This window comes from Eurosta solidaginis, chromosome 2 (genome assembly GCF_040869045.1).
Source record: "Eurosta solidaginis isolate ZX-2024a chromosome 2, ASM4086904v1, whole genome shotgun sequence".
NCBI lineage: Eukaryota > Metazoa > Arthropoda > Insecta > Diptera > Tephritidae > Eurosta > Eurosta solidaginis.
Window position 1 is genome coordinate 195231675 of NC_090320.1, and position 144179 is coordinate 195375853.

Below are 144179 nucleotides of genomic sequence, written 5' to 3' on the forward strand. Positions count from 1 at the left end.
TGATAGCATATGTAGGATGTGCGGTTTGGAGGAGGAAACAATCGAGCACGTTCTGTGCTCGTGCCCTGCACTTGCCAGGCTAAGACTCCAGCTATTAGGAGTGATATAGCTGTCAGATCTAGAAGCAGCAAGTGGCTTAAGTCCTAGGAAGCTTCTAGTATTTTCCAAGAGGACGGAGTTATTTTATAACATAGGTCCTGGTTTTTGATAGGACTTTTCAGTTTGGTCGTTAAAACAAACTTCTGGTAACACTATGGACTCAATCAGTCTATGTGAGGTCCTCATGGATCGGCCAGTTCAACCTAACCTAACCTAACCTATACAAGCAACGCGGTACAAGCGATAATCAGTCTGATTTAAACACGCTATTAGTGAAGTACGCGATAATTGTGAAGTACTGCTCCCAAAGTAGTCTAAATAAAGAACGTTTTACTATACTAAATATTTGAGTTTAGTGATTCGAACGATAACAGAAGCTGCAAAATAATCAGGAATTCCCCAAAAATTCGTTGCAATATATTTAGAAGATCGGTAAGGCATTGTCTTTTTATCCGGGCCTTGTTTTGTAATTTCTTTGGAAAGTGGTTTTAGGTGGCGGATCAGAGCACACAGCCCGATGCACCTTTATATACCCCAAAGGGTCGTAAGAAGCCACTAAAATACCCAAATGATTCAAGGGGTTGCCAGATAAGTTTTTAGCTTCTCCATTATTACCCTCACCTATCCGTGGCGAATCTTGTTTCTTTAAAATTCAAGGCTATAACGAACTCAAATTCCTAATGGAACTAGGGGCTGGGGCCGGAATGGCCACAAAGGTTCCATGTAGTCATATTAAATCGTGGCGAAGGTGGTTGGCCTTGTACCTTAATGGTGCTTGTTTCCAGAACGTACCGGATCTATATCCGGCAAAGGATCATCAACATCGACAATACTCCCCAAAACCTTCGGGGGGTATCTTTATCGCTGCAACAACAACAAAAACAATAAGCACCTTCATATCGCGAGCCGCTTGATAAAAGACAGATGCCTTCTGGCAGCCGCACCTTGTTGTGGTCAGACACTGCCGTGGAAATCCTCCAGCTAGCCCTTAAACCGATTAAATGGGAGTGGGGGAGTGGCTAGCCATTTTGCGCAGCTCACCATTTAACGGATGCTCAGTGGCTACCCAGAGTGAGAAGCTTTCCCTACTTGCGTGGAATTTACACACAGCTCCACTCTTCTATTCTATAAAAGTGTGCAATTATACTTGCGTGTGCTGATAACTAGTCCATGGGGTCAATTCACGTTCTATGAAGCGGTGAAGTGTAAGCATTTTTCACCACTTCAGCTGATATGCGATTCAGTTTGAAAAAAAAAGTGATATTTATTGTAAAATTTTTTTCATTTAACGAATATTTTTTCACCGTTGAATTTGCCAGTGAAAAATTTATAGTATATATAAAAGAAAGTGGTTTTATAACTCAAGAACGGATGAACCGATTTGGCTGAAAATTGGTGCGAGAGCTAGGTTAGAACCAGGAGGCGGACATAGGATAATTTTTATCTCGTTTGGATGGTTTTCGGGATCCGTCCGGGATCCCGTCGGGGTCATTTCGCGATTATTTCGGGATCATTTTGGGACTCATCCGGGATCAACTCTGTATAGTTTTCGGGATCCGACCGGGATCCCATCGAGGTTATTTTGGGACTTCTTCGAGACTATTTCAGGGTCATTTGGGGATCCTTCCGGGATCATTTCTGGATGGTTTTCGGGAACCATCTGGGATCCCGTCGGGGTTATTTCGGGACATTTTCGGTATCCTTCCGGGATCATTTATGGAACCCGTCCGGGTCATTTCGATACTATTTGGGGACTCTTCCGGGTCATTTCGGATCATTTTGGGACTATTTCGGGATCATTTGCGGACCCTTCTGGCATCATTTCTGGATAGTTTTCGCGATCCTTCCGGGATACGGTCAGGGCCATTTCGGGACAGAAACTGCATTGTATCAACTGTCCACAGAAATCCAAAGTGCTTCCGATTGCGGGGAGGTTGCGCTATGTGCATTTTTGGACATAGAGGGGCATTCGACAACACGGCCCACGAGAGTGTGAATGGGGCACTCGAGAGAAGAGAGACACAACGTTCGATCCGTATGTGGATAAACGGCCTACTGCGTACGAGGATTAACGAAACCTCGAGTGGGGATGGTACAGTAGAGATCAAGACAACGAAGGGATGTCCACAAGGAAAACGGAATCCGATTTTAAAGGTACGTGGATGATATTGCTGATATAGCTAAAGAGGGATGCGGAAGAGGCAAAGTGATACAGTCACGGAACATGGAGAACCTGAAGGAGCAGATTCCACTCATCCAACTTCCCAGTAATGACACGAGGAAGCTAATTAAGTTTGAGAAGCACTTCATCTTTGGATAAAAGTTCATGTTTGTCTCTTTTAAAGGTTAAAATTGACTTGAAAAAACCATTTAATTTTTTCACGCTTCACATTCAGTCAAGATTTGCTAACAGGGTACAACACACACACAAAAATTCAATGACCTCCTTCGCAGGTAAACGCAACGAATTACACCAAACATAAAATACACTAAAACATTTTCAGTAGTTTTTTTTAGTTTATTTTTCAAAAAACTAATTTGATTACCTTATATTTTTTTTGTTTTGTCATGCGTTGTAGTTATTTTTGTTTTGTGACTTTTACTTAACGGTAGATACTAATTATTTATTTCAGCACTAAACTTACATAACTACAAATATTTAATTTTTTTATGCATATTTTTGGTTATACTACACGTTCTTATTAAATTGTGCTCACTTCTTTATTATTATAATTTTTTTTTATTTTTACTAAATAACTGTTTACAGCTAATTCTAGTTACATAAATATATCTGTATGTAACTTGCTACATACAATTATGTCCTGGTATAAAATTCTTGCAAACTTTTATGTATTTAAAAAAATAAAATAAATTAAATAAACAATAAATTAAAATAAATAGAATAATTTGTTATGAATATTTGTTAAAAGTAAATGTGAGTGCATTTAATGATTATAAACCAAAAATAGAGTAAATGAACTAAAATAGAAAAAAAAAATTAACATATTTCTTAATGAAGCTTTGAAAAATTCATTAGGTGCTTTGCATAAAAACGCATGTTTTGTTTTTTATCACTTAGAAAATAATTTCTTTTTAACTTAAATGATAAATTACATTATTTCGTTTGTTCTTCCCTTGGTATTTGTAAATTTAGAAATAAAAAAAAAACAAATGCATCAGCGCCTCCGGTTTACAACGTCTTTGCACGATCTAATAAATCACTTATAAATTTCTGTAAATGAAAAAAATAGATGTTAGAAATACATTATTATAATTTAAAGCCCAGAATAGAAGCGCAGAAAGCAATGTCAAAATCGCGCAAGAGTTGCGTCTGCAAATATAAGAGAACTTCAGACTTAGCAGTTGAAACCTATTTCGCGCGATAGGTTTTTTTGACATTCGGCCGTTTTTTCTTTATTTTTTCTGATAAATGAAAATTGTATTTTTTATTTTGAAAATTTCGTGAACAAACATGTAACGAGAATTAACGTGCTTGTGATATAAATAAACCAAAAGAAGGTGCAGTTATCTTTCCGCTGTGTTTTCATAGCTTTACTAGGAAAAATTTGGCGAAAACTAACTTGAAACAAGTCAGGAAGGCTAAGTTCGGGTGTAACCGAACATTACATACTCAGTTGAGAGCTGTGGAGACAAAGTAAGGGAAAATCACCATGTTGTAAAAAGAACCTAGGATAACCCTGGAATCTGTTTGTATGACATGTGTATCAAATGGAAGGTATTAAAGAGTATTTTAAGAGGAAGTGGGCCATAGTTATATAGATGGACGCCATTTAGGGATATCGCCATAAAGGTGGACCAGGCCTGACTCTAGAATTTGTTTGTACGATATGGGTATCAAATGAAAGGTATTAATAAGTATTTTAAAAGGGCGTGGGCCTAAGTTCTATAGATGGACGCCTTTTCGAGATATCGCCATAAAGATGGACCAGGGGTGACTCTAGAATTTGTTTGTACGATATGAGCATCAAATGAAAGGTGTTAATGAGTATTTTAAGAGGGCGTGGGCCTTAGTTCTATATGTGGTCGCCTTTTCGAGATATCGCCATAAAGGTGGGCCAGGGGTGACTCTAGAATTTGTTTGTACGATATGAGCATCAAATGAAAGGTGCTAATGAGTATTTTAAAAAGGAGTGTGCCTTAGTTCTATATGTGGACGCCTTTTCGAGATATCGCCATAAACATGGACCAGGGGTGACTCCAGATTGTGTTTGTACGATATGGGTATCAAATGAAAGGTATTAATGAGGGTTTTAAAAGGGAGTGGCCCTTAGTTGTATATGTGAAGGCGATTTCGAGATATCGACCAAAATGTGGACCAGGGTGATCCAGAACATCATCTGTCGGGTACCGCTAATTTAGTTATATATGTAATACCACGAACAGAATTCCTTCCAAGATTCCAAGGGCTTTTAATTTCGCCCTGCAAAACTTTTTCATTTTCTTCTACTTAATATGGTAGGTGTCACACCCATTTTACCAAGTTTTTTTCTAAAGTTATATTTTGCGTCAATAGACCAATACAATTACCATGTTTCATCCCTTTTTTCGTATTTGGTATAAAATTATGGCATTTTTTTTTCATTTTTCGTATTTTTCGATATCGAAAAAGTGGGCGTGGTCATAGTCGGATTTCGGCCATTTTTTACACCAATACAAAGTGAGTTCAGATAAGTACGTGAACTGAGTTTAGTAAAGATATTACGATTTTTGCTCAAGTTATCGTGTTAACGGCCGAGCGGAAAGACAGACGGTCGACTGTGTATAAAAACTGGGCGTGGCTTCAACCGATTTCACCCTTTTTCACAGAAAACAGTTATCGTCCTAGAATCTAAGCCTCTACCAAATTTCACAAGGATTGGTAAATGTTTGTTCGACTTATGGCATTAAATGTATCCTAGACAAATTAAATGAAAAAGGGCGGAGCCACGCCCATTTTGAAATTTTCTTTTTTTTTGTATTTTGTTGCAACATATCATTACTGGAGTTGAATGTTGACATAATTTACTTATATACTGTAAAGATAATAACTTTTCTTTTAAAATTTGAATTTAAAAAAATGTTTTTTTAAAAAGTGGGCGTGGTCGTTCTCCGATTTTGCTTATTTTTATTAAGCAGACATATGTATAGTAATAAGAGTAACGTTCCTGCCAAATTGCATCATGATATATTCAACGACTGCCAAATTACAGCTTGCAAAACTTCTAAATTACCTTCTTTTAAAAGTGGGCGTTACCACGCCCATTGTCCAAAATTTTACTTGTTTTATATTCTGCGTCATAAGTTCAACTCACCTACCAAGTTTCATCGCTTAATCCGTATTTGGTAATGAATTATCGCACTTTTCAATTTTTCGAAATTTTCGATATCGGAAAAGTGGGCGTGCTTATTGTCCGATATCGTTCATTTTAAATAGCGATCTGAGATGAGTGCCCAGGAACCTACATACCAAATTTCATCAAGATACCTCAAAATTTACTCAAGTTATCGTGTTAACGGACAGACGGACGGACGGACGGACGGACGGACGGACATGGCTCAATCGAATTTTTTTTCGATACTGATGATTTTGATATATGGAAGTCTATATCTATCTCGATTCCTTTATACCTGTACAACCAACCGTTATCCAATCAAAGTTAATATACTCTGTGAGCTCTGCTCAACTGAGTATAAAAAAATCAACAATAGCAAGTCAAACTTGTATATTTTCTGAGCAATATTGGTCTCTCTTGCTCTGGTCAGAAATTGTTTTCGTAGTAGACTTTCCGATAAAGTTTCGTCAGTATTTTAAGCTAGGAATTCAAATAAAAATAAAGTAATGTCATATACATATGTAAGTATTAGCAAAACCAGAGTTGCTTGCTGAATTTGATCATACAAATCTTAAGAAAATTGTGGTAGAAATTTTTTTAGAGTTGCGTAGTGCTAAAGAAAATTTGACAAATAGTTTTTTTTTTGCATTTCTTGAAAGATTTTATATGAATTATTTGGTTTTCTTAAGAACATAACTTCCCTATTTAAATATACACAAATGGCATTTCTCGCTTAAAAGCAGTAAGGCAATTCACGACTAATTGCATATGAGGTGACAAAGTTATGCATTTGCATGAAAATGTCCCAGGCGGTAAGCGTCCTAAGTAAATCACCATAGTAACCATCAAACCAAGACAACACCACAAAAATTTGTGCGAATTGTTGGAAAATTAAAGAAGATCTTACGCATATACGCACACAAATGTATTCTTTGAACATCAGGATGGGTTGCTTTTACGAAGCAAGGAAAAGGTGGAAAATTGCAATCCCCTTCAGCGAAATTTGTAGAAGAAAAGTACCTAAGTAGTATATTAGTACTGATAGTAATTTTATAAATGCCAGTAAGTTTTCGGGAAATTATACAGTTTTACTAAACATTTCATGAAATGATGAAAAATGTATTCCTTTTGTCTTTTTAAAATAATAAAACCGTCACGATCTCATAAAAAAGAAAAAATGGCCGATTTTCTTAGATAACTAAATTAAGAAAGAGTTCTGTGTACAGCTTAGGTGCAGCCTTGCTACACAGAGTTTGTTTAACACTAAACGGAGCAAAACGTAGATATATATTCAACAGCTGACGCACTAATCTGTCAAAGTGAATCTTTAGCCAATCGCCAGTTAGTTGTTGTGAGACATAATCGGAAATGAAAACTGACGCTATATATTAGTTCGCTTACAAAACTTTAATCTTACAATAAAGGTGATAAACATAAAGACTATACCTTTTAACTTATGTTGCGAATATACAAATACTTAAATAGGAAATAATGTTTCTAACATACGGAATGATTAAGTTAAAAAGCTCAATAACTAGAAAATTTCGCTAAAGCCTCTCAAGTGTTAACTAAAGGCCTTTTACATGAGTCGATTTTCTGGTCGAATTTTTGACGTTCAACCCTCAAGTTTAAAAGATGTCTAAAAGGGCAAAAATACATACCCAGAATTATTTGCTGGAGGAAATTATTCAAAAGTTTTTTTCTGTAAAGATAAAATGGGTTGGGATACCGGCTGCGCAGTTTAACGGAAAATTTTATGAAGAATGCAAAATCAATTTATCAGCAGTCAGCTTACTCTTCATAAAATTTGCGGTTATATCTTACAACAGGAGTCGACATAGGCACACACACAAAAATGTCCGGAAGGGTGTCAAAGCACGGGTATTGATCTCGGTAACAATATTCCGAGGGCGAATAAATTAAGTCAAGAGATATTTACATATAAAGTTGAAAATTTTCATGTAGTTGATGATTTTATATGTTCTGTGCATATTCAATTTCGATCCCCAAATCGGTGTTGGACCCACCCAGGGTAATTTTTTCGAAGTGCGGTCGTGGTGCTCCAACGCAGAAAGGTGTTCTGCTCAAGAAATCTTTAGATTTTTTCGCCGGTTTCAGAGCGGTCCCTGGGTCATTAATGGGTTTTCTGTAAATAACATTTGATACAAGCAACATTTTTTTTTTCCGCCTCCGAACTATTGATTTAAAGGTCTGGATGTGTATTAACAATCGACCACTGTTGTAAATGTTTAAAAACTTCCTTTGCGTAGCCACACTAGTAGATCCTAGTATATTCAAAAAATTTGCCATAAAATCAGAAAACAATATATGTGATCTGGCCTATGAAAAGGTGGCTTATGACTAAAAAAAAGAAGAAGACTACTAAAGAAATGCATTGTTTATCTTTAACAGCTGTTTATCGCAATTTCTTTTTTGAGTCATAAGCCACCTTTTCATAGGCCGGGTCACATATATTACGGAATTATACAGTTCAGTACTTAGCGGGAAAATGTAAATATTTTACATGTAATTATTTTACCTCCAATTTTCCTACTACTACTATTTTTCATAAATTAACAAAAAAAAACACCATAGTTAGTGGATGGCAATTCAAATCGAGAGCAAGACGGCGGCAACTGTCAAAAATTTTCTTGATCAGGCAAACCTCTCGTGATGGAACCATGAGAAGAAAGGTCGAAAAAAATATTTGCTTATTTGCCATTTAATTTTGTGCTTATATAGGTTTTTTGTTGCCCAGCACTGTTCAATAGATCATGCTGCGCTCTACATGGCATGTGTGCTTTGCGAAGTGTAAGCCAGTGCATTAAAATCTTTCTGCGCAGAGTTTCTGCATATCTATTTTGGGCATGAAAATATAATTTAAATAAAACTTACGGATATGTCTGACTGTGGGCGTTTGCAAACTGAAAGTAACCGCTGAAATAGAAAGAAAGAAAGTGCATATGTATATAAACAAAAATTTTAATAAATGAAAAGCATCGGGCTGAATATTATGTTTCGTTAACAAAGTTTTGAATACAGTGCCCCACATTGGTTCAGAAACGGGAGAAGGGATAGACTGTAGAAACCCAGCAGATTGGGGAGCTTAGAATATACCCCGTTTAGACATGCCTGTCGTAATAGGGAAACTGAAATCCAATCCCTTACGCGATTTGGGATCCTCCACGTAATAACCCTATGTAACAAGCTTCGGATGTAATCACCTCTTACTGATGACGACAATCATTTTAATTTAAATGTGATGACTAAGACTTGAAGGCAAGTAGCTGGTCTACAATCCTTGGAGGTGCCAGGTGCGTTACTGCCTCACAAAGATTTCGAAAATCTGTATTTTTTGCAGCATCTGTATCCTCCGCAGCATCTGCAAGCAGGTGAATTTTGGCTGAGAAGCTTTTCATGGCGTTGAAAAACTTTTTCTAATAATTTTCACGATGCTTTGAATCCAGTACCTTTGGTGTCCACCAATGCGGTCACAAAACACAAACAAATTTAATACATATACTTTAACTGAAGTTTAAGCTGAGCTTGAGCGGCCGATCTGGCAGGGTTAAACTGTAGTTAACTTATCAGTTATTTGCGTTCGTTCGCAATTGCCTCGAATATACCCAAAAAGCATATGGGCTGGAGAACCATTAGAGCTAATGTTCATTGCTAGCATACTTCTAAAATCTCAAGAGTTGTTTCGAAACAGTGGCTCAACTTGTGAGTCGTATCGTTCTCAGCAAAAAAGCGATTTTTTATAAAGCAAAAAATGCTACTTCTTAAGTTGAAAATAAGATAGTTTCCAACTTCTTCTCAAGTGTTGATCTCTAATTGGACTCAAATGTTAGATTCCAATACTACAGCCTTTTCACGAAAATAAAATAAAACTTTAATAATTTGTTTCTAACTAGTAGACCCGGCAGACGTTGTCCTGCCCTAAATTTGGCCTATCTGCATACATTTTAATAAGCTTATTCCGTCTGACTCTGCCCTCCCCCCCTCATCACTTTTCCTAATCCTTTTATTCACTCCTCACTCCGTCTTTTTCGCTTCATCTATCTCCATCTTCATCTCATTCTATCTCTTTCTCAATCTCCTTGTCGTTCTCTCTTTCTCTTCTCTCAATTTCTTCTCATTCTTCTGCCTCCCTTATTGCCTGTCCGAGAGGGTGGTATGTATTTTATTCCAGTCCCAGTCCCAGTCCCAATCCGAATCTCAGTCCCAGCCCCACTCCCAGTCTCAGTCCCAGTCCTAGTCCTAATCCCAGTCCCAGTCCGTCTTTGGATAATATATTACTCTGTACTAAAGCACTCATCAACAGCTTTCATTTGATATCCATATTGTATAAACACTGTCTAGGCATTCACTGGCCCACGTTTTGGCCTATATCTCGAGACGCTAGTCACCCAGGGGTATGAAAATTACCCTCTACTAAAGCACTCATCAACAGCTTTCATTTGTTATCCATATTCTATAAACACATCTAGGGGTACTCGGGTCCACGTTTCGGCCTATATCTCGAGACCCTGTATGTCGATTGCAACCAAACCTATGTTGTAACCACCGCGTGAGGTTTACGCAACTTGTGTGAAAGTTTGAAAAAAATCGACCGACGCATCTCTTAAAACACCGGCGACCAACTAACACACATTTTAGCCTTTCTTTTTATATATATAGATTTTTATTTTTCACACTTCACTATACTATTAAAACGAAATGCAGATTTTCGCTGCTTTTGAAATTCGGCTTAAAAATTGCACATGGAACAAGTAAAGACTCTCCTGAATTAAAAAAATGTCATAGTACCTATAAATCGCGGGCCTCCTCAGATAGCCCCCCACCCTCTCGGCGGGCCTGGTGATGTGCTATACTTGATATCATTCGCTATAATAGTATTTTTGATAAGCAGGTTGTTTAATTAAACACCAACCAATTACACGGAAGTATATCCGCACCCCTGCAAATGTGAGTGCCGGTGCGTATACGTAACATTTTATTATTACGTATAAACAAATAAAAAATTTGCAATAAAATAATATTGCGACTATAAACTGATATATAACCTTACCTATATTTCAAGTTATATCAAACTACATACGGGGTACAAAACAAAAATCAATATCGGTTCAGTGGTTTAGGAGTTCATTGGCCCCAAACATAGTGACACGTGATTTTTATATATTAAGATTAATGACGCCTAATTAATGCTACCAACCACTTGTTTATATGTCGGAACAACAGCTGTTGGCTTGGGTGGTGCCGCCTTGGAGAAGATTTTTTTCAACTCCACCTCAACTCGATCATTTGAGATCTATACATTTCTCAAAATCTTTCAAGGATTGGAAAATAATTTGAGAATTACGTTTGAGATATATTCGAGAACTATTAATTTCACAAAATTTCTCAAAGCTTGGATGGTGATTGGATGTTGTATATCAACTTGAGAACTATCAGGTTTAAGAATAATCAGATCTAGATATATATTTCTCTAGGTGTGGAGAGATATATTTTCCATGTTTGTTTGAACTATGAATAAAATGTAGTTTAACTGGAGTTTAAATTTGACTAGAGTTTAATCAAACTTAGATTAAGCTAAGCTTAACCCATTACTGAAAAACCGGGCCTTAAATGAGAAATAAAAATAATGTGCATAGCCAATAATCATTGATGGCTTATTGGGTGAAAATTGTACGTAGATAATTCTTAAGCCTTCGGCACAACAAACGCCTCAACTTACAATCAAATGAGATCTCCTTATGTCGTCGGTGTCCATATCTAATATTTCATCTATGTCCACATCAATAGCTTCACTCTGCAATCATAAAACAAACAAATGAAGTATGAAATATATTAACCATAAAAATTGTTGTTAGCAACATCATCATCAACAATGTCCATCTTTGCTCTCGTGCTCACCAACTTACCGGTGGATCGAAGAGTTTTTGCAATTCGTCGTACAGCCACATTTCAACAGCTAGACGTTTACGTATCAGACTCATCTGGTGTGAACCATACTTGGCGGTGAGGAACTTTTCTCTTCTCTCCTTGACTTCAACACCCTTCTCATTGAAATTGACTCGGAGGTTGGTCCGGTTTGGTGAACGTTCACAATCGTTCATTTGTTCTACGCCGCACTGCATTTTATTTATGTGTAAGTGGGTGTGTATGTGTATTTGGTGTGTTTGTGTATTTGGTGTGTTTGTGTGTGGAATAATATTCGCCTTCAACTCTGGCTTTTAGCGTAGAGTTGGATAAGCTGTGCAGTTTCCGCGCCAGCTATTAGAGTTGATTATTTGGACTTCACTTAGTTTGATGTACGGGCTTTTCAATTCACTTCTTTAACTGTTTTTGTTTGTTATTTATTTATTTATTTATGTTGATATTATTCTTAGTTCATTTCTGTTCAGCCTTTTTATGTCAACTTAATTAATGTGGGCGGCTGATTGATAAATTGGTTTGTGAAGCCTTTGGTATTGTTGTCCTCTCCTCTTGTTTTACTTTCAATTAAATGCCAAACTGTAAATTAATCAAAGAGAATAAAAATGGTATTAATTAATTGAATCAACCATTTATCACTTAATTTCTTTTGTTATATTTTTATATTCTTAAATTTGTACTTAATTCGTATTTATTGCATAATTATTGCAGCTTTTACAATTACAACTCCCATAGGTAGAAGCGCGTTCTTGTTGAGTGCGTCATTAACTGGTTAAAGGTTTTAGATGTCTGAGTTGGTGGTTTATGACCATCTGCGTAGCGCTTTCAATTGCTCCTTTCTGTTTATTTTTGTGTGTATGTATGTATGTATGTACATATGTAATCTTTTAACATATGTTCCCATGTTGCATTTTCCATAAACCAGTTGTTTTCTTTTATGTGGTCACGTGACTCACTTCCATTGCCAATCTCGCATTTTGGTCTATGTATTGGTCAATGTGACTTTTACGGCCTTCCATTTGTTTTTTTACTTCTCATATTTTATAGTTTAAATGATTATTTACCTACCCAGTGCACACATCAGTTTGGTGACTAATTCAGTAGATCTTATTATCAGGGATTGCGAATAACCGTTAATGGTTGAAATTTAAACCAAATTCATGCTGATGAGGTAATGCCACATACATACGTGCATCAGTGCATTCCTCACCACACAGACTAACTATGAATGGATTGATTTTTACAAAGCCGAGCTTCTCTTTCGATTAATTGAGAAGCTTTTCTTGGCAGAAATACACTCGGAGTGTTTTCCGAATCACTGCCGAGGTGGCCCCGCTTGGAAAAACTCTTTTCGAATTAAAAAAATTAGTTTCTAAATTTTTGATGTTGCTTTGCCCGGGGCTCGAACCCAGGATCTACGGTGTAGTAGGTGGAGCACTCTACCACCACACGACATGGCCATTGATTTTTATACCTTTCGTGAAAATGAAATTGTATATTAAGTTTGGTCCGATTCTCGAAAATTGTAAGTCCTTGTGGGAAACGAGATAGACTCACCAATAACTATACCGAATTGGTCGGTTCGACAAGCTGAGATGTTCTGATAAAATTCGGTGTCGAGATATATTCGGATGTCCGATAAATAATTTGGTGGAACCGATCGAATCGGAGCACTATAGCATATATCTCACATTGTTCATTCGTCATTTCTTCCTCCGTTTAACAGATAGCAGCTTTAAATTTGGAGGGGTGACATACGATCTACGGTAATAATGTGAATTGATCTTATGGCCACTTCAAATGACCACAAATTCAATTGAAGTTAGGACCATATATTTCAAATAGTTACATTGTCAATGATATTGTCATTATGACCAAATGACCATACGGTCATTATTTTTTTCTGAACTCCACGTAATAAAATTTTAACAACTGTTGAATTGGCTTTAGGTTTTATGGTTTTCGATGCACTTTGTTCAGTCTAATGAAAAGAGAGTTTTTTATTTAAAATTTTAGGATACGCGCCCCTTTCTCTTTAAGGAATGAAAAATTGGGTATGCAGATTATCAATGATTGGCATAAAAGCGCCATCTAATATCGGGCCAACGGAATATATGGTCACGTGCCTGAGCTGGGAAAAACTTGAAGCAAGTTCTGTGTTCGTGTCCTGCGCTCGCCAGGTCAAGGCTCCTACTATTAGGGGCGGCCAGATCTCGAGGCATCAATTAAAAGACTATGGGCACATTCAGTCTATGTGAGGACTTTATTGGCCTGCCAGTTTAACCTAACCTAACCTACATATATGGCAATTGTTATTTTCTAATGGCGGCCACAGTGGTGTGGTGGTAGCGTGCTCCGCTTATCACACCGTATGCCCTGGGTTCGCACCCCGGGCAAAGCAACATCAAAATTTTAGAAATAAGGGTTTTCAATTAGAAGAACATTTTTCTAAGCGGGGTCACCCCTCGGCAGTGTTTGGCAAGCGCTCCGGGTGTATTTCTGCCTTGAAAAGCTCTCAGTGAAAACTCATCTGCCTTGCAGATGCCGTTCGGAGTCGGCATAAAACATGTAGGTCCAGTCCGGCCAATTTGTAGGGAAAATCAAGAGGAGCACGACGCAAATTGGAAGAGAAGCTCGGCCTTAGATCTCTTCGGAGGTTATCGCGCCTTACATTTTTTTTTTTATTTATTTTTATTTTCTAAAAAAAACCATCAAAATCGGTCGAACATGTAATATATGTGTATCCCAAACAATTGATAGTTCAGATTTTACGATTTTTTATTATTGTTCAGCTCCATTCTAATCTATTTACAGTCGGAAGGTTATTGATTTGCTATTGGAAAAATATCAATTTTCTATCGACAAATTTTCGTTTTAATATTGACTTTCAGTTACAATAACAGTTCGATTACAAACCGATTATTTCTCGCGATAACAAATCAATAGGCTTTCGACAACAAATGGATAACGGTTTGATAATCAATGGAATTTTCTCGATAAACAACGGATAATTTTTCGATAATCAATGTATATTTTTTCCATAACAAATCGATAAATTTTCTGTAAAAAGTCGTTAACTTTTTGATAGCTCTTCTGTAACAGTTTTAGTCGACAACAAGTCTATAACACGTCGATAATGAACCGTTAACAATCGGATGCCAATAACAGTCCGATAAATAAATTTTTCCGAGCCCTGCCAAAATAGTCCTGAATTTACCCCGACATATATGTTCAAAATCCACAAAAATCCTGTAATAATCTCTAAGTAGTCTTAATATTTCTACAAAGAAAACGATCCCGATCTAAGAGCGATTGCAAAATTATTCCAAAAAATTCCAGAAATGACCCCAAAAATATACTATCGGGACACAATATGATTTTTCTAGTTTAAATTTTGAGGAATAACCATCATTTGCAAACCCTGATAATAACACAATGTTAAGTTAACTTTATGCTAATTTTATCAGAGAGACGTGAGATTTACCATTATTTTGGCAATATATTACTCTAAACGATCTCAGTTATAGTGGAAAGCACTTAAGAATAAAAGCCAATCATAGTGAAAAGACGAAAAAAGGTGAAAAATAAACATATCTCACTGAGAAATTACTTGGATGTTTTACGTGATAAATTGAATTGATTTTTGTGGTTAACCATTAAACTCAATTTCCGATTTGAACCCCTTTCAACATCCACTTGGACAAAATATTAAAATGACCATGGCGAAAACACTTGACCGAAGAATGCCAAACTGTTTTGAGGTACGGGGTTAGGTCTCTATAGAGTAGAAATTATTCCACCTCGCAGACAATTACCCTTAAATTGTTGCAAAGTGTAATTTAATGCCCATTACCGTTTTCGCATGCAAACTTTACACAATACACAAGCACACAATATGTGTTTCAAACCCCATAAAGGTATAATGCAGACACATTTTCGAATGCAAATTTTATTTAATAACCCGGTATAACCACAATTGTTTTCAATGTCACACACAGTTCTCCCAAGGTGATTCAAATATTTTCTCGTCCATTGTTATCATAACTGAATAAGAACCTATAAACTCGTATAGTCTTAAATTTGCGGAAAATTTTGTCTGATATTCCATGCGAGAATTTTTTGTTTGCAATTTCTTGTGAAAATTCTATCGAATCGCTTCAGGCCTACAAATTATAAGACCCAACATCAAAGCTAGCGGTGGCCGTTAAAAGCGATCAATGCGGTGGTGCCATATACAATCAGATAAGCCATTGAGTGTTTGTGCCTTCGATGCAGTGTTGCCAGACAAAAAATTTTTCGGGGCTAGAATCTAGAAAAAAGGGCTAGAAAGAGCTAAATTTCTTCAAGAAAATCCATTGCAAAAAGAACTAAAAGTTTATGTATATTTTTCAATGTAAGTTTTCACATTTATTTCAAATCAAACTGAAACAAACTTATAAAAAAGGTACAGTAAACTAACAAACAAATACGACTTGCCAAAATGTTGGCCGATGAAAATAAACTTAAATTTTTTCCAATTTTCTTATTAAATTTTTAACGCCCTACGCGTGAACGAATCACCATTATAATACACGTGTGCGATATTAAAGTTTATGTTGGGACGAGATATATTTGAAGGGCCTTAGACTTCAAAATCTATGATTTCGTCCTCAGAAGATGAATTATTAGTTTTGCTGCACTCATAAATAATTTTTGTGTTTATAAATTTTAAGAGATCGTTATTTATATCAAAGTAATGACAGATTTATTCAGCCGTTTAAGACCACTTCTTATTGTCAGAAGCGAATGCAACATAGCTAAACTCGTTTTGTTTCTGTGTTTGCTTTTAAGCAAACTCATGTTTGAAAACGTTCTTACAACTTCAGCATTACTTAGTGGCAGCACAAAATTGACAAGCTTTTGGAATTATACTGTTATACTGTTTAACATCAAACCAAAAACTTAATTTTGAAGTAAAATTTTTCCACTTTTGGAGATAGATATTTTTCCACTGCATTTGTAATCTCGTTATTTCATCACTGCTATACTTCTTTTTTTCATTTGTGAAATATGAAAACTTTTGAGATTTTACAGTTATCAATGTGTTTTCAACAGAAAAGAAATCTATTTTGCTAAGCGTTTCTATATTGTGCGGCAAGCGTTGCCTTAAGGTACGGGAAAATAAGGTACGGGAGACAAAAGTTTATTATAATCTGAAGTTAAAGGGACGAAACGCTAAGAAGGTGACACTATGCTGTTGCACAATCTGGAAAGGAAATATACAACCACATGACACAGTTTATATATTAAATTTTTTGTTATCAGTTGAGTACCGAGTTGCCACATCATACATAACGAAACAAATAAAATAAAACTTCGACACACATAAAACACATTACAGATTTCACAATACGTATTGCCGAAATAGATTTGGAGCCAAAAAGGGGCAAGCATTTTAAAGAGGGCCAAAAAAGAGCTAGGGCCTAATCCGGAATTTGTGGAGCTAAACGCAAAAAAAGGGCTCTATCTGGCTCCAAAAGCACCAAAATGGCAACACTGCTACGATGCTTAGTCATGTTGCCTGCCACACACTCCTCACCAGCACAAATTTCTAATATGATTACGTAAATAATATCATGCACTGAGTAAAAAATTAGCCATTGTTTCTATATCAGAGCTATCTGAGCTATTGTTTGACTTCTTTTACTTAGGTGCTCAAGTTGAGAAGCGTTGATGTCTTCGTTTGAATAATTATTATGTTAAAATTGCAATTAATAGCTATAAACAACTAAGAAACAGCAGCAAGCGAATATGCAAAGTGGCAGCAACTTAAAATCTGCAGCAACAATTGCTTTAGGTATTATTAAAGCTTCAATGTTGTAGCATTAGTGGGCAAACAGCCCATTGGCTGTTGCTGTTATACATTTTTTTCTATACATAAAAGATAAAAGGTTTTCATGGTAAGAAACAACGAAATAGCTTAATATTCATTTTACATAAAATATGTATGCCAACAAGTACCGACTGTCTTCTGCTGCGTCGAAGGTCTTATACCTTTCATGAAAGTATATTCACTATATTCTGATAGGATTTTTGAGAAGTCTTCATAGCGGATGAATCAATTAATTTAAAAAGGACATGCCCGAGCTCTGTCTAGATGGGACCATTTATAATATCCAAGTCATGTAAAATTTCTAAAACCTTATCGGAATCAATGGTTTTGTGAGAGAGATATTATATAAAAGATTGATCTTGGTATTTTCTGAAATTATCTTGCATATTGTCGATATTGAACGAAACTTGTAGTACCTAGGTTAGCTTCGGTTGAATTGGCACACGTAGGCCAGTGACAGTAACACAGGAGCGCTGTTTGTTCGTAATCGCAAAAGCCTTCATAAACTCTTGAGCCAAGCAAACCTCGTAAGCTAATATCAAACTTCGTAAGCTAATAGGAAACTTATTACGAGGTTCAAAGTTTGAATGAACGCAATACATGTATGAGTGGAAGTTGGAGGAGCGGCCGGATTTATTCAAATACGGCGGCAAGGAGCTGGTATTCATTACCACTTAAGCGGCGTTTGATCGCATGTTGTGTACTCAACTCTTCGTCGAGTTTTAAGCTGTCTTAGCACTAAAGGAGCTGCCTGTATGCCGCTATGTCCGAAAAAACGTTTCCACAGCACTTTTACGGCTAAATCAGAAAATAAGCGGAAATATAGGTTTGACGGTAAACGAAGAGTCTTGCGTCAGTAAGCAACTCTTTTTATTCATAATTAGTTTTGAAAACCCTTCCCTTTGTTTTTGACTTTTCTCTTACACTGTTTATTGTTCTGTGAATTGAATTGAATTTTGTACGCATATTTGGTGAAATTTTCGTTTAAAACATTTTATTATTGTATCTTATTGTAATGCATGTGGGTACATAATATTTTTGGTTTTTTCGTTCGGTGCAAAGATAAACAAATTTTTAGGCGTTCCAACTCTAGAGTAAGCAACATATAGCTGGTCATGGGAAAAGCATGGACTCTCTAAATTTAATACTGCAACAGTAAGCGATTGTCCTTGTGCTTTGTTGATTCTAATTGCAAAAGCAAGGCGTACATGAAACTGTAAGAGCTTAAAATTGAATGGCAAAACTGTAGGAATCATTGGGACCCGTGGAATGAGCACATCTTCACCTTCGCTTTTACCGCTGATGGTTGTTGCTTCGATTGCATTCGGTATTAATTTCTTAACGCAAAGTCTGGTTCCATTGCACAATTTTGGTGGGTCTAAATTCCGAAGAAGCATGATTGGTGAGCCATAGTTCTGAAAAATCCCATTTGTAGGGAAGGTGCCACGCCCCTTTTTTCGCAATTCCACATTTTACTGGAGGTGTTAGGACTTAACGTCATATAGCTCCTTACCAATTTTCATTATTCTACCATTACTACATCCAGAGTTATGCAGTATGATATATTCCATTTGTATGGGAGGTACTACGCCCTCTTTTTCCCAATTCCACATTTTCTTGGTGGTGTTAGGGATTGACCTCATATAACTCCTTACTGAATTTCAATGTTCTGGCATGTATACCAGTACCAAAGATTTCACTTGTATGGGAGGTGCCACGTCCCTTTTATATATCAAACTTATTTTTTGCCTAAAACCTTCGTGTTGATCGAAGGAACCTATAGCAAAAATTTGGTGATGATTGAAGTGTGGGAAATACGTTTCCATAGGTAACGCACAGATACACAGAAATTGATTTTTATATATGGGGTATTCCATTCCATTTCGACCAACCCCTTTAGAATTGGCTGAAAGTTTTTCTTCTTTTTCTAGCTTACGAAAGACGTTTTTCAGAATTTTTTCAAATTTTTTCATCCAACTCAAAAAAAGTTATGAATTTAAAAAAAAAAACACCGTTTTTGTTTTCAAAATGCTATAACTTTTTCAAAAATTGACCGTTGGGGATCTTTTTTTTTTTTAAATTTGTTTTTAAATGTACATTTCGGAAAAAATCCAAAAAAATTTTTAACGTTTTTTTTTATATTTTTTTTTATTTAATTGAAAAAAAAAATTTTTCTAAAATAAGAATTTTTTTAATCAATTTTATTTATATAACAAAAAAATGTAAGAAAATGATTTTTAAGTATTCTTTTCTTTATATATATATGTATACCGGCCTAATGCAGTTGGTGGACAGCGAAAGCGAGTCATTTTAATCGTAGATTACCATAATATATAAAGAAAAGAATACTTAAAAATAATTTTCTTACATTTTTTTGTTATATAAGATTTTTATTTTTGAATTTTTTTTTTCATTTAAATGAAAAAAAAATATAAAAAAAAATCGGCCCACTCCGGGTCTAGTGGGGATGATTGCAGAATTGATTGAAGTTTTTTATGAGAAAAAAAAATGGCGAAATTCGAAAAATCTCGAAAAACTGAAAAATTAAAAAAAAAACTTTAAACATTTTTTTGTATTTTTTCCGAAAAGTACATTTAAAAACAAATTTAAAAAAAATATCCCAAACGGTCAATTTTTGAAAAAGTTATAGAATTTTGAAAACAAAAACGGTGTTTTTTTTAAATTCATAACTTTTTTTAAGTTGGATGGAAAAATTTGAAAAAATTCTGAAAAGCGTCTTTCGTAAGCTAGAAAAAGAAGAAAAACTTTCAGCCAATTCTAAAGGGGTCGGGTTCAAAATTGTTCGAAATACCCCATATATAGATAGATATGTGAAGTCTTGCGATGAGGGCATAATCTGTCGTTATTAACGCCTGCTTCTTGCGTACATATTAGTAGCTGATTTTGTTGTTTGCTCTTGCTGTCACTTGCTTTCTTAAATCAATTTTGTAGCCGCCGGAACTGCATTTTACGTATTGTTATGCCTCTTTGTGATATTTACTTTATGTTTACGTTATTTTGTTATTGTTTTTTTTTTAATGGCAACGCGTAAACGAGTAAGAATGCAATCTAGTGTGTATTAAATGTATGTATTCGGTACCCACGAAAAAATGGCGTAGGACGGGTAAACTTGTTAAAGCCATTTTCCAAGTAAAGATTTATCTGACCGATAAAAATATTTTGTGCTTAAAGGGCACCCAAATTTTAAAGTTGACATGAGAAAACGGCCCTTACTACGCTAATTTTACGCACATAATGCCTCTCAGGATATTTATTTTTATGTTGTCTTTTATTAGAGGCACCGAGTGTTTTGTTATACAATTTCCTCAAAATCTTGAATCTACTCGCTTTTTTATTTTGGTTCAAAAATCTTGAAAATCTGATATCGTAAACTTTGCTGAAATTTGGTCGGATTATGCCCAATTTCAAATTCAATGTTTTCTGGGACCAGACAAACCGGCATATAGAATTTGATGAAGAAATTAATATTTTTGTTCAAGTTATCGTTGTAAACTGATAATTTTCGAAACTGATAATCTTGTTACGTCTACGCGATTTCAACCTACCGTTATACGATAGAAGTTATAGTACCCTACGTGCAAGTGCAGCTGGGTATAAAAAGCCATTTTCTTAAATATTTACACAGATATGAAATACTTATAAGTGATGAGTACACAGGCACAACATTTTCTAAACAAAAATTGGACGCTTTGTTCGGAAAATTTGTGTTGGAAAGATTTTCAGGAATAATGATAACATTCGAAAATTTTATTTTAAAAAGTTTCTGCAGAGTTTGACTTGCTTTGGAGCTGAATCTGGGACCTTCGGTATGGTGGAAAATCACACAGCTCTCGACACTACGGAAGCCTTTTGTTATTAGCATTTTAACCAAATGAAATAAGTCTTATATAGGGGTTAACATTCTTGGTGTGTATAGTGGTTGCATATATGTATGTGTGTGCGAATTATAATCTTGATGCGCGTGTTATTGCACTAAACCATGCACAAATTTCCGCGGTCTTTTGGCCACTGTTTTGTTCTACATTTCTGTATGAGCTTTCAACCAAATGCCTCTTATACACGCATTCACTTTGTTTTTTTTGCTGCTTCTGCTGTTGCATTTTTTGGCACATACCAACAACAACAATAACAATTCCACATCAGGCATATAATAATAGTCATTTTAGCCTGTGAGTCAGAATAATTGGGCAGCCAAGCAGTCAAGTTGCTGCCGTATAGAAAATGATTTATCGAGGGTACACAGTCAGAAATTATGCAAAAGAATGATTTGACAAAGTTTTGGAAGTTATATGCTTGTTTAGATTTGCTATATTATAACTCTCGTTGTTGGACCTCTTCTTTGATATTCCTTGTATATCTAACAAGCATCAGTTAGATAGGAACATATTGTAACGAATTTAGGGACATTTTGCTTATTTGAAACCTTCTGCTAACGTTCGAATCACTAAACTTTTGAATAAATCACTCCAATATTTAGTATTGCAAACTGGTCTTTATTATACTACTTTGAGGGTACTTCAAAATTAAACTTCACAACCAATAGCGTGCTTAAATCAAAACTGATTACTTATTACTCAGTTTGCGCAGCTTTTATACTCTGGCGAACTTCATATTTGGTTACCAGCCATATACATGTATATTTGTAGTTTGTAGTCATATGCGTGTGTATGTGTGAGTAACACTTCGGCTGATGACTACATATTTGCATGTGCGAAATGAGATATCTCTTCGTCGCCTTCTACATAAGAGTGGCTGCTTTACTATTGTTGTGCATTTATTTAGTAGCAGCTTAGTGATGCTAATATTCGTCACAATGTGTACATTCGTTTCCAACAGGTAGTCTAAGATGGAATAAAATATATTTTCTCTTTAGGAAAATTAGGGTCGATTTGCCTTTTTGGAATTTTGTTTGCCATTAAAAATATTGAATATGAGCTGAGAGCTTTTCACTGTGTATTCGGAACAAATCTAGTCAAACACTTCGACAATAACACACATACTCTACACAAATACTCTACACAAACAAAAACCCCTTTAGACCATATGCTGATCTGAGAAGGTTTCACTGTAACAAGGATTGCTAATGTTTTTATGTTCACACATACATACATACTATGGGTATAAGCGACTTTGACTGTGGTGATATTAGATTCGATAATAAACACTTCATGATGACGATATATGTATGTATGTAAGTGTGTGCACATAGAAGACTGTCTGAAAATTGGTGGGCGTAACGATATCAAGGATAACAATAATTTTAATTCAATATGGTTATTTTATTGATAGAATCTAGAATATTGATGACATATAGTATAATTGAATTTGCGTATAGGAAATGAAAAAAAGGAATGAAATATCTATGCATCTCTTTTTGAGGGGGAAGCGTCAAAAGCTTCAACCTTATCCTACTGTGAGGTCAGACCCCAAATAGTTGTTGGAATTTCCTATTGAATCCCACTGAGAATAGACTGATTGGAGCTAAGTGTGGATTCATACCTCCTAGATCTACCATTGACCATATTTTCATTACGTGATCCTTTCGTCGATTTTAAAGCCACCCATGTATTTGACGGTATATCTGCATTGCTTTTCCACGAAACTTATATGGTTGTGCAAAATGACATTAAGCTAAGCCACTAGTTCAGTAAGAATTGGAAAGGGTCTCTAAAAGGCGTTCGAAACGGTGTTTCTGAGAGGATGGACCTATTACATCCCATTTCTTTAATTTGATGCAGGAACTTAACCGCTCTGGAAGAATCTTAACGAACATAAAGGGGAAAGATTTGTTTGTTCGCCTTGAATAAGCTTCTAAACTAAAGAACGAGTTTTATAAAATTTTGTACGTATATTTGCTAGATTTCCGAATAGGTTGTAAGCTATGTTTCATACCGCTGGGTGGCTTGGGTATTGAGACCAAAACTTTGAGCCGGGTAACCTCAGAATCTGTACGAACAATATGGGTACCAAATGAAAGCTGTTGACGTGATATCTCAATCCGTTCCCAGCATAAAGACCTAAATATGGAACAGGGTACCTCTGTATGAGTTTAATAGGGTGATATACCCGTATAGGTATCAAGTGACAAGTATAGAAAGGGATATTAAAATGTGTTACCTTTTTCTTAAAATATTGATCTACATAAATTGGGCCAGGGGTAGCCCTAGAATGTGCTTTCACGATATGGGTATCAAATGAAAGGTATTAACGAGGGTGCGGATATATAATGTTTCGACGTATAGTTGGTAGGTATGCGAATATATTGTTGGGTGACTGGGGTCATGAGACAAAGATCAAAACGCGGACCCTGGTAGCCGTAGGATGGGTTTGTACAATATGGCTATCAAATGGTAGCTGTTGATGACTGCTTTGGCACAGCTTGTTTTACTTCGATGCCAATCCATTTCCTGGATATATAACTAAATATTGTGACGAATATTACCATCTCTAAGGTTATTCAATAAAGGCACAACAACATTTAACCAAGCTACATAAACACATTATTCATCATGTACACACATACATACAAGCAGAAGAGAGATACTCACAAACGCATGTAATCATCAGCTTCTCATTCGCTCACATATACACACGCATATGGTTACACACTACAAATACATGCGCGTATGGCTGGTCACCAGGTAGAGGACTCTAGAAGAAGAAACGTTCTAGACATTTGGGCAGAGAGTATAAAAGCAGCAGAAGCTGCGTAGTCCGTAATCAGTCTGATTTTAACACGCTATTGGTTGCGAAGTATAAGTGTTATTGTAAAGTATTTTCAAAGTAGTCTAATAAAGACCTATTGAATATTGGAGTTATTTATTCAACAACTTAGCGATACGAACGTTAGTAGAAGGTGTAAAATAAGCAGAGTTTCTCTAAATTCGTTACAATTGGTGTCAGAAGAGGAATTGTTGAATAAATTACGAAGATTGGGAATACAACTTGGACATGGCAAAGTTAAGTGAATTAAGGATCCAGCGACTGAAAAAGGAGTTGGAGAACCGTGGATTGAATACAACCGGCAATAAGATCGAACTTCAAGCACGGCTACGAGGGGCAATGGAGTCGGAAGGAATTCATGTGGACGATGATGTCTTTCATTCTGATGGGGACGAGACAACAACAAAAATTGAAGAGAAAAACGAAACATCGCAGACAGTTACGAGCACAGACTTGAACATGATTTTGGCTGCAATATTTGCTCAAACATCGACAATGTTATCTCAACTGGAAGAACAAAAGACAAATATAACTCAACTGCAGAACAGTAGACATATATGGCATCCCAACTGGAATCGCAGGAGACACGTTTAACTTCCAAGATAGAATCACAGGACACACGCATAACATCAAAGGTTGAAGCACAAGAAACGCGTATTTCAGAAATGTCGACACAGATTACATCTAAGATGTAAGCACAACTTATCATTGCAGGTGGCACAAATGTCTTCTCAGTTAGAAGCACAGGAAGCAAGTGCAACATCAAAGGTTTAAGCACAGGATACAAAAATAATGCAGTTTGAGAACAAAATCGAGGCTGAGGTAAATGCTTTAAAAGGTCGTATACAGGAGCTGCAACTAAATCGCCCAGTAGTTTTAGCGAGTAAGCCAAGGGTAAAAACACCATCCTTTGACGGTTCTGTTCCTTTCCAGGTCTTTAAGCTACAGTTTGAGAAGACCGCAACAGTGAACAACTGGAATGCTGAAGATAAAGTTGCTTCATTGTTCGTGGCCTTAAAAGGACCAGCTGCTGAGAGCTTACAGACCATCCCAGAGTACGAACGGAACAGATATGAAGCATTGATGGCTGCTGTGGAACGACGGTACGGAAGCGAACACAGGAAACATATCTATCAAATAAAATTACAAAACCGCTACCAAAAAGTTAACGAGACTTTGCAGGAGTTTGCCTCGGATGTTGAAAGATTGGCTCATCTAGCAAATGCGGACGCACCCGTGAAATCATTAAGTCAGCAAGAAGATAAGACCAATGCTTGGAGCAAGATTACGTACAGCCACGGGAGAGAATACCTAGGTAATTGGAGAAGTAGCATGTGAAGTAGAAATTGGGAAAGTCACGGTACTACACAATTTTATAGTGGCAGAAATTGTTGATGAACTCACAATTGGAGTGGACTTCTTAATCGACCAAGGGATCAAGATCGATATGCAAAGCTAGACGATGCGATATAAGAACATTGTGGGTTGTCGAAGCAGCAAACAAATCGACACCGACCGTACTTGTAGGAAAAACCCTGGCTATCAAAAAACAAGATGGACGTATTCCGGTAAGAGCAGTATTCCGGTAAGAGCTTACAAGAGTAAGAGCAAACAAATCGACACCGAACGTACTTGTAGGAAAAACCCTGGCTATGAAAAAACAAGATGGACGTATTCCGGTAAGAGTACTCAATGAGTTCAAGTCACCACTCAAACTGACCAAAGGAGCTGTATTGGAAAGATGCCAAGAGGCTGAAGTAGTTATTAACTGTGAGCAGCCCCAGGAACACGTTTCAACTAACAAGACTGATCTTTCAAATGACATCACGGCATGAACGGAGGGGCTAGAGGAAGCCTATCAGAGTAAGGCAAAACAACTGCTCCTAAAGTACGCGAACATATTTGACCAAGATGGCTCCAAACCAGGCCGCACCAACGTTGCGAAACATCAAATTGATACTGGAGATACGAGGCCGATCCGTCAAGCTCCACGTATTGTTCCACTGGCGAAGCGAGAAGTTCTAAATCAAATCATACAAGAAATGATCAACAGCGGCGTCATCGAACTATCAGCTAGTCCATGGAGCTCACCGGTAATACTTGTAAAGAAGAAGGATGGAAAAATGAGGTTTTGCGTGGACTACCGGAAGTTGAATGACGTTACGAAAAAGGATAGCTACCCATTGCCAAGAATTGACGACACTCTGGACCCGCTATCTGGTACGAAATGGTTTTCCACACTGGACTTGAAAAGCGGCTACTGGCAAGTGGAAGTGAAGGAGGAAGACAAAGAGAAAATAGCCTTCATTGTCGGTGATGGTCTTTGGCAATTTACAGTGATGCCTTTTGGACTATGTAATGCACCAGCTTCTTTTGAAAGACTCATGGATCAGGTACTGAAAGGACTACATTGGAAAACATGCTTAGTGCACCTAGACGACATCATCTTATTGGGAAAGAACTTCGAGGAACATCTGACGAACTTGGAGGAGGTTTTCCAAAGAATAGCTGGTGCTGGTTTGAAACTTAGTCCCAAAAAGTGTGCAAGTTAATTACTTGGATCATAAAGTAACGATGGAGGGCATCTGCACCGGGAATGAAAAGACAGAAGCAGTGAAGGATTGGCCAAGACCACAGAATTTGCATGAATTGAGAAGTTTCCTTGGGCTGTGCACATATTACCGTCGTTTTTTACCAAATTTTGCCAGCGTAGCCCATAGCCTCCATGAGCTAACAAGAAAAAATCAAGCTTTTGAATGGAAGATGGAGCAAGAAGTAGCTTTCCAAACATTGAAAGAGCGTTTGTGCACTGCCCCAATGTTGGCATATCCAATTCCAGGAGCAACGTTTATTCTAGATACAGATGCGAGTGGATATGCTATAGGAGGCGTTTTATTACAACTGGTCGATGGACAGGAAAAGGTAGTTGCCTATTACAGCCGATCAATTGGAAAACCAAAGAGGAAGTATTGCGTTACACGGAGAGAGCTGTTGGCATTGGTAGAGTGCATTAAACATTTTCACAAGTACTTCTACGGGCAGCGTTTCCGCGTCAGGACAGATCACGCAGCTTTAAAATGGCTCTTGCAGTTCCGTAAACTAGAAGGACAATTGGCACTGTGGATCGAGCGACTACAAAGCTATGACTTTTCCATTGAGCATCGAAGGGGTAGTACCCATGGAAATGCTGATGCAATGTCACGAATACAATGTAGTTTGGAATGCAAGCACTGTTCAAAGGCCGAGGCTAAAGAAGACATTATAGATGTCCGGCTAATGACTATAACGTGGGACAAGGAACAACTAGGGAAGTGTCAGCTAGATACAGATCTGTCACATGTTATGCAAGGGCTTGAACGAAACGAAAGACCAAAAAGAGAGGAGATGTCAGCAGAGGGTCCCATTGCGAAGTCATATTGGGCACAGTAGGCCCCGTCGCGCCAAATTGTAGGAAAAACTAAAAAGGAGCACGACGCAAATTGGAAGAGAAGTTCGACCTAAAATCCCTTCGGAGGTTGTCGCGCATACATTTGTTTTTACAAAAACAAGCTAAAGGTCTCTCAAAATTCGCACTGATATTTGAAAATTGTTTTCCTTAAGGGTGTTTAAAATATTCGCCATTCAAGGTTAGGTTGGGTAGAAGTGGCAAGTCAATCAAAGGCCTCAGACACATAGACTGAATGCGTCCACAGTGTCTACAGAAATTGTTTGACTACCAAACGAAAAACCCCAATTAAGCACCAGAACTTATGTCATAGAATAACTCCGTTCTTTTGATAAATACTAGAAGTGTTCTATGACCTAGCTGAAGTGCTGCTTAGAGATCTGTCAACTTTGCCGCTTCTAGTAGCTAGAGCCTCCACCTCGCGAGCTGAACACAGAACGTGCGCAACCGTTTCTTGCTGCAGCCCACACTTCCCACATCTGCTATTACTAACGAGGCTTAAAGGCTTTGTCCAGTTATTACGCCCATCGTGAGCCGTATGTCTTGTTTCTTTAGAGATATGAACAACTTTGTGAGTCTAACGGCCTAGGATTGGCACGTGATTTTAGCAATTGTGCAGCCTCGAGATTCTGTCCACACCTCTTCTAGTTGATGGATCATATGCAACTCCTATCTCCTTTTGATTTCTCGCAATCGCCGATCCTCTGGCTCTATTGTAGCCCTAAGTTCTCTGTCGCAGCTCATGTCCGTTGCCATGTAATCCGTTCGCTCTATCTTTAATTGTGCTTGACTGCAGTGGCTTGCGCTAAAGTTTCTCCATACAAAATGTGAACAACTTTTTAATATGGAAGAAAATCTGAATTAAACTTCTGAAGAAATAATTGCCAAAATTCAATGCGAAATTTGAGAGACCTATAACTGGTACTTTGTGAGATCATAATTGATTGGGCTACAAAGCTGCATACTCAAAAAAATTCACAGAAATCAAGTAAAAAGTTCGAAATTATCTTAAATTTTTCCGAATAAAAATTGTTTATCCAAAATTGGTTTGCCTGCCTCAATCTGACTCGCTAGTCAGTTGGGGTCAAAGCATTTCCAGTATGTAACCTGTCACTGAATCAAAGTCGATAAAGGAGTGCGTGGTCAAATGCCACGCAAAAATTTTGTGTTCATTTATTTTACAAGCCAAAACGAAAATAAATTGCCAACATGTTACCAAATGAAATTTGAATGTCAAATTTGCCCACCGTTGGGCAGTAGTCGTTTTCACTTGTAGGTCTATTTAATTGTCCTTTTGCAGTTAAAACGAACAACAAACGCTTTGGACGTTGTATGCAGGCCGTTTTCATAAACATTGCCAAATTTTTGGTATAATTTGAATTAGTGAAAACCAAGCATTACAATTTTAACCTCAATCACACTATAGACACATTCATTCGATGTAAGGTCTTTATTGACCGGCCAGTTCTGCCTACACGCCCTAAAGTTCATATGTATGTACATACGTACATATACCTGCATATGTTTGTGGTATATGTATTTATCTTCAACATGAAATATTCAATAGATATTGCATGCATTTTTAGACTCTTTCTTTTACATTAGAACATTTATTCACACAAATTGTTCATTATCAGTGACAGCTGTCACTTCTCACTGGCTTACGAGGCACTATTTGTTATGAAAACTGCGTGCATGCATATTCTCATACTAAATTTTTCGTAACTGAAAATGGTGCTGGATTTTTATACTCAGTTGAGCAGAGCTCACAGAGTATATTAAGTTTGATGGGATAACGGTTGGTTGTACATATATAAAGGAATCGAGATAGATATAGACTTCCATATATCAAAATAATCAGGATCGAAAAAAAATTTGATTGAGCCATGTCCGGCCGTCCGTCCGTCCGTCCGTCCGTTAACACGATAACTTGAGTAAATTTTGAGGTATCTTGATGAAATTTGGTATGTGGGTTCCTGAGCACTCATCTCAGATCGCTATTTAAAATGAACGATATCGGACTATAACCACGCCCACTTTTTCGATATCGAAAATTTCGAAAAATCGAAAAAGTGCGATAATTCATTACAAAAGACAGATAAAGCGAGGAAACTTGGTAGATGAGTTGAACTTATGACGCAGAATAGAAAAATATTTTTTTTAAGTAAAATTTTAACAAAAAATTTAATATCTTTACAGTATATAAGTAAATTATGTCAACATTCAACTCCAGTAATGATATGGTGCAACAAAATACAAAAATAAAAGAAAATTTCAAAATGGGCGTGGCTCCGCCCTTTTTCATTCAATTTGTCTAGGATACTTTTAACGCCATAAGTCAAACAAAAATTAACCAATACTTTTGAAATTTGGTAGGGGCATAGATTTTATGACGTTAACTGTTTTCTGTGAAAATGGACGAAATCGGTTAATGCCACGCCCAGTTTTTATACACAGTCGTCCGTCTGTCCTTCCGCATGGCCGTTAACACGATAACTTGAGCATAAATCGACATATCTTTAACGAACTTAGTTCACGTGCTTACTTGAACTCACTTTATCTTGGTATGAAAAATGAACGAAATCCGACTATGACCACGCCCACTTTTTCGATATCGAAAATTACGAAAAATGAAAAAATGCCATAATTCTATACCAAATACGAAAAAAGGGATGAAACATGGTAAAGTAGTTGGATTGTTTTATTGACGCGAAATATAACTTTAGAAAAAACTTTATAAAATGGTTGTGACCCCTACCATATTAAGTAGAAGAAAATGAAAAAGTTCTGCAGGGCGAAATAAAAAACCCTTAAAATCTTGGCAGGTATTACATATATAAATAAATTAGCGGTATCCAACAGATGATGTTCTGGGTCACCCTGGTCCACATTTTGGTCGTTATCTGGAAAACGCCTTCACATATACAACTACCACCACTCCCTTTTAAAACTGTCATTAATACCTTTAATTTGATACCCATATCGTACAAACTCTTTCTAGAGTCACCCCTGGTCCACCTTTATGGCGATATCTCGAAAAGGCGAACACCTATAGAACGAGGACCCACTCCCTTTTAAAAATACTCATTAACACCTTTCATTTGATACCCATATCGTACAAACAAAGTCTAGAGTCACCCCTGGCCCACCTTTATTGCGATACCTCGAAAAGGCGCCCACCTATAGAACTAAGGCCCACTCCCTTTTAAAATACTCATTAACTCCTTTCGTTTGATACCCATATTGCACAAACGAATTCTAGAGTCACCCCTGGCCCACCTTTATGGCGATATCTCTTTTCCCTTTTAAAATACTCATTAACACCTTTCTTTTGATACCCATATTGTACAAACAAATTCTAGGGTCACCCCTGCTCCACCTTTATGGCGCTATCTCGAAACGGCGTCCACCTATGGAACTAAGGATTACTCCCTTTTAAAATACTAATTAACACCTTTCTTTTGATACCCATATTTTACAAACAAATTCTAGGGTCACCCTTGGTCCACCTTTATGGCGATATCTCGAAAATGCGACCACCTATTCAACAACCACCACTTCCTTTTAAAACCCTCATTAATACCTTTAATTTGATACCCATATTGTACAAACACATTCTAGAGTCACCCCTGGTCCACCTTTATGGCGATATTTCGAAAGGGGGTCCACCTATAGAACTAACGCCCACTCCCTTTTAAAATACTCATTAACACCTTTCTTTTGATACCCATATTGTACAAACAAATTCTAGGGTCACCCCTGGTCCACCTTTAAGGCGATGTCTCGAAACGGCGTCCACCTATGGAACTAAGTATTACTCCCTTTTAAAATACTTATTAACACCTTTCATTTGATACTCATCGCCTTTATGGCGATATCTCGAAAAGGCGACCACCTATACAACAACCACCACTCCCTTTTAAAACCCTCATTAATACTTTTAATTTGATACCCATATCGTACAAACACATTCTAGAGTCACCCTGGTCCACCTTTATGGCTATATCCCTAAATGGCGTCCACCTATAGAACTATGGCCCACTCCCTCATAAAATACTCTTTAATGCCTTTCATTTGATACAAATGTCATACAAACACATTCCAGGGTTTCCCTCGGTTCATTTTTCTACATGGTGATTTTCCCTTATTTTGTCCCCAAAGCTCTCAACTGAGTATGTAATGTTCGGTTACACCCGAACTTAACCTTCCTTACTTGTTTTAAATCAATTTATTACAAGCCATGACTCAATCACAAGAGGTTTGCTCGACTGACACATTTTTTGACAATTGCAGCCATTTTGCTCCCAAATCGAATTGACTGCCGTTAACTGTGTTGTTTCTTTGCGATTTTTCGAAAAATATTAGTGGTAGAAATAGGAGGCAAACAGTTCACAAATACCTGACAAATAAATACTGAGCTGCATAATTCCTTAGAACAATTTTTTTGATTTTATTATGAATTTGTTAACTATGCCATGATCTATTAGTGTGGCTGAACAAAGGTTTTATGAAAAGTACGAACTTCAAGGAATGGTGCACTTTCGTAAACCTAAGAACATACGAAACCTAAACCAATTCAAAATTCATCGTTCAACGTCAAAAACTCGACTAGTAAATCGATTCACGTAAAAATGTCATAAGCAAATAATAGAGATGCCGAAATGTACTCATTGATAATGTTAACTTATTCATTCCGTATGTTTGGGGATCGTTTTATATTTGGAATTTATGTATATATTTATTTGGAATATTCGGACCTCGTGAGGTAGCATCAAACGAACGTGTTCCAAATATTCTAAATTAACGGATTATCCGGAACACTTCCATGAATATTTAACGGAATAGAAATTTCAGAATAAAAGAGCGAATACTCCCTGTGTTGCAGGACCGCACAAAAGTTTAGCCCTTTTGTCAAACTCAAGGCCGGAATATGAAGTTCTAAATCCATAAGCCATTTTCTAAAATTTTTTTGTCAGTTCATTGCGGCTGCTGAGTAGAGTATCACCCCATGTCGGCTGCCATTTCAAAATCGTCCAATCTCAAAATATTTTTCAAAAAATTCGCATTTCAGGATTTTTCACAAAAACGCCCTATATTAGAATTAGATTGAAAAACGCCTTATCACAGAATGCTTTTCATTAACTCCGTCTAATGTCAAAATGCATTGAACTTATGCTCAAATAGGGAGTTTTTGAAACAATTTTTGAGATAGGGTATTTTTGAATAAAATCCTAGCATACGGCATTCTAGGCGGTCATCGTGGTGTGATGGTAGCGTGCTCCGCCTACCACACCGGATGCCCTGGGTCCAAACCCGGGGCAAAGCAACACCAAAATTTTAGAAATAATGTTTTTCAATTAGAAGAAAATTTTTCTAAGCGGGGTCGCCCCTCGGCAGTGTTTGGCAAGCGCTCCGGGTGTATTTCTGCCATGAAAAGCTCTCAGTGAAAGCTCATCTGCCTTCCAGATGCCGTTCGGAGTCGGCATAAAATCATGTAGGTCCCGTCCGGCCAATTTTTAGGGAAAATCAAGAGGAGCACGACGCAAATTGGAAGAGAAGCACGGCCTTAGATCTCTTCGGAGGTTATCGCGCCTTACTTTTTTTTATACGGCATTCTTCAAACAAACTCTGAAAGAATGACCTAATCAACATAACTCTTCATCAATTCACGAAATATTTAGTAGAAAATGAATTATTTCTCCTAAAACCTGATGGCATTTACAAATTTATTATCACTCTAATATACTACTAAAGGTACTTTTCTACTACAACTTTCGCTGAAGGGGATTGAAATATTCCCCGTTTTCCCGTTTTCCTTTTCCCAGTTTTTTGAGTGTATTCAATAGTGGAAGTATGTACATAGATTAAAATGTATCGGTGCATAAAAAAATGTGAAATTTTCCATGGCCAGTTTGTGGCAAATGAGAACAAAGCGGAGTACTTGCCGTCATTCAAGAAATAATCGGCGTCTTCGCGCTCTGGCGATCACGTAATTGTTGATGTGTATAAATTCGCGAGTCTATCTAGGAACCAGCACAAACAGCAAATAAATCAAATTGAGAAGAGCTCTTGCTTCTTTGGACTGAGTAGGCAGCTGAAAGGTAAAATTTTCTCTCGAAGAATAAAAATCACGCTCTAAAGTCGCTCATCATACCTGTCCTGATGCATGGCTCGGAATCATGGATGGTGTCAAGAAAAGTGGAAATAGCTCTTGGAGTGTTCGAGAAAATAGTTCTCCGAAAGATTTTTGGTCCTGTCCGTAATGCCGACATTGAGTATCGAAGGAGGGGTAACGGTGAGCTTTATTAGCTTTACGAAAATATGAAGATATTGAAGCGAATATATGTCTGAAGGCTTTGGTGGTTAAGTAATGTTATGCGAATGGTTGAAGACGCTCTAGACAAAAAAAGTATTTAAATCGATACCACAGTTTGAGGGCAGAGAAAGGGGAGACCTCTACTGAGTTCGGGTTTAAAAAAGATTTCGTCTGTCATTAATTGTCCTAGTAAATAGCATTGAAATGAAATATAATACGTGAAACAATGATTCACAGTTATGAAACATCTGAGATAACTGAGATCACTACTCGAAGCCCACCTTACCTTTGGTTAGGAACTGTACTGACACCGCAGGGAAAAATAGGTTTAGCTCTACGGGTTAATTGACTACCACCGAAGTGGTGGTAATTGAATGCAGAGCGGGACAATTGGTAGCCGCATTGTACTAGCAGCGCTTAAGTCTGCGAAGGGGGCAGTTGCCATTTTGCATTCAACTCAGTGGTATGTTGCTTTAGATTTGCGCGCTTGCATATTAGACAGATTGTCTAGCAACTGCTTTATTTAAGCTAGTAAGGATTAGGTTAGGTTGAACTGGCCGTTCAATAAAGACCTCACATAGACTGAATGTGTCCATAATGTTACCAGAATTTGTAAGACGACCAAACGGAAGAACCCCAATCATGTGCCAGGACATACGTTATAGAATGACTCCGTCCTCTTGGCAAATACTAGACGTTTTTTAGGACCCTGATTAATTGCTGCCTCGGGATCTGGCAACTCTGCCGCCCCTAATAGCTGGAGCCTTGAACTGGCGAGTGCAGGATATGAACACGGAATGTGCTCAACCGTTTCTTCATACAGCTCACACTTCCTGCACTTGCTGTTACTGACGAGGCCTAACTTATAAGCATGTGACGCCAGAAGGCAGTGTACAGTCAGTATGCCCATCGTGAGCCTTAAGTATTCTCTCTTTAGAGATATGAGCCACTTTGTTAGTCTAATTTCGTAGGCTTTGCATATATCTCAGAAATTTTGTAGCCCTGCGCTTTTGTCCACACATTTTCTGCTTGATGGATCATATGCAACTCTTGCCACCTTTTGATTTCTCCCAAACGGATTGGGGCGCCTATTGTCCACTCAAGGAGTGTTGCACCCTCCTTTGCCGACAAGAATTGGGCGTGGATATTGACCGATTATGTTTATTTTCATACTTCCTTCCTGTTTAAACATAAAGCGGCGTATCGGTTTTCAAGCCAATATCTGAACAATATCTCTCAAACTTTACGGTTTTTACTAGTTTTTCTCTGAGAACATTCTGGTATTAGTAACAAATATCGATTAGTAACAAATTCATTTCATTTGGATGTGCCGTTCCATAGTTAGAGGGCAGGACTTTAATTCTGTGCTTAAAAATAAAAGTCCATTATTAAATTTTCTTTGGGACTTAAAAATTAAAAGTTCCGAAATAATTTTTTTTTAATGACTTTAACTATGAAAATATTAACAGTTTGGGCCGTGCTTTTGTAAATAAACTCTTTGTTATTTTTAAAATTTCAGCGCATATTCAAATGTAAATAAATTCTGGTTACTCAGCTTATATTTGGCGCAGCACGCGATGCTACGTGTAATTACAAGTGTATATATCCTTGTTTTATGCTAAGCAGTATCCTTGTACCACTTTGCTATTGAGTTAGGGCCGTTATATGTATATACAAGTTTATGCTTGTATGTATGTTTTGCTATTTGTCTAACAGTATCTTGTTATTTTAGCAAATTGCCAGTTGCAACCTTGCACATTTTGTTTGACTATCTAATGCGAATAAAATTCGATAACATCAGGGGAAATTTGCTGAGTTTGAGACAAATCAGAGGTCTGCAGAGGGGCACTGAATCCGCAATTGTATCCCATACCTTTAACATAGTTAAGATTAAAGGAATTGTCAAGTTTTCAAGTGAAGTCCCTGCTTCAATCATTTGTTCTAGAAATTTCAGTTTATAGTTGGATACTATGCCTGTAGCGCGATTCTCTAACATTTTGCGGTTTGTGAAGTCGAGATTTTTACCGTAGTTATTTATTGGCTTCATTGTCCATTGAGAGTTTCATTAACTTGGCTTAAACAACACATCAACACAATTTCTTATTCACATTGTTATCTACATCAACAAAGACCACGATAAATATCAAACTGTCAAATCGACAACGATAACAGCTCTTTCTTTATCGAGTTTAGGGTTGACAAAAGTAAATGAATAGCAGAATTTTTAAAATAATTGTTAAACTAATTTACTGCTGTCAAATGCTAAAAGGTTTGTTAATAGCGCTACTGAATACTTTAGATTTCAAAATATTTCAATGCGATACCACCTCAGGCACATGCGCCGTTCTCTGGTTCAATCAAACATCTTCTAATTGCTTTCCTATTACAGCTTTGATTGATTTCTTATGTGCTTTTTGTAAATAAGTGAACTGTGGGCTTTAAATGCTAATTAAAAGTTTAGTTAAGATCTTCAAAATGTGGCGGTAAGATATTTACGTCAATTTCAATTTATAAGCGCAAATATTTGTAAGCTTATATAAATTAAGTTGAGAAAATTGGCCTGTCAGTTAGCCGCCATTGAGAAATCTAGCAGCGGAATAATTTTGAGGTTCTTCCACATATTAGGTTGATTCGCTTTGGTATGGATTGGAAAGATTGTGAAATTGTGATTATGAAATGCTACGAGGGCACCCCATTGCGGAGTTAGAACATGCATCAGTAGCAAGCGTAAAAATATTGGCGTTGAAATTAACAAAATACCACGAAAAATCATGAAAAACAATGTGCTTAATTTTTTCAAAAGCGAAATAAGGGAATTGAGAGGAATACCGTTGAAGCAGGGTTACATTTTTATTTGGTTTGAGCATAACATAAATGACACGGATTGCATATAATTTGTGTGTGTGTGTTTTTTTTTTTTTTTGTTACTTAAAATTCGATGCAATCCGCGCATCGGCGCAATTCGTGCACCGTTTGCACCGCAAAGCGAACACCCCTAATTTTTTAAGAAACAATTACATTGACATTTTTGCCAACGCAGTTAGCCATAGGCAAGCTTGCCGCATTCTTATTGAAGGAGAACGTTGTTGAGGAGCTTTGGGTGTGCAAAGGTGAGGTTAAAGGGCACTCAATAATTATTATACTGCATTTTACAAAAGCGTAGACGGTAAGCTTAAGGCATGTATTTTTGTAATATCTAACTAATTCGCTTTTCTTGTACAGTAATTTCGCTATAGGCAGCATGGAGTTATCATCTTTATTCCGTCGTGTTACATGCCATATGATGGGGAAGTTCCGCCGGCGGAAGTCCAGGCTTTGATGCTTGCTGGAAGGTATCTTTAAGGCCCGTATTTAACTAAATCATATTACACTAAAATAAAGATAGACCAGTTTAATATTCAGTTCAAAAATCAACAAAAACACCGTGATAAGCTCAAGGACTTTGGACTCATAAATCAGCCTTTCGCCGGTTGTTTTCAAAACGGTTGAAAGTCAACTGGATTGCGTCCAAATTCGTTGTAGGTCGCATGCCTTGGGGCTGTCAACAGCCCAATATGCTAACTTCAGGGCTCGCTCAACAGATAATGCGCTACATGAAGGGGTTAATAAGTCTTCCCCCGAGAACAAGCCGCTTATACAGGACATAGAATAAACTTTAATAATGTTCGGCTGGACAGCCTAACATGCATTTTTCAGGGTCCAATGAACAGAGTCTGCGCTACAGAAGGTGGAATCTTACGTAGAGCAAAAAAAAACAGTTTACCCCGACTATACTCTTCAGCATAAATGGAAACTTTAATGATGTTCGGCTTAAATCAACCCAAGACACCTCTATGCAATGGTAATTGAAGACTCTATTGTAAAACCTGCAGACAAGCACTCTAGCTTCGTATGTTATATTTAAGCATTTGTAACTTTTTTATACGGAACTTTAATAAAAAATCAATTAATCAAGAAGATAGGGTCGGCTCCGTGCGTAAGCTAGTACTAAAATCCCAAGTTTAAGTCGAACTTCTCTCAATTGCAAGAGCTTAATTTTATTTATTATTGCCAAATATCCAGGAGGAGGAGAAAAGGGTTAAACGGAAAATAATGCCTGGAATGAATTTGGGTATGAAAGTTTCAACGATAAGAATGTGGGAGGATCAGTGGCTTTAAACGTGATATGCAATATCCCACCGCACAATCTCTTCAAGGAAACAGCATCCGTAGGTTTTGAGAGTTATGCTTATGCAGACATACAGGCACTGCCGTATTCTGCTCAATGTGAATGACGATAGTCTTCGATACAAACTATACAACACCTTTTCCTACCAGGAGTTATTTGACGCCTCACTTTTCACGGAGGGATACAAGTTGATCTACCTTACATACATAACTGTACAGCATTTTCAATTAATTATAGCAAAAAATAAATTTGTTCCATAGAGAAAACTATATATTTCTTAACGGTTTTTCATTTAAGTATGAATGTATCAACTGAAACCCCAATTTTCGAACAAATATTTATTAACACATGTTGCATCTCACGTGATTGTTGAAATTAACGCCCAAACCAATTCATTGATCTTGTACTTGTAAAAATTTATAGTAAATTTCCATCATTCAATTAAATATTGATTTGCATAAAGACTTCTCAATTTGCGTGCTGGAATATTGGCTCTTTCTACATATGTACAAATGAACAGTGGTGGGCAATATAAAAATCAGAACAATATAGGGAGAAAACTAAGAACTAGCACTAACGCAGAGGATCCGTTTAGCAGCCATGGCGTATAGAAGCTTACCTGCGGATGCCAACATAGTTACATTAGACAAACAGGACGGCAAATAAGAACGAGGTTCAGAGAACATATTAGAGATTACAACAAAAAAATACGGAATCAAAACATTATACCAGAGTCTAACTTCGCGAATCACATGGTCGAGAATGAATGTTCCCCAGCAAACGTCAATAAAACAGTTATGGTTCAACAGGCAACATTCGACGGTAGAATAATAAAAGAACAGATAAACACAATTTCTGACACAATATTCGAGCCTTTAAAACTTGTTTACAAAGTAACCACATAGGTACAACAGACAAACACACAGCAACAAATAAACCCAAAACAATTAACGCACCAAAACAACAAACTCACAAAGAAGGTCAAACGACTAAAATTACGGATTTTTACCTGTCTCAGTCAGCCACACAAATCGATCAGTAGAAACCACCCTCGGTTCTGAATGAACACACAGCACATACACATAACTAAATATACACAAGCATCGATTCTGACAATACCTGCTCATGTACCTACGAACTATAAATGCAGGACAAACGACAACAACAGATCAGAACGAAAATCGACACTGATGATGGCACAACGCCGAAACCGATTTGTATCAAAACCAAATTTGACAAGGGATGACGGAAAATCGTTCCAATATACATCATTTATCCACCCTGTCGGAAAATCAACAAAACAAAATAACTCAAAAATCAGATTATTAAACCTAAAGCTCTGATAGCAAGCTGATTAAAAGTGAACCTTACACTATGAAAAGTAAAAGTTCATAAACAGTTAGATGTACCTTTATCGCAAGTTGTTTTCACCTTCATTGCCCTAATTGACCTCGATTAAAATCTACTGAAGGACCGACCCTACTTTATATCCTAATGTAAAATGAATTTGATATGTTTACAAGGACGGTAATTATATCCATTTAAAAACTTCTTTCATCCATTCCATCAGCAAATTCATTCCCCTCAATACTGCTGTACTTGGGACCCAGATATAGACACTCCACGAAGGTATTATGGAAATTATGAGCCCATTCATCTCGGGAGCAGTTTGATATGACGAGGTCAAACCTTTTTAGTTGGTGCATTTTAGTCTTCCCTTATGGCATACCTACAGCCAGAATATTCTAACTCCCTGGAGGGATGGAATATACCTCCGCCTGGAAGACGCCGCAAAAGCCACGAAGCCGATTGACTGGCAGAATCCTTCAGTACAGTCCAGCTCTAGTTTGCTTTTTCATTTTCGAGCCGTCTGTGTTAGCTGTAAAGCCCCTTTCACTGTCCAAATTGTTCTTGCAATCCTACCTTGAAGAATACTTTAGGTTCTGAACCTAAAGGCCAACAGCTGCAGTAATATTGTCCGTGGATGAGATTAGGTTAGTTTTGAAATCGCTTCATCGTTCCTTTTATGAGCTATCTGCCATCTTGTGTCATTGCATTCCCTTAGTCGTCTAATGTCTACATACATTTTGGGTTATATTGAAAGATGACTTGAAACCGTTCTAGAGGTGCACCTGCACGCCAACCTTTGCATTTTACCTACATTCTGCTTATTACTGTTGTATATATCAGGCCCCGCCGCAGGGGGAGGATTTTGGTGGTTCCAACTGTATTTAGTTCGCATATGCCATTAATCTGGTCCACCATTTCAGAGCTATTGTGATTTAAAAAATGAGTTTCGATCATGGATCGTAACACGTAATACGAGCTCAGGTATCACCAACATTCACGCGCCTAACGCTTTTATTTAATTTTCTGATCAATGCCCTGGATTGATGAGGAGTGTTATGACTAGCACCTAGGACCTACCTAATTATTTTCTAGCGTTTAGTATTATTATTACTTAATGTAAGTTTTGTTTTCAATAAAACCGTTTAACTAAATTTTTTTTTTAATTATTTCATTTTCAAGTTTTTGGTCTTTATTTAATTGCCTATTTTTTCCATTCTATTTAGTTCATTTAGTGACACATTATTACAAGGACTCTTTTCTGACAATTTGTTACAATCTAAGTCCTCAATACGTAATCCTTCCAAAGACTTTACTCGACTCTGCGCCACGTATGCTTGCCCCTCCTCGAACTCTAAAGTATTTTGATGTCACTTCTACCGGACTGTATGTAATATTTGTTCGAAATATGAGCCAAATCGGACCACAAACACGATTTTTTTTAAATATTTCGACCATGCGCCACTTATCGGAGTTTTTTTCTTATTAGTGCATTGTCATCGGGCTCTCAACTATATTCCAAGTTTCAAGCTTGTAGCTTATCGGGAAATCAAATCAAGCTAACAGCTCCGACACATAAGCAGTTTTCATATAGGGGGTAAAGTATATCTAACGTTCCACTTAAAAAGCTTCATCGCTTCGATTTGAATGAAATTTGGTGAAATTACTGTGCTATGTAGTAGTGTTAATTTCACTTAAGTTCGCTCCTAAATTTTGGATGGTTACGGAGATATAAGCGTCTGAATTGTCAATTTTTTTTGTGGAAGCCTTTTTTCTATAAATCATAGGTCGTGTAATTAATTGGCTTTCTAAGAAGAAATGAATAAAACGGTTTCTAAAGTATTTTTTCCATTCTTTTCGAATATAAATATAAAAAAAATTTTTAGAAAAATTTTAGTAAAAATTTTATTGAAAAAATATAAATTTTAATAAAAAAGAGGGGCATTTTTTATATTTTTATTTTTAAATAAAAGCTTGATATTTTATTTTGGTACGCGAAAATTTCTTTAATACATTTTTATTTTAAACAAATAGGCGCATAATCATAGTCAAAATAAAATAGATTTTAAATTTAGTTGCAGCTTTGTGACATAATTTTCTATGAGCTATCTGTCAAAAAAGTTGAAACTAAATTTAAAACCTATTTTATTTTGACTATGATTATGCGCCATAGAGTTCCAGCTAAAATTCACCCATAAATTTTATAATTTTTATTTTTTATTTTTTTTCAAGTTTGAACATTTTATGTATTTTTATTTCTATTTTTATATAAAAGCTTGACATTTTTCCTTTAAAATGATACCTATCTTTTTATGCCGCCCGAAAATTTCATTGATACATTTTTTTTTTAACATAGAGGTACAGATAAATGTATCAATTTTTTTATGCGCGTTTTAACTAGTTTTTTTTTTATATTCAAAGGGAAGCTTTCTCATTATTTCATTGTACAAAATAGTAATAAATTGTAATAAAAATGAAGTTTTGTACAAATAAATAAATATAACTCACATGTTCACTAAGTATTAAGCAAAATATAATACCACAATGAAAAAAGTGTAAGAACATGAAAAGCAGGCATACCTAATTTTTTACTTCCGTAAAATGAGTCTTGACCTTTACCGAAAGAAATTCAAGGGTTTAAAGCTCATGCGTGTTGAGACCTTACATTGTTTAGGCATTAATAGTTTATAATTTTCTGCATTTTTATCGAATTTTTCTCTAATAACAAGCCTTTAACGTTTCTTGCGCATTCATGCTTAGGCCTGAGCAGTTTGTAACTACCTGCAATGTTCTTTGTATGGGCTTTCCAGTGATTAACGAGCCTTGGAAAAAAAACCGCGAATTATTGCTTAGGCCTGAATTGCCTGCATTACGCGTGCCTTTAGGAATATATTGTTCAATAAAGGTCGTGCGTGAGTAGTTTCCGACTACCTGCATTGTTTTTTATGTATATATGATAAAAACCCTTTAAATACTCCTTTATCTTGGAGAAAACCCACAGTAGATTTGAAGAAATCTTAGTGTGCAGACAAATATATTTTTATACTAATCAGCGTGTGCAAAATAGTTCTTTATGATAATATTGTTACACATTTTACCGGTATTTTAATATACAGGTGTTCAAGTGATTATAAAATTAATATAATGGCATTATGTGGGTGAATTTTTATCTGTACCTCTATGTTAAAAAAAAAAAATGTATCAAAGCAATTTTCGGGCAGCATACCAAGATAGGTATCATTTTAAAGGAAAAATATCAAGCTTTTATTTAAAAATAGAAATAAAAATGCATAAAATGTTCAAACTTAAAAAAATAAAAATTATAAAATTTATGGGTGAATTTTAGCTGGAACTCTATATGTATTTTTATAATAAAAATGTATTAAAGAAATTTTCCCATGGCAAAATAAAATAGATATCATTTTAAAGGAAAAATATCAAGGTTGAAACAATTTTTTTTAATAAAATTTTTACTAAAATTTTTCTGAAAATTTTTTTTATATTTATATTCCAAAAGAATGGAAAAAATACTTCAGAAACCGTTTTATTCATTTCTTCTTAGAAAGCCAATTACACGACTTATGATATATAGAAAAAAGGCTTCCACAAAAAAAATTGAGAATTCAGACGCTTATATCTCCGTAACCATCCAAAATTTAAGAGCGAACTTGAGTGAAATTAACCCTACTATATAGCACAGCAATTTCACCAAATTTCATTCAAATCGAAGCGATGAAGCTTTTTAAGTGGAACGGTTGATATACTTTACCCCATAGATGAGTTTAACACAAGCTTATGCATTATGAGTAGATTGCACGTATTTTTATGGAGAACGGTAGAATGAGCGACACAGGCGCCATCTGATATTGAAAAATAGCCAACTCTCCAATTTTGTTCCAAGCAAATCATAAGAAGAAGAATTTGGCATTTACTTTGGCTAGGGGTGTTGGCACACTTTGCTAGTGAAATTATTTTTCCCACTGGTTGGTAAATTTTCAACCATTTTTCACAATTAAAAACTGCAATATAACAATCGAATACAACACAAAATATGTTAGCAAGTATTTTTGTTGTATAGGGAGAATGTTTTCAACAGTGCTTCGCGAAATTTTGTATGTGAATGGGTAACGCGTAATAAACTTCTATTGCCAAGTCTGAAGTTCCTTCATATTTACAAACGCAACATCTTGGTTGATTGTGGCGATGTTATTGGAATGCATAAGCTTGTTTTAAACGCATCTATATGAAACATGTCATTGTGCCGCGGCCTTAAATAAAACCGTTTATAACATTCTGCGCCTGAACATTTGTTTCCAAATTATATTTTTTGAAATGCGCAAATAAGCAATGGCCTCTTTCGCTGTTGCTACTCTGCTCAACTCTGCTTGCTCAGCGATTACTAAACGTGAGAGAATAATTATATGTGTGAAGTTAATATGTTTTCACCAGCTGACGACCGCTGTCATACAGCATTCCACAAGACGAGAGAACCATATGTTAGAATAGGTCGAATGACTGTATTGTACACACTTTGGATGGATTAAGCTGGAGTCATTGGTGCCGTATGTCGTATCGCTGTATCCGTATCCCTAACGTAATCAGCTGTTTATCGTTACGACGGTAAACCAAAACCCAATTGGTTGGCTACGATACGGTTACGACCTTAGCGGCACCAATAATCGATTGCATTGATTCTCATAAGGTTGGTCGAATCAGCTGTTAAAAGGTTACCGATACGGTTACCGATAAAGCACCAATGTCTCCAGCTTTAAGCTGGAGTCATTGGTGCCGTATGTCGTATCGCTGTATCCGTATCCCTAACCTAATCAGCTGTTTATCGTTACGACGGTAAACCAAAACCCAATTGGTTGGCTACGATACGGTTACGACCTTAGCGGCACCAATAATCGATTGCATTGATTCTCATAAGGTTGGTCGAATCAGCTGTTAAAAGGTTACCGATACGGTTACCGATAAAGCACCAATGTCTCCAGCTTTAAACTGATAATGTCCAGTCTCCAGTTCATCTCAAAGACCGTCTTGCAGGTATAATACGCTTCCAAAGCTTTCATTGACATTTCTTCCACATATCTTTTATTTACTCTGCTTATGTAGTTTAATATCAAAATAGATTTAATATCGGATTTTTAAAGAACTACTGTTCATTCGTTTTGACCCTCACTGTAGATACATATATGTACATATATTTGTTACGGAAAGTTTATGTATGTCAGTAGTGTTGCAGCCGGTGATTCATGTTGTAAATGTCGTAAAAAATAATAGAAATGTTGGCTAAATTACGAACAAAAAAGGTGAAAAATGCTGGAAGAGCAAACCACACTCTATGGGTAATAAATATTAAACCGCCAAGCAGAGATGTCCCATTAGAGCGCCATAAAAATTTCATCATGATTCATGATCATTTATTTTTATAGCGAACACGGCGTAATATGACGTAACCACGTCAACATCAAACTAATAAAATAAAGCAACAACAATTTGTAATTATTCAAGAAAACAAGCGCAAATGGAAAGGGGCTGACCGATATTGACAGTACCTCCCAGAACCAAAAAAAGACTACCTACCAACAGCACAAAGAAAGTACAAAAAAAACAACAATAAGACAATTATGACCAAATTAATATGCGTCGATTTTCGTGATTGGTACGCAAATTGCTGATTGTTTGTTGTTGCTATTATGCTGCAACCAGCAATTATGCAAATTTCCACAGTCAAAGTAAGTGTGCATGCATAAACAACTGAAGTGACATACATACATTTTTGTATATATTTATATGCGAGTTAACAGCTGATAAATGTGATACAAACCCACCTGTGAATGCAACTAGTCGCAAACTTACAACTTACAAACCTTACTACAACTGTCGTCTTTCAATACAACAAAGCACTATCTCCATGGAGGACAGACTCTGTTATAAGCATTTATTAGCGTCCTTTACAGGCGGCTATTGGATTCTTCCAACACTTATACAGTAGCAATATCAATGGGTTGCCCAAATTACCCAATGCCATAGGGTATCGAAAGGGCCACCTGCATCTGTTGTATGCATCTTTTTAAAAGGACGGTCCATCAAGGACCCTACAATCGTATGTTGATATATCTTGATCCGAACTGAACATCATAACAGGGGTGTTACTTCATGTAGGCCAAACATATGTAGGAGCACTACCCCTAATAGCGACTTTTAAGATACTTTGGGGTATAGTGCGCATTTGCGCTTCTATCGAACTTCTCTGAAGGGACCGACACATTACGAACCGAATATAACAGGATGCAAGGAGAAGGTCCATTATTTCCTCCCGCTTGACCGCAACCGTAAAGTGCGCTGAGCTAAATCAAACAAACACCACGTATTTCCTACCATGACTGTAGCTCTGACCTTGCATTTAGTAGTAGTATACACCGAATCACTGTGAATGAGAGGGCTCCTTTGGAACAGGCCCTGCATTCCATAGCACAATTGTGTATGCGAACGTACAATCACTTATAACCTCCACTTGATACCTCCCCTTAGCCTAATTTCCCCTCGTCCTTTCGCGTTTTGGTGAAATTTCTTTGTCCGGGTACGTAGACCGCTTACTTTATTACTAAGTACATGCTCACTATCCATCTCCGAATCATAGTTCATAGAACTTTCGTCTTTTCTGACCTAGAACACAGTTTTCCCTTTCTTCGACGTTCACCTGCTTGACAAGGCAGCCTAAGCCGTCTAGTATTAAATATGCCGAAAAATAAAAGCCCGTCATAACAGCGAGCTAAGCTCTCACATCGAAGAGAAGGTATCTAACCTAGTAAGGGGCCTCTCAGTTTATTCAGACTAAACTGTCCACTATTCTCCAAACCGACTCGATTGAATTTTATGGTGGTTTGGTTGACTTAAATGATCGATGCACCGTGACTGCATCAGTGTTGCTTAACAATGCACTGGCCTTTACTAGTTCATCCGTTTTCATTTTGCCATTAATATTTTTGGAACCAGATACTCTAATGTGTGTGATAGTATCTGAGTTTGCTGTTTGGTGTAGCGTATTTTTTATAGATATGAACAACGTTAGAGGACTTAACTTCCTGAGTATGTGCTAATTTCGCGACAAATTACAGGATCCCTTAACAAGGAGCAACGGGGCTTATATTCCTATTACCTCCGTTTGGAAAATACTAGTTGAGCTTGGGATACGTATGGAGAGTGCGACTTTCAGCTGTTTGGAGGAGGCATTTACACCGAATCCGTAATCTATTTTGGACCGTTCTGTATAAAGTGATTTGACGTTTTCTTACATACTATATACCCTGACCAAATAATTCTCGAAGGAAGCCTCAGTTGATTGTCAAATTTCAATGTGGGCTTAAAGTAATCTGTTCATCTTGCATGGGATACCACTGTAGTCATACTAAGAGATGCATAGCATCGAGTCTAGATGCTTAGTCTATTGTTGTTGTTATGCGTACGTAAGGATTTAGTGCCCGGTCAGTTGGACAACACCTGAGAGCTCCTATTCACCTGCAAAGCATACCAGTTTTAATTTTTAGATATTAATGGTATACATAGTTATTTATTTCTTGTTCATAGCTGTCCACCATAATACAGCTTCGAACGATAGTATGGTTCTTATGATCACTAAGTAATACACATCACAAGTATTGGTTTTTACACCAGTGTAACAGTTTTCTGACATTGGTTGAAGGTAGTCGAAATTTAAGTAATTTGGTTTTGTAACTGCGAAGTATCAATTCTGCTTTGCTGGGCTTAACATATAGTCCGATTGTTGCTGTCTAGGTATGTAACCTACCAATGCACCATGCAGCTTCATCTTGGCTTAGAGAGTCGTTAAATTGTCAAGTGATTCCCTGATTTTATGCTTCAACACTACTTTGTTATAAAAATGCTGCTGTTTGTGGTTTTTACAGTATTGGGTAGACATTGATCGATTATCAATAGATTAACTTTGAGAAGTTTTGAAAAAATTCAGGAAGGTATCAAAATCATTACACTACTGAGGCCAAATTAAGGGGTCTATCGCATTAAATGGGACCTTAGTAGCATTTAAAAAGAAACTACTTTATAAGTTAAAATACCACAAATTGGACCGCCATTGTCCCCCGGAAAACTGTTTCTGGGCTTTCGCTCAGATCTCAACTATAAAATATTCTTAAAATGTTTCGATTTTAGTTAGTTGGTACGGGTTTAAATCTTATGAAATTAGTTCCATTGCATTCTGAATATTGGAGTTTGCAAACTAGTTTGGTGTTTCGCTTGTATCTACACTTTCGTGTATACATTAGTATGTCGCTTACAGCAGCTGCGTTGCTGCAATTTCTTGCCATTTCCATTTCCAGCAGCAAGTTTATTGCTAATTTCAAATGTCGCCATATACCATATGTTCAACCTAAACAATTTGTAGAAATAAAAATTAAAAATGGCTTTAAAGCTAGAAAAAAAGGTTATGCTAATGTAAATTGCAAAGATAAAATAAATGCAAAATTGCTTGGAAAAATTTAAATGCTATGGGAATCATACAATACTTATGAGAATTTGATAGGAACAATTACACAAGTATTTGCATCAAAACTAAGAGCACTAAATTGGATCAAATTGTATAGAAAGAAATTACTAAAGGAATCATTACACGCAAAATTCTTAGTAGATTTGGAAAAGACGATTTTAAGCGATTTTAAGGCGTTTCATTAGCGTCATTCCTGTAGACTCGATTTCGACTTTGTTTAAAAAGAAATAAATACTCAATTTCGATCAATTGCATCATCAAAATTATTAAGGCCACTTTTTTCAGTACTTGGTTAAGCTGAACCAAGCTTAAACTCTAGTGAAACTTAAACTATATTTAAACTACAGAACAGTTTTTCAGTCGCAATTTAAGGTCGCCATTGCGAAAGGCTTCTTTTGTACGGCAACACTGGTTTTCCATTATCTAGATAATTTGCTTTTTTTTGTTTACATATTCGACGTCATTACTGAGATAAAATATAAGTAAAAAAGATCAATTAAAATATCTGTGTATAAGTTTACAAGTTTAAAGAATAGTGTTGAATGTAATATTTTGCAAACAAAATAAACAACAACGCAAACAGCAGAGAGGCTAACTAGAGTTTAACCCTGCCAGATCTACCGCTTAAGCTCAGTTTAAACTTCAGTTTAAGTTAATTGAAAAACTGCATAATAAGTTTAAACGTAGTATACCTTAAAAACTGTATTGAACTTGTACTGAAAAATATTGCCTAAGAGCTATACCCTCAACCGGTATTCGAAGTTTTATATACCGTTCGCTTATATTCAATAGCTTCTATGTGCTAGCGCTCCATACCTAAAGGGATTCAAGGAGTTGTGTAGCGAAACGCTTTCAAAAACTTGCCAGTACAATTGTGAACCACACCCACCCGTGTCAATGTGCTTTCTTTAGTAGGCGAGGCTCTGCTGACTCCAAATTCTACACGTAATTATATATTAATATACTTATTTCTGACCGATAATTGACATTTAATTTAGATATACGAAGGCACAAGAGCATCTTCACTTAGCCTTACATACGCATAGCGTTTCGACATTAATACCTCCTGGCTAAAGAGCCGACGTAAAGTTCGAATAACTCATCATTAATCTTACTCTTTTACTCTCGAGGCGCAGTTCTAAACCTTAAGGAACAGGAAACCGAATTCGGACATAGCAGCTCCTTCTTGTGCCACTGAAATCTGCTTTAAGTTGACTTTAATAACGAGGAAGTTTTAAAATTTTAAAGGAACAGCTATGAGAAAGTTATTCTTCCAGTTCCCGGGGTATTGTTGTTTATAAAGCTCACTACTCACCGCCCGAGAATATATCTTAAGAAAAAGCGAGCATAAATGATCGATTAAGAAATATACATACATACGTATATTTATTTCTTACAAAACTCGACTTATTAACCTCAGATATAGAGTAAGGGAAGAGTGTAGTATTTTTATTTGTGAGTGAATATTGCTTAAGGAAAATTGTAAGGAACAAATTTTAATGGCCATTTCTTGAGCGATTTTTTATCCGAAATTTAATATTTCTTTGGACGTGAGCCATTAGCCAGTAAATAAAACACAGGCTTCATTTCCTTCAGGGCGGTTACCGTTGTGTGGTGGTAATGTGCTCCGCTTACCACACCGAAGGTCCTGGATTGATGTCCCGAGCAACATCGAAAATTAAAAAAAAAAACATTGTTTAAATTAGAAAAAAGTTTTTCTAAGCGTCGTCGCCCCTGGGCAGTGCTTTGTCATTGTTCTTATGCAACGAAAATTTTCTCGGTGAAAGTTCAGCTGCCTTGTAGATGCCGTTCGGAAGCGGCCTACACCGCCTCGGAAGTGCACCAAATATTTATTTTTATTTTTAATTCCATTGTTCCCTGCTTTGGTATCGAGATCAACATTAAAAAACCTATTATCTAATTTATTTTACCTAGCTGATGAGTCTCTCTACAATTGAATCTATTTCATTTTTATTTATATGTGACATTTTACCTAACTTTATAAGTGTTTTACTAAGCTGATGAGTTTCACTCTGTAGATGATCTGTTTTAGATCTCGACGCTTAACACACAACTGTCTCTGAACGACTCGGCACTGAAAGTAAAATCCGTGCGGCGAATACGCCTATACCGATTGGGAGATATTCGACAATGTCGAGACTAAGTCCAAATTATGAAATATAAATTAAATTTTTTGATACGGTCTTATGTAAATAGATGTGTTGATAGGAATTTAATAACAGCGTGAGAATTTTTTTTCATAACACCACTAATATTTAAATGCAATCACTAAGATATTTTTGGTGTGATTGTACAGAGCCAAGTAGGTTAGTCGACTACATAATTTTTAAAATATATATGCATGAATGAATGTATTATGCAAGTCAATAAGCAGGTGTATGTGAATGTATGTGTAGATTTGCTAGCGTAGATTAAATGTTCATAGCTGAAATAAATTGTTGTGTCTCTACCTATGGGAATTTACGCTTATCAAACGCATGTAATTAAATCGGCGACATTTCAACATTAAAATAATTAGTTACACTATTAACAAGTAAGAAAGTCTAAGTTCGGGTGGCCAGCCGTGGAAAAGCAATACAACATTAAAAACCTTATCAAAGTGGAACATGCAGTCTGTGCAGGAGTCACATGAGCACTCAGGCCATGTACAACGGACGCTTTCGCAGCCCAATTGTCAACCTCACCTACGCGAGGGGAATCCTGAATACGAATGTATCATACACATGTTTAGCACGAGAGGCTCTGGCGACCTCAAGTTCCTCATGGCACAAGGGAGTGGAGGCGGGATTGCCTAGAAGGTTTAATGTGGTAATTTTAATCGTTCCCGAGATGGTCGGGCTAGTAACGGATCTGTATCTGGTAAAGGACCATCAACATTGATAACACTCCCCAAAACCTTCGGGGAGTGTCTTTTGTCGTTAATACAACAACAACAACAGCTACAATAATAATACAACAACAAATTAATACAACAACAACTTCTGCGTACGCTATAAGTCTGATTTTCCGAGCAAGGGGTGGCTTGCTAAATGCTCGATGTTTTAAAAATGTTTTTTCTAAACACTGTTCTATGTGCAATTTATGTGTAGCTGAAGACACCTATCACTTCATTGGGATATGTCCTATATATAAAGACATTCGGTTTAATTGTTTTGGTGATCAACTTTTAGATCTGCAAAAGGTAGTAAATATCCTTAGGGGTTATAACTATAAATCACTCTTTGTTTATATAAGAAAGTGCCTTAAGTATAGAAAACTTATTGTCAAATTTTCCCAAATGAGTTGTTTAGCTATAAGTGATATTAAGACACACAACATTTATTGTTATTGTCTGGAATCTTTATTTATTTTTATATATTTATAGTTTTAATTTATTTTGCTTTACTTTTGTAATTACTAGTTGAAAGAAAATAAATAAATCACTACTACTACTACAACAGCTACTACCTCCGCCGTCAGACTTAGGGAGTCTAGATGCTACAACGAGCAGCAGTATGGCCACAGCGGTATCCTAAATCCTAAGAAGGCCTCCCGATATAGATTCGACAGCAAAATATTTTACAAACACACGTACAGAATAAATATATATACACGATGTTTTGAGGAAGTATCATTCGAAAGGCAATATAATTAACAAAAAACCACAACTAAAACAAGTAAGTAAGGCTAACTTCGGGTGTAGCCGAACATTATATACTCAGCAGCCAAATAACAGCTTGCAAAACTTTTAAATTACCTTCTTTTACAAGTTGGCGGTGCCACGCCCATTGTCCAAAAATTTACTAATTTTCTATTCTGTGTCATAAGGTCAACCCACCTACCAAGTTTCATCGCTTTATCCGTCTTTGGTAATGACTTATCGCACTTTTTCGGTTTTTCGAAATTTTCGATATCGAAATAGTGGACGTGGTTATAGTCCGATTTCGTTCATTTTAACTAGCGATCTGAGATGAGTGCCCAGGAACTTACATACCAAATATCTTAAGATACCTCAAAATTTACTAAAGTTATCGTGTTTACGGACAGACGGACGGACGGACATGGCTAAATGAATTTCTTTTTTCGCCCAGATCATTTTGATATATAGAAGTCTTTATCTATCTCGATTAGTTTATGACGTTACGGGGTACCGTTATGCGAACAAAATTAATATACCTGTGAGCTCTGCTCAGCTGAGTATAAAAAGAGAGTGTATAAATAATGTTAAGACAGCGGCAAAATTAAATGTCAAGCGCGCCAGATTTACCAATATTTCGATGTTCTAGATTCTCGCGAGACGCCCAGTTCTCGATTTCTCGGGTCTCAAAGTTCTCGCTTGTGCTCGAGAGGAAATCGTAAGCTTTACTTCATTGAGCTTTTTCAAACATATGATTTGTTCCCGTTTCAAACCTTCCAGCTATATTATTTATGCCCTTAACCCTGATACTGAGTGCGCTTGTAAACGGTTGCGCAATCTTGGAACAGGTAGTATAGCACCTTGCATACTTTTATTTTTACTTTTATATTACATAAGTATATTAAGAGCAGATCTCACCATCATAATTGTAGCCAGGTAATTGCAATTTCAGTTAATTTCAATCATGAAATACCTATTAGGAATAAAATCAAAATTTTAAATAAATTAAACCCATGGTAAAGCTAGGTACGTATTTCTTCAATCATGCATAAATCCTACGCACACGAGCAAAGAAAAACTTAAAAAAAAAACAGTGAACTGCAAAGAAGTTTGCCAACTTTCAACAACGCGTTAAAGGTCGAAATAAAATTTCATATTGTGGTCGCAAGGTTGCTACTCTTCAACAAACATACAATTGCTAACGCCTTTGTTTAGATTTATTTAGTAACACATAAAAAACAACCTCTATACATACATATATATTCATGATTTAAAATATTCAGTCTTCTTATGAGCAAGAATTTTAGAAAACTAAACTAGTTCTTTCTTTCAATTCTTGTACAAGCAGCATTACATTGTTTATATAGGGCAGCCTATTTCAAAATCTTGAATTCAAGGTCTGGCTAGTGATAGTCCACACTGAACAATCGACTATGATTGTAAGAGGAAAGTTGGTAAGTAACCTGCGACATTGTGTTCATCCAACTTGATTTGGTGTCAGGGTTCTGCGAATCACGCGGATTGACTCTCAACCCAACCAAAACAGAAATGTTCTTCCACGAGAATGATATTTCCGTCGTAGGCATGAATGAATGCCTAAACTTATTCTCGATTCCAAGGCAAAGTGATAACCCTGGTAACTACCACTTAGACCTCTTGGTTGGAATAAATATTTGCGAATTGGAAGTAGCGAACAGTATGATCTCCGTATAAACATGGACGACTTTCTGTCTCTTTTTCAACAGTTAGGCCTTGTGTGAGCAATTTCTAGGCTGACACTACACAACATCACGAGGTCCTTATGACACGATGTGGACATCATGCGTTCAATAACCCTTCGTGGGTTGAATAAGTTCCATCAATGCCTAAAGAATAACACTTTAGTGCGGCCGTTTCCGAGAGGAATATTTGAGGTGTACCTAAACATTCAGAACAACTCAGTCTTCGAATATACGGATGACTTATTCCTTACAGCATTCCAATACACGCCTATCAACTAGAAATTTCACTTAGCCCTTTTGTTTCACTGCTGGGATGTAGTCAACAAATAAAACTGTTTATGCATTTAGTCTGCGTTTGTTTAAGCTCTTCCGGTGGTTACATTTTGTTTACTAGAGTGTTATGTGACACTTTTTAAGTTCACTGAGGCCTAACTAAAATGGAAAGAAAAAGCGATGAAAGATTAAAAAAGCTGCTTTGCTTAGCTCACGCATTTATTGTTTACATATTTATGTATATTTGTTGTTGTGGCTTTTAACTTTTATTTTTATTGGAATTTGAAATTATAAACAAAGCGTAAAATGTTGTTGAATAATTCCTGGGTGTTCCTCAAACTTTTTGAAATAATAAGCTATTTTTTTATAAAAAAAAAGAAAAATTTTCTACTTACTATTCCAAAAAAAAAAAAAATACAATTTTTAAAATTTAGAAAAATTAAAAAATAACAATAATTATCATTAGAAAAAAGTTATTATTCTGGCCTTGAGCTCGAATCGAACCTTGAATCATTTATCAAAAGGCCGATAAAAACAAAAACAATTATAAAAAATTTAGGTAAAGTAACAAACTTTTTCATGCGTTGATGCATTGCTTAGATGTTTCTACCAAATTTCAGTGGGCGGTGCCACGCCCATTGTCCAAAATTTTACTAGTTTTCTATTCTGCGTCATAATTTCAACTCACCTACGAGTTTCATCGCTTAATCCATATTTGGTAATAAATTATCGCACTTTTTCGATTTTTCGAAATTTTCGATATCGAAAAAGTGGGAGTGGTTATTGTCCGATATCGAGATGACTGCCCAGGAACCTACATACCAAATTTCATCAAGATACCTCAAAATTTACTCAAGTTATCGTGTTAACGGACAGACGGACGGACGGACGGAGGTCATGGCTCAATCGAATTTTTTTTCGATACTGATGATTTTGATATATGGAAGTCTATATCTATCTCGATTCCTTTATACCTGTACAACCAACCGTTATCCAATCAAAGTTAATATACTCTGTGAGCTCTGCTCAACTGAGTATAAACACATACTTTTCAAAACTCACACTTACTGAATACAGCCCCTGGATACCGGCCATAAATCTTGCAAATAAATAGTATATCTCCACTTAGAACTTTATTCGAGATTTAGGCACCTGAAAGGATTTAATATCGTATCTCCACTTAGAGCTTTATTCGAGGTTTAGGCATCTGAAATGATTTAACTCTAAATCTTGCAAGTTTTGTCACACAAAATTATATGTGGGCTTTTATGGAAAAAGTTCGAAAAATAAAAAGCAGAATTCAACTTTTATTTCCGGACTTTTATTTTTAAAAGTCCGAGCTTAATTAGTTCTATCGGGGTCAGGTAATAAAAATCCGAAAATAATTTTTATCTTAATCCAAATATATTAAAAGTCCAAAATTAATAGTTTTGCAAGGAATTATATTATAAAAGGAATAACAGTTTCCGCCCCTTGAAAAAACTGTCTTTCCTGAGAGCCCATAAGCGAAATCATGAATGTGCGGAATGGGATAACGATCAGTAAGAGTTTGAGCGTTAAGATGACGATAGTCTCCGCACGGACGCCACTGGCCACTTTTCTTTAATACCGTATGTAACGGACTTTACTAAAAATTTTTAGATGGGCAACAAAGTCCTTGATCTACCATAAACTGAAATTCTCGTTTTGCAATTTCGAGCTTGTCCGGTGCTAAACGACGATGCGTCGAAAATATTGGAGGACCTTTTGTCTCGATGGCATGCTCAACGCAATGAGGAACTTTTTTCTGATGCAACGAAGGATTCGTTAAATCCGGATGTTTAGATAAAAGTTTGTGATATATGGTTGAACTTACAAGTGTCTTTACCGCTGGTAACTCTCTTAATTCACATAACTTACCGGAAGAGCTCATACCAGTTTCATAATCTAACAAATAGCATTTTTTCAAATCCACCAACAAGCCAAAATGTTTCAAAAAACTGCGACATCAGCAATAATGAATTTCCAAGCAAAGGAACGGCGTAAACCAAAAGTATGTGTTAAAAGTTGAGTACCAAATGTGTTGATAGATGTGCCATTAATAGCAAAAAGTTTGTATTTGTTTTGCCTTTTGTTAGATATACCTGTTGATGGGAGAACCGACACATCCGCTCCAGTTTCTATCAAAAAATTTTTGTTGGTGGACTTATCAAAAAATATGTAAACGATTAATTGTAGAGTACCGGCCACTAGCTTCATCGGCCTGCGAGTTTCCCTGATGGCGTTGCTTGAATGAGCACGGCTGTCGACAATTCCGGCCTTGAGACCTGAATCTACGATGGTAATAGCGCCACTCGTTTATATTAGCTGACTAAGTTGTGTAACGCCCATGCGAATTTGAGCGACTTCTGCGTCGAAAGCGTTGTTTTTGAAGATTGCTAATAGCTGCGCTCAAAGTTGTTATTTGTTGTTGAAGATCCGATAGATCAGGAAACGATTGCATTGCCACGACTGTTGACCGGGAATAGTACCGATGCCAAAACACCTTGGCCATGAGGGCATCAGTTTCCAGAATAACAGAGAAATACCAGAACCCAGCCAGTATCTACCGATATTATCCCTTTAGTCAGTAACGAAAACGTTTAAAGCCGTTATGATTCTCTCAATTAAATGAAATTGTTCGGTTATCCAGGCATAAGCATGACTTCCGTAAAGTGCATATCACTACCACCATTCTGAACTCCATTAACACTCATAACAGGACGGCGCTAGTGCAGCTTGGCCTGTTTTTACACAGTCAACCACTACTGGTTCGTTCCTTCTCCGTTAGATAGATAGATAATTTATTGAGGATTGCACTGCGACCTTTGGTCAGCACCTCATCCCATCCGACTTCCATGATGAACCCTATCAGTTCTCTTGGCTTGAGGGATTTAAATTGGGAATGTTCTGGCCATGGTGTACCCATAAACTTAGCCCTGCGTCTTGAGATTGCGGCACATTCGTGTGTTATTCAGGCATGCTTAACCAACGAACCGATATCATTTCGTTACGATAATTAACGTTAATAAACGAAACAAAGTCATTTCGTTTCGTTTATTAACGTTAAAAACGTCAAATTGGCGAAATGATTTCGTTTCGTTTTCTGCCATATCAAAACGAAATCAAATCGTTTATGTTGATTATTAATTTAAAACTATGCTGGCAAAGCTGATTGATGGTGCAGTCATTAAAGGTGAAAGCATTCGCCAAGCTGATTGCAACTTTTCTCATGAATTTTGACAGTACGAACATTTCTCAGAGTATTTTTGACATTACCACCAACGAATTACACAAACAAATTACACGAAGTTTGTGTGTGTATGTGCCCTCGTTGTTACCACCTTACGGCTTCACCATGGCTATAGCATTGCCAGCACAATTCAAACATAAAGTATCACGTTTTTGTTAACGTTTTTAACGTAACGAAAGCTTTTCGTTTCGGTTAAAAACGAGATACAATTTATCTTGATAATTTCTATATCGATAATATTTCGAAGTGTTTCAACGGAAACGGTGGAAATTTTTTGATAAACGATTAGCTTAACGTTAAGGTGCATCCCTGGTGTTATTCCGTTACTTTTTAATTTTCATATACATGTACGTATTTTTATTAAAATTTATTCCAAAGTATAATGTATTGAAGTGATAAATTTTAAAGTTATATACATATGTATATATATACATACATTTTATATATATGAAATATTATGAATAACATAAATTTGAGCTAATTTATCAATTTTCAAGTAATTTTTCAACCCAACTGAGACTAGTATATTAAATAGTAGGATGCTGATGCAAATATCGACTATTAGCCGTGTTTTTTAACACGCGTATATCCGTTTACGCTTAAACTTTATATTGACTGCTAGTCGACAAACTATAAATACACCTCTGAAATTGCTGCGCATAAATTTTGTCCTACTAAATTTCAATACGCATTATACTCAGGTGTAACTGAAATATGTGTCTTTGTTTCACCCTCTACACTAGTTCTATGTATTCTATGTGTGTCCACAATTCATCGCAACTGATTCAGCTATATGTTATACCCTATGGCCATCAGAGCGTTGCGTCTCCGCTTTTCGGTACACCCTGTTTCTGTAGCTAGTTGTTTAACCACAGCCGCTAGATGGGTCTCCTAAGCATTATCTAAGCGAAGATAGGCGTTTTTTAACACGCGCAAACGAAACGTATACGCGCGTGTTAAAAAACACGGCTATTATGTCAACTGTTATTACATTGATGCATAGACTGATTAGTATACCAACGGGTATGTTAATGTTGAATACACTGACTAGTATGTCAATTGGTATGAGTCTGATGGCTATGCTGACTAGTATGTCATCTGGTATGATGTTGGTGTATATAATGACTAGTTTGTCAATTGATATGATGCTGATGCAGAGGCTGGAAATTGATTTTTCGTAGGACATCGCCGTGTTAAAAATACAAGTTGCTAATATGGAAAAAAGACAGAACTCATACTAGTTGAGATTTTTGACAAACTAGTATTCTTCTAGTATACAACTAGTTGGTTTGACTGCAGGGAGATAGCAAAACAAAACGTGAATACTAACAATTCAATTGTTTTGTACGTAAAAGTGGCAAAAGTTTTTAAAACCTGTAATAATTAAATGTTTTCTGCAACCTCTGTTGCCTTTTTTATAAACTCAAATGAACAAATTGACGAAACTTGCATAGAGGTCATAGAAAGAAGAAAATTGAGAGTTGCTTCAATTCTTCTTGAAATGAACTCTACACTGTAAGTACCTGACATACTAAAAGTAAAAAAAAGTTGAATAAAAGAAATAGATTTCAAAGTATGTCTTAACAGAAGTAGAAGGCAATTTGCGCGCCCGTAAAAATAGGTCATCCATTCCAAATATTTTGAAGGTTTGTGCCACTTTAAGGTTGCTTGCCCAGGGTGTTGCAACAGAGTGTTGAGGCTTTAGTTGGATTCTTTTGGATTTTTTAATAATTTTATATTTACTTTTATTTAAATAGCTCCCAACGTATCGTGGAAAAATTTATCAACGATAGCTAGCGTAGAAAATTGAACAACTGGTGCGGTAGTTAGCGTATGGCAATACCACGGTAAACGATAAACGCTAACGATCGGATCTCACACGCTAAAATTTATTCCATAATACGGTACAACAGATTGCAAGCGTTTATCGTGTATCGTGTGAGTTCATAATAGGGGTCATAGTGTCATTCTGTACTATTTCCTTTCATTCACTTTTCTGGTTCATACAAACAAATTTCCATACTTACTGGAAAGTTTGTATCTAGAAAGTTTATGACGTTATCTCAGCTCTATACACCACCTCAACCTGTGCGCTCAGGTCTTGCTTTTGGAGGTTGGGAAAAAATCTCACCCTACAGGAAACAAATTATCAATCACTGAAAAAATAAACTCACATTTGATTATTTTATGGCAGCATGAAAGTAACTAAATTCTAGTTAATAACAAAAAATCAGCTATTTACTAGTTGCAAAGTCGTGCAAGGTTGCCATGGCAACCGCTGTACTTGTGAAATTAAAGAAAAGCTGAACTTTTGCAGTTTCTAAAAAAATAATGCAAAAATTATGCAAATAAATGTTTTTTTTTCTAATACCAGATCTGATTTCATGCATCCAGAACAAAAGCCATCTGTGGTTGGCAACAATAGGCTAACTTATTTTGAGACTGAAATTATTAAACTTGTAGTTAGTGGATAGTACCACATCCTTGACTATTTGTCGGTTAATGCCATACAAAAGTAACAAGCTTCCTTCAAAGAAAATAAAATCAGATTGTACTAATATTGTTTATTGGAAACCAACTTTTAGCTAGCTTGAAGTTGTCTTCTTTTCCTGCTGGGTGCTATCAATTTAAAACTTGGCAAAATTAGAGACTTTATACTCGACCCATGAAAATATCGACGTAAATTTAGTAAATCTAGTTCTTTGATTACAATTGATTATCATTTCGTATTTGAATAATTTATTCGACTTAAAGTTTGTCTGTCGGATTCGAGGAAATGCGCAAGCGCTTTCGGCCGACAATTCGCATGATTACTTCAGTTGACAATGCTAGACATCGTACAAATTAACGGGCACATAAACACAAGCTCGGCGCGTGGCATCTCACCGTTACCTCCAGAAAGATTAAAGAAGCCATTGAAAAGGCCAAGCCTTCCCCATCACCTTGGCCAAAAAGGCACCAGCAACCTAAGAAACGTTTTCTACTTGTCGTCAAAGCCTTTGCCATTCCAGAATAACGGAGAATGGCAAGGATAATGCCACTACCTGGAAACGCAGCCAGCGATTATGAGAGTAGTGGAGACGTTGGAAACCAGTCTGCCTTCCACATTTAAACGCAACTCTTCGGTTAGCCAGCCATAAACATGACTTCTGTAAAGTGCACAGCACTACCACCTTGCTAAACTCCGTTAGCACTCATTATAGGACGGTGCTAATGCAGTTTGACCTTTGACACAGTCAACCACGACACACCGTTGTCTAGGTAGATGGACCGCAAATTTTGCGAGTGGACGGCCGAAGTCCATACAATCTAGGAACGAAACTTCAAAATTTAGGAAAACTAAACAGGACGAGCAAACATTATTTCCTATGCGGCACAATAATGGCAAAAGTTCCCCTTAATAGATCTCTAGTCTTTCTGATTTTCGCCTTGGGCATCTTGCTATGGCCCCCGTCAAGTCCATGGCCACTTTGTTCACGACGTGCAAGGATCAGATGATGCAAAGATGGGGCTTTAACGTCGATGGCGGTACCCAAGGATCCCTAATCTAGCAGTCCTACTTTGCAGGCGCATACCTTCGAAATTGTACCTTAGATACAAAGCCACAACAAAATTCTCAAGTAGTTTGAGTCGTAAGTTTGGTCATCTTACTTAAAAATAACCTGTTGGCAAGTTTTTTTTATTTTATTAAAATTTGTTCTGAAGTATAATGTATTGTACATATTTAATATATATATATAGATATGTATGAATAAAATGAATTTGAACTAATTTAAAAATTTTTATGGATGCTGATGCATATACCTATATACATTTACTAGTATATCAAAAGGCAGTTAGTTTATGCCTAGATCGACTAATATGTCACTGGTAATTATCCTTATGCATAGACTGAGTAGTATGCTAATTGGTATGTTGCTGTTACATACACAAACTAGTATGTCAATTGGGAAGGTATTGGTGTATGTACCAGTATGGCATCTGGTACAATTATGACTAGTTTGCCTACAGGTGTGATGTTAATGCAGAGACTGGCAATCGATATTTCGTACGACAACAACGTGCTAAAAATACCAGAACTCGAACTTGTTGGGATTTTTGGCAAACTGGTATTCTTATGGTATATAACTAGTTGGCTAGTCTGCAGGGTTCTTACAACGCAGTATTACGCACCTACTTAATCATATCTAAAGACTTTAATTGAATTGGGCAATACATTAGGCAATAATAGGCGGTAGCAAATGTTTCCTGTAACCCCCAAGTACCGTAAAAGAAATTTGTATGTCATAAAGCTGTACTCAATATAGCATGAGTATGTCCGTAAAATTATTTTATTAAGTAATTTAGTAGAACTTAAAAACACTTAAGTAAGCATAAGATGTAAAAATATATATGAAGTAGTATCAATATATATATTTCCATTAACAGGGCTGTACCAGCAACGTGGCCAAATCAGCAAATGCTAGTAGGGGACACGCTTTTACATTACACTTTTTTACCAAAAAACATAATTTCTAAATAAAACTTTGAAAACCAAAGATATGAGGTTCAAGCACGACTATAGTGCAGTAAAGTTTCGTAAAGGTGTAACGGAATGTATCAGAATAGTTTTTGAAGCATTACTTTTGGTTCGGCGACATGCTACCAAAACAACAAATATAATGACTACATGCCTAGGTATGGGGAAAATAATAAAAGCATCGAATAGTTGGTGTTATGATTGATTGAAAGCTAAAAAAATTGCAGTTAATGGCATTTATTGAGAAATATTTGAGGCATTTTTTTATAGTAATATTTAAAAAGTTTTCAATCCACCATTATCAAATCAAGAGCGTAAGCATCCCTTTATAACTTTTTTATTGATAATTTGAAATGTAGATATTATGTATTTTCCCAACAGTAAAAGATGCTAACTACGAGTTAACTACAATTTGGTTTCCAATAAACTAACGTGAACTATTAATTGTTTATTGCCTATGAAAAAACTATATATTATAGACATATATATTGTGGGAGGAGGTTATTTCTGAATTAATTGTTAACTAACTACTAGTCAAGTCTTTTTTGATTTTGTTTTTGTTGTTATGTAACTGTTATACTAAAACACATTCCTGATCTCCGATGCATCGCATATAACTAAAGCCAACAATAGGTAGCTATTGTTCGGGGTTCATGAAATCAGATCTGGGCGAAGCATAGGAAGCTTTTAAAGGAAATTCTAAAGAAAGTTTTAAAGAAAATTCTAAATTCCAAAAGAAGACATGAACGACGTGAAAATACCAAAATTGTATTATATATAAAAATTACTTTTCATAAAATAATTTCCTGACTTAGAATAATTTCTGTTTTTGTTTTTAGTATCTCAGTTAAGTTAGTTGCCATTTCAACGCTGCCTGACCTTGCAACCAGTTAATAATTGTCATTTTGTAGTTAACTAGCATGAACCAATAAACAGATCCCGCATTAAAAAATGAGAGAGAAAAAAATCATAGTTAGCTGTGGAATAAATTTTCTCAGCGTGACGTCACGCTTTTGACAACATGTTTCATTGCTGATGCAGTGTTCAGACTTCATTCTATTCCAAACGGAGTCTATTGCTCCGCTCTTACCTCCTACTACATTTTTTATTTCTAAGGTTTTTTTGGGTCGAGTTGAAAACTAAATAGTATTACCACCTAATATCTTTTGGTTGAAATTTTCATTGTATATCAATGAAAAGCTGATTGTTTACAAGTGACGATTAGATGAAATAACGCGAATTCATTGTTCTTATCTTAAGACATGTTTATTCACATTTTGCTCACAGTTTTCGTACTTTTTTCGTACGGAATGCGAATAGAAGGGGTAAAATGAAAAAAAAAAAAATGTGTCCGGGCGCGATCTGTTAATCCTGCCAAAATTCAACATTCAGCACTTCTTCAAGTTTTATATAAAAATGAAGTAAATTGAGTCAGTGAGGTCAGCTAACCCTGTTTTGCGATAACAGTCGCCAATTGGGAGCACCAAGCGAGGTTAAATCTTTCTCCAACTGTCTCTTCCAACTCAGTGAAGGTCTTCATTTTCCTCGACATCATGGATAGGGCTATAAATCTTCCGGAGAACTTTTCTTTCGAATACTTCAAGAGCCAGCTCATATTCTCTCGACACCTTCCATGATTTCGAGTCATACATCAGGACAGGTATGATGAGTGATTTCTAGAGCGAGCATTTTGTGCGTCGAGAGAGAACTTAACTTTTCAATTGCCTAAAGAAACACTTGTCGGCAAGAATTATTCTCCGTTAGATTTCTAGGCCGACATCGTTTTTGCTTTTAATGCTGCTTCCCAAATAGACGAAATCCTTCACCATCTCGAATTTATATCCGTCAACAGTGACGTGGCTACGATGACAGCAAATACTTCGTATTGTCCACATTTACTACAATACCCACTTTTTTTGCTTCTTTATCTTATACCAACTCTTCGCTTCCATGTTTGAATAGCCCGGCGGGTATCCCGTCATTACTTGGCACCTTGTGATTTTTTAGCCGTGATATTGCCATTCTCACTTCGTCATAATTGGATGCCGGAGCGTATTTCTCACCATCGGCGATCGGGGTATCGGGTTCGTTTTCCCCCACACTCTGTACGTCAGTTACCAGATCGCCATTCGTTCTTACAGGAATCTGCCGCAGTCTTGAAACCGTTTGTCATTAAAGGCGCATGAAATATGTATGGCAAACCGAAAATAACAATAATATATTTTTTCGCGACAAATATCCGGGGATATAGAGACCACTTTTCTTCCAGAATGTGGTGTGCTAATGGGAGCATTAATTGGTCATCCTGCACGTTTTAGGCCGACTCCATGTGCATCTGATAAGGCAGATAACTTTTTTCTGAGAAACATTTCATGGCAAAGACACAATCGAAGGGTTGCCAAGCCACCAAATCAATTTGATGATAGTTGTTAGCCCGCTTTCAAAAAGGAAGAAAAATTATACTCCGAAAATTCAATTTTTACTACGGCGTAGTCGTTTACTCAGGTAATAGTTTTAAATACTCCGAACACTGGTAGCGAAATATGAGAGAAATGTAATAAATCAAAAAATTTCAAAAGCGCTAAGTCATCAAACTTTTTTCTCTAATTAAATTACAAATACAACAATTCCGGAATGCGGGATCTTGGCTCACTTGTTTATGGTTAACTTGAAGGGAGTACAATTTTTTTAGGAATTGATAATTTTTTTTTGCAGGGTAGTTTTTATATTTATTTAAATTTTTAGTTTGTTCATTGCTCAAGAACTCAGTGTTCACAAAACATACAAATCTTGTAATAGAAGTAAAGTTCTTCTGAGAAGAAAAATTTGTCAGAAAAAATTCACGTGTATTACAATACTAGTATGTTTGTGAAACGGCCCCCTGCACTCAATTTTCTACGGGCCAATGTTGTCTTAATCCTCTACTGTTTATACTTAATTGCATAGATATTCTTCCTTACAATTGCTAGCGTCTTTTATATGAATCATTGTTATGAAAAAAAACTTACGCATGCATACTTATGTATGTGAAAGCAAAGTAGACATATGAAAAGCTGAACTAATGGAATTTTACTGAGAAAGCATAATAAAATCATTGTAAGATTTCCACACCGATTATATTGAATAAACAAATTTATTCATGTAAATATGTTATTAGTTTTATGAACATACAGTTAGACTGCAACCACGACAGATCGCGTTGAGATGATTGCAAAGTTGCGAAATTAAGCAATTTCGTAAAATTTATTTTTTAAAATCTTAGTATTGGCACAGGCCGAGGTGATATTACCTAAAATGAGAGTCTCAGGGCCAGCATGTGAAAAAGCGGCCAGAGCCTCTTTATAGTTCAGGACATCGCCCTAAAAAAATCGAGTTACTCAAACTTAGGGAAAACCATCGGCGTCTGTTCCGCTAATCGGCCGATTAGTAGATCAAAACCGAATGTTCGTTTCGATTGCGGCTCACAAACACACCTCCGGTCGGACTCTAATATTTATGTTATTTTTACCTAAGCGACACAGGTTTTCATCTAGTACAAATGACGTCAAGCTACATAAACTATATTGTTATTGGATTAAATTTACTTATATTGTACATATTTAGTTGTGAGCTGTGTTATGAAGACATATATGTTTAAAGCGGTAGATTTGATAAAAATTTCTATTCATGTTTTCATTGAACAGCCCTTAACGTGAGCAAATGAATTTCAGAATTTTTTTTTTAGCATTTATCATTTATTGAAAGCATTGTTATAAATAACATACATATTTGTAGGTGGTGAAGACTGAGGTACGGATTCGATTGTTATTGTAGTGTTTTTAACAAATGTATGTAGATGATTCGATGTTTAGTATACTCTATGAATTAGGCCCTTTTGATCAAAGGGAGAGCACAATCATTTAGAGAGGAGTAGCTAGAAAAGGCATGGTCTGGGACTTTCACTATGAGTTGAAGTTATTGCGACTCCAAATTGCTATTACACATCATTATTCTCGTTTATTATAAAAAACATTTTTTTATCAGTACGGATTTGAAATTGGTTTTCAACATTGGTATAAAGCATCAATAATTACCCATACAATCCTGTTGTACATACGCATACGTCGTCAATTATAGTTTACATACATATTAAAGTGATTGACACAAAGACCAGGAAAATGTGGTACGTGTTCCTGTTATGGATATACACACCTGAAACAAAAGTAAAAATATTGTACGCTATAATTAAAATATTAAAAAAATCTTGAAGTTTTGAAGATAAGATGTGTACGAGTGTTTATTTCTTAAGGATAAAAGCTCATAAAAGTCAAACCAAATTTGTAGCTTTGAATATTATTTCAGATATGTTTTTATTGGAAATAAGAAGAGCAACTCAGATTGGGAGCTTTCAGTAAATTCAACACTTATTGATATGTTGCCAACATGTTTTGTCGTCAGAGCTGTATACATATTGTAACGAATTAACTTGCAAATCCTCTTATTTGCAACCCTCTGCTAAGTTCGAATCACTAAACTGTTGAATAAATAACTCCAATATTTAATAACGCAAAATGGCCTTTATTAAAGTACTTCACAATAACACTCAAACTTTGCAACGAATAGCTTGCTTAATAACCAAACTAATTGATAGCTCAAATGAAACTGAATTCCAGCGCCTCTACATTTGCGGCCTTTTATACTCTCTGATTTCCTCGTTCGCATCTTCTAGGCGCTTCCATTTCCAGAATCTACTAGTTGCCATCATCTCTCAAATTTCTCAGCTGTAACTACAATTGCACGATTTTATAGCTTCTCTCATTGCATACTTTCAGGAGTATCTCAGATTGTGCCTTGCTTCTCAGCTGCGTGTGCCTACATATGTGTAGACATAATGATTGATTCGTTTATGTAGATACAAGTGACTGTCTGCTTTATTGTTGTTGTGACTTTATTTACTTAGCATCAGACTAGGGATGTGAGTATCACTTAGTGTCACTCATAATCGTCACACTGCCCTCCACCTAAGTCTGATCGTCCCGATCAGACAAATCTCTCGATCTAAATGCTGCTAGCATCGCCAAATGTCCCACTCTTCTATTTCTTGGTTTCCCAATTGCTTGTATGCGGTAGATGACATCACTGATCGTCTTCACAACTCTGTACGGGCCTTCCCAACTGCACCGATATTTGGATGGAACACCTTTCCGCCGGTGAGGGTTGTATAGCAGTACCAAATCTCCCTCCAAGAAACCTTCCGAATTAAAGTTCTTGTCATGCCAGTGTCTGATCTTACTACTCATTACCCTGGGCCGTTCCCTCACACTCTGTTGTTTTTCCAATGAACTACTTAACTATTTCGTAGAGCTTGCGCTTGACGGATAGGCTTCGCATAATCAGTATCGTTCCCACGTTTCACAACAGTAGTGCGCTCCGGCTTGAAACTACCCTCGCATTCTTTCTCGGAAATTCGTTGCTTCGTTTTCCTGCGTCTTTTAGGTTTTGTCAATGCCAGTGTTTCTCTCGCAGGTACTTTTGATTTTGCTTTATTTGGCCCATTCGATCTATTAACCTTTGCCTTTGACTTCCGTGGTTTTTGTCAAGTCTTCTCCACCAGTACTCGATTACTACTGAATCCTTTCTGCAAACTGAAGTTAAGTGGTATATCCTGGTTCTTAAAATGCATCACCCTTTTCTGCATATCGATCTTGATGTCATGGTCAACCAAGAAGTCCACTCCCAATATGACTTCGTCAACGATCACCGCCACAACGAATTTGTGTAGAACTGTGACCTTTCCAATCAAGAATTCACATACCACTTCTCCCTAGACTTGGTTATACTCGCCAGTGACCGTACACAACCTTGCTCCAGGTAACAGTTTTAGTCTCCTGTTGACCAAGTCAGATCGGATTAAGGAATGAGATGCGCCCGTATCTACAATCAGTAGACGCTCCTTGCCATCGACATTCCCTCTGACGGTAAGACTGCTTGCATTCCTTCCAATTTGCGAGACAGATATCACAGGACATTCAATAGCTGGAGCTAGCTCTCGATCTCTACATCTTATTCGCTCTTGCTCATCTCTTCCAACTTTGCGTTTACGGCCACCCACATTGTTGGAACTATTAAGACCAAGATCGCAATGACGTGCAATGTGACCGGGCTTCCCGCATTTGAAATATTTGAAAACTCTTTCACTCCGCTTTGCGATCCTTTCAGCGCCTCCAATATTGCGTCTACCCACTCTGGCCTTTCTACTTCTACACGGCGTGCTTTGAAACCTGGCTTACACAGAAGTGACGCTGTTTCCTGAATCAGAGCTTGTGACACCGTTTCTGCGAATGTTGGCTTTGGGTTTGCGTATGTAGCTCGCTTTGTTTCAACGTCCCGTATGCCATTTATAAAACTGTGGATTTTTACCCTCTCGGTGTACTCCACGAGTCCGCATTTGCCAAATGTGCCAACCTTTCAACATCCGAGACAAACTCCTGCAACGTCTCACTAGGCTTCTGGAAGCGGTTCAGTGACTCCATTTGGTATATCTGTCTCCTATGCTCAGTTCCGTATCGTCTCTCTAGAGCACCCATCAATGCTTCATAACAGTTCCGTTCGCCCTCTGGAATGGTTTGTAAAATCTGCTGCGGTCTTCTCAAACTGAATCTTAAATACCTGGAAAGGAACAGAACCGTCAAAGGATGGTGTTTTTACCTTTGGATTACTCGATGAAACAGCTGGGTGATTCATTTGCAACTCCTGTATACGACCTCTCAAAGCTTCTATCTCGGCGTCAATTTTGTCCACGAGCTGCACAATTTTTGTATCCTGTGCTTCCAGCTTTGATGTTACCTTTATCCCCTGTGCCTCCAGCTGCGAGGATATGCGGACCTCCTGTGCTTTCAACTGCTCAGCCAACTGAGATGTCGTATATGTCTTTTGCTCTTCCAGTTGAGTTTCCATCTTGGATGTAATCTGTGTCGACATTTCTGACATACGCGTTTCTTGTGCTTCAATATTCGATGCTATTCGTGTCTCTTGGGATTCCATCTGTGGTGGCATATACGTTTTCTGTTCTTCCAGTTGAGATGATACTGTCGATGTTTGAGCAGATATTGCAACCAAAATCATGTTCAAGTCTGTGCTCGTAACTGTCTGCGATGTTTCGTTTTTCTCTTCAATTTTTGTTGTTGTCTCGTCCCCATCAGGATAAAAGACATACTCGTCCACATCAATTCCTTCTGCTTCCATTGCCTCTCGTAGTCGTGCCTGAAGCTCGAGTTTAATGCCGGTTGTATTCAATCCACGGTTCTCCAACTCCTTCTTCAGTTGCTGGATCTTCAATTCACTGAACTTTGCCATGTCCTTGTTGTCCTCTGGAATTTATTCAACAATTCCTCTTCTCACACCATTTTGTAACGAATTTACTTGCAAATCCTCTTATTTGCAATCCTCTGCTAAGTTCGAATCACTAAACTGTTGAATAAATAACTCCAATATTTAATAATGCAAAATGGCCTTTATTAAAGTACTTCACAATAACACTCAAACTTTGCAACGAATAGCTTGCTTAGTAACCAAACTGATTGATAGCTCAAATGAAACTGAATTCCAGAGCCTCTACATTTGCGGCCTTTTATACTCTATGATTTCCTCGTTCGCATCTTCTAGGCACTTCCATTTCCAGAATCTACTAGTTGCCATCAGCTCTCAAATTTCTCAGCTGTAACTACAATTGCACGATTTTATAGCTTCTCTCATTGCATACTTTCAGGAGTATCTCAGATTGTGCCTTGCTTCTCAGCTGCGTGTACCTACATATGTGTAGACATAATGATTGATTCGCTTATGTAGATATAAGTGACTGTCTGCTTTATTGTTGTTGTGACTTTATTTACTTAGCATCAGACTAGGGATGTGAGTATCACTTAGTGTCACTCATAATCGTCACACTGCCCTCCACCTAAGTCTGATCGTCCCGATCAGATTTGCTAGCATCGCCAAATGTCCCACTCTTCTATTTCTTGGTTTCCCAATTGCTTGTATGCGGTAGATGACATCACTGATCGTCTTCACAACTCTGTACGGGCCTTCCCAACTGCACCGATATTTGCATGGAACACCTTTCCGCCGGTGAGGGTTGTATAGCAGTACCAAATCTCCCTCCAAGAAACCTTCCGAATTAAATTTCTTGTCATGCCAGTGTCTGATCTTACTACTCATTATCATGGGACGCTCCCTCACACTCTGTTGTTTTTCCAATGAACTACTTCGTAGAGCTTGCGCTTGACGGATTGGCTTCGCATAATCAGTATCGTTCCCACGTTTCACAACAGTAGTGCGCTCCGGCTTGAAACTACCCTGGCATTCTTTCTCGGAAATTCGTTGACTCGTTTTCCTGCGTCTTTTAGGTTTTGTCAATGCCAGTGTTTCTCTCGCAGGTACTTTTGATTTTGCTTTATTTGGCCCATTCGATCTATTAACCTTTGCCTTTGACTTCCGTGGTTTTTGTCGAATCTTCTCCACCAGTACTCGATTACTACTGAATCCTTTCTGCAAACTGAAGTTAAGTGGTATATCCTGGTTCTTATAACGCATCACTCTTTTCTGCATATCGATCTTGTTGTCATGGTCAACCAAGAAGTCCACTCCCAATATGACTTCATCAGCGATCACCGCCACAACGAATTTGTGTAGAACTGTGACCTTTCCAATCAAGACTTCACATACCACTTCTCCATGGACTTGGTTATACTCGCCAGTGACCGTACGCAACCTTGCTCCAGGTAACAGTTTTAGTCTCCTGTTGACCAAGTCAGATCGGATTAAGGAATGAGATGCGCCCGTATCTACAATCAGTAGACGCTCCTTGCCATCGACATTCCCTCTGACGGTAAGACTGCTTGCATTCCTTCCAATTTGCGAGACAGATATCACAGGACATTCAATAGCTGGAGCTAGCTCTCGATCTCTACATCTTATTCGCTCTTGCTCATCTCTTCCAACTTTGCGTTTACGGCCACCCACATTGTTGGAACTATTAGGACCAAGATCGCAATGACGTGCAATGTGACCGGGCTTCCCGCATTTGAAATATTTGATAACTCTTTCACTCCGCTTTGCGATCCTTTCAGCGCCTCCAATATTGCGTCTACCCACTCTGGCCTTTCTACTTATACACGGCGTGCTTTGAAACCTGGCTTACACAGAAGCGACGCTGTTTTCTGAATCAGAGCTTGTGACACCGTTTCTGCGAATGTTGGCTTTGGGTTTGCGTATGTAACTCGCTTTGTTTCAACGTCCCGTATGCCATTTATAAAACTCTGGATTTTTATCCTCTCGGTGTACTCCACGGGTCCGCATTTGCCAAATGTGCCAACCTTTCAACATCCGAGGCAAACTCCTGCAACGTCTCACTAGGCTTCTGGAAGCGGTTCAGTGACTCCATTTGGTATATCTGTCTCCTATGCTCAGTTCCGTATCGTCTCTCTAGAGCACCCATCAATGCTTCACAACAGTTCCGTTCGCCCTCTGGAATGGTTTGTAAAATCTGCTGCGGTCTTCTCAAACTGAATCTTAAATACCTGGAAAGGAACAGAACCGTCAAAGGATGGTGTTTTTACCTTTGGATTACTCGCTGAAACAGCTGGGTGATTCATTTGCAACTCCTGTATACGACCTCTCAAAGCTTCTATCTCGGCGTCAATTTTGTCCTCGAGCTGCACAATTTTTGTATCCTGTGCTTCCAGCTTTGATGTTACCTTTATCTCCTGTGCCTCCAGCTGCGAGGATATGCGGACCTCCTGTGCTTTCAACTGCTCAGCCAACTGAGATGTCATATATGTCTTTTGCTCTTCCAGTTGAGTTTCCATCTTGGATATAATCTGTGTCGACATTTCTGACATACGCGTTTCTTGTGCTTCAATCTTCGATGTTATTCGTGTCTCTTGGGATTCCATCTGTGGTGGCATATACGTTTTCTGTTCTTCCATTTGAGATGATACTGTCGATGTTTGAGCAGATATTGCAACCAAAATCATGTTCAAGTCTGTGCTCGTAACTGTCTGCGATGTTCCGTTTTTCTCTTCAATTTTTGTTGTTGTCTCGTCCCCATCAGGATAAAAGACATACTCGTCCACATCAATTCCTTCTGCTTCCATTGTCTCTCGTAGTCGTGCCTGAAGCTCGAGTTTAATGCCGGTTGTATTCAATCCACGGTTCTCCAATTCCTTCTTCAGTTGCTGGATCTTCAATTCACTGAACTTTGCCATGTCCTTGTTGTCCTCTGGAATTTATTCAACAATTCCTTTTCTGACACCAATTGTAACGAATTTACTTGCAAATCCTCATATTTGCAATCCTCTGCTAAGTTCGAATCACTAAACTGTTGAATAAATAACTCCAATATTTAATAATGCAAAATGGCCTTTATTAAAGTACTTCACAATAACACTCAAACTTTGCAACGAATAGCTTGCTTAGTAACCAAACTGATTGATAGCTCAAATGAAACTGAATTCCAGCGCCTCTACATTTGCGGCCTTTTATACTCTCTGATTTTCTCGTTCGCATCTTCTAGGCGCTTCCATTTCCAGAATCTACTAGTTGCCATCAGCTCTCAAATTTCTCAGCTGTAACTACAATTGCACGATTTTATAGCTTCTCTCATTGCATACTTTCAGGAGTATCTCAGATTGTGCCTTGCTTCTCAGCTGCGTGTGCCTACATATGTGTAGACATAATGATTGATTCGTTTATGTAGATACAAGTGACTGTCTGCTTTATTGTTGTTGTGACTTTATTTACTTAGCATCAGACTAGGGATGTGAGTATCACTTAGTGTCACTCATAATCGTCACAATATTTTACGATCGGCTTCTCGAAGTTCAATCTAGTTGCTGCATTGATAGTATTAGAAGCACTCTGTTTCTTTTTATTTACTTGTAGTTTTTTTGTTCATTATATTGCTTTTCCAAAGATACTTTGTTCAACACATTTATGTATGATTTTTAGAGCTTGCGATTTCTTATATTTGTACGAATAGAAATTGTTCGCAAGTATCGACTTCTCGGGAGATTCTGAAATCTCGAAATACTCAAGCTAGAAGAAATCGGTTTATATAATACTGTCAATGCAGCGTTAAATTGAATGTTGAGAATCTCGAAAGCCTCAGGAATATTTCCACCTACTTTAAAATGTCAAAGAACTATCGCCGAAAAACTGTTGACTAAATGTAGCAAAAAAATTGTATGCTTAATAATTTGATGAAAAACGTTCAGCAAGTTATCACTCAATGATTGATCAACAGGTGCGTTTTCTGAAAGCGGCTAAAAAGCGACATTTTTTTTGGTATTTTTTCCCTACTCTTATTAATAGTCTTGTTAGTGAAACTTTGCATAGAAACCAAACTTAATCAAAAGAATATAAAGTGCATGAGATTTGTCGCGAAAAAGGTCGATGTCACTGCACTACTTCAACTGTAGTCGGAGTACTGCAGCTGTAGTCGGAGTAAAAGGGTATGTATTTCGAGGTTCGAGAAAATTGTACGTCTAGAGTTCTTGGCGGTCAATATTGCGACTGTTAAATGAGTTTTTTTTAATTGCATGAATAAATCAAATTTCGTACCATCAATGTTCTTAATTTTTAGAAAAAAGAGACCTAAAAAGTAACAAGACTCTCACATTTAAAATTTGTTCCAGTAATGATGCATTTTTTTCTAAAAAAAGAAGCACAAATATAATGTCCATAAACCTAAGAAAAGCTGGTAAAAGAAATTTCATTATGGGCTTATCTATATTAGCTTTTCGTAAGTCTTTTTCTTGTTTTTTGTTTGTTTATTAAGTCAACGATCTACAAACACTAAGCCAATTCTCTTCCATTTGAAATTATCATAATTTAGAACCTATACAAAAAGCAACATTTATGTATGAAGCGATAACAAAATTAGATCCGTATAGGTTTGTGCGTATCTAACTACAATAAAGTTTAATACATATATAGAAAGTGGGTTATAAGAAACGAAAGGTGGTAGTCAAAAGTTCAGAGTAAAAAAAGAAGCAAATTATACCGCAAAAAAAAAAAAAAACTCAAGTCAGACCATTCGATGGAATCATTCGAGTTTCTAACTTTGCTTAGAATCACATGGACCAATTTACGGTTGGCACAGCACAAATTATACGAATTAAAAATTTTCGTCAAGATAAACCATGAATTGATAAACTTTGTAGAAACTGCTAAAGTCCAAAAAATGATCTGAATATGGCGTGAAGAGACGAAATCTTTATTATATTTAACAATTTTTTAAGACAAAATATTTTTTGACCTAGAATTATGTCGGTTTGACTCTTTCAATTTCACAGCGGTTGCTATTACTTTCCAAACAGTTAATAGCTGACTTTTTGTAGTTTACTAAAAATTAGTAACTTCCATAATGCCATTAAAAATTCAAGCGCATTAGTTAGCTTTTTTAAGCAATTGAACATTTTTTTCTGGAGGGTGCTTTAGGAAAAAAGAAAAAAAATCATAAAATAATTTTTGTGTTTTTTTTTGCAATAACCGCTTAATTCTTATATTTTAGTTTGCCGCAAATTGATATTTAAGGTTTAAATGCATATTTGAAAAAATTTAAAACAGGTACTCAATCAAAAGTTCGCGAATCAGATGGCTTAAAGTAAGGTTAATAAAGGCCATCAACTCTTTTTTAAAACGTATGTGTATTACCAGAAATTTTTGCACTTAAATAACTTAGTGGGTTATTGCAAATTTAAAAATGTGTACTCTTACATCTTACATTGCCGTAAGCCGTTATTGCAGATTTTGATTTAAATATCAGCCTAACTTATATCGACACAGGTTTTTATTGCCAACACTAAACCAAACAAACCTTACGACTTAACTTAAAACGGAAATATATAGTCTCGAGTTAGATATTTCATTTGTTAGTTTTATTTAACAATAAATACAAGTTTTAAAAAAATAAAACTCACTCTATAAATTAGAAAAACTAAAAGGAAAAATTCGGGGTCATTGCACTCATATCTATGTTTATATTTAATATAGTGAGATAAGTTTCATTATACCCCTTTCATTAAGCAATGGATTTTTTTAAAATAAATTGTATTTGAACATCTATTTAGAATATGTAAAACTTTGAAAGGCTCAATTTCATTAAGACTAGTTTTATAGTAAATTTTGGCGAAATTGCTTTTTTATATCGCAACCATTTAACATTTTTCGAAAGAAATCTTTCGCTATCTTCGTTACTTAGTCTCCAAATATATTTTGATTTTAGTATATTGGAAAATGTATAGAAATTAACTGTATCAATTTCTATAACATTAAAAACGTTTCTTGTACCTCCACACCCAACAAGATAATACCAATCATGGGGATGGTGTATTGTAGCATTTGTGATTGTCTTCTTTCTTTCAATAAGCGCGTGATCTACGCCGCACTCCATGTGGGTGTGGCCTGCTTCCATAAACTTGTGGTCGATAATATAAATAGGATTGGGAATGTGATTTGCTGATGTGAACATTGCGAACACAAATGAGCGCAATTATCACTGTGAAACACAACAAGGCTCACTCCCTGAAGGTTCTTAAGATGTTCGAATGAACAAGAAGCGATCTGATTTTCACCGCGCCCTCATATTCCTTTGTGCCACATGTAGCAATATGGAGATATTGTTGTGCAATCGTTAAATTAAAAGTCCACAGTTGCCTTTTATAAAAGCTTAAGGAGAAAGGAGCAAATATTTTTACAGTTCGAAGGTAAAACTTCTTATGCCAGTAGTTCCTTTATCTACCCATTTGGAGTTACAAGCCAACTCCGCTGTTTCTTGGTGCACTGACCGCTCATTCTGCAATTATTGACCTAGATCTTGATTGTTTCTTTGATTAGGAACAACTATTTTTTCTTCCAATTTATCTCCAATTTATCACATGTTTGACAAGTATCTAGTTTAATTTTCTATGGCAAAAATGAACGTTACAAGTTAAAAATATATATAACAAATTCTGTACATTTAAAAACCTTCCAATATGAAAAACAAGCAGTGGTTTGGGATGGATATTTTCCACAAAATAATGCAGACATTTTCGAAAGCGATAACTCGGCGTAAAAGTATTTGCAGCATAGGCCACTCCTTGTGTAGTGCCTCTCATAGCTTGGAAAGCTGTTAATGTGTTCTTTAATTTTGCTTATTCTATTTGTAGAGAGCATGTTTCATCCAGCTGGGGAGCCACGTCTATCAAGAAATCTTCAGTTTCGACTACAGATTTTTTCCACAACGCTTTTGAAAAACTTTTTGACATACTTGAATATTTGTTCTTCATTCACATTATACACAATGGTATGGTCACTTTGACGGGGATTTTTAGCGTGGTAATATAATTTAGCCAATTTCTTGCCATCAATATTTATAAGGGTTCCAATAAATAAAACTCGTTCATTGTGATTACCAAGTGCGCAAAAGCTATCAAATACTTTATAGTGGAGAGAAGGTGATATTTTATTATTTCATTTTCTGCGGTATTCGTAATTTATAAGGTGGAAAACTCCTTCTGCTACTACTCCCTTGAAGTTTACGTAAGTTTTACCACTATTCCGTTTAATTTGGAGTTTTAGCGCGGGAAGGAACCTTTTTCAGTACTTCAAATAGTTTTATCGATTTCTTGGTGATCCACTTCTGACTCAATGATACTAATTTTGTTAATTTCATGGTTATCAATTTCAGATTCAAAGTCAGTAAATTGATAATCAGGATGGATTCGCGATCCTCATTATCAAACGCAAACACTTCGAATTCGGCGAATGCAATTTTTTTTTGATTTTCGTATTAAAAAATACACAATTGTTTAGATCTCTTCGGAAATTTAAGGATCTCGCCAAATTAAAAACAGTTAACACTGCACTTTTCACTCAAATGGAACACTTTTAAATGTAATTTACTAATGCGTTCATACTTAGTGCGTAACTTTTACATTAAAGATATAAAATTGCCACAAATTTAAATATTTCATGTTCGAATACCGACAATTTTAAAGCTGAGAGAACAGCCTTTGGCGGACGACTATAGTGACAAGCTTGCGATCGGAAGGTTGTGAGATCAAATCCGGAGATAGAAAACGGCTTTTTATTCATTTTTATTTCTTTTAAGGAAACATCTGCTATGAAAGTTTGTGATAAGTACACTGGATGTGTGCTATTTGTTTGTACTACAAAAACTTAAGTAGACTTAAGAACTCAAACGTGTTATACAATAGGTGCAATAACCGCTTATCTCGATAGAGGTCCGTTATTCGTGGCATAACAAATTTACAGTAAAAACCTAATTCTAGTTATCACTCCATTTTGTAAGTTTTCCATTTTCCAATAATCGCTTACTACGGCTTAAGCTATTTCTACTTTTTACTAAAATGTGCCGCTTTGTTAAGAAAATATGTTTGCAATAACCGCTTATCTCGAGATAGACGTATTATGCAACAGAAATATATGTTCACATTTCTTCTTAAAAACACATAAGCTCCTTATGCAACGGTAAATTAGTACAGTTTCGAGTTCGGCGATAATTAGTTTACCTAGAAGGATACTGGTTGGACACAAATATGTAGTTTTAATTCGCGAACACCATACCACTAATAACTCAAATTCTTCTTAAGTCGACTTAAGCGGTTATTGCATGCGGCCGCAGATTTTCTTCTGTGTTATATTATCTTTTAAATACACATTTATCCAAAAAAAGCTAACAAATTCTATTTTTACTACCATAGTTTAATGACCAGATCCCATTAATCACAGAAGGAGCCGAGGCTCAACGCAAATCTGTGTCCTACAGGTGGAACATACGGTTGGCTGACATAAGGTTGATTGACGTTCGAAATTTACGCTGGTCCATTTCAGGAGAAGACCATAATCATATGCAGCAATTCAAGACCAGCAAGAAAACAAAAAACTTCCACAGGATGGGTTAGACGGTTAGTTGAATATGTTTTTCTTATTGACTAAAAAATATTATCAATAAGGAAAAACAATTTCTTGTTTTAGTAAATAATTAATGGACTGCAAACTTAAAGTTCTACTATTTAATAGGTGAATAGTGCTTATTTTGTTTTAAAAAAGTCCTGCAATACAAGTAAAAACTGCACCGAAAAAAATAATAACAATAAGGAAAAAAAATTTCCTGTTTTTCTTATTTGGAGTCCTCACCTGCCTAGCTTTTAATGCTATTTTGTACTGAAATGAAACCTGATACAGCAAAAGTAGGCTCGCCATTTTTTCAAATTTGTTTAAACTTTTAATTTAATAAGTTCTCTTATGTGTTTTTTACTAAATTTGGACCAAAATATAGGAAAAGGAGCGCCAAATCCGAGAATTTGAAATAAAATCATAAAATAAAAAACAAACGATTGAAGAAATATATAACGACACAATAAAACATAATTGTGCTCAACGAGAGTTAATAAAATTGTAATAGGGGAAGGTGCTAAGCAAAGTAGTTGACTTTTTGGCCACTTGAGAAAAAGAGTTGCCTTTGTGAGGCTCAATTCTTTGTAAAAAAAAAAAACAGCAGCTACTCGAATTCACGTCCATTCCCACAGCACTTATAACCAGTTAAGAACTAAACAGCAGAGAAATCCAATATGTAGATTCATAAATAAATATATAGGTAAATTTCAGAAAAGCAAGATCATTGAAATTGTAACCATGTTAATTTGACGCTATGACTATTTAACACGATCATAACTTAAGTTGACTTTGTAGCCATCTGGGCAAGGTCAATAGAAGTTATGGTCGTTCACTTTATGTCATGCGAGTGGATCCGCCCTCTTTAGACTCAATTTTTTTACCACAATTCCGAAGCTGTAAATTTGGTAATAATTCATGTATCGTAAAAAAAAGTTGGTGGAGATGATCTGAATGCCATACTTATGACAATAACAATTGAAATAAATGTCAACCGGTGTTGAAGGAAGTTGCTGTGGTGGATTATGAGAATTAAAACTAATCTTTCTTTAGTATTGTGATGATATTGCGATTTACGAAATGTTTTAAGGAATCGATCTATTAAAACCTATGAGCTTTTTGAAAATTTAAAAATTAAATTTTTTAAATACAAAGAAAACTCAGTGTATATACAATTTTGTACATGTATTGTGATTTGCACTTCAATATAAAAAATTTTGAGCAGCACTGATATATATATGCGAATATGTGTCCTCTTAAATAATCTAAATTTTTGCAAAAGAATTTGTATGTCAGCCATCATCTTAAGTCATCGTATGAGCGATATACATTCATACATGTGTAAGTATGTATGCTCTAAACATCAAGCGAATATGACAAAATCTTTTATTTATTAACATACAATACTGGCAAAAATTTAGGCAAACAGATACGTTTTTTTATAAAGCAATGTACATATCTTGCCAAGAATAAAGATTATAAACGCTTAGAAGCCCCTGTGGTAAGTCATAGCAGTCTTTTGATTTATAGTTTTTGCTGGTTTGGCACAAACTCCGAGCGTATTTCTGCCAAGAAAAGCTTCTTAGCAAAACTTCATCTACATATGTACCTTGCAGATGCCATTTGGAGTCGCCGCGAATTTGTCGGATTCGCCAATTCGAGGAAAACAATTTTAATAACTACTCTACATAATGGCGCGTAAGGTCTACATTGTCTTAGTCGGAGGAATATCGCGCCAAGTTGTATTATTTTATGAATTGCTACATAACCGGCAGACGTCGTTCTGCTCTATTTTGGATAGTGGACTTCCCTTCTCTATCGCTCTCTATATCATCGAATAGACTACAAACTTTACTACTTTTTCTTCCAGGTCTCCTTCTTTTTCCTGTCCTTTCCTTATTCCATTTATATCCACTCCCTTCTCATTATAACTCTCCCTCTCTCTCCCAAACATATTTTCACTTCCACCCCCACTCTCAGTCCCACTCCCATTCCCACTCTTACTCCGTCTTCCACTCCATCTACCTTTCCCACCTAAGCTAATTCATTTATGGAATCTATATACCAAATTTTGGATACCCCTTCAAATAATTACGGAGATAGCGCGAATTTGCACATTTGTTCCATTCATACTCTCACTCCTAATTTTACTTCGACACCCTCTATCTCTGCCACCTACATATAGCCTCACATACAGAATTTAATAACTACAGAGATATAGCAAATTTAAATACTTGTATCACTCGCGCTCTCATTCCCTCTTACAACTGGCGCTTCGACTCCCACTCCCAAGCTCTCTACCTCCCTCACCTAAATAAACTCATTAAAAAAAATATATAAATAAATAAAAGGCGCAATAGCCTCCGAAAAGATTTTAGACGGAGCGTTTCTTCCAATTTGCGTCTTGCCCCTTTTAATTTTTCTTACAAATCGGCGGGACGGGACCTACATGTTTTACGACAACTTCAAACGGCATCTGCAAGGCAGATGAGTTTCCGCTGATAAGTTTTTAATGACATGTTTGCCAAATCACTGTCGAGGGGTAACACCGCTTAGAACACTTGTTTTGCAATTGAAAAACATTTTTCTAAATTTTTGATGTTGCTTTGCCCGGTACTCAGGCATCCTCGGTATGATTAGCGGAGCACGCTACCACCACACCACGGCGGCCGCCCTAAATAACCTCATATTCGAAATATATATATATATTTCGAAATATATTTATATATAGCTAATATAACAAGTTAAAAGTTTTTGATTCACTCCAACTCTGCCCCAGTTCCACTTTCACTAATGCTCCTTACCTCAGTATTCATTTCTACTCCTTCCACCACGACCCTTAATTTTTTGATATTTGGAATTTCTATACTAAATATTGTATACCTGGTTCAAATAAAACGGAGATAGAGTGAATTTAAATATTTCCTAGTAAGGGCCTGACACCACTCACGTTTTCAAGTTTTATATAGCTCGAAAAAACCTGGAGACCACGTGAAATTTTCGTCAAGATCGGTTAAACACTTTGGTCGGCCATAGGTGACACAAACACACACAACAACTTTTATTTATAATATAGGAAAAATACTTGCTCTTTCACTTCTTGCAAAACATATGTTGTATCACCGCCCTATAGTGCGATCATCTACGAGGGTCTAAATATGTATAAATGACACATTCATATAAACCTACATATACGTGGGCGTGGCTCCGCCCACTTTTCCAAAATTTTACAGTTTAATTTATGGGGTACATTTACTTAATTATCAATGGTTTGGGGCAAACAGACTAGGATTTTCGACAAAATGCCCACTTTTCAAAAATCTTATGTAGTCAGAAAAATACCAGGTGGGTAGCAAAACATCACTGATTCCAAATATTTTACTGTCATCAAATTGCATACATACAAAAATATGCGCAAACTTTTTCCAAATGGAAATTTTTATTTTCAATATTTTGTTTGGTTGTAGGTCTTATGTGCTTTTCATGACTCTTTGACCGTATTTCATTCCACTATTCCGAGTCTGTCACACATTTTAAAGGCGCTTAAACTGTGCCGCCAAATTCACTTAACGAAAGTGTATGAGTGGGTAACTAAATGCAGGTCAGCTGTATTATATCTTCATGCGTCTCGGTTGTTTTTATATCTATCTATTTCTCTTCTAAGTTTATATGGCACTTCCTCTTAGTCTCATGCAAAGCTGTAATAACTTCAGTTTGCACGCTGTTTCACTGATTTAATCTTATAAGTAGGTGTTCGCTTGGTCACGTTAATGAGTTTTTTCTTCTTCATTTTCAATTCTTCTTACACGCCAGCATTGAGCTATGTTGAAAGACAATCAAGCATAACTACATTCTTGACTTTACGTATGGATTAGGATTGAAAATTTTTCAAGGTTTGGTTTCATAGATTTTCGGGATTATATTTCCAGTCACTTCTTAGTTCACTTTTCTTGCAAGCAACTTCAAGATATTTTATTTACTCGTTTATATTGATTGAATTTTTTTAAATCAGTATCAGTAATCATGATGAAATTTGGCAGGAACGTTACTACTATTACTATGTATGTGCTAAATAAAAATTAGCAAAATCGGAGAAGGACCACGCCCACTTTAAAAAAAAAAATTTTTTAAAGTAAAATTTTAACAAAAAAATTAATATCTTTACAGTATATAAGTAAATTATGTCAACATTCAACTCCAGTAATGATATGGTGCAACAAAATACAAAAATAAAAGAAAATTTCAAAATGGGCGTGGCTCCGCCCTTTTTCATTTAATTTGTCTAGGATACTTTTAACGCCATAAGTCGAACAAAAATTAACCAATCCTTTTGAAATTTGGTAGGGGCATAGATTTTATGATGTTAACTGTTTTCTGTGAAAACGGGCGAAATCGGTTGATGCCACGCCCAGTTTTTATACACAGTCGTTCGTCTGTCCTTCCGCATGGCCGTTAACACGATAACTTGAGCAAAAATCGACATATCTTTAATGAACTTAGTTCACGTACTTACTTGAACTCACTTTATCTTGGTATGAAAAATGAACGAAATCCGACAATGACCACGCCCACTTTTTCGATATCGAAAATTACGAAAAATGAAAAAAATGCCATAATTCTATACCAAATACGAAAAAAGAGATGAAACATGGTGAGTTAATTGGATTGGTTTATTGACGCGAAATATAACTTTAGAAAAAACTTTATAAAATGGTTGTGACACTTACCATATTAAGTAGAAGAAAATGATAAAGTTCTGCAGGGCGAAATAAAAAACCCTTAAAATCGTGGCAGGTATTACATATATAAATAAATTAGCGGTATACAACAGATGATATTCTGGGTCACCCTGGTCCACATTTTGGTCGATATCTGGAAAACGCCTTCACATATACAACTACCACCACTCCCTTTTAAAACTCTCATTAATACCTTTAATTTGATACCCATATCGTACAAACACATTCTAGAGTCACCCCTGGTCCACTTTTATGGTGATATTTCGAAACGGCGTCCACCTATAGAACTAAGGCCCACTCCCTTTTAAAACCCTCATTAATACCTTTAATTTGATACCCATATGGTACAAACAAATTCTAGGGCCACACCTGGTCCACCTTTATGGCGATATCTCGAAACGGCGTCCACCTGTGGAACTAAGCATCACTCCCTTTTAAAATACTCATTAACACCTTTCTTTTGATACCCATATCGTACAAACGCATTCTAGAGTCAACCCTGATCCACCTTTATGGCTATATCCCTAAATGGCGTCCACCTATAGAACTATGGCCCACTCCTTCATAAAATACTCTTTAATGCCTTTCATTTGATACACATGTCATACAAACACATTCCAGGGTTTCCCTCGGTTCATTTTCCTACATGGTTATTTTTCCTTATGTTGTCACCATAGCTCTCAACTGAGTATGTAATGTTCGGTTACACCCGAACTTAACCTTCCTTACTTGTTTTTATATTTAATTAGCGAAAAAGGAAATTTTGTATCTATTTCTCAGATGCTTCTGCAAAAGTAAAAAATCCCGAGATTGTTAGCATATAATCGCGTGAGTTTTGAGGTTTATATTGTTACAAGCCCGGGATTCATATCCTTAATAAAAATGTATTTTCGTGGTCCAGCAATGGTTGTGGCAAAGAAGGAAAAACATGAAAAGAAATTTTACGGAATTGAGGATTATGATCGAAAATTGTGTATTTTTATATATGCAGGTTAATAATAATTTATGTACTGTTATTTTTATTTGATTTCATGAAAGCTTATATAAAATACTATGTTGCTAACATAGGCCTTTGGTTGACCAACTGATACATCACACCCGGATCAAAGCCGCGATCAACTCCAAAAATCTAAATGTTCAGAAAACGCGAGAAACTGTCTGATCTGCTCATAAGCGCCGATGGAACTTTTATGTTTTACAAATCCTTTTTCGCTGATTAGTGGAGGTATTATAACGTACTTATAACTTAAAAATTTCAGACTTTGGAGTTAGCTCGCTTTTGATCTAGGTGTGCGATATGCACATTGTATATTTAAATAGTAATGACTTATTTTAATAATTGAAAATTTTGTTTATTATTAAATATAAATAAAATGTAATCTTGCACAGGCCAAAAATAAAAGAAATAATAAAATAAATTGCTTCGTGAAGATTTCAAAATTGAAAGCATTTAAATTCACTGCCATCAAATTAATTAAATTAAATTGAAAATACCATTGCATTTCATTAAAATAATTTATTATTATAGTAAAGTTTTCGAAATAAATGTTAACACATACAAATACAAAAGCGGCTATACACGTATGTACATAAGTAAATACATGCCTATGGAATTCATTATTCAATGCCAAGCGTAAGCAATAAATTTTATTTCAATTCTTAATTAAATTATTTTGTTAACATTTTACGAATTTGGGTAGCAGCAAATAAACCTTGAATGTTTAACAATACAAGTAGCTTTCGATGCGGCAAAAATAATTTATTTGCAAATACGGTAGATTAACCAAATATGGCATAATTTATTTTGGGTACTTAAAAGTTTGATCCAGTAAAACCACAATTGGACCGTGCGATGCCGTAATACGTCCGAGTTCAGTGAACTGTTGTTGTAAATAAAAATCATTAATAAAATTAGAACAAAATTCGAATTATGGTGGGTTAGGATACAAAAAATATTTCTAAATTTAAAATGAATTTTAATGACTGCATATGGAAACAAGAAATCAAAGGAACTTTTGATGCTATTTTAATGAAAACTACTTGAGTTTACCCAGAGGTTGAAATTCAACCATTACAAATGGAACTACACCCGTGCTTTCCCTTTCTTTCCTTCCTTTCATCCCTTTTTCGTTTTCCTTCCCTATTTCCTTTTTTCCTTTCTTTTCTTTTTGTTACCTTCCCTTTCCTCCTATCCTTTCCTTTTTCTCTTCTTTCCTCTCCTCTCCTACCATTTCCCATACCACTTATTCCCTTTTCTCTATTTATTTTTATACTCAGTTTAGCAGAGTTCACAGAGTATATTAACTTTGATTGGATAACGGTTGGTTGTACAGGTATAAAGGAATCGAGATAGATATAGACTTCTATATATCAAAATCATCAGGATCGAAAAAAAATTTGATTGAGCCATGTCCGTTCGTCCGTCCGTCCGTCCGTTAACACGATAACTTGAGTAAATTTTGAGGTATCTTGATGAAATATGGTACGCAGATTCCTGGGCACTCATCTCAAATCGCTATTTAAAATGAAAGATATCGGACTATAACCACGCCCACTTTTTCGATATCAAAAATTTCGAAAAACGGAAAAAGTGCGATAATTCATTACCAAAAACGCATAAAGCGATGAAACTTGGTAGTTGAGTTGCACTTACGACGCAGAATAGAAAATTAGTAAAATTTTGGGCAATGGGCGTGGCGACGCCCACTTTTAAAAGAAGGTAATTTAGAAGTTTTGCAAGCTGTAATTTGGCAGTCGTTGAAGGAATCATGATGAAAATTGGCATGAACCTTACACCTATTACTATATGTATGCTTAATAAAAATTTTTTTAGGTCAAATTTTAACAAAAAATTTAATATCTTTACAGTATATAAGTAAATTATGTCAACATTCAACTCCAGTAATGATATGGTGCAACAAAATACAAAAATAAATGAAATTTTCAAAATGGGCGTGGCTCTGCCCTTTTTCATTTAATTTGTCTAGGATACTTTTAATGCCATAAGTCGAGCAAAAATTTACCAATCCTTCCAATTTTAGGACGATAACTTTTTCTGTGAAAAAGGGCGAAATCGGTTGAAGCCACGCCCAGTTTTTATACACAGTCCACCGTCTGTCCTTCCGCTCGGCCGTTAACACGAGAACTTGAGCAAAAATCGATATACCTTTACTAAACTTAGTTAACTTACTTATCTGAACCCACTTTGTATTGGTATAAAAAATGCCCGAAAGCCGACTATGACCACGCCCACTTTATCGATATCGAAAATTACGAAAAATGCAAAAATGCCACAATTCTATACCAAATACGAAAAAGGGATGAAACATGGTAATTGGATTGGTTTATTGACGCAAAATATAACTTTAGAAAAAAAATTTGTAAAATGGGTGTGACACCTACAATATTAAGTAGAAGAAGATGAACAAGTTCTGCAGGGCGAAATCAAAAGCCCTTGAAATCTTGGCAGGAATATTTTTCGTGGTATTTCATATATAAATAAATTAGCGGTACCCGACAGATGATGTTCTGGGTCACCCTGGTCCACATTTTGGTCGATGGTCGATATCTCGAAAACGCCTTCACATATACAACTACCACCACTCCCTTTTAAAACCCTCATTAATACCTTTAATTTGATACCCATATCGTACAAACACATTATAGAGTCACCCCTGGTCCACCTTTATGGCGATATCTTGAAAAGGCGTCCACCTATAGAACTAAGGCCCATTCCCTTTTAAAATACTCATTATCACCTTTCGTTTGATACCCATATTGTACAAACAAATTCTAGAGTCAATCCTGGCCCCCCTTTATAATGATATCTCGAAAAGGCGTCCACCTATAAAAGTAAGGCCCACTCCCTTTTAAAATACTCATTAACACCTTTCGTTTGATACCCATATCGTACAAACAAATTCTAGAGTCGCCCTGGTCCACCTTTATGGCGATATCTCGAAAGGGCGTCCACCCATATAACTAAGGCCCACTCCCTTTTAAAATAATCATTATCACCTTTCGTTTGATACCCATATTGTACAAACGCATTCTAGAGTCACCCCTAGACCACCTTTATGGCGATATCTCGAAAAGGCGTCCACCTATAGAACTAAGGCCCACTCCCTTCTAAAATACTCATTAACACCTTTTATTTGATACCCATATCGTACAAATAAATTCTAGAGTCAGCCCTGGTCCACCTTTATGGCGATATTTCGAAAAGGCGTCAACCTATAGAACTAAGCCCACTCCCTTTTAAAATACTCATTAACACCTTTCATTTGATACCCATATCGTACAAACAAATTCTAGAGTCAGCCCTGGTCCACTTTTATGGCGTTATCCCTAAATGGCGTCCACCTATAGAACTATGGCCCACTCCCTCTTAAAATACTCCTTAATACCTTCCATTTGATACACATGTCATACAAACACATTCCAGGGTTACCCTAGGTTCATTTTGCTAAATGGTGATTTTCCGTTATTTTGTCTCCAAAGCTCTCAGCTGAGTATGTAATGTTCGGTTACACCCGAACTTAGCTTTCCTTACTTGTTTTTTAATTCATTTAATTTTTTTATATCATCTAATTAAATTTTATAATGTTTTACTGTACTTTATCACCTAATTCTGTTTTTTATTTTATAACATTTTTTAACACTTTTTTTTTGTTTTATTTAATTTTATTTTACTTTATTTCATTTAATGACATTTTAATTTTTTTTTCTCTCCTTGTATGTAGTTAACATTTTGGGCTTTACCTATATATATCTTTTTATTTTATTTTATTTTGTTTCATTTTATAAAATTTTTTCTTTCGGCGGCCACCGTGGTGTGATACCATCGTACCGTGCTCCGCCTACCACACCGTGTGCCCTGGGTTCACACCCCGGGCAAAGCAACAGCAAAATTTTAGAAATAAGGTTTTCCAATTAGAAGAAATTTTTTCTAACCGGGGTCACCCCTCGGCAGTGTTTGACAAGCGCTCCGGATGTATTTCTGCCATGAAAAGCTCTCTGTGAAAACTCATCTGCCTTGCAGATGCCTTTCAGAGTCGGCATAAAACATGTAGGTCCCGTCCGGCCAATTTGTAGGGAAAAGCAAGAGGAGCACGACGCAAATTAGAAGAGAAACTCAGCCTCGCTCCTTACATTTTTTTTTTTTATTTTTATCTTTTTTTATTTTTCATATGTATTTAATTAGCGAGCTTTGCTCATATTGTTTTATACAATGCTTTTTGTTATTGATATTAGAGAAAAATTGTAAGTTTATAAACGGCGATGGATACTAGGACATGTTTCTGAATTTCACTTCTCATCAGCTAGCTTTTAGGGAGCTGAACATTGAACTCGAATCTCCAACATTCATAGCAGTGCAAAGGCAGATGTCTTTAGCTGCTCCGCCATATTTTTATTTTTGTTTATTTAAGTCAATTTAATTTTATTTATATAATATATATAACAAACAAAAACCTTACAATAATTTCAACATAACCTGAATAACTACTCCATCACGCGCTTTGTTTTTGTAAACAATTTATGTATAAGTATGCATTTTCTTACAATTCCAACAAAAGAGCAGGATGTTTACACCTTAGATATTCTTAAAGAGGAAGCTGTTACTTTCATTAAACAAACTTCTGATTTCATAAAATTTCTGTAGGTAATTGGTATAACTTTTGAATTTGTTCAACATAACATTTTACAATCAAAACAAACAAGAACGGAAACAGCTGATAGACTAACTAAAGTCTAACCCTGCTAAATCGGCCGCTTTGACTCAGTTGAAATTTCAGTTACAGTTGACAGAAAAACTGTATAATCAGTTTAATACAGATGCCCGCTTGCAGCCGCACCTTGTGGTGGACAGGGGCTGCTGATGAAATCCCCAACTAACTCTTAAACCCATTATGTCAGTATGGCCTAGCCAGGTTGTCACATTAGCTCACCACTAAACAGATGTTCAGTGGCTCCCCAGAAGATACTTGACTGCTTGACAAGGTGGAAAATGATTTAAATTCCTTTTTTGTGACCAATTGACGCCAATTAAGTAAGTAGGAACAAATTTTAGAGATGCCGATTTTTTTTTCATATACAAAGAACCATATAGGTAGTAATATAGTTCCTAGGGACGGGATATACGTATGTGAATGCCCAGATTATCTATTGTGGATTAATTGTAGGTTAGGGCAAATGCAAACGTAGTCTGAGCGTAGTTTTACTGACAAACTGAGTTGAAATTGTACTGAAAAACTGCTTAAGAGGCTTTTTTGCAAAACTGCATTACAGCATTAATTTGCACTAACTAATTCAGCCAGAATGTGCCTGACCTCTATAAAAAGGCGGAAGGAAACAGAAGAGAGTGCGCAGAAAAGCGATACACTGGCAGCAAAGAGAAAAGAACCGTCGCATATCGTAGACCCCGTAGAAACTTATGCCTGCATTTATTTCATTATTGCTCGCACCACAAGAGCAATCTTTAATATTTTTCGAAAAAGTTGTTTACTAGCAAATATTCGGCCAAATTAAAAAAAAAAGTGTTTCATAATCTCACGACCTCAGCTACATATATACACTTTTTGTTGTTATTTATAACGCGACAGCGAATTGCGATTTTCTCATCACTCTAACACAATCTTAGTGGCTTAGGCGAGGGCGTATATATTACACGTTTCTTCGACGCTAGATTTGTTATGAAAGATAAAAGAACTTGAACCAGAAAACAACTTACCAGTAGAGTACGTTACAACTTCAAACTCATAACTGCCACTAATTTATTAGCATTGGAAATAAATCAAGAGCTCAATCATTAATATTTTGCCACACGCAGTCATGTGAAAAAGTAACGTATTTTTTTGTTTATGCAAAACACGTTTCCAACCAGACTCGTTCAACCAAATATAAATAAACATTTTTGGAAATTGCGGCCAAGAGATATCGCAAAAAAACTGAAAAATTGTATTTCGTGATAGAATAAATAAAGTTGAAAGAAATTAGCATAAATATAATATGGCACTTGAATTTAATGAAAAGAAACAAAATACGACACACATTTGTACATATGTACATATGTATGTATGTATGTAAGTGAAAGCCGTATTTGGCTTTCCTGCTTCGTAAGCAATTGATGCTGGCTAATAATTATTTGTCAACCGCTATATTGTTTTTGTTTGTTTTGTATTGATTTACCATATGTGTATATGTGTTTCATTCAGTTTTTAATTTTCGCTTTTATGGAAATTTTTTTGTGAGAACCTGACCGGTTTCTTTTGCTTGTTCGCCTTTCTAACTTACAAAGAGTTGGATATTGCGGTCTTTCCTTTTATTATATTTATTGTTGTTGGGGTGTTTGTCTTGTAACAAATATGAGTCTTACTTATTGAAGTACCTTTAAAATAGTGTTTTTTAAGGTTGAGGGTATTGTCAGTACAGAGTATTTATGGAGCCGATCTGTAGTGCTTGGATCGACATAGTTCAGTAATTTGTGAGTGGGTACAGCCAATTTCTTGAATTGTTATACTTATCTATTTCCAAAAATTTCACTCTCAGATTTTTAGAAAAACACCGAATGTGTGTTGGAAAATTCGCATATAAAAGTAAGGAATCTTATTGTAAAAAGAAAGGGAATTTATTTTTATATTTTCCTTCTCTCAAATTTAATGTTTTCAGCTTAATGATATAACATTATTTATTATACTCAGCGTGCTTTGCACACAGAGTATATTAACTTGGATTGGATAACGGTTGGTTGTACAGGTATAAATATTGAGATATTTTCACCAAATTTGGTACACGAGCTTATCGGATGATAATCACGCCCACTTTTTATATATATAACATTTTAGAAAACACAAAAAACCTGATTACATATTTAGTAAATAACACACCTAGAATGTTGAAATTTGACATGTGGACTGATACTGAGACTCTTGATAAAAATTTGAAAAAACAATTTTAAAATGGGCGTGGCACCGCCCACCTGTGATAAAATCAATTTTACAAATATTATTAATCATAAATCAAAAATAGTTAAACCTCTCGTCACAAAATTCGGCAGAGAGGTTGCCTTTACTATAAGGAATGCTTTGAAGAAAAATTAACGAAATCGGTTAAGGACCACGCCCACTTTTATATAAAAGATATTTAAAAGGGTCGTGGACCAATAAATAAAATATATCTTTGCAAAAAAGAGCCTTATATCAATGGTATTTCATTTCCCAAGTGGATTTATAACAATAAATAGGAAAAACTTCAAATTTTAAAAAATGGGCGTGGCACCTCCCCTTTTATGACTAAGCAATTTTCTATATTTCGGGAGCCATAACTCGAAGAAAAATTAACGGATCGTAATAAAATTGGGTACACAAATTTTCCCTATAGCAGGAAATATTTCTAGAAAAAATGGACGAGATCGGTTAAAGACCACGGAAACTTAGATATAAAACAAGTTTAAAAGGTTTAAAAGGGTCGTAGACTAGAATAATAAGCTATAACTTAGTAAAAAATAGTTTTGAATCAATTATGTTTCACTTATCAAGTTTTATTGTAAGAGGATATGGGGAGACATTTTTTTAAATGGGCGGTGCCACGTGTTATGTAGAAAAGTAATTTATCTGAAATGAATGTACAATTGAAGCTCACGCTCAGTATGTAATGTTCGGTTGCACCCGAACTTAGACACTTTTACTTGTTTAGTTTAACTCTATCAGTAGAGCCGTGTGTAGAGTCCATTTGATCGGGGAAATCTTTTGATCGCCATTGGGAATGTCCAGGGTTATTCTATTGTATGCGGTTCAAGCAGCTCACTACTTGTCACATGCGGCCAAGTATCCTATGGCTAAACGCTGAGCATCCGTTTTCTGGTGAGCTAACGTTAGAAGGCGACAGCCCAGCTAGGCCACTACGTCATAATCGGTTTAAGGGCTAGCTCGGGGACTTCATCACCAGCTCTGATCGTCATAAGGTGCGCCGCAAGGTGGCGTCTGACTTGGGCAAGCGGCTATAAAAACGTGAATCATGCCTCATCTCCACTGAGCGGGTTGCGCGCTGTACTTGGGGCTCACCACATAAAAGCAGACTCCAATAAACAGGCTAGCAAAGCTTCGGAGAAAGAGAAACTCCTTTTTTGATGACGGCATCGGCAAATGTTGAAAGGCTTAAAATTTAAGGGCATTGCCTTGGAATGTACATTACTTTGGGGGATTGGTGACGAGATCCGGCTAGTTAATGTTCTCGTGAAAGCAAAAGCCGACATCATCGCCATCCAAGATATGCGAGGGACGAGTAGGGGAAAAAAAGATTAAAAATTGTGACATATACTGGAGTGGTCATGCAAAAAAGCGCAGTTTCGGTGTTGGATGGTTTGTGGTGCGAGAGAGACTTAGTCGCCAAGTACATACGTACACGACTGCGGACGAAAGTTTTGCCGTTATTCGAATAAAATCAAATTTTTTTAATATATCATTCATCTGTGCCCATGCAGCGATGGTGGAGAAGGACGATGAGATGAAGAATACATTCTTTGAGCGCTGCCACCGCCATTATAAAAACTCGTGTTGGCGGGTTTAACGCAGGGGAAACAGAGGAGGTGTTTTTGGCCCCACTGTCGGAAAGTACAGCCTCCACAATGAAACTTCCCCTAATGGGCTGAGGGTGATCAACTTCGCCGGTAGCCGAAACATGGTCATAGCCAGCATTGGGTTTCAGCATACAAATATACATCAAGCTAAATGGCTATTACAATAAATACATGTAACTACCTCTGGTGTTTCAGATGAGATGTACACATGATCGAGGACCTGATATAGGCTCACAATCTCGTTGCAGCCGTAATACTTGGCGGCATCTGCGCGACTAAAAGCAAGGAACAAAAAACACAAGGAAAGCTATACGTCAAAACGCTGCAATCGCAACATACTGCCAATGATTTTGCAACTCGGCTCTAACATCTGCTCTCCGCTAGCACAAGTTAAACCGACGGAATACAGGAGCAGTGGTAAAGAAACAATTAGTTAGAAAACCAACTGTTACGAAAGAAGAAACGCAGCTTACAGGGCTACGTTGAAAGCCAACGCAACAAGTAGAGTGGGTGAACGCTGCAGCGAGTTGAAGAGGAGAGTGAGACGCCTTTACAGGAAGGAAAAAGCAAAGTTAGAAAGGCGTGAGTGGGAGGAGCTTGAACTGCTAGCCGCCAAAATTTCGACAGCAGACGGAAGGTCTTAAGTCCGGGGCAAACTTTTGTAAGAATGGAAACGCGACCTGGTAGCTGACCACGAGCAGCCTCTCAGAGTATAGGGGGAACATTTAATAAAAATAAATAAAAATGTAGGTTAAACTTTCAACTTTAATTTTACTTATATAGAACTACTATTATGTGCTATAGTACACTTGAACGATGAACATTTGAACGATTGTTTGGACGTTTTTAATCGAGCTTCGGTTACTTTAGATTGGAATCAAAGATCCCTTAGAAATGTAATGTGGTGTTTTAGAACAGATTCTCGTTGCTTGAGTCGTTATTCTTTTACAGTTTTTGTAATATCTTGATATCGAGCTTCGTGTTAATGGCTTCCTGTCTGACCTATTACTATCTGTTTTTTTAAGTATCCGGTTCTCCTAGCCCAGTTCACCGACAGCATTCTTGAACATAAAATGGCATTGTAATAATATAGATATAGAAATATTTTTGAAAACCTTAAATCAACGAACTGATGTGTACATTTGTATATGTTAAACGCATCATAATATAATAAAATTACTTATAAAACTACTTTGAAATTTAACTCTTCTGCAAAAACTTTAAACTTGAGCCTACTTCATTAAAAGTGATTTAGTTTTGCTTGCTGAAGTATACACATTTCTATTTTTATAAGCACAAGTTTGCTCATCGCTTTTCCCATTCAAATTTATACGCTTCACGTTAATGATGACCAAAATTACTACCATGACCTTGAGTGCAATCATTAATGGTGTCTAAATGGTAGCAGCTGTCCATATCTGTACATGTATCTGGGTTTTGGCGTATAAGCAGCGATTTAATGATGTTTGCTGGCCTTGATAGACCGAAAGGGAGAGTTGAGTAAATTAAGTTTCCGAAACGAATGAAAGCAGAGATATACGGACAAGTTAGGAAAGAAAATAAGTTTGAAGGGTGATAAAAATAGTTGATGTTCTGCAGGTCTAAAGTCTTACATTCAATTAAGCAAAGTGGATTTACAATAGTTACTGCACATTTCGACGTTGTGGGCAATTTTCCTTCTTTGCCGCCTAATTTAGATAATTATAGCCAATAATTGTTTACCTGTGTTTATAGAGGTATTCATTATGAATCTAATTAAAGATTTTTCCTGTCTCACCCCTTCAGATGGTAGCACCAAGACTAAAAATATTACGTATACAATTTGGTCCCGATTGGAGCTCATGCTTTGGCCCATCCAATAGGTGCAATCACTTCCCATCGACATCCTCTAAAGGAAGTCCAAGAAAACTTGCAGTTTCAACAAAGAGACATAAGTGTTAAAGGCCTTTGTTCTACATTGCAATTGAGAAGATGGTTGGTGTCATGTGAAGACACACTACATGAAGGGCATGCATTCCGTATGTCGGAATTGATTCTGGATAAGTAAGAGCGTAACTTCGATGCCAAAAAGGCTAACTATGATTGACTATTTTACGGGATTCCAGAAAGTAATCGACTTTGAGCACAATACAAAAATTCTGCTAATAACTGCATGTAAGGACATGCGTTCATGGCAACCGCTGTAACTGTGAAATGAAAAAAAAAAAAATTATGGACATATGCCTAAAAAATTTGCATATTAGTTTTTGCACTTTTACACTTGAAAGTTGGCTACTAGTTAGTTGACAAGTAGTGCAAAAATAGCCATGACTAAGTTTTTTTAGGCTTTTGTCATACAAAAGTAGTTAGTTTTTTTTCAAATAGAATAAACAGATAACAAAAGCATGTTAGTTGTTTGGGAACCAAGTAATAGTAAGCTTGCCATGAGCTTATTTCCCAACTGGGCTATTAAGATATCCAGACCGAAGTTGTGTCATAGGGCTGCTCGTCTCCCTGGGAAGTCTGCATTCCTAAACTGCGAATTCCGAGTCTTTGACATTAAGAATGGGGTTCGCCAGACATTTATCGGCATAGGACTTTGCCAACTCTTTGTGAATGACTCTTTTCGTTCAAATGGCTGAATTTTGCGAAGTGCTTGTGGAGATGACTTCTTATGTTCCTGGAAGGCGGGGCTCTTTCAATCAGATATCTGTAAGGATACGCAAGATACGCGACAGTTCTGAGCGTAGTGTTTTGACATGCCTGAAGTTTAATCCAGCGCGTGTACATACAATATACAATATACAAGCGGTTGGCCAATTGCTTTAAATGAAGCTCCGAGCGTTTCTTTGACCTAGGTGCTATCATGAAAAAAGCACCCACAACGACTAACCGTTTCTGAAATTATTGAAGTTTTTACGCAAGGAAAACAATTTAAAAATTCGCAATTGCACATCCAAAAATTAGAGTATTTTTTATTTCCTTTTGTTTGGAGATGATTTTGGAATATTATATTGCGCAAAAGCTTAAAAAAAGTTATGGGTCTAATACTGTCCCATTTGTTCTTTCGACTCACACTTTTTACATTGTGATGTTACCCTTTGCAGTTCTTGTGAATGCGGTCCTAACTGGTTTAGTTCTGCGTGGTTGTAAAATATGCCCTGCCTTTAAGTAATTAATTTAAATTTATATATGTAGCTCAGACTCAAGCGTTGTTGGTACAAATTCGGCTAACAACTTTGCCGCAATGCATCCGATTAGCTTTTTCTATTTTAATTTTTGATGTTGTAAAAGGCTGGAATTAATATTGAATAAGTATAAATAGATTAAATTTTTATAATCTGCACTTTTACATAATTATTTCGAATCATTTCCAAAATATTTCAAACTTTAATTATGAGTTTTTGCATAAGTTTGCTAGACAACTCTGTCTATTGAGAGAGCGATCAGCTGACACGTTCTTACGGAAAAAATCAAAATTGTTTTCATTTCTACGTTCCGGGCTACGTAAGATAGGTCGTGTCAGCTGACACGTTTTTTGTACGTACGTTCGTGGGTAACTGCAGCTTTACATTCACGACGGCTGATGCAAAGCGACATCTGTCAAATTATTTTTAAGCTGCAGACATTGGTGCTTTATCGGTAACCTTATAACAGCTGATTCGACCAATCTTATGGGAATCAATGCAATCGATTATTGGTGCCGCTAAGGTCGTAACCGTATCGCAGCCAACCAATTGGTTTTTGGTTTACCGTCGTAACCATAAACAGTTGATTACGTTAGGGATACGACTACAGCGATACGACATACGGCACCAATGACTCCAGCTTTACACATGATCTTATGAGGGTTGCTATTTTCGGCGCGACACAGCAACACGATTGTAAATCACGAATGCCGGTGTCGCCAGATTGAATCTAATTCTATTTTTGCCAAGCGACAGAGAGTGACGTCTTTATCTTTAATAGAGGTAGTTAACAGAAAATATAAGTTAAAATCATTCTTTTGGTCCTGTTTTCAATATAACTTTTTCCTAATTTTTTGCCACCGTTTGCTATAATTTATATACATATGTGACCTGCCTCTTTCAATGTAATCAAGTAGCCAGTGCTTGGCTACAGTTGTCATCAAGCTTTGCTTTTTTTGTGGTTGTGGTCCGTAGCCACCGTGTGCAATGTAATCGGGCCTAATGTCGGACAATGGTGCATACCATTGTGAATTCCTACAAGTGAAGAATCTTTCTATTCCTACATTGCTATACCTACATTTAAAATAAGTTGACAGGGAGAATGGTTGTCGCGAATGGAAGAGAGATTTGTTTGCTTGCCCGTGCTAAATTAATTGAATTGCCCATTTTTGTTTCAAACCTACTTTTCAATTGAATGAATGTATAGAAAATCAGTTTTTCGCTTACTAAATTTATTAATTTTTAATTTAAATTACAAATGTTACCGATCAGTTTAACTCATATCATTTTTTTACTCATAAGAAGCTGGTCTGATCTTTTTTCTCAAATAAGAATCACAGTCTCGCCCCAGAAGATGCTAAGAAAATCTTGCGAAACTTTGGGGTGCAAGGTGGAAACAACTTTGTTTTATTCGCACCCACATAAACTAGATCAGACCAGCTTCTTATTCTGTTTTTTGTTCTTTTATGATTTCGTGCTATTTTCTGATCAATTGGATCACATGACATGGGAAACATTTACAGCCTGTCTGATAACTTAATTAATTTATGTACTTTGCATGGCAACTGCGAAGAGTGCACTTTAATTTGTATCTAAGCATGTATACCCATCAAACATTTTGCTCCTTGTACACATTAGGCATATGATTGAATTAATGCAGTTTGTAAAAAGTCGAAGTTGGTTTAGTTTTCCAGAATCAATGTGTCTCAGTACCATAGGCATCTACGACGATAACTTCAGGTCTGATTGATCAGTGAAGGTGGTGATCCATCCTGGTAAGTAAACACATTATTATTTGAGTGCCGTGGCATACTAATATAAAGGTCAACGAGATGGAAAGCGACTAAGCACGACGTGCATCGGCTTTAGACGTCACAGGAGCAAATGAAGCCCTTGTACACCTGCGGCTGATCAAGGCACACGTCTTCCAGCACTGGCTCAGAGAGGTTAAGAAAAGATGGAATGGTTTGCAGTTCTGCTTAGTTTTTAGAAGAATGTGGCCATTATACAACAAAAAATGATCCGTATGATTAGAAAGGAAACATTCAGATTAATTACTAGAAAATTGAGCTTCAACGAATGAAAAAGGAACACAATACCTCATGTCGCAGTTGAAATCCGACGACGATCCAGGGACGAAAGAAACAGTGAGGCATCTACTATGTAGCTGATCAGCGTAATGTCGATGCAGACTCCCAAAACCAAGGATGTTAAGCATGGATGGCTTTTCAAATATATAAACTACACGCTATCCATAGAGCGGGTTGGGAGTCCACCTTATTTTATTGCATTGGTGTCATCAGGTAAGTTAAATCTAGTAATGTATATTGGAACGATTTTCCGTCATCCTTTGTCAAATTTGGTTTCGAGACAAACCGGTTTCGGCGTTTTTCGTTCGTTCGGAGAACGAAAATCGACACTGATGATCGAAACCAAATTTGACAAGGGATGACGGAAAATCGTTCCAATATACATCATTTATCCACCCTCTCGGAAAATCAACAAATCAAATTAAATTTAATAGGCTGGTAAATAATATTTTCATCAGGCCTTAAAGGCTTTCACAAAGTGTTATAGTATGACGTTTTATGTTCTCTTTTTAGCTTAAATGAAGTTTTGTTATAGAACAGTAGAATATTGGTGGGCTTTCAAACATAAATTATTAGTTTTATTATTATCGGAACCCGCCTATGAAAGCAAAACAAGAGAGAGGCCCTGGGAAATAACTACATGGGGAAAACTATTGTTGAATCCAATTTTTTGGGCGGCCAAAAACCATTTTAACGGTTAAGCGCATATTAAGTAAGTAAGTAATTTGTCATCAAATGCGTTGCAAACTGATATCAAAGGAAAATGTTTCCTGGTCATGCTAATATGAGCCGTTTATTTTGAAAGTGGCATAAGTCATTTCATATCGTTTAGGTACAGTGATAATTTGTTTGTATCTCTCCTCGCCTCCAGTTTGTTAGAGTCCAATATCCAAAAGATGCAATTCTTATTATTATTTTATAATTGTAGAACCATCTATATATACATTCGTTCAAAAATAACAATGCATTTAAGACCATGAGTTGGAAATGACTTATGCCACTTTCAAAATAAACGGCTCATATATAGGTTCGTATTTGTGCATTGACATGTGTGCAATCCATTTTTAAGGCAACGGAAAAGGTTTCGGAACAAGAGAGTTCGTGCAATAAATCTGTGTTGGTACAAAAAGTTCGATTTCAAGACTGTCATAGATATGTTCTTTGCAGCTAAAGCAAGAAAAAATTCTTTTATTTCCTCAATGGGCCCTGTTTTTCTTTAGACGGCCCTGCATTTAATATTAAATTCATAAATGTATTATGCATATGCAGAAGCACATTACCATCAATTCCCATACTTATGCAAATATTAATATTATGTTACATTTTTCCTCATTCCACAGGTCTCACATGCATGGAATTTACCCAACGTGTTGTGCTGTTTTTTTTTTGATGTACATACTTAGTTTTTATAATAAAAGCATGCATAGTAGTTTTCTGATTCGTCTCCAATATAATGTGTACAGTAGCGCATTTATTTTGTTCGTGTATTGCAAAAAGTCATTTTGTAGAGTGTAGACTGAATGTGTCCATAGTGTTGGAAGATCAAATAGAAAACTTCCTGTTTTAAGATCTGATAGCTTTGTCACTGCTTGCTTACAATAGTTATCTTAGTCTGGCGAACGCAGGTCACGAGCATAGAATGTGCTCGATCGTCTCCTCTTGAATCTATGTATATCTGCGATAACTAACGAGGCCTAATTTTATAGCATCTTACGCAAGAAGCCAATGTGCTGTCAGAATACCCGTCATAAGCTTTGTTCAGAAAATGTTTAGCTCTTTTTAGTATTTTTCAAAATTTTGGTAAATCTAGATAACCAGTTTTGTGTAGATTCAATTTAAAGAACATTGGAGGAATTCGGGCTAGATTTTAAAAATTTGAGGGGCTAAGGATCAGATAATGCTTGCTTTATGGTAGGCAAAAATTTAGGCTTAGTAAATTTATTAAAGTAACATCAACCTAATATCGTTATCGTTCCGTGTGTTTGCCACTCGATTCGATTGGCTGTTTCATTTGCTTCGAAACTGCTTGTGGGCGAAATAGAGTTTTTGATTTCAGAAACATTAAATTAGTTTTCTAAGCACACATGTAGACAAAATAGAGCCCTAAAGGAAGGACTCGACCCGTTGCAAATTGCATTCACAAGAATAGAAAAACTCCTGATTTTTCTGCATTTATAGCAACAGGCATACGATTTATTTGAAAGACACTGTAATGTGTAAGAGTTATAGCCAATATTAAATAAACAGATGGAATTATTATAAGCCATAAGGTAGAATATAACAAATTTGTTATAAGGCTTATGGAGCAAAGAAAAACGAGGGTAAACTAGATTTCCTTATGTACTTATTGAAAACATTAATATAAACAAATTAACAAGTAAGGAAGGTTAAGTTCGGGTGTAACCGAACATTACATACTCAGTTGAGAGCTATGGTGACAAAATAAGGGAAAATAACCATGTAGGAAAATGAACCGAGGAAAACCCTGGAATGTGTTTGTATGACATGTGTATCAAATGAAAGGCATTAAAGAGTATTTTATAAGGGAGTGGGCCATAGTTCTATAGGTGGACGCCATTTAGGGATATCGCCATAAAGGTGGATCAGGGTTGACTCTAGAATTTGTTTGTACGATATGGGTATCAAAAGAAAGGTGTTAATGAGTATTTTAAAAGGGAGTAATCCTTAGTTCCATAGGTGGACGCCGTTTCGAGATAACTCCATAAAGGTGGACCAGGGGTGACCCTAGAATTTGTTTGTACAATATGGGTATCAAAAGAAAGGTGTTAATGAGTATTTTAAAAGGGAGTGATCCTTAGTTCCATAGGTGGACGCCGTTTCGAGATATCGCCATAAAGGTGGACCAGGGGTGACCCTAGAATTTGTTTGTACAATATGGGTGTCAAATTAAAGGTATTAATGAGGATTTTAAAAGGGAGTGGTGGTAGTTGTATAGGTGGTCGCCTTTTCGAGATATCGCCATAAAGGTGTACCAGGGGTGACTCTAGAATACGTTTGTACAATATGGGTATCAAACGAAAGGTGTTAATGAGTAGTTTAAAAGGGAGTGGGCCTTAGTTCTATAGGTGGACGCCGTTTCGAAATATCACCATAAAGGTGGACCAGAGGTGACTCTAGACTTTGTTTTTACGATATGGGTATCAAATGAAAGGTGTTAATGAGTATTTTTAAAAGGGAGTGGGCCTTCGTTCTATAGGTGGTCGCCTTTTCGAGATATCGCCATAAAGGTGGACCAGGGGTGATTCTAGAATATGTTTGTACGATATGGGTATCAAATGAAAGGTGTTAATGAGTATTTTAAAAGGGCGTGGGGCTTATTTCTATAGGTGGTCGCCTTTTCGAGATATCGCCATAAAGGTGGACCGGGGGGAGACTCTAGGATGTGTTTGTACGATATGGGTATCAAATTAAAGGTATTAATGAGGGTTTTAAAAGGGAGTGGTGGTAGTTGTATATGTGAAGTCGTTTTCCAGATATCGACCAAAATGTGGACCAGGGTGACCCAGAACATCATCTGTTGGATACCGCTAATTTATTTATATATGTAATACCTGCCAAGATTTCAAGGGTGTTTTATTTCGCCCTGCAGAACTTTTTCATTTTCTTCTACTTAATATGGTAGGTTGTGACAACCATTTTACAAAGTTTTTTCTAAAGTTATATTTCGCTTCAATTATAGAATTATGGCATTTTTTTAATTTTTCTTAATTTTCGATATCGAAAAAGTGGGCGTGGTCATAGTCGGATTTCGTTCATTTTTTATACCAAGATAAGGTGGGTTCAGATAAGTACGTGAACTAAGTTCAGTAAAGATATGTCGATTTTTGCTCAAGTTATCATGTTAACGGCCATGCGGAAGGACAGACGGACGACTGTGTATAAAATATGGGCGTGGCTTCCACCGATTTCGCGCATCTTCACAGAAAACAGTTAACGTCATAAAATATATGCCCCTACCAAATTTCAAAAGGATTGGGAAATTTTTGTTCGACTTAACGCATTAAAAGTATCCTAGACAAACTAAATTAAAAAGAACGGAGCCACGCCCATTTTGAAATTTTCTTTATTTTTTGTATTTTGTTGCACCATATTATTACTAGAGTTGAATTTTGACATAATTTACTTATATACTGTAAAGTTATTAAATTTTTTGTTAAAATTTTACTTAAAAAAAATTTTTTTTGAAAAGTGGGCGTGGTCCTTCTCCGATTTTGCTAATTTTTATTAAGCGTACATATAGTAATAGGGGTAACGTTCCTGCCAAATTTAATCATGATATCTTCAACGACTGCCAAATTATAGCTTGCAAAAGTTTTAAATTACCTTCTTTTAAAAGTGGGCGGTGCCACGCCCATTGTCCAAAATTTTACTAATTTTCTATTCTTCATCATAAGTTCAACTCACCTACCAAGTTTCATCGCTTTATCTGTCTTTGGTAATGAATTATTGCACTTTTTCGGTTTTTCGAAATTTTCGATATCGAAAAAGTAGGCGTGGTTATAGTCCGATATCGTTCATTTTAAATAGCGATCTGAGATGAGTGCTCAGGAACCTACATACCAAATTTCATCAAGGTACCTCAAAATTTACTCATGTTATCGTGTTAACGGACGGACGGACGGACGGAAATGGCTCAATCAAATTTTTTTTCGATCCTGGTGATTTTGATATATGGAAGTGTATATCTATCTCGATTCCTTTATACCTGTACAACCAACCGTTATCCAATCAAACTTAATATACTCTGTGAGCTCTGCTCAACTGAGTATAAAAAGACTAGTTTTCTTAAAAATATTACGAAAACTTATAGACTATAGTGGGGCTTTATTTATCCTGCCTTCCTGTTAAGTTGAAGTAACAAGTTAAGTAACAAAGCTGGCTCAGGGTCGTAAGACCTGTACATGGTCTTCGACACATTGCAGCTCCGCTCTTGCTTACACCTCTTTCATGCTTGATCGATCATTTACTTATTTTTTTCTTCTTTTTATCTCGCCAAATCTTATTGAGGCGTCTACTGTACAAGCTTCAATGGGTATTTTTTAGCTAGCTCATCCATTTGTTAATTTACATCTATTGTTACTTGGCTGTCATATCAAAGCAGCTTAAGCTATTTCCTGTGTTCCTACTGTTTTGGTCACGGCTTCTATTTCCGCCTGAAAAACATTGACGCGATCCGTTACATTTTTGGAACTGTTTATTTTCGGTTCAGCACAGTATTCCTCGGACTCTTCCGCTTTCAATAGTTTCAAAATACAGTTTGTCCGGCCAATACATTTTGATGGCGGTATACAATTTACTATGTTATTTTTATAATAGGGGAGTTTGGGACTTTGTGAAAATAGTCTAGCATCATTGTATTTGCAATCTGGTGTAGTATTTTTACACAAAACACTAACAAATTATACGGCTATGCATTTGCTCCTCATCGCAAATACGCAACATTATAAACCATAGTTTACTTTTTGACATTGAATCGCAAATCAGTAGCTGTCAATACAAGGAAAAATTTAAAAATGAAAAAAAAAAAAACATGTTTCACAATCCGTAGCTTATATTTGCTATTGCAACATTTCCAATATCAAATGCACAAAACCCTGAACTCCTTTAATTTAATTTTTCTGGAATAGGTTACTTTTTTATACTCGCATTTTTTCGATTATATGTATTTTTTTTAATTGTTACTTAATTGGAATCATTTATTTATCTGGAAATTTCAACTTTTGAATTGGTAATTTTTTTCAAATAAAAAAATAAATGAATTTAAGGCGCGATAACCTCCGAGGAGATTTTAGACCGAATTTCTCTTTCAATTTGCGTCGTGCTCCTTTTAATTTTTCCTACAAATTGGCGCGGCTGTACCTATTTGTTTTATGCTGACTCCCAACAACATCTGCAAGGCAGATGAGTTTTCACTGAGAGATTTTCATGGCAGAAATTCACTCGGAGTGCTTGCCAAACACTGTCGAGGGGCGACTCCGGTAAGAAAAATTTGTTTCTAATTGAAAAACCGTGTTTCTAAAATTTTGATGTTGCTTTTCACAGGGCGTGAACCCATGATCTTCGGTGTGGATGGCGGAGCACACTACCATCACACCACGACCATCACACACAGAACCGGAAACAAATTTATTTCTTTGCTCTTAGAAAATCTAAATATCTACCTGTTACTATAAGGTTTTGAGGTTAATCGACTGGTATTCATTTTTGTTTCATAAACTTATTTATTAGATCTGCTTTAGTACAAGTTTTTCCAAAAAAAAAAAAACAAAAAAAAAATTAACTAGAGTTTTTGTTCAATTGAATGTTTCTGACTGAGAAAGTAGATGTCAAATAAAAAGGAGTCATTATACGTCACGAAAGTAATTTGGAAACCATTAGGACCTGAACAAAATGTTGCATAGAAAAATTTTTCAACTGATAATACAAAAAGAACTATAGAAATAGCCCCTGGCGAATTCCCATACATATTGAATGTTATTTATATTACAACAATTAATCCATTTAATCTATTAAATGATTGGATGAGATGATAGTGATTATAATTATAGTCGCAAGTGTTTTATGTTCACTATTTAATCGATGTACTATATTTACCAATATGTAATTTGTTCTTGTAGGCATATTGTACAAGGCTATATACGCAAACAAAAGCCTGTATTGAATGTATAGATATATTACAGTATATGTAAGTTATATATGATACTTGTTATTACATTGTATATTGGCAGTGATTACACTACTAACAACCAATACACAACTGACACCGACACTAACACCAACAAAGGCAACAATTGCATGTCAAGAACAAAAGTTGCATATTGTAAAAAAATATTGTCTGGTAAAATTGAGGTTGCAAAGTCAATTTAGAAGCAGCATCTACATACATACACATTCTCATTTATTTATGTACATACATATATACAAGGTGTCAGGAAAGTAATTTATTATTTCTCATTTGAAGTTAATAACATAAGATAATTATTAACTAATCTTAAATGAATTCCTAGAGAGGACGTTTTCGAATGAGCAGGCTGCAGAGATAGGGTGATATTTCACTCAGCCGTCGATATATAAAATTGGGCGTGGTTATTATTAAAAAGCATTGCAAGATAAGTGGCAACAAACCTACATACCAAATTCAGTGAATATACTACAAAATTGACTCAAGTTATATTTGCAGACGTGGCGACAAGGCTTAAAGCATTTCTCACCCTGGCTATTTTTATAAACATATATACTCTATGACCTTTGCTTAAATGAATATAAAATAAAAAGACATTCAAATAATAAGTGCTATATCAATTGGAAATACCTGTTTTAAAAAAGATTTCAAGGAGAGAGATTTTAATACGTATTTAGTGTACATTATTTTCACTGCTAAAATGAAAGGCAGAAGGTCATGCTAAAAATTCAAAACATTGGTTTAATTTTTAACATTTGGGGACAACAACTAACAAAAAACTGAAAAAAAAAAATCTGTCATAAAAAACCTACCAAGGGTATCTAGATATTTTGAAGATATCGCACATTTTATTGTTTAATTTTTAACATTTGGGGACAACAACTAACAAAAAACTGAAAAAAAAATTTGTCATAAAAAACCTACCAAGGGTATCTAGATATTTTGAAGATATCGCACATTTTATTGTCAACTGATTCAACTCGAAATTTAGATTTTATGACCCACGAAGATAACCAACTGATTATATTATGCTGAGATTTTTAAAATACCAAATAGCGAACATAGATGCCTTTGATTCTCATTTTTATACTGAAACTCTATGAAAAAAATAAATCTTTATTTGCATTTTCCTAAAAAACAAAAATGTTGGATTACTTCTGCTTACAATAAAACATGTGATATATACAAATTTCTATAACTGTAAATAGTTTACCTTCTCATTTTCTTTAATTTTATAGGCAGTCAGTGGCTCATCACCAGTTCATAGGATAACCGTGACTTTCTGGACATAATGTTACATAGATCTGTATGATACTTCTACGAAGCGTTTGGGAATCTTATATCCTACGTTCGTAACCCAAACAGAAATAAATTTATAAGCCAATATATGAATCAACCTATGAAAAACGAGTTTTTGGCACCTTACTCCAGAGATTGAGGGTATATTTTAAGTACAAGGGGACTATGTGCTCGTCTAGATCTACAAATTGCTGTACTTATCAAACATAGTAAATTTTCACTGTTCAGCAATGCAATTGGTGTTATGTGATGATGCACCAAAATGCAGTTTTCTCAAAAAGCGGTCGGTGAATTTTCGTAAAATTTTATTGCTGAACTTACAGGAATCCGAAAGGAAATCTGAGCTGTTCTGACTTCGAATTAAAACATAGTTCAGGCACCGCGTGTTCGGCTGTTTGTTAATTATACATATTATAAAAATATTAGCTGAATTCTTTTGCCAATCCAGCTGGAAAAGAATATGCTAGTATATTTTTTACAACACACCCATTACTTAGCAGCAAAATAGAATACTCCGAATGATTTCAACAGAGATTTACGCAAGAGGGCGCTCGATGAGTTTATGTACGTATACTGAATGACTCTACTTTACCATCAAAGCGACTTTTTAATACTGATGGAACAGGGAACGATTTCTGCATATGAAAAATATATTTTTAGTAGCCAGAATCACTAAAAATTACCAAAGATAAAATTTGCTAACTTCATATACTTTCAATAAATTTTAAAATTTCACCGTTTTCGTTCAATTCAGTTTTTCGTATATTATAAAATTTTGTTGGATGGGCGGGGTCAGCAGCTTTTATCGCGTCGTCGACGATATGTAAATGGCACAATATAGCGAAATAAACAGCAATGGTATTTGTACATATGGCAAGACCAACCAACCATTAACTATTATAAACTATTTCTATATTGGTTAAAAAACCACTGATCTAAAACTGTTTTATTGGGTTTCACGAAATTTATTTTGCTATTCTACATACTTCGTTCACAATGACATCAACCCAAATTAAAGAAGCACAATTTTGTATGCTTTATTTAACGATGCTATCGCATTGAGCGCAAACCACACTGTTCAAATAAAAAACGGTTTCATAAAAGTAATTGCTTCAAAAGAAGTAATCGTTTGGTTCCGAAAATGCAACTTGTTCTCCAAACAATAAGTTATAATAATGTACCAGGCTTCACAAATTCAAAGGAAATCCCGTATTGCAACTAGAATAACTCTTTGGGAAAGAGATAATCCATATACTAACCCTGACTCAGAGGTCTGGTTCACGGATGGATCAAAATTTGTTAACGAAAAACGGGAGCTGGAATCTATGGGCCGAACTTTAAGTATTTGATGCTAATGGGACGCTACCCCACAATTTTCCAGGCAGAAATTCATGCAATAGAAGTTTGAGTAGAGAATGTCTAGTGGTTGTCGATGTCTAAAGGTAAATAAAGTGGGATAATGGCATAGTGACTCCTGTCAACCGATTTAAAAGACAGATTCAAATCAAAATAATTTATAGCAAAATTATTTCATGTGGAGCTGATTTGGATAAACTGCGAGTTATGTTATTTTTTTTTATGACCTCTTTACGCTTCGTGGCCATGAACCACCACCACATACAGGATGGTCACGCGTTCTACAACTTAATTATTTATAAAGATAAGCTAGAAATATGCCCGCATTTGAAAGCAAATACATGTAAATATAGCATGCATTTACCGTGGTACACGTGTATAGTCCCATTAATTTATGTACCTACTTTTTTTTTGCCTAAAACTCACCCGCAGGTGTCCAACAGAAATAGGCGACAATTTAGGGTAGGGAAATGCCACCACGCAAATAAATAAAAACTCTAACTAGAGTTATAAGACAAAAGCTGGTGGAAATGTATAAGTAGGTAAGCATATAAGTATGTGTGCGTGCGCATTAGACTGTTTCCGAAATGTGTTTTTTTTTTTTTTAACTCAGTAAGGGAGCTAAGGGTTGTGGGCATTTGTATAATAGCAAATATATGCAAAGGGCGGTGAACAAATTTTTCATTTTAAATTGCTTCTTTTCATATTTTGTTTGGTGTTGGCAGTTCTGGATTTACCAATCAACGGTGAAATATAAGCCTAGCTCTCTTAATAATATTATTAAAATATTTGGGGAATTCGCAGGTGTGTCGTACGCATCTACCTCTCGTATAGACCTTATGGACTGACTAACTGTTATTATTGGGTTTATTCGCGCGGAAGATTTTTTTATGTTATTTTTCTATCACGCTTCACAACCCCTTGAATCAATTTGGTATGTTAGACGCCTTTTACGACAGGCATACCTGCCGCGGTTATATCCTAAGGCCCCTAACCCGCTGGGGTTAGTTCGAGTTACCCGAATTGGTCGATATACCCGGATATCTAGAGCTCTTTTTCAAACTGAAAACTAACTCAAGGCCGTTCTCTCAAGTCTGGTCTCTGCCCGGTAAAAATATATTTGTGAACAATATTTGTGTTTATAGGGGGGAAACATTTTAAAGTTTACATGATAAAACGCCCTAAGACCATCTTATTTCCTTTTTTAAATCATATATAAAGGTAGTAATGTACATTTTGTTATATGTATTTATTATAAGCACTGATGCAAATCTGACCCTTCTTTGGCCAAAAATAATTTAAATCTGAAACGGTCTAATATAAATTCATGTATATGTGAAAAAAGGTATATTTACATATTAGATTGCAAGTTAATTCGATGAAGTGTGTGTCTGGTATGTTTGTTTACAATTTTTTTCGATTCGTTACGTTTCGTTGAATGGGCTCAGCTAGCCATTAAAACAGAAAAAAGATAAAAATGTTAAAGAATAGTCGATGTTGGTAAAACAAAAATAATTGCAACCACAAAAATCGTAAATGCTATTCAAAACAAAAAAAGTCTACACAATAACAAAAATTGTTTAAAACAGAACACATTGGAAAGGTAACAAACTTGTTAGTTAGCATTGAGACGAGGAAACAGACAGTTAAAACAAAAGTAGTGAAAGAAACGAAAAATAGAAATTGAAAAGATGCATGCGGTTTTCTTGTGCTAACGAGCTAGAAAAGCTAAAACAAAAAGACAACGCTCGATACGCTCTGCAACGGCTGACCGCACTAGCCGTAACCAACAGTTATAAACTTACTAACATATGCGCATTATACATACATACATTTTTACATTTACTAAGGATGGCAGTCCCGAAATATTGCAATAATTTTGAAATGATACTAAGATAGCGATAGCACAGAGATATCATATACAGCTTTATGTTCGACATACCGATTTTATAAATTTGCAATATTATTAATAAAACGTTGTTTATCTTCTACTAGTCTGTTCATTTTACTTACTTGGGTAATTCACAAAAGTGTCGTATTCATGTAAAAATTCACGTTTTAAGTTGTTTCCATGCTTTCCAATATAAAATATGATTAATTTATACTACATAGTAATGCGAAGGTCCCCCTGTGAATTGCCAATTTTATAAAATTTCACATTTCTATTTAGTGATGGATATCATACAATTATAAATTTTGAGCATGGGTTCGAATCGGGCTCAACACCTCAACATGAATAAAAGAAAGAAAGTTTTAAGACAACTGACATAACTCGATGTAAAAATTCATTTCAGGAGAAGATAAACTCCTTCATCAGCAACAGCGGGGTCAGTTTTTACCATCCACTTTTACTGCGGTAATTCCTCTTTCTGCATAATTTCTATTTCTATTCTATTTCTCTCTATTTGATTTTAACAGCACTGCAACATCTGTCGGTAAAGCAGTGTGCACATTGGAATTATTTGTATGACAATTATACCATAGGCCCGGTTTCACCAACTCGACTTAACTTAGTTAAGTCATATTTTTTAATTTTTCTGTTTCACCACCAATGCTTAGCTAAGTCACAGATAAGCCTACCTGCCAGCTGGCTTATTCTCGACTTTCAACAGTGTTGCTGTAGTACAAATTTTGAGTCGAATTAAATGGCAGTTTTGATACTTATTTCGTTATGCAAATATAGCAACCCCGCTATTGTTGACATCTGCAATTTCTCAGAATTATTTTATTTTATTTGTATTCTCGGTGGAAAAATTGTAAAAAATTTAATGGATCTTCGAGACTCTGGTGAAAGTGATTGCGACTTTGAAACGATGTTGACTTTCGCGAACGATTTCGTATGTGCAAAGATGCTGCTTGGTTTGTTTTTTCTTTAATAAAAGACAAAATTTATCTTGGAGCACGGTAAGTTTACATCATATTTTATAAATGTTGCCCTAAATTACTTCTTCGTTTACAGCAACAACGCAATGCAGCCACATCAAATGTTTTTCATCGCACTCCGGTTCTATGCTTCAGGATCTTTTCAGCAAATTGTGGCAGACCTTTCCGGAGCTTTAAAAGCAAGTGCCTCACGTGCAGTTACGCTAGTTTCCTACCATCTAGCATCCTTGCGACCAGATTTTGTGTTATTTCCTCAAACGGAACAGGAGCGCTTGGAAACACAGGCTGCTTTTAAAGAAAAGGCAAATTTTCCGCGTGTAATTGGGGCAATGGACTGCAGCCATATTAAAATCAGTTCCCCAGGTGAATATGCGTGAATAGTAATTGGTAAACAATATCTATATTAATTTATAAACGCTTCCCAAGGCAGCCGGTTCTGTCCGGCTTCATTTCATGTTGAGTCCGTCCCACAAATTGTCATTCTCCCAGCAGATCCTTGCAGCGGGGTAAAAGTTAAGTTGAGGGGTCGACTGCTAATACGCTACCAAACATATCGAGAGAGGTATCAAAAGACGCGAATAATCTCGAAAATAATAATCCGAAGGCGGAAAATAAAAATTGTATCTCAGTTCTCAGATATTTGCAGTGGAAGTGGGCGATTTCCATGTGGTTGTTGTAATATTGCGTACCCACAAAAAAAATTGTGAACATAAGTGTTTTGCGCGGAAACCCCAAACTGATACCATCCGCATTTGATGCACGTATTGTTGGTTGCATCTGTGAGTGAAGAATAAATAGCACAAGAGAACAAAAACTATTTTTTAACATACTAAACATTTATTTTATATTATTTCCAGGCGAAGAAGATCAAACTTATGTGCAATGGATGTGGCTACAAAATGGTACATTAAAACGCTGCTAGTGCGGTCATTGGTTAAAATTGGTTGAGCTCCTGTCTAAACTTATTACTTTTAAATAAATGCAAATATATTTTTATTAAGAAAAAAGTAACCAAATAAATTCACAAAATTTAAATTTAAAACGAATATAATTGCTTACAAGTAAACAACAAATGGAATAGAAAACGTACATTTGACGAGAGCTGCTTTCAGTTTAGCCAACAAACAACTACTGGCATAATATTATTAATATAAATAATAATAATTTAATACTTTATAAGCACTGTAATTAATTTATGTTGATTATATTTAGTGACTGCTTTCCAAGGCAGTCGGTTCTATGTACCGGAGCGACTCGGGATTTTTCAGACCAAGGACTTTAATTTCAGTGTAACCCCATTTAAGTTGTTGCGTCCCTCCCACAAATTGTCACCCTCCCAGCAGCTCCTTGCAGCGGGACTGCTCCATATTCTCTTGCTCCGGGAAGGTATCCATTCCAATCCGGGTCCGTCTTCTGACCCCGGTCCTGAGAAATGGTTTTGCTGCATCTGACGGAAAAGAATATTTTTAGGACGGTCATACTCTGTTCAGTGTGTCTCGTGTAAGGGATGGTTGCATCGGACAGGTTGTTCTGGGCTTGATCCCAAAACCCGACGTCCACTTAACTTTTATAAATATTTTGTGGCTCCTTGCTGTTCACGTACAAGGGCGTCCCGTAGTCTACGCCTTAGCGCTCTCCGCGACGGCAACCCCCCGACTGGTTTCATTGCGTCATGTTGCCAGGTCGCAAACCCCAATCTACCGAGTACCCCAATGCTTGCCCAAGGACCCCCAGTCCCAGGGCCACAACAGCAGTTGCGTCCTGGCCTTCCTCAACCCAGCGGTAGTCACCCGTCACTTACTCCCAGAGTGGCGACGTCACCCGCTATGCACTTCAGTATTCTGCAGTTAAACTGTAATGAACTAACTGGGAAGATCACAGAGATAGTCGATTTCATGAAGCGGCACAATATTCGCATTGCTGCGATTCAAGAGACTAAACTCACAGCAAGATCTGCACTGCAAACCTGTTCTGGGTATAATGTCCACAGAAAAGATCGCATGAGCGGAAATGGAGGCGGCCTCGCGTTTATCATACACCACTCTGTGCAATATCTATATATATTATATTATATTATATATATATATATATATATATATATATATATATATATATATATATATATATATATTTTATCCTGGCATTGACCGCAGGGACAATGTCTTAGAACGTCAAGGCCTATCTGTCCGGTCAGGCGATGCAAACCTAGAAATCATCACCATCTACATCTACCGCCCTAATATTAGCGCCTTACTCACTGGCAACAATCGCATTATCTTAGGTGATTTCAATGCCCATCACGATCTATGGCGGGCGGACAGTAGGGGTGAGATGTTGGCGGATCAAATAGAAGAAACAACTTTCAGCACAATAAACGGAGACGCCCCCACACGTATGGTAGGAAGCTGTCACAGTTCGCCGAATATTTCAATCGTGAGCGCAGAACTCGTAAACTGGCAGCCGATGGTAACATTGGCATCCGACCACCCGCCTATACTTATTTCGTCCGACTAAGAATATTAGCCTATGGTATAACCAGTCAAGAGGTAACCACTATTACCATTCATATTTACTTCAGGATGTGTGCGATTGGGCAATATTTGATAGTAACGTAGCCAATTTCAAGTCAAATGCAAATTTGTGACATTAGAGTTGGTTTTCAGCTCTACATACAAGTCCATTAACAATTCCTTGCTAAGACTGTACAACACTATTGGGCGTGAATGTTTTACAAAGCGTAATAAAGCTTGCACGATGTTACTTGGGTGTTCCTTTCCTGCTATGACAAGTGCATCGAACTTGACGCGCATTAACTCACATGCACGCCGGTTTTCTATCTGTCATTTCTACGCCGGCGCTGCTGCAACTGTTGCAGATGGGTCATTTGTTTCGCTATAATCGCCGGTGCTGTCGGTATTAGGGGACGCTGCTGTTGTTGTAACAGTGCTTGATGTTGCGCCCGAAGTTGCTGCAGAAAAAAAAAGAGTTACGTTATTACAGCTAGCAAGGTTTTACTGTGCTGCAATGGCGAAAACCTGTCCGAGGTTTTTGAGCATACAAATTTAGGTCTTCTGTAAACAAGACCAGAAGGGCTTTGGAGAATTCTCCAAGTGAGTTTTTGGAAATATTTTTATACAGATCAAGCCTGTCTAATCGATTATTCAATGTTACTTACCCGCATCATCTTCGCTTAGTTTCTGCTTTTTACTGCTTGGCTCTCTTTCTTCAATGGGTGTACTTGGCTCAGTCGCGACCTCGGGCACCTGTTGATCCTTCCCTTGATATTATTCTCGCAGCACCGAATATAAATTTATCGAGATACAACGTTGTAGTTGCTCTTGCATTGCTTGCTTCTGTGGCACATTACCTGGATGCATGTGCACAAGTGTCGCCTCAGTGTTAGCGCCAATTGAATCCAGAGAGCTTGCAGGTAGCAGACCACTTGTACCACTCTCATACATTAAATAACTACCAAAACCGCTTACACCCGCATATGAGATGTTATTATTTTTATTATAATTTTATTAAAAGTTGTGCAGCTGACAGCCGTAACTGACAATACTTCAAATGGATTGGGTTGCGTGAAATTAAAGAGTAGCAAAAAATACTACTATGTATAAAACAGTTGATAGGGTTGTTGTATGTCAATTTCGTTAAGTAACTAAGTTGGTGAAACCGAAAAAAAACTAAGCCGCAAATCTGGACTAACTTAAGTCACAACTAAGTTTTAGCCTAAGTCGAGTTGGTGAAATCGGCCCATAGTGTCGGATGTATTAACAATTTAGGTGTTGTATACGACGGAATGAAATGAAGCCTGTAAAATCAACAGTTATTCAGTAAACCTTGTGCGGTAAATTCAACAGAAGATAAACTGTTGTCAAGTTAACATTATTCTGTAAAAATAACAGATTTTCTATACTATCAACACCCACTGTTATATTTTAACAGTTTTCATTGGTTCTTTAGGATGACATTAGAAATTGTTAAGGCGTTTTCTTTTCTGAAAATAATGTCGCCATGTTGGTTATATCCAGTTCTCTCATGAGTTTGTGTCTTCCTTTCACAAAATATAATCCTTTGAATATAAAAAGGGGTTTTATTACCTACATATAGGGACATTTCGCGTAGCCCCTGGTGACCCAGTTCAAAAGATAGAATTTAATAGTACAACAGAGGGTGACATTTTTCTAGAAAAGAAAATGACATTAGTTAACACACCAGAGCTAGGCGGCCACCGTGGTGTGAGGGTGGCGTGCTACGCCTACCACATCGAACAGCCTGGAAAAAGCAACATTAGAAAAAGTTTTTTCTTTTAAAAGCTGTGATAAACTTGTTTCTGTTGATTTGACTGTTAAAACCAGGGACCCATTTTAATAGTTATTTTCTTTTTTTGAGTCGAAAAATTCCCGGAAAAAAATTTGTCCTAAGTAAAACTTTATGGGATCCCGGGGATAAGCATAGTTTTTCATTATGAATCATGTATCCCTTTTATTTTTCGGACTTTTTCCAAAAAAGTTCACAAATAAAAGCAAAATCCGGGCTTTAATTTTACAAGCCCGAAAAAATGCTAAGTCCGGACTTTTATTTTTTATAGGCAAAATATTCTTCTTAATATCTAGATTTGAAACATATACATACATATGGTTATTTGAAAGCTTTTGTTACCAATACTAGAAATTTGTCATACAAAAAATAAAGCTAAAGTAATATAGTTATACTTTTTCATAATAAACTTGTACCTATTTATTAGCCATAAATTTGATCCAATTAAGATATTGCCATGAAATTTGATACACCGTTTTCGGTTGAAACAACAAGTATTTTGTATGAAAAAAAATCTTTTCATTTGTATGAGCCGTTCCATAGTTATAGGTTGGGACTTTTATTTTTTCCTTAAAAAAAAAAAAAATTAAGTGCAGATTTAACTCTTATTTTTGGACTTAAAAATTTAAAATTCGGAAATAATTTTTTCTGAAGGACTTTTATTATAAAAGGAATAATGGTTTGGTTCCCTGGTTAAAATGATTAATTGTGCGAAGTTGATTCAACAGCTATTGGCGATGGATACAAATTGATAGAAATATCGATTTAATTGACTCGTAATTCGGTTGACTTTAGCAGTTTTTTCTTCAAATGCATCCATTATAGTTTTTGTTGTGACTCGTTAAGCTCGTATACCGTAAAAACCTAACAAACTTTTATGAAAAGCTGGGTTATTTACATAATTTCCATTGTAACAAGAGAATTGAGATTGACGATTTGCCCTAGTTACAGTGACATAGAAGAACCGAACCCACTAACTAAGTACCATAACAAAATCCCGAAATCCTGGTATTTTAAATTTCTATCAATATTAGCATCACTACTAGATATACATGGCTGTGTCTAATTGCGACTAGAATCACCGGTATCAAAATAAATGAAAAGCTGCAGACTAGAGACAAACTGGTTAGCCGTATGTCGATTGAATAAAATTTTCAAATAGTTATAAGACGAACTAATTACTAACCTGTTTCAGCGTTATCACTAATCACAGATGTAGCCTTTAGGCTCTATATGGAATACTATCATGTGTATTTCTAATTTTGGAGGCAGAAGACTCCTGATTTGTAGAACAGTCTCAAAGGTTTGCGAAGGATTTTTCATGGAACACAACTTTAGTATGACCATTTGGCAAAACGGAGAAAAAAGCTGCAACAAAGGGTTTCTCTATGAGATATCGAATTGAATTATAATAAACCCAGCCATGGCCTTTAATCTTTTGAACCTTTTTACGCTTAGATTTTTGACTAGAGGTTTTTGTATACCAGGTAAGACGCGTAATGTTTGTTAAGAAAATTATTTTGCCTACGGTCGTGGATCGAGGGCCCTTGCTGGATACTGATATTGTACATTCCGCTAAATGGCACTCTTAAAATGCTTGCCCGACTAACGGGTACGGTCGATATGACCTTTCCTCCTTCCGTGAGGGCTTAGCGTCGCCAAAGCCTTACTTGCTAAAGAAATACGGGTAGGAAAATGGGGTTGGAGAACCTATAAATTGCCCTGGAAAGCCCTTGAATCCCTAATTCGATGATTTACTACTACCATCAACATCTGATGGCGGCTCCATTCAGGCTTAGACCAAACATTTCGGTGCACACCATTATACGCTCCTAGTCACTCAAGTTTAAAAATGTATAATTCAATCGAAACCATTTTATAAGTCATCTACTTTTGCAGTAATATTTAGACGTAGAGCTTAAGGGCCACCCATTTAAGGGGCAGTTGCTTCTTGACTCAGCGTTTTTAGGGACTTAAAGACGAGCATGTCGTAAGAGGCGACTGTTCTCCGTAGACTAAAAGGTTCAACTGATCGAACGAATTATTCCAGATGTAGGAACCAAAAGGTGCTAGTACCGGAGCTTTCATTTCCGGCAAAGAACAGTTATCATCCGCAATACTCACTAAACTTTTGGGAAGTGGTTTTGCGGTGAAACAAAGCAGCTGACGATTCTGAGACTGTCGCTCAGATTTCATCATAATCCATAGAATTCAAGGATTTAAAAATAATTTCAGAACGTTGGTGCAAACATGGAGTTAGCCACAGCCAATGCTATAGGCTGACTCTATTGTGGTGTACCGCGGTCTTAATCTCGTTAATGCACTTACCGCAGTTTTCCGCTGTATTGCTGCACTCCAAGAATTTTTTTTCAAAGGAAGGAAACTCTCATTTTTAACATCTAGGATAATATACTAATTATATTTTGCGACATAATACATTCATTCATGCTTGCCTTCAAACTTTTTATATCTCTCATAAAAATAAAATAATATATTAAGTGTGTCACAAATCTCGAAAATTGTAGGTTCGTAAAGGTGAAGAGACTTACCAATAAGTATACCGAAATGATCAGGATGAAGTCCTGAGTTGATTTAGCCATGCCCGTTTGTCCGTCTGTCTGTTTGAACGCAAACTTGTCCCTAAATTTTTGAGATATTTTGATGAAATTTGGTGAGCGGGTATGTTTTGATGTCAGATTAGACATTTGTCGGAACCGACTATAGCATATATCCCCCATACAATCGATTTTTATGAAAAGAGTTTATTTGTCGCATATTCCCCAATGTATGAGGTAGACGCTCCTAAGAGATCGGTGGTAACCGACTGTTCAGATAAGAACCTTTCGTAATTTCTGTCCCATTTTAAAAGCTGGAAGCTTTAAATTTTACTAAACGCTTACATGTATGGTTTTTATTGTTGTCTGAAAAAATCCTAGAGAACGATCGAATATATATAGCATTTATCCCATACAACCGATTGTTCAGATAAGAAGCTTTTCGTAACTTCTGCCTCATTTTAATAAATCTTCAAGTTTCACTAAATGCTTACGAATATGGCATATATTGTTGTCTGAAAAAAATCGTAGAGGTTGGTATTATCCATAATATATATTCTATACAACCGACTGTTCAGATGTGAGATTCGTCGTCCTAGCCCGCTCACGAATACAAAACAATAAACGTAAAACTTTGTGTGAGGATTACCGATGTATTATTTATTGGATATTTATCGAAACTTTTGTTTATGAACATCTGTTCCCTATATATCTCTTATCTTATAGAACAAATTATTCGGATATTACGAATGGGATGGGATTATTGCTCAGCTCCATTCATGAATGGTATAAAGTCTTCAGCACGACCGACAACAGTCCCGCCCTTACTTGTTATTTATATATATTCCGCCCATTTTATTTGATATTTACAGGCACATTCACATTTTTTCATGCTTTGCTAAACATCCCGTTAACCACAAAATATTTCTTTCAAAAGTCTGCAACCAATACATCCATATTCATAAGGGAGTTTCATAAAATTTATAAAAGGTGTAATGAAAAAAGCTATTATAAAATTGATTATTACATTTGCCACAATTTACTTGCTGTTCGCACTGATTAATGCTGCTCGCTGTAAACTTTATCGTGTTGTTGTTATGTTGTGTGCGATTTACACAAATTTATTTCAACTGCTGCCACTTGCTGTTGTAACTTTAGACGCTAAGGTGTTGCGTGTTGCTGTAATTGTTGCTGAGAGGGGAAATGGTGGTTGATTGGTGGCGTGCGCTTTGCCAGACAATTGCGGTCTTGGACAATCGCTTAAATAGGAAGTCGATATTTTAGAAAACAATTTATTATCCAACGCGTAATGTATTTTTAATAATACATTTAAACACCACTTTAGTACAAATTATTTATGTCTAATGCTTTCACACACTTTTACTTTATGATTTAAAGCTTTTATTTTTTTATAAATACACTGCGGACTTTGTATAAAAAAGCGTAAAATTTCTAAAAAAAGTTGTTTTTGTATTTATCGAATTAACACAATTTTAATTATTTCCTCAACAAACACTTTAATAAACTTTCAATATTTCGCTTTTGTTTAAACACTTCAATTTTGTTTTACATATGTACAATATATGGATGTACATACATATGTATGCCGATATTCAAATAAGCAGCTATATATGTATATACTCTTATTGTTTTTGCTTTTATAAAATACTCCAAAAAAGAGTTCTGCACGCACCACAAAAAAGAATATCTCTTCTGCACACTTAAGAACGACTTTTTATTTACTGAGCAACACAGAACACGGTGAGCACCATGCAAAGACTGATTTCTATCGGTGGCGTATGCGGCAGTGTTACCTGAAATTTGTTGCAAGAGGGCCAACCAATTGTATCAGCTGAGTACGCATTTCTGAGATACGAAAGCACTTTGTATCTATGCAAGCCAAAGTTAAGTTCAACATATCACTGTTAAAAGGCTGTTAAAAGTTTAGGTTGGAGATTTAGCTGTTGGTTGTTGGAGCAGTTGTGGGAGAGTTTGCTACTCTGAGTGCTTAACCGTAAGTGTGTAAAGTGCACAATATGTTTGGTGGTATTGAATTCTTCTTTTGTTTATAGTATTTTTCTCATGCGCGCGCATAATTCTTGGTTGATTATTTATGTATTTATGGCTGTGGCTATTTATTTACTTATAGATGCAATGTACACATTGTATTTATGTGTATGGGGCTGGCTTCGCTATTGTATCCATTTGCAATTTCTCTCATATCTCTCGAACTTTTATATGCTTCACAGTGAACCCTTTTGAACCATAACGAGTTTGGCTTTTTTTTACACTTTAACTCAAAAAACCCTGGTTTGAGTGGAATTAAGATTTTATGTCTTTGCTTGATTCGTTTTTTTTTTATAAGTTTAAACGCCATAAGCTGTGTGTATGTACATTAGAGCGTATCATGAAAAACATGAACATTTTTCGCCGGGTTCGAGCTTATGAGCCCTATGCATAGAACTAGTAAACACTTTTTTCTAAGCAATCACTTAAATTATGATAATTTTTAAGTAGTTACTATCAATAACCAAAATATCAGAGAGATTAATAGATGTGAATAGTAATTCAAATATGAACGAAGAACTGGCGCCAGGGTGCAGAAATATATATTTTGATAGTCAGGCGACGATTAGGGCAATAATCTGTCATAGTACTTCATCAAGAAGTGTTCTGGAATGCAAAGAAGCAATGGAAAATCTTGTAGTTATAATATGTATTTGAACTAACTAACTTTGGTAGAATTTTACCAAGATTTATTAAAATAAAATATGCTTTTTTACAAGAAAAAATATTGTGTTAAAACTTATTTGTTAGTGCGGGGCACGAGTGTTTGTACGGGAAGCGTACGAAAATCTATTCTTAAATTTAAAATTTCTCATCTGCTATACAGTAAAGTTAAAGCTGGGGTTATCTTAGGCAATGATAGTGCATGTAAATTTCTTTCCATTACTTTATTGTACGAGAAATTTTCCTGGGACGGGATTAGCAGAAATGAACATTCTTAAGTTTTTCATTTACTTAATATTCAGAATTGAAGTATCTGGATTGTTGTTAAGGGATTGGTAATGGGGTTTTTATACAAATTTACTATTTTTAAACGATTTTATTTAGGTTGACTTAACAGGCTGCACGGCTGCACGGCCGGCCTTTGTGAACGAATTTTGTAATTAAAATTTAAGTAACTTTCCGATAAGCTACAAGCTTGAAACTTGGAATATAGTTCAGATGACAATGCAATAATACAAAAAAAAAAAAAAAAAATCGTCGCTAGGTGGCGCAAGGATCGAGATATTCACAAAAATCGTATTTTTGGTCCGATTTGGCTCATATTTGGAACTTATAATACATACAGGAATAGAAAGCGACCTAGGTGGCGCAAATATCGAGATATTCAAAAAATCGTATGTGTGGTCGGATTTGGTCCATATTTGGAACAAATATTACATACAGTCCGGTAGAAGTGACATCAAAATATTTTGGAGTTGGAGGAGGGACAAGCATACGTGGCGCTGAGTCGAGCAAAGTCTTTTGAAGGATTATGTATTGAGGACTTAGATTGTAACAAATTGTCAGGAAAGAGTCCTTGTAATAATGAGTCACTAAATGAACTAAATAGAATGAGAAATAATAGGCAATTAAATAAAGACTAAAAACTTGAAAATAAAATAATAAAAAAAAAATTTTTTGTGTTATACGGTTTTATTGAAAACAATGCTTACATGGAATAATAATAATACTAAAAGCTATAAAATAATTAGTTAGGTCCTAGGTACTAGTAATGACACTCCTCATCAATCTAGGGCGTTGATCAGACAATTAAATAAAAGCATTGGAAACATTAATCTGTCAAACTATTTATAAAAATTGTAATGAAATATGGATTCAATGAGTATGCAGGGCTATTGTGACTTAAAAAATGGGTTTCAATCGCGGCTCGTATAACACGATACGGCCGCTGTTTATTTTTATGTCAACGTATACTGAAAGGAACCAAACACTTCACTTTTAAGCGCTTAGAATTTCAAAAAAGTACACTGTGCAACAACTTCAAGAACTCTCAACAACCAACAACTTTTTTTCGTTTATTTTGTTGGTAAGTTGTGATCTTAAGTTTGAGCAGTTTTTGCGCAATGTTTGTACTAAAATAAGAAGTTGTCACACATGCATATATGCATACATATGTATGTGTACAGCTACCAAGCAACTGAGTCCGCGGAGAGTGAGTGATAGAATGAGGAGAAAAAAGAAATTGTGCAGCATTATACTGTATAATTTATACATCTCACGGTTAACAGAAAAAAATGGAAATGCCCAAGCGATGCTCCAATGAATATTTTTTTATAAAGATAAAATATTTAAATACTACTGACTTATGCATTCATTAAATATTAAAGTGTAAACATCATAGTGTACATACATACATAAAAATATCATCGAGGGGACTTTTATTTGGCTCTACGCCAATTATTCAACAGTGACCGCTTTATTTAATGTTTTCTTTTATTGCATATATCTATTCATATATATACATATACATATATATGTATATTTGTGCATACTATGCTCATTTGACAAAGATGTTGCTCTTCTCAGCCACTAGACAGCAGAAATTTTATCTGTGCTTCATCGTATGCATAAAATAAATAAAACACTGACAATCAAACACACGTTCTATGGTCAAGCATAATCGGATACGTATGTATGTAAACGTATTAGAATACCCACAATCGGGATGTTTTAGTTTGAATTACTCCGTTCAGATTTTCTGAGACCTTCAGCACAAAAAATCAGAGCTTTTGCATATTCAAAAGCCATTTTTACATAATCTAGAAATAGAAACGAGTTAAACTTTTGTGGCATCCTATGGGAATAAGTTTTCTACAAAAAGGAGAGACATTTTTTCAACTATACTTGCATGAAGATGGTTTTTTTTTAATAAATTAGTTTTTTATTACTAGTTCTCATGGCTGGGATACCCAGGTACCACTAGTAGTTCTCACGTAAATAATAAATGATTACATTTTAGATTAATAAATAACATGAAAAGGGTTATAAGTTTTCAAATCTTAACACTCAGGACACTTATTTTTAGCATGACTGAGGCAAATTGGTTTTCCACAAGTGCTGCATACTCTATGAACTGCCTTGTGGTACCCGGATACCCAGCCATGCGCACTAAGAAGAAAAATTAAAAAGTTAAAAAGATGGCTCAAGAATTTTTCTAGTATGCATTATATTGTAAAACAGCGAAAATTTATTATAAAATGCTTGGCCTTGACTTTCAGTACTTTGCTTTGAAGGTTTTTTTTTTTTAAAGAGGACGTAAGAGATAAAAAAGAGCATAGAAGGAAAAACTATCTCAGTTTCTCTATTTTCTTTTTAATTCAAATATATTTATATAACTCTCAAAAAACTTTAGAAGAAAATTAATGTGATGTTTTGCATGATCAAGAGCGTGAGTAAGAGTTCAAGGTCTTAACAATTACATTTAGTCATTACTATCATTTAGTTATATTTTCTAAAAGTTTTTGTATCAAGAAGAAAGATATTTCTTCCACATTTGAAAAAACAAGTATGTGATTTGACAACAACTTCTTCTCTAATACTGAACTTCGGGAGATTTTCAGAAGGCAGCCATATATGACTAGGGGATTGCGTTAGGCGCCAGTGTTGGCAGACGTAAAGCTTGTCACCTGAAGGCCTTTTAGCCTGCTTCAAGCATCCATTTGTTTGTAGTGTCTTTTACCGGTTTTGTAGAAATCGTGGATGCTCGGCGATGCTAACTTGAACCTTAACTCTTTTCTTCTTGCTTAAGATTTTGTCAGAGTATTTGATTTGCAAATATGAAAAGCTCTTCAAATAAAAGACCGAATTTGAAAAGATATCGGCATTTTATTGAATCTAACACCTGCCAGCCGTTTGATGATAAGTGGTTTCAAAACGTCAAAACTAAGAGAAGAGGTCACGCAAAGTGACAGTTTAAAAGTATAGGTTTAATTAAGAGAACCCCTCCAATAACATAGGAACACCACTTTTTTATACTCTTGCGAGTACATACTAAAATTTGCCCTCGGTAAAATCTGATATTGATAAGTTATTGGTTTGTTATCGCCTTTTAATCGCACAGAATTGGGTCCTTGTTATTCACTATAGTTTAAATGTGAAGAAAAGAAGAAATTTAACTAAAATTCAATAGTCAAATGGGACTGTGTACCGTTAAAAGATTGGGCCTAAATTTCTGCTGGAATTCTATAAGAAGGACTCACCGTAACATTAGAGTTAGTGAATAGCTAAGTCATTTCGACATCTTTAAAAGTTAGTCAATTCGCTTACTGAAATTATTTTGTAATTTTAAATTTCACATGAAAGAACGGCCCTAAGTTAAATTTTTGGGGTTCTGTTTTATAACCAGAAGTCGATATAAGTTTCTATTTTTAAATTTAAAATTTTTTAATTTGATTTTTTTTAAAACCAAAAGCAAGTTTCTATTTTGAGATTTCTTAAAATTTTTAGATTTAAGGCTTATTGTTGAGCTTAGTTTATGATGCAAATGTTTTTTTTAGGCTTTTTCAAATCCCATACATTCTGTGGCTGTTCTAATACGTATATGTGTAAGATATACGTATGTACTTACATACAGAGAGAATATTCGTCACGTGTAAGTGAAGTGTGCAGATAGTGTGATTACAAGCAATAAATACTGTTGCTGCGGTTCATAAATAAATTAAATAAAAATTATCTCTTAAATTGTTGTTTATTGTGCTGTATTTTTCTGTTATGTGTACATAGAAGTTACATATACATGTATACACAATATATATGTAGCTACGAGTATGTAAGCAAATTACTATTTTAATAGACATTGTGCGTTTGAAGTAGGAGCTTTTCATCTACACTTTCACGTTTGTTTATATTTTTCGCTCTGTTTTTTTTGCCGACTAGGAATTTTTCTTCTTGCTTACATGCCCGCCAGTAAGGCGCAATTTTTTTTGGTGGGTTCTTTCAGCTTTGTTACTGTATTCGGTATCTTATTACACGCAACGGAAATAGTTAGTTAATGTTATTGATTTCTTAATTGAGTACGTTTTCCTCTTAATATCCAGTAGTGGCAGTCCAACAGTGTAAGTATTATCATTTTGTTCAGTGAAGTTTATAACATAAAGGGTATAGTGGAATTTATATGATGAGTGTGCTGCCAGATAGAAATCTATTTCATATACATATGTGCCAGATGGTATTCCATATAGAAAAACTATTCATGAACTTTGTTGCTGTGTAGAACTTTGACTTGAAGTATTGGGCAAAATAACCGACTCAGAAACTAACAACGCTAGCCGACTCCAGAAAACGCGAGGGTTTTGGTCATTTCATAGGACATACTATAACTTAAAAATGTTTTTAGTATTCGATAAATTTTTGTTTTATAAAAACAACAATTACCAATCGGGGTAGCCGGATTGCTAATTGTATGGCAATATAAGTACAGAGTCATCAAATATGGAACGATCAGACTACCGGATTCCGTACTTGATCTTCGATGGAGAAATTGCAGCTACAATAGAAGAGGAAGCTTGTCACAAGGACACAGAAATGACAGAAAAGGCGACACAGGTGTATACGGATGGTTCCAAACGATTGAAGGGGGCAGGATCTGCCGAAAATTGTGCTGATCCGGAAATGAACAGATCATACAAACTGCCATATTACTTTAGTGTCTTTCAGGCGAAGTAGTAGCCGTAACCAAAGAAGTAGAAACACTGGAGGAAAACGGCAGTGCTCGCTTCTATATTTACGACCAAGCGGGGGAATAATCTTGCATAGCACAACATCTTGAAGTGTGTTAGAGTGCAAGCAATCCATGGACATATTCGGGATAGGAAGAAGTATACATCTATTTCGGGCCCCCGATTACGGCAGTAAATGAACACGAAAAAAGGGGATAAGCTAGCTTGTACCGTAGACCTTCCGATCAGATTGGGCAAGATTTGAAGAAATTTGGCGTTGCACATGATCTACCAAGCAGGAAAGGCGTGGAACCAAACGCGGGGCTGCAACCAAGCGCGGAGCTTTACGACCAAAAATACTTTTCTAAGTAACAAGAGGGGACTTAGACTCCTGATGGACATTGCTTTTGAGCTTCACATGTTTTTATATTAGGACCCGTTAGTGAAAGTAAATGTGAAATTAATTGATCGTGCACATTCTGTAGTTGTATTCTGTGTTCACCAGATTAAAACTCTAGTCTTAAGGACCCACCTAAGAGGGTGCAATTTATTTATAACGTGGATCCTGGTTTTTGAAAGGGCCTTTCAGTTAGGTCATCGATCATACTTTTGAGAAAACTATGGACACATTCAGTCTTTGTTTCGTCTTTACGGGCCGGCCAGTTCAACCGAACGTAAGCAATTGATAACTATGTCGGTTCTACTTAAAATTGTATTAGCTCAATATCCTTTCATTGAAGATATTTAAGAAAAAGTGCGCTCCTATAATTTTTATACTCAGCTGAGCAGAGCTCACAGATTATATTAACTTTGTTCGAATGACGGTAATCCGTAACGGCATAAACTAATCGAGATAGATATAGACCTCTATATATCAAAATGATCTGGGTGAAAAAAGAAATTCATTAAGCCATGTCTGTCCGTCCGTCCGTTCGTCCGTCCGTCCGTCTGTCCGTCCGTCTGTAAACACGATAACTTGAGTAAATTTTGAGGTATCTTGATGAAAATTGGTATCTAGGTTCCTGGGCGCTCATCTCAGATCGCTATTCAAAATGAACGAAATCGGACTACAACCACGCCTACTTTTTCAATATCGAAAATTTCGAAAAACCGAAAAAGTGCGATAATTCATTACCAAAGGCGAATAAAGCGATGAAACTTGGTGGGTGCGTTGAAAATAGAAAATTAGAAAAATTTTGGACAATGGGCGTGGCACCGCCCACTTTTAAAAGAAGGTAATTTAAAAGTTTTGCAAGCTGTAATTTGGCACTCGTTGAAGATATCATGATGAAATTTGGTAGACACGTTACTCCTATTACTATATGTGTGCTAAATAAAAATTAGCGAAATCGGATGACGAACACGCCCACTTTAAAAAAAAAAATTTTTTAAGTCAAATTTTAACAAAAAATTTAATATCTTTACAGTACAAAAGTAAATTATGTCAACATTCGACTCCAGTAATGATATGGTGCAACAAAATACAAAGAAAAAAGAAAATTTCAAAATGGGCGTAACTCCGCCCTTTTTCATTTAATTCGTCTAGAATACTTTAATGCCATAAATCGAACAAAAATTTACCAATCCTTGTGAAATTTGGTAGGGACATAGATTCTATGACTGTAACTGTTTTCTGTGAAAATGGGCGAAATTGGTTGAAGCCACGCCCAGTTTTTATACACAGTCGAACTCTGTCCTTCCGCTCGGCCGTTAACACGATAACTTGCGCAAAAACTGATATATCTTAACTAAACTTAGTTCACGTACTTATCTGAAGTCACTTTATTTGGGTATAAAATATTCCCGAAATCCGACTATGACCACGCCCACTTTTCAGATATCGAAAATTACGAAAAATGAAAAAAATGCCATAATTCTGTACCAAATATGAAAAAAGAGATGAAACATGGTAATTGGATTGGTTTATTGACGTAAAATATAACTTTAGAAAAAACTTTGTAAAATGGGTGTGACACCTACCATATTAGGTAGAAGAAAATGAAAAAGTTCTGCAGTGCGAAATCAAAAGCCCTTGGAATCTTGGCAGGAATACTGTTCGTGGTATGACATATATAAATAAATTAGTGGTCACCCTTGTCTACATTTTGTTCGATATTTCGAAAACGCCTTCACATATACAACTAAGGGCTACTCCCTTTTAAACCCCTCATTAATACTTTTAATTTTATACCCATATCGTACAAACATATTCTAGAGTCACCCCTGGTCCACCCTTATTGCGATATCTCGAAAAGGCGTCCAACTATAGAACTAAGGCCCACTACGTTTTAAATAATCATTAACACCTTTCATTTCATACCAATATCGTACAAACCTTTATGGCGATGTCCCTAAATGGCGTCCACCGATAGAACTATGGCCTGCTCCCTCTTAAAATACTTTAATACCTTCCATTTTATACACATGTCATACAAACACATTCCAGGGTTATCCTAGGTTCATTTTGCTAAATGGTGATTTTCCCTTATTTTGTCTCCAAAGCTCTCAGCTGAGTATGTAATGTTCGGTTACACCCGAACTTAGCCTTCCTTACTTGTTTTCTTAAATACCATTATTATACCCACTGAACCCAAATCGTCTATCTTTAGAACTTATTCGCTCTGTAAATAAAAAGTACTGTAAATAACTCAGTGCTACTCTAGAAGCTATATCTACCTCCGCCTAACTTACCGTTAAGGATACATTTTAAACTAGCTAGGTAGCTCAGCTTTTTAGACCGCAAACATAGGCCGGAGAATGTTTCGAACGTGGTTGTAAAATATGGATGTCAAAGGAAAACTACAGATAGGGACTTTGAGAATAAGTAAACGTTTTGGATACCTGAACCCGTTTGCGAGATATAACACAGGTATCGAACAAAAGGTATTGACGGGGGTATCAAGAGATAATTATTTTCAACCCAATGTCTTATTTGATGCAGGAGATATATTTGTGAGAACCGTATTATGTGGTATGTAGGTATTATTTGAAAACAAATTTTTGATACTAATGGATACTCATATGTGATTTGATTGCATTTTAAACAAAGAAAAACTTGGTGTTGATTCTTTTTGTTGAGAAAATATTTAACAACTACCATCAACGATGGTTATACTGGTTACAAGAAAAAAATGTTCTCATTATACCCTTCTCGATATTATCAGTAGCGAACCAACAAATCATTTTCTGCGCACAACAGCCTTTCAATTTTCATCTTCCACTTCAATGCATAATACCCAGCTTTACCTACAATCTTCCCTCTGTCTTCACAACCTCCACAGATCTTTTACTTTGTTATTACGCTTGTTGTTTTTACTTTCCTCATTTTCGTTACCCATCCTATATTATATTACCGTCAATTTGGAACAACATGCACCCCCATAAATATTTACTGCTATGAAAAATTTGCATATCCCACAAGTGCACACTATTCATGCACGCCGGCACTCGCCATATCGACTTCATGCACGCTTAAGCTAAATTGTGAATCGCTCAAGTGCAGCGCCACTTCACTCGCTTTTTATTGAACTATCTACCTATTCCAGCTGTGAGATCTCTTTCACTTAGTCTTCTTGTTAGTTTATTCCACTGACATTACACTTTGGGTTCCTTTAACAATTTTTCCACATCATAAAACTCTTTTCATTTGCTTCATTTCTATGAAAGCTCGCCATATTAGTTGAGGTTATACTAAGGTTTGATTTGTCAGAATTTAAGTATGGAGTTATGTTTGTCCTTTAGTCTAGTGAACCGAGAATTTTGGTATGTTTCGAATGTATACATAATGAATATACTCTAGAGGCTCTATATTATTCTATGTGTTGCCCGAATAGCAAATGTTGTCCAGATGCAGGGTGGCGGCTGTCTTGTATTTCCTAGGTTTTCGATATTTTGGCTGGATATAAAATGCTGTCTACTCTTAAGAGCACCCTACCTTGATGCTGACTAAGTTATAAACTCTATCTAGGAGTTCAATTATTTCTAGAGTATTCCCGGGTTTTGTATCAAAAACGTGCTATTCAGATAGGAAGTTCTTAAACCGAGTCCTGGGATAGGTCATTTTCGAAAAGATAGGGCGCTATCAAATAGTTTAATGTGATAAAGAATTTTCGAAGCCGCAGCCGAGATAGCGTGATATTCCACTGAGCATTCGATTTGTGGGAAACGATAGCATATCTCCCCATATAACCATTTTCTCATATAAAAGAATTTAATCGTTCCTCTCTCATCTAAATTGGCACAGACTTTATGTATATGCCACAAAAGGTTTTCAGCCGCATTTAAAAAGATATGTATATCTATAATTTTTAGTTAATTTATAAATAAAGAAAATAAATGTAAGGCACAATAACCTCCGAAGAGATTTAAGGCCGAGCTTCTTTTTCAATTTGTGACGGACTCCTTTTTTTAATTTTGGCGGGACAGGACTCACAAGCAGATGAGTTTTTACTGAGAATATTTTCATGGCAAAAATACACTCGGATTGCTTGCCAAATCACTGCAGAAGGACGACCCAGCTTAGAAGAACTTTCTGCTAATTGAAAAAACTTCTTTTTAAAATTTTGATGTTGTTTTGCCTGGGCGTGAACCAAGGATCTTCAGTGTGGTAGGCGGAGCACGCTCACCACCCCATATAAGTGATATCTTCCCAACAGTGAATTACCTTAGCTTCGAACTAGCGCAGAAGACACAGTACTAGTTATATTTCTGTTCAATCGCAGTGCTTTCAACTGACACTTTATCCACTGCGATGTCCTACGAATTGGCAATGGCCCCCTTTGTACGCATCTTTATCTTATGTTCGGTCTTAAGAGCTGTTGGGACAAGTGTAGCGCTTTGTCCTGCTTTGAATCCATTTAGCACTAGCTTGGAGGTAGTCATGAGACTAAGAAAGGTTTTGTGTATATACATTTAAGGAAATCGACGTTTTGCCGGGGTTTTTGCCTTCAAATCTCTCGGATCGTTCAAATAATTTCAGTAGTAGCTCTCTGCGGAGGGACTGCCTTTCGGTCACTTACTCTAGGGAGGATTCAAACCTAACCCCGATCTTAGGGACTGGTACTGCGTCTGCCTCACCTGGAATAAAAATAGAAATACTTAATACTTAATACTTTTGTCTGTGTGTCTCGTTCAAAGCGTAATTTCACCGAAGGAGTAGTTCTGGGCTAGCTCCTAATACTCGTCGCCGACACGATTTCTTTAAATCATCTGTGGCTCTTTGCTGGTAACGCACAGAGTGCACTTACGGTTGCTATTAATAAATAGTCATGACTCATGACTCTCGTAGCTCAGTTCTACCGATCAGCATCAATGCTGGCCGATTGTTGATCGCGCCAAAGGACGCCTCCAGTTTTTAAGAGCTACAATTCCCGACGTGCGAACAATAGCTATCCCGACTACCAGTCGCTACCATGCCTCCTGGCTCGCACATCATATGCCAGCACAGAAGATATAAGACTGCGGCATCACTTTCCTAGAAGCTTAAAGTGCAGCCTTTCTGACGGATATTTTTGTTACGCTATGCGGCCAAGCTACGCCAGAAAAACACCTTGAAATGTTAGGGAGTAACACCGTCCTCGAAATCATAAGCTGTATAAGAGAACATCATTGCGTAACTAATGGGTGAAAATCATAAAATTCTCAGCGCATCTACATAATTTAAACTTTAGAAGAATCCTGGATAAAATTAAAAAAATGCATACCAAAATTTTCAGGCGTTTGTGTTCGAAACATTGGTATCGATAGTCTTCGCTAAACCAAAACCATATTTTAGAATGAAGTCGACCGATTTTAAGTTGAAATATGTTAAGGTTATATTATCAGTCAAACTGTTGTCTTTCGGCCTTGTGGTATATGAGCCTATTATGGATGACCGCGTAGCTCCAGTTTTCAGACTAGTTCGACTATTCACTATGTTAGGGTAGTTAGCACACCCGGTCGTTTGTTCGACTGTCTTAGGAAAGCTTTTGCTTCACCATTTTCAGTGTTCTTGGGAAGGAAAATATATGTATGTGCTATAGAAGATATTTAAACTTTGTTGATAGGCTGGTTAGGTTAGGTTGATAGGCTGTAATCAATGTAATTCATTCAAGGGACTAGTTGGCGATAGGGCCGCCATATTTAGGAAATGTCAAACCGGGAGACTTGTGTTTGGAATGATGAAGCGTGAAAATCAAAATTAAAATATTAGACGACATTTTCGCAAATAAACAACAGATGTTTGAATATAAGACCAAGTGATTTTTAAAACCCCCATCCGTACATAAATTTCCAACTCAAGTAGGAGATGAGCATCATTTCTAAATAGTATTCAGACCCTTGGTAGCCAATCGGGGTATAGAATTTTTGAAAAAATCGGCACCTTTTCGGGTGACTTGCTTTTTTAACAACTTGATAATTCGACTTGGGTCATTTTATTTGAATTCATTTTTTTTATTAATTTGTTGAAAGTAGCATTTAAATTTATTATATAACTATTCTTTTAGTGTTTTGTTTTAATAACTTGGTGAATTCGGTGATACAAAATTCGCGTTAAGCTGGCATTGAAGGCGTCTGTTTTTAAACGGTTTTATTTAGCTTGACTCTATCTTGTTTACGAATTTTGTAATTAAAATTTAAGTAACTTCCCGAGAAGCTACAAGCTTGAAACTTGGAATATAGTTGAGAATCCGATGACAATGCTATAATAAGAAACTCCGATAGGTGGCGCATGGATCGAAATATTTCAAAAAATCGTATTTGTGATCCGATTTGGTTCATATTTGGAATACATAATACATATATGAATAGAAAGCGATTTATGAAAAAAATCGCCGCTAGGTGGCGCAAGGATCGAGATATTCAAAAAAATCGTATTTTTGGTCCGATTTGGCTCATAATTCATAAATGAATAGAAAGCGACATATGAAAAAAACGCCCTAGGTGGCACAAGGATCGAGATATCCAAAAAAATCTTACTTGTAGTCCGATTTGGCTCGTATTTGAAACAAATATTCACCCTTATCGTGAGTTTTATTTTCACCCGAAAATATTCACAGTTTTTGTTCACCCTATCGCAGAGGGTGGCGAAAAAATTTTTCGTGTTCGAAAAAGATTTCACCTTATCGGCAACTCTTTGTTCGGGCGAAATGAACACCCAAATTTGTTCACTTATATTTTACAGGCGAACGAGAGGAAAACAAAATTTAAGTAATTTTTTGTTTTGAAATTTGATACTCTTATAATTATATGTTCTTTTATTATTAGAAATAAATCAATAAATAATGCACAATCGGAAGCTGAGTGGAAGAAGTGAAATTCCTGTATTGCTGTAAATTCTATTTTTTATGACAACGTATCAGTTGGCCAAGTTATCCATTGTGGACAAAGCAACGGTTCCAAAATGTTGAGCACCTCTCTGAAACAAGATTGGCTAAGACCCACTTCATGGTCCTTTCCGACGCCTTTTCCCTATGCGCAAAAAAGAAGACATGTGCACAATTTTACAATTAGTGGAACTCCAAATTTTTGCTTCAATGGTGGCAAGGAGTGGTAAGAATAACTAGCAAATATTAGAATACCGACTTGTTTAGCCTGTAATATTGGCGAAAACTAATTGAAAAAAATTAACTTGTTATTCAAAAGTGCTGAAAATAGTAATTTTTAGCTTACAGTGAATCATTTAGCTCCAAAGGGTTAGGACTTTCCCTTAATTGCATCTGAACCGCTTTCACATTTATGTATATTCTCCTCACGCTCAATCAATACCAACCTAAGTGCAATACTAAACATTATTTTCTACATTTTTTATTTCTATTTTTGTTGTATTTTAAGGAAATATATGCTTGGTTACAAAATTTACACAATTGTAACTAAATTATTTGTTCACTGCCAATTCGAAATAGTTTCGAAGTGAACTTTTGTTCGCCCGAAATTGCCGATAGGCGGAAAAAGTTCACCCGAACAAAAGAAGTGAAGGCGAACACATTTCCGCGTGAACTTCGCGATGAGGGTGATTACCTACAGTCCGGTAGAAGTGACATCAAAATAATTGGAGTTCGAGGAGGGACAAGCTACATGGAGCTGAGTCGAGTAAAGTCTTTGGAAGGATTATGTATTGAGGACTTAGACCGTAATAAATTGTCAGAAAAGAGTCCTTGTAATAATGAGTCACTAAATGAGCTAAATAGAATGAGAAATAATAGGCAATTAAATATAGGTTGAAAATAAAATAATTAAAAAAATGTTTAAGTTAAACGGTTTTATTTAAAACAATACTTACATTAGTAATAATAATACTGAACGCTAGAAAATAATTATTTAGGTCCTAGGTACTAGTCATCACACTCCCCATTAATCAGACAATTACATAAAAGCATTGGACGCGTCAAATTTCTATTAGTAATCATAACTGAGACCAGAAATTTTACGCACCCAACGCTTTTATTTATTTTTCTGATCAACGCCCTAGATTGATGAGGAGTGTGATTACTAGTACCTAGGACCTAAATAATTATTTTCTAGCGTTCAGTATTATTATTACTAATGTAAGTATTGTTTTCAACAAAACCGTTTAACTTAAAAAGTTTTTTTTTTAATTATTTTATTTCGAATAAAAATGTAAGGTGCGATAACCTCCGAAGAGATTTTAGACCGAGCTTCTCCCGGGATGGGGCCTATTTGTTTTATGCCGACTCCGACTGCAAGGTAGATATGTTTTCACTGACAGCTTTTGATGGCTGAAATACACTCGAAGTGCCTGCGAAACACTGCCGAGGGGCGACCACACTTGGAAAAACTTTCTTCTTAAGAAAACCGAAGATCTTCGGTGTGGTAGGCGGAGCACGCATCACACCACGGCGACCGCTTGCTTATATAAGAATAATTGAACATAACATTTTACTCACAATAATTCATGTATTTGCTGCCATTAACAAAATGAACGAAAAAATTCGACATGGAAATAAAGCAAAAGTGACAACCACAATTATTTCCTACTTTCCTACAAACATTCATACTTAATTATTTTAAACTCTATGTTACGTTTATCACGGTAATGCTTAATTCTCACTCCTGACACTGTCAAATTGAATTTCCGTCACACATTGTTCACTGTTGTACCTTCAAGCCATACTCACGCCCACACAAACACACACATACACGTACACGCATAAAATAGTAAAGAAATGTGAATTTTTTTTTGCAGTTGAAGTATTTGGATAATTGTGCAAAATTATATCAACTCCCACGATGTACACCGCGTTTAAAAATATATGTAGGTAGGTAGGTATACGTTTATGTACAGTTGCTAGCGTAACGGTAGCGTTAAAGCCCTTTAAGTTCACTGAATTGAATTAATGAAAACGACACACTCATACACATATGCTCAGTGCGTTTGTCGCGCCAATAGCGCCATCTATTACATAAAGTGAAGTGCAACTGAAAGTGAGTTCACGGGGAAGTAGATTGAAATGAATGGTCATATGTGTGCAGTTATGAATGTGCTTCTAACAGCTGCAACAATAATTATTTTTTATGAAAATTGAAAAAAAAAAAACAAAAACGAAAAATGTAGAGTTAAACAGTAAATGCAAAAAAATGAAGAATTTCGCGCTTGAAAGCTGAAATAAACAATTCGCTCTTACACCCATACATGTACACAAATATGTACTTTCAGGCTTGCGGGTGCGGTAGTGTGTGACGTATACGTAACCTTAATGGACGATATGCAAGCAACGGATTTGTCATTAACTGTGTGGCTGTGTTTCTTCACTATTTGTTTTTAAAAATAGCATTCAAGCGCGAAATATCACGCTGAACAACTGCTGATTGCCACTTGTCTGCTGAACAATGACTTTTAATTTTTGTTTCTATTTTATTTTGTTATTATTTATAAAAAATTGATAATTTGTTTTTAATTTTCTCATATAAAGAAATTAATAGTAGGCGCGATAACCTCCTAAGAGATTTTAGGCCGAGTTTCACTTCCAATTTATGTCGTGCTCCTTTTAAATTTTTCCTACAAATTAGCAGTGCCAAATCACTGCCGAGGGGCGACCCCGCTTAGAAACACTTTCTTCTAATTGAAAAAAAACGTGTTTATAAATTTTTGATCATGCTTTGCCCGTGGCGTGAACCCAGGAATTTCGGTGTGGTAGGCGGGGCACGCTACCACCACACCACGGCGGCCATCTTTATTCCACTTTTTGCAGGGCCTGAAACTGTTATTCCTTTTATAATATAAGTCCTTGCAAAACTATTAATTTTGGACTTTAAATATATTTGGATCAAGATAAAAATTATTTTCGGATTTTTATTTTTTGAGTCCGACAGAACTAGTTAAACTCGGACTTTTAAAAATAAAAGTCCGGAAATAAAAGTTAAATCAAGACTTTTATTTTTTAAGGCCGAAATAAAAGTCCCGCTTGATAACAAAGAAACGGCTTATCCGAAATAAATTTTTTTCTTTGTTATCAAGCGGGACTTTTTATTTCGGTCTTAAAAAATAAAAGTTTTGATTTAACTTTTATTTCCGGACTTTTATTTTTAAAAGTCCGAGTGTAACTAGTTCTATCGGACTCAAAAAATAAAAATACCGATTTTACTATTATACGTAGACTTTTAGGGAAAAAGTTCGAAAAATAAAAAGGATGCATGATTCGAAAAGATATTGCTGTAGGGATACCTGGGAATTCAAATATTTTCAACTAGGACAATTTTTTGACCAGGACTTTTTCGACTCCGAAAAAAAAAATTATTATTTTCCGTCCCTGACTTTTTATGTGCATTCACAACAAAAATCAATTAAAAATTATTCATCGTTCAATCTGTGCGCTTAATGGTTCAGTGGGTATTTGGCGAGTCATCACATTAGACACTGTCTATGCCTCATACGCACAATGACCTTTTTGGCAGTGGAAATTGTTTATCTTATTTAAAGGTCCTTGTCCTCTGCTCCAATGCTGGGCAGAAAATTTCTTGTTGTGTCCTCGTGTTCCTAGCCAAATACAATACATGCACTGTGAGCAAAAGCAAAACTTTGAAAAAATGTAAACAAATATATACAACTTACACTGGAGACTAAGAGTGGGTGAATACATCAGAAAAAAAGTAAAACTTGTACACAGCGCACAAAGGTGGACAAATTGTAAACTTTGTTTCACTAATCTTTGCAGGTTAGAATTTTTAAAATTAAAAAAAGTTTATTGAAATATTTTGAGGTTTCGAAGGGAACCATCGAACTCGATTTTAAAATTTTTGTTTATTTGTATCTGAGTTAATCGTAATCTTCACAATGATCTTTAGCTAGTTTTTGTTACGAAATATTTACTAACGGGAGCAGGTATATAAGTTTTCAAATATGCGTCGTGCTCCTTTTTATTTTCTCTACAAATTGTCGGGACGGGACATAGATGTTTCACACCTACTCCAAACGTAATCTGCAAGGCAGACAAGTTTTAACTGAGAAGATTTTCATGGCAGAAATACACTCGAAATGCCCTGGGTTCAAGCAGGATCTTCGGTGTGGTAGGCGGAGCACGCTAGCACCACACCATGGCGTCCGGTAAAAACTACCCTTTTTAGGAAATTTTGCACACACAAAATTTATACAAATAAACAAAAATTCGAAAACCGGGCTCGGCAGCTCTCTTCCTAATCTCAAAATCTTTCCATAAAAACAAACAAAAATTTTCAAAATCGGTTAAAAATTATGAAACAAAATGTTCAAATTGTCAAAATACTTTCAAACGCCTGGCCTTGTATTCCTTTAAGGCTTTAGAGTCAAAGCCAATTTCATCCTTCCTTGCTTGCTATGCGTAAAATGTAATCGAGTGGATCAGGCCAGAACATGACAAATAAATGCTTCAAGGTGATTCGGTATACTCGCCCTATTGAGTCCTGCTTGGAATCAATCGTTTCGCAACTTGTTTATCAGATATAGTCTTTACAGCGCGTACGTCATTTCTATACTACATATATCATCGAAAGGCCCTATATTCCTAAAAGTAACTTCTTGTGTACTAGTTGTTGAAAGCCATATCAAAATTTGACGTTATGTTGCAAAATTTTATCCAGCCAACTGCATTTGGTCCTCCACCTTTGCCTAGATGCTTAACTCGCTTGCCCAGATTGTCTGTAGTTTGGCTTGGAGTCTTTTTTCTACAGAGCCTATCGTTGAATCATCTGTGGAATAGGCTCTAAGCTAAGGAATAAACTCTAAGTTTTTGTCCATTTCACAGGGAGATTTTTGTCAACGCTTTTCATTTCTTTACTGAAAATTCTTAGGAGTCAGTTGCTGAAGTAATGCCAAGCACCTTCTTGCAAGCTGCAAAGTTCTCCTAACACGGAAATAAATTTGTAGTAGAATTTCCATTGTTGCATACACAGAAATTATATGGCAATGATATAAATGCTGAAAAATCCACCAATCTACCAAGATATTTAGAAAAAAAGCCGTGAACTACAAGTTTTGAGTCGGCTCCGAACGGCAGCTGCAAGGCAGATGAATTTTCACTGGGAAGCTTTTCATAGCGGAAATGCACTCGGAGTGTTTGCCAAATCACTGCCGAACCCGCTTGGAAAAACTTTTAATGTTGCTTTGCCCACGACATGAGTCCAAGACCAGGACGCTAACACCAAGCCGACATCCGTAACTTAAAAGCTTGATAATAATCCAATTCTAGTTCTTTACAGAAAGGTGAATTGAAAAAATAATGTGTATAAAAATTAATGTTCTTTCATTTCATTGTTTCGTGGAGCAAGAAATCTCCCCCGGGATGAGATGCAACTTAACCTACAAACTAAAATTTAAAATACAAATTTTCATCTAGCAATACCCGTTACAATGGTCAGAGCATATGCTGCCGGCACACTTTTAAAGAGTTCAATGTTCATATTCAACATCTGTTTTGTGATAGAGCTGCAAAAGTATCGATATTCGGCTTGCTCGATATTTTCGATATTTAAGAGGGAGGGTATAGATATATCGCGATATATATCGAATTTTTTTTTTTAAGTGAAAAGCGCTTACTCAATTTAAAAGCAATATCAGGTATATATCAGACATTTATGTAAATACAATATGTACATGTATATATATTTAATATTGTCTTCATAACTTCGAAACTGTCATAAAACACATTCTGCAAAGTTGTCCGCGATGGTAGCGTATACAGCAAAACGAGGGTATATACAAAGTTACAACACCCTTTGTCATCCACTATGGGAAAAGGTCGAACGTCTGCGGTGGCTAAACCCCAGTAGGGTGCTGTCAAAAGCCTTTTTACGTGATGATGAATCTGAATTTGCAGTTGTATGCGCTCGTTCTAGATGGTGAAACAAATTGGACGTATTACTACTAGTTTTATAACATTTTCTTGCAATAGAGGCATATTGCAAAAGTATTACTGATTTTGTCAAAATTGATACATACACGAATACATGTACATATGTGTATATAATATGAAAAAAATAACGTACTTTTAACATTGAACTTTTATATAAATTTTTCAATATTCAGAGCCACCAACTTGTTGGATATTCATCTAAAATAAACACAAATTTGACATAATGTTTGTAATTTTATTTATTCATGTTTTTTTTGTCTTACCAAAGTTTTAGGTGCTGGCAATTCTGCCTCTAGAAAAAGGAATAAGAAATGGGAATACAGTACTCGATATTTAGAAAAAAATATCGATAATCGCACCATGAACCTAGTACTCGATGTATCGATATTTATACCGATACTTTTGCAGCTCTATTTTGTGATACGCACGTGTTCATGTGTATGTAAGTCAATACCCTGCAGAAAAGGTACCATTTTTAAAAAAATCTTACTTACTATGGTGGAGTTTTTACGGGATTCCGGTGAGTACCTTCTGTTAACTACAAAAAATAAGGTATTAACTAGTTGCAAAGAAAAAATTAAGTCGATATATATTTAAGTTTAAAAGATTATATGTCCAAACATTTTTAAAACAGTGATTAAAAATGCTACATACATATATTACTTCAGAGTTTGTTTATGAGCATAAAAAAGTGATAGCATTTCTAATGCTCTGCTACGAGCTACGCGTGTTTTAGAGAAGAGCAAATAGCAGAATAAAAACTCCAAACGATATGCTATTTGGAGCAAGGAGTTTTTATTTGTTTAGAGCCGTCATCTCATACTTTGGCAACAACAAAGCAACCGAATCAGGTCGAATGTTTTCTCAAACACCACATACCTCCTAGCAGAGCACAAGAAATTCTATCACTTGTTTATGCTAGGGCTCTGTTCTTGTTCGGAGCCGGAGCAGTAGCAGAGCATATTTGTATTGCTTTGTTTGCTCTGGAGTAGCGAATGCAAACACTGAAAAGAACATAAAAATAAATATTTCGTCCCCTTCTCTCCGATCTGCTATGGAATCGTTATACCCATGATCGTATAACTCGTCACGTAAAATCATGATTTTCGGATTATAACATACGGCATGATGACATACGTGAACGAGTTATTGTTGCTGTTGTAGCGATAAGGACACTCCCCGAAGGCCTTGGGGAGTGTTATAGAGTTGATAGTCCTTTGCCGGATGCAGATTCGGTACGTTCCGGTACCAAGCCCGACCATCTCGGGAACGATTTGTTATTACCACATTCGACCTTCTGGACCATAAAGCCCTCCCACCCAATAGATTCATGAGGAGTTCGGGGTAGCCAGAGCCTCGGCTGTTAATGAAACAGGATTCGCCACGAAGAGATTAGGTTGACAATTGGGTTTGGAGAAGCTATGTATTGCGCTGGCAACATGAAAGGGCTGCGCTTTATGTACAAGGGCATAACCACCGCGCGTATATTCTAACCCCCTAATCCGCTGGGGGTGCATGAAATAGTAATTGAACGTAATCACTGAATTTATTATTTTTTTGATATTTTTACAACCAATTTGACGTTTTTGTATCTATTATGACTTCAAGATATGATCCAACATACTTTTGGTTCTTAAAATAGCAATTCATTCAAAATATGTAGTTGGATTTATTTGCTATCGTATGTTATAATCCCATTTAACTTACACGACTGACGTATCACGTAATTTTCTTTCGTATCGTATTCGATCCCTAATGTTATGTTATGATGCGTGATTTAGTTCAATTTGAATCCACTGCAGGAAAGAATATTTTATTATAATAGTAGGAAATATGCTCACTTATATTTCGACTGAAATTAGATTACTGGTAGTTAGTCGACAAGTAGTGCAAAAATAACCAAGTCAACTTTTTCGGCCATTGCCTTATAAAAGGACTTTGCTTATCTCAAAGACAATAACCAATTAATAGTGCGCGTTAGTTAGTTGGGAACCAATTTAAAGTTATCCTGAAGTTAGCTTCTTTTACTTCTAAGTGGCAACCATCCTAACAAAGAAAATCATCAAACCAAAATAATTTTAACTCTTTCAGGACCGTAAGAAAACTACAAGTCAATTTTGTTGTACGACTGTTTTATTTAGTTGATTTGAAAGCAAAATACATAAAAAACAATTCAACTTTTAAATTAATTTCACAGTTTTTTGTAATTTCATGGGAAAAATATTTTCCAATGGACCTCAATGGGAATTTCGCAACAGCAGGGAACATCTGTTTTCTAATAATGCAAACTTTAAAAATTTGTCGTGCAAATATATAGATTTTGGAAAATAAATCATTTATGGAAATCTGCAAAGCAGTTTATTTTGCTAGTATAGCAGAGGAGAACGTTGCACATTACACATATGTCATTCGTCCTATTTTCAATCCGCTTCTTAGCGTAGTTTACACACCTCTTCATGTTATTTACCTTTTGCATATTGTGCATTGGTAAACTTCGCTTCACACCGACTTGACTCTTCGGTTTATTCACTACGGACGGCCTGGGTCTTTGCCTACATGACAATTCATTTATAAGACTTCGAGCAATATTTTGACGAAATTCTAGACTGATCAAAAGCGGTCCCTCTACAAGTTTCTTCTCATGTAACTTTTTATACACCAAATATGAGTTGTTCTTTGCAATATCCATTATATCGAAAAAAGGCGTAAGTAGTATTTTATCTTTTCTTTGCGATCAACTTCATAGCAGACTTTTCGCTGGTCCATTAGGCCAACGCCACCTATATATTTATTATATTTAATTATCATCTCTGGGCACGTAATATTTACTTTTTCGGCCGACCCAGCCTTTCGCCTCTTTACGAAGCCTGTTTCGATGGGTGAAATAAAATTGGCCAATATATGAACGGATTTTGTGTCCATCCATTTGACAACCGATATGTCATGAAAACTTTCCCAATGGATTTCCCCCCTGGACATATATTTATTTGTCCAACGGCAATGTTTTTGGCACGTTTTTCCTGTTTATTCTACAGTTCCGCATGCTCTTGTATTATTAATTCTTAGTTTATATTGCAAAAGAGGCGAATTGAAAAAATTATCAAAAAATACTTCACAACCAAGACCACTTAACTGTTGGGTCAGATTCAAAATAACTGATTCACCCAAACCAACTTCGGTATTGTTTTTTGCCCGTAAATAAATCAAATTTAAACAGATATCCTGTAGTTGATTCAGCTCTGCACCACATTTTAAATCCCCATTTTATGGGTTTGTTTTTAGGTACTGTTTCAGTACGTTGTGGCCTTTAAATTTTATCATATGCTCGTCTAGAACAATTCCCAAATATTTAACCCTGTCAGAAAGTACCAACGGTACCCCTCCAATCGAAGGAGTTCTGAAGTCGGGTATCTTATATCTCCTTGTAAAAAGAACCAATTCTGTTTTTCCCGGGTTGACCGCCACTCCACATGATTCAGCCCACCTAGCCACAGTATCCAGGTATCCCTGCAGAACATCGCGCAGGGTGCCCAGAAATTTGCCCCTGACTAGGATAGCGAGGTCATCTGCATAGGCAACCACCCGACAGCCATTGGCTTCCAGCTCCACAAGAAGCTCGTTGACTACCACAACCCAGAGCAGAGGAGATAGGACACCTCCCTGTGGCGTGCCCCTGCACACCTTCCTCCTTATTATGGCTCCTCCCCACTCCGCTGCGACAATTCTGCCGCATAGAAGTTTGCTAATAAATTCAACCAGAGCCGCTTCGACTCCTAAACCCACCAGAGCTCTTTCGATTGCCCCCGGTAGAACATTGTTAAAAGCCCCCTCGATGTCTAGAAAGGCACCCAGAGCATACTCTTTATGTTCTAGAGACCCCTCTATTTGCTTTACAATCGAATGGAGAGCCGTTTCCGTCGATCTGCCTTTGCAGTACGCATGCTGTGAAGCCGACAGTAACCCCCCAGGTATCCTTTCTCGTAGGTACAGGTCAATCAGCCGCTCAAACGTCTTAAGAAGAAACGACGAGAGACTGATTGGCCTGAAATCCTTAGGTGACACATGAGAGCCCCTGCCGGCCTTCGGAATGAAGATGACCCTAACCGTGTGCCACGACTTAGGGATATAGTTAAGTCTGAGGCAGTTAGTGTAGATGATGGCCAACGGCAGGAAATCCCTAAAGACCTTTGAAGTTGCGCAGGAATGATGCCATCCGGACCGGGTGACTTATAGGGCTTGAACGAATTTATAGCCCAGGATATTTGACTTTCCCGTAGTGGGATGGCAGGCATTTCTGCATGGCCAGCAACCGCCGACCACGCAAGCGAAGATCCCTGCGCAACTGGGACATCGGGAAAATGATTGTCCAGTAAAAGTCTCAGGGACTCCTCCCTACTCATCGACCAGTCCCCACTATCATCTCTCAGATACCCCCGAGGGGCGGGATTCCTAGAGAGTATTTTTCTAAGCCTCGCGGATTCATTGCAGCCCTCTACGTTTTCGCAGAAGCTTCGCCATGAATCTCGCTTGGCTAACCTTATTTCATATTTATAAATCCCCAGACTCACCTTATAGAGCTCCCAGTCCGAGGGTAGTTTACTCCTCCTGGCTCTATTAAAGAGCCGCCTACTGGACGCTCTTAGGTCTTCAAGGGAATCAGACCACCAGGGCGGCTTGCCCTTCCCCCTGTAAGTTTTCAGTGGGCAGGACTGTTGAAAGGCGCTATTGCCTGCCAAGGTGAAGTTTTCCACCAGACCGTCTATTTCAGATTCGGACAGGTCCGAACCAACGATAGGCGCCTCAGGCAATAGCTCTCCCAACTTCCTACAATACAAGTCCCAGTTGGTACTTTTAGGGTTCCTAAAAGATATTTTACCGGGACGTTCTTCATTCACCGAGAACTGAATATATCGGTGATCAGAGAAAGAGTGCTCGTTGAGAACCCTCCATCCAGATATCCGATCTTCCAGTTCTCTGCTAACCAGGGTGAGGTCCAGGACCTCCTCCCTTACCGCAGTAATAAAAGTCGGGTCATTCCCCCTATTACATATACAAAGTCCCTCATCTACAATAAAAGTAAATAAAGACTCACCTCTGGTGTTCGTATCCGAGCTCCCCCATATGCTATGGTGTGCATTAGCATCGGCACCTATGATTACGCCAACACCTCTCCGCCTTGCTTCAGCGGTGATTTCGCCCAGTATCACAGGCGGTGGTCCCGTTACGTCCCCATGGGGCATATACGCTGAGACCACCCACAATTCGTTACTGCCTCGCTCGAGGCAGACCGTGGTTACGTCAGCATTCCTGAAATTAGAGAGAATAAAAGCTTTAAATTCCTTTTTAATAAGCACACAGGATCTAGGCCTACCTGCCTCCCCATGCACCAAGGTGTTGAATTTTCCCGTCCTTAATCCAGAAATTTTTCCGCCGTTACTACTCAGCCACGGCTCCTGGACAAGGACAATATCCACTCCGCCTTTCTCAAGACAGAGCAACAAGTTTGCGGAAGCCGCCTTAGAATGCTGAAGATTGATTTGACGGATTTCCATCAACACCACTCTTCTTCTTCTGCACCCCATCCTTGGCGGCTTCGCCCTCGGAGACTAGGAGATCCTCCTCCTCCCCCAACAGACGACTTACACTGATGACGGATCCCGCCATCGATGATTCGCCCTCGGAGGCCAGGAGCTCCTCCTCGGCCCTATCAGCCAGACGACTAGCACTGATGACAGATCCCGCTATTGACGGGACGTCAACAGTGCTTTCGCTGTCCAAATAAGCGGAGTCAGCATCCACAACCATGGGTACTGGCTCCCCTGTGGACGCCTCCACCTCCCGAACAGTCTCTGTGGGAGAGTAACCATCTCCCCTGGAATCGGCGTGGTAGATTTTGAGAACCACACGCTCGAGGCCATAGGAGATAACCCCCCTCGTGTCAGAGAGAGGACCGGTGGACTCTGCGTTTAGCAGAATCAGCACTTGCCGACGTGGCCCAACAGCCTCCTCTACTCTGAGGACCCTCCAGTTATGCGTCGGAAGGTTCGGGTTGCAGTAACGCATTAATTCGAGTATTTTCTCCGGCTGAGATGGCCCGGCAGGCAGCCACACCCGAGCCCTCGGTCGAAGGGGGAGATCCCTCCGTTCCACGGCCTCGAGTCTGGCCCCCCTCCAGACCTCCCCTACCAAAGAAATTATTTTCTTAAAGATACAGGCCGACCGCTCGTCAGCACAAGTAATCAGCCTAAAACCATGATACCACCCCGAGTATTCGAAGCATAGCCGCGTACCTGGGCTCTCCATAACAGCGGTCATATAGGCCGCTGACATGGCGCTGGCGACCCACGGCCACTCCTCTCGGGAGATGGCACCATCCTCCCTACTCCTATCCAGGACCCCGAGGGTGATGGAGCCTGCACGTTTAGCGATTTCGCTATACGAAATTGCGTCCCCACCTCCTCGGGCCCCTTTTGTCGTTGAGGCATTCCGCTCATCCGACCTTTGCCGCTTCATAGCCCCCAAACCCTGCTGCTCCCCCGCATCGTTCGACACCGGTGTGTGGTCGTCGCAAGCTACGACGCTCCTGGCCCACTCCAGCGTCCGGGAATGCTTCTCAGACATCTGAGCTGCATCCCTTCCGCCGTAGCGCTCCAAGATCTTCTCAGCTAGGCGCCGATCACCCAGAGCTTTCCTACGCGGCGTCGATCGCCTACCTTTCCCGGCAGGCTTCGACCCCAGGGCTCCCGTTGGGAAACCTCCTCGCGACAGGGCTTCCTTACTAGTACTGGGCTGGTCCGTCGCATTCGCCGGACCTCTGCCTTTCCCTGTCACAGCCCCATATGGGCCTGCATTGGGTGTCGGTTTCGACACCCCTCCACTACCCGAACTACCCGTACCTACGGGGTTTGAAACCAAACCCCTGCGCTGATCCGTCTGATCAGCCCTTTTGACCCGCCGGGAGCTTTCCCGGCTGGCGGCGACCTGCTTCGGAGCACTCTCCGCACCTGTCGCGTCCCTCGCACCATGACGACTTTCGCCGTCACTCCTACCCTCCTTTTTATTCGTCTTCGTGTCCATTCTAAGAAGTCCCCCCTCAAGGCCGCTATCCGGAGCCGATTGTGTAGTCGCCCTTCAACGGTCCCGTGGTTATCTATGCTGCGCAGGGAGGCCACGCGAGGGTTGACGCATTACCTTATGAGTAATGCGTTCAGAGCCAGACCGGACGCAAAGCGGGAAAATCTTCAACCGCACCTACACCACCAACTTAACGGCGACGGAGCCGGA

At 36.6% G+C, this 144179-nt stretch overlaps 1 protein-coding gene and 3 long non-coding RNA genes across 13 annotated transcripts; 2 read left to right on the top strand and 2 right to left on the bottom strand.

Moving 5' to 3' along the window:
- Window positions 1-2638: 2638 nt before the first annotated feature.
- LOC137240461 (protein phosphatase 1 regulatory subunit 14B) lies at window positions 2639-117639 on the bottom strand. 8 transcript variants are annotated; one of them, XM_067766752.1, is made up of 6 exons: window positions 116871-117639; window positions 65338-65403; window positions 11360-11951; window positions 11173-11247; window positions 8328-8369; window positions 2639-3331 (listed from the first exon to the last, which is right to left on the bottom strand). In XM_067766752.1, exons 3-6 carry the CDS (start codon window positions 11573-11575, stop codon window positions 3290-3292), a joined length of 375 nt encoding a protein of 124 aa, XP_067622853.1. In that variant the 5' UTR covers window positions 11576-11951; window positions 65338-65403; window positions 116871-117639; the 3' UTR covers window positions 2639-3289. The 8 variants fall into 8 exon arrangements, with proteins under 8 accessions (XP_067622853.1, XP_067622851.1, XP_067622852.1 ...); XM_067766750.1 differs by having other exon boundaries at window positions 65286-65403; XM_067766751.1 differs by lacking the exon at window positions 65338-65403 and adding an exon at window positions 115838-115928.
- LOC137240463 (uncharacterized) lies at window positions 44510-75589 on the top strand. Its single transcript, XR_010949740.1, has 3 exons — window positions 44510-44612; window positions 44700-45002; window positions 75402-75589. It is a non-coding gene; the product is annotated as an uncharacterized lncRNA (long non-coding RNA).
- LOC137242534 (uncharacterized) lies at window positions 108572-110016 on the top strand. 2 transcript variants are annotated; one of them, XR_010950280.1, is made up of 4 exons: window positions 108572-108986; window positions 109042-109328; window positions 109392-109744; window positions 109823-110016. It is a non-coding gene; the product is annotated as an uncharacterized lncRNA (long non-coding RNA). The 2 variants fall into 2 exon arrangements; XR_010950279.1 differs by having other exon boundaries at window positions 109396-109744.
- LOC137242533 (uncharacterized) lies at window positions 108627-112688 on the bottom strand. Of its 2 annotated transcripts, none has more exons than XR_010950278.1 (3): window positions 112141-112688; window positions 111539-111933; window positions 108627-109742 (listed from the first exon to the last, which is right to left on the bottom strand). It is a non-coding gene; the product is annotated as an uncharacterized lncRNA (long non-coding RNA). The 2 variants fall into 2 exon arrangements; XR_010950277.1 differs by having other exon boundaries at window positions 111526-111933; window positions 112141-112686.
- Window positions 117640-144179: the final 26540 nt, after the last annotated feature.

Excerpts from the sequence above, each read along its gene's own strand:
- LOC137240461 (XM_067766753.1), bottom strand. The coding sequence starts at position 11,575 with ATGCAGTGCGGCGTAGAACAAATGAACGATTGTGAACGTTCACCAAAC. Across the intron at positions 11,248-11,359 it reads AAAAACTCTTCGATCCACCG|AGTGAAGCTATTGATGTGGA; the intron begins GTAAGTTGGTGA and ends TTATGATTGCAG. Across the intron at positions 8,370-11,172 it reads TAAGGAGATCTCATTTGATT|CGGTTACTTTCAGTTTGCAA; the intron begins GTAAGTTGAGGC and ends TTTCTATTTCAG.